Source organism: Bos indicus x Bos taurus, chromosome 17 (assembly GCF_003369695.1).
Source record: "Bos indicus x Bos taurus breed Angus x Brahman F1 hybrid chromosome 17, Bos_hybrid_MaternalHap_v2.0, whole genome shotgun sequence".
In the NCBI taxonomy this organism is placed as follows: Eukaryota; Metazoa; Chordata; class Mammalia; order Artiodactyla; family Bovidae; genus Bos; species Bos indicus x Bos taurus.
Genome location: NC_040092.1, coordinates 2,349,907 through 2,494,085, shown reverse-complemented (window position 1 = coordinate 2,494,085; position 144,179 = coordinate 2,349,907). Strand labels below are relative to the sequence as shown.

The window sequence follows — 144,179 nt, the reverse complement described above, 5'->3', positions numbered from 1 at the left end:
TGCTCTGATGTTTTAAAACTTGTCAAGATCAAAGGAAAATGATAAAAAGCTTGTCAAGATAAATTTATGGAATGAAATAGGATCATCTCAGTGTTACCACAGGGGAAATGAGACCAGAGAAATGAATAGAGTCACACTGCAAAGTTAGTGCCAGAACCGAGGTTAGCATTCAGATCCCCGGAATCCTTGTTCATGGTTTTTTTTTCACTGGGCTACAGTCTTGGTGTTGAGAATAAAAAATGGATGTCACACACATCTTGTTCTGGGGCACTTTTCAGTGCTTTTAATATTTCACTTACAGTTCAACGAAATACACTTGGCAAGGAACATCTCTAAGAGTATTGGTGCTAATACTCAGATTTTCAGTAACTCCTCAAACCCTGCTCAAAGGTCCATTTGTTTGATTTGGAGGAAAGGGGAGAATTCTTGATAATGGCGCTATTGTCGGGTAAATACTTGGCCATCTCAGATCACTTGGGATTGGGAAGCTCAGGGCGCTGCTTGGTTCTGCAAAGTAGGCTGCATTCCGCTGTGCCAAGGGAGTCCTTGGTTCTCAGAAGGACCCCCCCTCCCCCCAAGCCCCAGCTATGGGGCAGGCCCAGGCACTGAGTCACAGCTGGGTGGGACTGAGTAGATCATCTTCTGTTACAAAACACAGATGTTAGGCTGATGGGCACAACCATTTTGAACACCTTCTGTGTTCCAGACACTAAGTACCTGGTCTCTGAGTCTTTACGGAGACCCTGGAAGATAGGAATGGTTTAAGGGCCTCACAGCTTGTGGGAAAACGAACTTGACAGTGGATTCCTTCATCTTTAGCTCCCCCCGGGCTCCTGTACTGTGGGTCTGCACCACATGACGGCGTTTATCACCTGTCTTGTCAACAACCCGTTACCTACCATGTGGTAGGCACTGGTCAGGGTGCTGGGGGTGGATACCTTGGTGAATTACCTGTCCTTGTGGGGCTAAAACTAGGGCGGGGGGTACAATACAAACATAATATTATAACTATAAAGATAACACTCAAGTTCTCAGGGCCTAGCACACAGCTCAGAGTAAGAATTTGTTGACTTCATGAGTAAATGACTGACCTGAGACCAAAATTTTGAAAAGTGAACAGAAGGAATCCTTCGTTTTCACACCCAAATCTACCAATGAGCCACTTAAGAAACTGAGGGTCGGGACTTCCCTGGCAGTCCGGTGGTTAACATTCCATGCTTCCAGTGCAAGGTGCACGGATTCGATCCCTGGTCAGGAAATTAATATCCTGTATGCCTAGTGGTGTAGCCAAAAAAAAAAAAAAGAAAAACCAAACAGAGTCATGAGTCCTTGAGCTTAGTTCTAACATCACCTATAAACTGGTTTGAGCATGTCCTGACCTCTCAGCAGCCTCTAAAAACGAGCCGGATGCTTGGGGTGGTCTCTGGGTACTTTTGCATTTTGGAGATTCTATGATTCTGTTATTTTCAACTGCCCTGGGATGGTCCCCATCCTCTTCCTGGCCTTTTTCCTGCTTTCCCCCTCCCTTTTCCTTCCGCCCTTCACATTTGTCCCTTTTGCATCCGCCCTCCACACCCCACTTTGCTTTCCTGGCCACCCCCTAGTTCCACCAAGAGGGTTTCCATGGCAATCATCTCCTGGAAGTGACATCACTCATCTCCTAGGCAACAGTTTCTAAGGCAGTGACATCATCCAATCACCATGGCAACCCTCCAGGAGGATAGTTCTGCAGTAAAATGGGCAAATAGAATTCTTATGTATTTCTGGGGGCTTGGGGGGGCAAGGTAGGGAGCTATTACAAAGATCTCAAGAACCAGATGTAAAAGCTTTGGGCCTGTAGGGAAAAAAATGGGAAGCCAATGTGGGGGCTGGAAAAGCAGCTCTGGGATAAAGCCCTTCTCCTTTCTAATAACTAGGTTGACCATTTAATATGTCACCAAATTGGGACACTGGGGAGCAAATAAGAGCACTATGATTGTTACACCGGATGACAGGTGGAAACTGGGCCTCCCCCAGCAAACCAGGGCATGTGGCTCCCGCCTAGGTCAGGCTGCTGCTGCTGCTGCTGCTAAGTCGCTTCAGTTGTGTCGGACTCTGTGCGACCCCATAGACGGCAGCCCACCAGGCTCCACTGTCCCTGGGATTCTCCAGGCAAGAACACTGGAGTGGGTTGCCATTTCCTTCTCCAATGCATGAAAGTGAAAAGTGAAAGTGAAGTTGCTCAGTCGTGTCCGACTCTTAGCGACTCAATGGACTGCAGCCTACCAGGCTCCTCGGTCCATGGGATTTGCCAGGCAAGAGTACTGGCGTGGGCTGCCATTGCCTTCTCCGGGTCAGGCTAGTGCCTGGCTTTACTTCCTCACCTGTGGCTCATCCCACAAGCATCGATTCTGCTCTTCTGTGTGCAGGCACGGGGTATACCACAGTGAGCAAAACCCACCTAACAGAACTCACAGTTGTGTGTGTGTGTGTGTGGTGAGGGGCAGTCACCAGGTGAGTGCTGCAGTGCAGACTGAATGCAGTGCTCAGAAGGGAAGGTGCAGAGCCCCAGGGGTGGGTTCACCACGGGTGCCTGCAGCAGCTGTGGCAGGAGGGGCCTTGGTAAGGGGGGTGGGATGGCGTAGGTGGGGAGAAGTCTGTTCGGCAGAGGGAACAGCATCTGCAAAGGGAGTGTGCAGAGCACCAAGAATGGAAAGGAAGCTGTGTCAGACTGCAGGGCAGGAGGGAGTGGGCAGGCAGGAAATGAGAGTGGAGAGGTGGCCAGAGCACTGGGCACCCCCGTGGATGTGTTCAGAGGAGCAGGAGACACAATCCTGTTAGCATCTTCAAAATCTGGTTGCAATGTGGGGCAGAGTAGGGGAGCAGTTTGCCCAGGAGGGAGATTGGCGCAGGGGAGCTGGGTGATGGCAGGCAGATGGAGGATAAGGAGCATATATTTGGGAGACGGAGCTGACAGGATTTCCAAGGGCCACTTTCTTCATCTTCGCCACTATCATCTGTGCTTTAGGGCCCTTCCCCAGGCTGCTCTCCGCAGGAGGAGTGACCTCTGTGCCTCAGCTTCCCTTCTGTAAAATGGGGATAATGACAGTAGGCGTTCCCACCCCACTGATTTGTGCTGAGGCTGAATGAAGTGAGTAAAGCGATCAGAATGGTTTTCCAGTATAGACTGGATGGATGGGTGTCAGCAGCTATCAGGATGAGGGCAGGAGGGTGGGAGTGTGGGTGTGCGCGTGACACACGGCCTGTGGGACAGAGGTGGGAGAGGCGGGGCAAGGATACGAGGACTGGCTGATGGCCGAGGGAGAAGCCTCCTCCTCACCAGCTGGCCTCCGGGAAGACAGCACATTTTGCACTCCTCCTTCCAATCCTACGCCTGCTGCAGGTGGAGGAAGATGAGCCTGGCCTCCCTTGGGAAAAGGGCATCTTAGAAAAAGCCTGGAAGCAAGCAGTTCACACCCATGAGGCTAAAGCCTGGGGGCAGGGGTGGTGCAAGGGAGTAAGAGCTCTGCACACAGGCACCCGCCCCATCCACCTCCCCGTCGACTCCGCCACCCCCCCAACCCCGCCCCACCCCAACGCCTTGCTATTAAACAGTCAGGGTTTTGCTTTCACCTCCATCATTGCCGGGAGAAATATCAATAACCTCAGATGTGCAGATGACACTACCCTTATGGCTCTTGATGAAAGTGAAAGAGGAGAGTGAAAAGTTGGCTTAAACTTTTAAGCCAACTTAAACAGAAAATGAAGATCATGGCATCCGGTCCCATCACTTCATGGCAAATAGATGGGGAAACAGTGGCAACAGTGGCTGACTTTCTTTTTCTGGGCTCCAAAATCACCGCAGATGGTGATTGCAGTCATGAAATTAAAAGACGCTTACTGCTTGGAAGGAAAGTTATGACTAACCTAGACAGCATATTAAAAAGCAGAGACGTTACTTTGCCAACAAAGGTCCGTCTAGTCAAGGCTATGGTTTTTCCAGTAGTCGTGTATGGATGTGAGAGTTGAACTATAAAGAAAGCTGAGCGCAGAATTGATACTTTTGAACTGTGGTGTCGGAGAAGATTCTTGAGAGTCCCTTGGACTGCAAGGAGATCCAACCAGTCCATCCTAAAGGAGATCAGTCCTGCGTGTTTATTGGAAGGACTGATGCTGAAGCTGAAACTCCAATACTTTGGCCACCTGATCCGAAGAGCTGACTCATTTGAAAAGACCGCAATGCTGGGAAAGACTGAAGGCAGGAGGAGAAGGGGACGACAGAGGATGAGATGGTTGGATGGCATCACCAACTCAAAGGACATGAGTTTGGGTAAACTCTGGGAGTTGGTGATGGAAAGGGAGGCCTGGCGTGCTGCGGTTCATGGGGTCGCAAAGAGTCAGACACGACTGAACAACTGAACTGATAGGATCCTAAAGACACAGGCCACCTTGAGTTGCAAAAAGAGTGAATTAACAAGAGGACTGGGCCCTATGATGCCAGCACACACATATACAGACATACTTACTCACCCCTGCTTCCTCTGCATATATTCATCAGGGTTCAGCCAGAGAAATGGTACCAATAGGAGATGCACATTAAGAGATTTATTGCAAAGAGTTGACTTATGTGAGTGTGGAGCTGGCGAAGTGAGTGTGAAATCGTGAGGTTCAGGCTGGAACTCCTGCCAAGGGCGGGAGCTACTGTCCAAGGGCAGAATAACTTCTTCCTCAGGGAAGCCTCTGCTCGGGTTCTTAAGCTCTGTCCTTCCAAATGGGACTGAATCAGGCCCATCCAGATTAGCCAGGATAATCTCCCTTAAGGTCAATTGACTTAATTGCATCTACCTTCATCACGACACCAAGATTAGGGTTTGATTGTATAACCGGGGACTGTAACCTGGCCAAGCTGACACAGTAAACAAGACTGTCACACTCAGCTTGTAGCTAGACATGCTTTGGGAGGCATGTGCGAAGCTGCTTTATGTTTATTAATGTGAGTAGTTACTGAGCATTAACATGTGTTAGGCAATGTACCAAGTGATTTCCATGCAGGTATCAGTGAATCCCCAAAGTTTCCTGTAAGAGCAGGTGCCCTTCTTGTACCTAATTCTGTAGGTAAGGAAACAGCCTCAGACAGGTGAGGACCCCTTGGGATGGCAGGTGTCCGGCCCCTCCCTGTTGGCCTGTCCTCTCTCGCTTTGTCTCTTCTCCTGGACCAGAAGCCAGAATTCAAATCGCATGATGTGAGGCGATCCTGAATTTCCGGCCTTCGGTTCTCTGCGAGGTGGTTCCATCCTTCCAGACTTTTCTGGGCTGAGGGCTGAAGCAAGAGGCCATTGTGGGAGCACTTTCTCAGTCCTTTGCCGCCACCTAGGGGGCTCGCCGGAGTTCGCTACGCTCCATACAGGCCCTGGGAAGGCAGATGAGTTGGCGGGTAAGCTGCCAGGACCAGCAGGGTGGGGGGAGGGAGTAGGTGGAGGCCAGTGTGGGCTCAGTACAGACACAAAGAAAACCCCACTGGCTCCTGTCCCCACCTGCTCACTTAGGTCCCCCAGGTCCCTGAAGAGTCCTCCAGGATTTCTGGGGCCCCAGGCATATTGAGGTTTCCATCACTGTGGAGCTCTGTGCTGGCCTGCCCCTGAGAGGCCCTGTCCATCCCCTGCTGAAGCTGGAAGCCCAGGATGCTTGGGTTCTAAGGAAGCCTGGAACCTCTCTCTCCAACAGGTCGCCTGATTGGCCTGCAGCACGGCTCAGGCTCCTGAGGGGACGCGCCTGTTCTGCTCTGGAGGAGGAGACCCAGGGGTGAAGGGAAAATCCGCCATTCTCCAGCTGTTGCTGTTGTTGCTGGTCAGTCACTGTCCGGTCCACCCTTTGGGACCGCATGGACTGTAGCACGCCAGTCTCCTCTGTCCTCCACCATCTCCTGGATTTTGTTCAAATTCATGTCCATTGAGTTTGTGATACTATCCAACCATCTCATCCTCTGTCATCCCCTTCTCCTGCCTTCAATCTTTCCCAGTATCAGGATCTTTTCCAGTGAGTCTGCTCTTTGCATCAGGTGGCCAAAGTATTGGAGCTTCAGCTTCAGCATCAGTCCTTCCAATGAATATTTAGGATTGATTTCCTTTAGGATGGACTGGTTGGATCTCCTTGCAGTCCAAGGGACTCTCGAGAGTCTTCTCCAGCACCACAATTTGAAAATATCAATTCTTTGGCTCTCAGCCTTCTTTATGGTCCAACTCTCACATCTGTACATGACTATTGGAAAGACCAGAGCTTTGACTCTACAGATCTTTGTCGGCAAAGTGATGTCTCAGCTTTTTAATATGCTGTCTACGACGTTGTTACTGCTTTCCTTCCAAGGAGCTGCTGCTGCTGCTAAGTCACTTCAGTCGTGTCCGACTCTGTGTGACCCCATAGACGGCGGCCCACCAGAAAGGAGCAAGAGTCTTTTAATTTCTCCAGCCTTAGTCCAGCCTCTATCCCCGCCCACCCACCGACCCCTCCCACCACATCCCCTTATCCACCCGTCGCCCCGCCCTTAGCCCTTGCCCCGCCCCCATCGCCGTCCCCACCACCGACCCCGCCCTCCCGCGCCCCCCACCAATGGCCCCGCCCACAGCCCTTACCCCGCCCCTCGACCCTGCCCCTCCGTTCAGAGTGAGGCCACTAGGTGACCCAGCGGACCGCGTAAGGTCGCGGCCACAGGCTCTGTGGAACCCTTTCGTGGTGGGTGAGTTGGCATGAAGTGAGCGGGAGGTGGAGGCCAAGGCTGAGAGGCCATGGCAACCCCCGCAGCCGCCGACCTGCCAGTCAATGTCGTCAGCCGTCTATAGTCCAGTCACTCAGCCTGTCAATCCTGCCAGCAAGCCTGTCAGTCACCTGTCAGTTCTGTCCGTCAACCTGTCAGCTCCTTCAGCCAGTCAGCCAGCCTGTCAGTCCAGTCAGCCTGTCATTTCTGTCAACCATCCTATCAGCCAGTTTGTCAGCCAATCTGTCGGTCCTGTCAGTCGGTCAGCCAGTCAGTAGGTCAGTTGGTCAGGTCACACGGCCTCACTTTCCCGTCGGCCCTTGTGCCATCTCGGGGCTCTGTCGTCGTCGAGGCCGAGGGTCCGTGGGGACGAGAGGAGCTCGGCGGCGGGACCCTGACCTGGCGGCGGACCCGGCGGGGCTTCTGCGGGCGCCGCAGCCGGGGGAGTGGGGGTCACCACCCGGCTTCGGTGGCTTCCCAGGGTCGACGGAGGGACTTAGAGAAGGAGGGGCGGCTTGACCAGACCACGTCCTTGCTCCTGCTAGGGCTTCAGTGATTGGGCGGCCGGACTCGCGGCCCGCGACTGAGGGAAGGAGGATCGTCCGAGGCCACGGGGGCGCTGGAGCAGCCACGGGGGGACTGGGGATGGGCCTGGCTGGGCAGGGTCTCCGGGCGGAAGGCCCCCGCAGCGTGGCCCGCGGAGCTTCCGAGACCTTCGCGAGGAGGAGGCTTTACCTATGCGGAGAGGGATGTGGGGAAAGGGTTAGGCTGCTGAACTCGGCTCCCTCTGGAGGCGGGTCTCCCCGCCTTCCGCCCCGGCCCCTCCCCTTTCCTCCAAGCTGGGGACCCTCTCCTGCCAGGTGCGAGCCAGAGTCCTAGAGGTGGAACCGCAGCTCCAGAGCTGGAGGGGGCGGGGCCTGCAGGACACCCCCGGGGGCGGAGGTCTGGGAGGAGCCAAGGGGAATTAGCTGTTCATCCAACTAGGATTTGTGCGCCGCCCACAAGTGCAGCTCTGCGCTAGGCTATGAGAGACAGAGCGAATGGAGCAGATGCTGCCCTGTTTCTGGGGTGCAGAGTATAGAGCGGTGGTAAGAGAGATCAGAGAAGACAAAATATGAAGTAAACAAATTGACTGTGGTCGAAATTGTGCTATGAGAGCTGCAGAGAGGATGCTGAGAAAAAAGATAAAGCACGTCAGTTTGGGAGGCTTCCCTGGGCTGGTGCCACTCAACCTAAGACCCGGAGAAGGAACCAGGGATGGAAAGGAGAGCGCGCTCCAAATGGAGGGAATGGCGCTCGCTCACTCGCGCTCTCATTCCTAGGTTACTGAGTGTCAGGTGCTGTTCTAGTTGCTAGAAGAACGAAGGTGGACAGTAGAAGGGAAGTTCTTTCTCTCATAGAGCTTATGTTCTAGCGGGAGGAGACAGAAGACAACTTCAGGGAATGATGAATGCTATCAAGAAAATAAAAACAAGGTTGTGGGATAGAAAATGACTGAAGATGAGGGCGCTATGGCAGATGGGCTGGTGAGGGAAGGCTTCTCAAACTAGAATGATGAGGAGACAGCCATGCAAGGAGGGGGAAGAATATTCCAGACAGAGGAACATGGAAATGAATTTAGCATGTTTTGTTTGCAGCATATATCTGGTAGTTTAGTGATGGGCAGCTAGGTGCAGGGAGCAGGTGATGAAGGGAGTGGCCAAGCCAGGAGAGGAGTTTGGATTTCGTGTGTGTGTGTGTCTGGCTGCACTTCTTGACTTGTGAGATCTTAGTTTTCCACCCAGGGATCAAATCTGTGCCCCCTGCAGTTGTTGCACAGACTCTTAACCAGTGGACTGCCAGGAAAGCCTCTGGATTTTATTAGAGGCACTGGGAAGCTGATGGAGAGATGTGGACGGTGTGAGGGATATGAGAAGTCTGATACCTCTGTGCTCCTTGTGGGTGTGGAGTGAGGGGGTGGGAGAGTAGGAGTGGAAGCAGTTTGGAGGCTGGTGCAGTAGTCCAGGGCAATGATGATGTTGTCCTGAATGGGGGTGGTGGTAGTGGAGGTAGAGACAAGTAATCAGACATATCTACGGGCTGAACGGATAGGACTCAATGACTGCTTGGAAGTGGGGCAGGGTTGAAGGAAAAGGATAACCTTTTGGATTTTAATTCCAGCAACCACCTGGATGGTGATTTCATTGAGTTGAGTGGGCTGTTGAGACAGTTTTTGGCGGTGGAAAATGAGAATGCCGTTTTGGAGAACTTACAGATATCTCTGTTAGATAGGCAAGTGGAGAGGCCAAGAAGGAAGCTAGTTTTCTGAGCCTGGAGCTTAGGGGAGAGGATTGATCTAGAGTTACCATTGGCTTGGGACACGAGATAATGCTAGTTAGGCCAGCAAGGACAGGGCAGGTCAAGGCACTAGGGCTAAACTGTCCATCACAGTAGCCCCTGGATACACTTGACTGTTGGGCACTTAACATAAAAGGCTTTGAATTGAGGTGTCCGTAGGTATAAAATACACACCAGATTTTGAATATTTAGCATGGCAAAAGGAGCATAGACTATCTTATTAATATTTTTTCTATTGATTGCATGTTGAAGTAGTAATAGTTTGGATATATTGGGTTATATAAATATATTATTAGACTTAATTTCATCTGTTTCTTTTTACCTTTTAAAAAGTAGCTATTAAAAAAATTACATCTTTGCTTGCATTATATTTCTGTTGGGCAGTGCTGCACTAGAGGTTTGGGCTGCACAAACATTGTCAGATGTGGCCAGTCAGGGCACCAGGGGGCAGTGGTGGTTAGGAAATGGAAGGGCACTGCTGCTGAGGGCTGCCTTGCATTACACCTAGGTGAGGATTGTTGGCTTGGCCCTTCCTTGCTTGCCTTCCTGGGACCTTGTCAGATCAGAATTGCAGCGCAGTCTTTGGACTTCCCAACTCCTTGGTTCTCTCAGTTGGAGCTGAGGAAGAGGCAGGAGGGATCTCAGTGAGCTCAGGAAGATACGGATAGCTCGGATGTCGAATTCTCATTCCCTTCATATTCCCCCTGGTTGACATCATCTGGTGGGGGAATACTTCCACTCCTTGAGTTGAGCAGGGTATGCCACCAACAGTTGTGCAGTCAAGGCAACCAAGGTCGTAAAACTCATAGTGATTAATTTATATGAAATAGATGTGACTGCAAGTTATTTTCACTCATTAGCATTCTAAATACCTTCCTCGAATTGCCTGTAGTGTTTCTAATTGGCAGGAAAACTGCCATTAGGAGAAAGGAGAAATGAGGTGATTGAGTGAGTTGAATTGAGTGAGGGAGTGAGGTTGAATTCACTTCAGTTAGTTGGGCATGATTTTTGTGAGTACCACTGTGTGCCAAATACTGGGGCTGTGTGCTCTGGGTTGTTGACTGTGCTGTTCTAAGGAATATATGTTGAAATACCTTAACACAGGGACACATGCATAAAGGTCTATATAGAGACCCATGAGAACTAGAGGAAGAGTGAAAGCCTGTGTGTGTGTGTCTATGTGTGTGTAAATTTTGAACTCAAAGAAGATACCAAGTGGGATCAGAGCTAAGGGTCAGGATTTGGCTATGCTGTGGAGGTGGGGAGAGAGGGTTTTCCAGGGACATGGTACATCAAGAAAGGACATGATTCAGGGAAGGGCAGAGAAAGAATTGCTTGGCTAGAATATTGGGTGTGTGGAGCAGAGTAATAGGAAAAGAAACCTGGTGCCAGATCTTGAGAGGCCTTGATTCTCAGGTTAAGGAGATTTGGCTTTAGACTGTAGATAGTCAGGAACGATTGAGGAGAGTGCTTAGAAACAGAAACCACTTAGGAAGAAGGAGCCACTTGCCTGGAGTTTTTGGTGCTCAGAGGACAGGACAAGGTAGAGTGTGAAACAGGAGGCTGTGTGGGGAAAGGAAGGAGATAAAGAACCCTTCTGGGACTAGTCAGCCTGCAAATAAGGTGGGGCCATGTCATGGTTAAAAGCATTCATTTGGGAGAGGGAAGACCTAGACTTGAGCTGTAGTCTTATAACTGTTTTGTTTTTTTGGCCGCATCTCAAGGCTTGAGGGGATCTTAGTTCTCTGACCAAGGATAGAACCTGGGCCCCTGCATAGACCCCTTTAACAGGACTGATGCTTTGGGCAGCTGCTGAATTATTGTGGGAACTGTGAAGGAGCCACACAGTGAGCTTAGAGGATGGTCAGTGCTCAGGAGCTCCCCTCTGCCCTGATTTCCTGCTTTGACATCTCTGAGGGCTCTGGGGGCAACTGTGGCCTCACTAGGCAGAGAGTGAGAGACAGAGTTGCTGAGGTAGAGACAGAGGGAGGAAGGGAGCCCTGACTCCCTGGCTTGTCGGGTTGGAAAGGTCCCTAGCTGTGGTTCCCTGCCTTTGTTAAGCAGAAGCGTGTCCAGTTTGGTGAGAAGGCAGTGCCCACAAAGTTATTTAAATGGCTTTGGTAGCCCAGGTCTTCTTCCTTTTTTTTTTTTTTTTAAATTGAAGTGCAATTCACACAACATAAAGTAAACTATTTTAAGGTATAAGTCAGTGGCATTTAGTACAAATACAATGTGATACAGTTATCACCTCTGTCTAGTTCCAAACCATTTTTATCATCCCAAAGGGAAACATATACAGTTACAACCTTAGTTGCCCTGATCCCTGGTCAGGGGGCTAAGATCCCACATGTTACAGGGTGACTAGACCCACACGCCATAGTTACTGAGCCCATGAGCTCTAGAGCCTGTGCTCGGCAACTAGAGAAAGTCTGCTCAACTAATGCCGTATTTTCCCCAGGTTATGTATTAGCATTTGAAATAGGAACCTTCTGGAGACATCAGTCAGATTTATTAATCAAATTTATTTTTCCCAGGAAGAATAATTTTTTTGAAAGGGAAAGTAGGACCAATGAATGAAAGTTGCTGGGAGGTTGATTTTTGTCCCAGGATGAAAGAGAAATTCTCAAGAGAGCATCTTGGAGATAGTGAGCTCTTGTATCCTAGGAGGTGACCACACAGAGGCCAGCTGACGTGTTGGTGGAGGGGCTTCCTGGATCCATTTGAAGGTTGTAGAGGGGATGCTGGCCTCCTGAGGTGCGTTTTGCAAGGGCTGTCTTTTCCACGCCTGCTCCCAGAAGCCCTTGCTCTCTCCTGCTTGAGTGGCTCCCTCCTTTGGTAGGGCCTGGAATGCCACAGGTATTGGGGTGCCAGAGGTGACTGCTGGGGTGGGTGCCTCCTGCAAGTGACCTGGCACCCTATCTCTCCTGCCTCCATCTCTCCTCTGCGTTTTCTGGCTTACCTCCTAGATAGAAATAACCCAGGGCCAAACATTAACTGTGAAACCATAAAACCACGTGAAGCTCAGGTGGTTTCCAGCAGCCTGGACTCTTGGTGCCCTGTTATCAAGAAATGTTGCCTCACCCCGCTGTGGGTGGGGAGGGTGTCATGGCTGGAATGTTGAGGGGGACAAAGCACTTTAGGCTTCTTCCTTGGCAGAGCAGGGGGCAGAGGATGCTTCTATTGCCCGAGGCTTAGGTAAGGGCTGTTTAGATCTGATCCTTGGGGCTTGGGGAGAGAGCGTAGCAGCATCAACAAGATGTGCCCTCACATATGCAATCCTAGCTTGCTGTGGGCCTAATGTACACTTACATGTGTGCAGTGATTTCACAGACATTTACATAGCACTGAAAAACACACCTTCCACCCATGTACACTGGTGTGTACCCATCTACTGTGTCTTATTCAGCCCAGAGCCTGGCACAGTGCCTAAAATAACAACACATCTGTGTTGAACTGATGGGTGAATGGTGACTTATGCCCATGCATACTCATCTACACATATACGCATTTTCGGGGGGGACTTGCAGATGCCACACATGGATGTCTACATTATACCTACATACTGCACGCACACTACATAAATGCACCTGTCTAAAAGCACTGGCACCTAAAAGTCATATATATATGAACATGTGAATTTATCTATAGGTTCCCAAATGACCCTGCTAAACAGCAAGGGTGGTGACTGTGAGGAGACAGTATGGTTCCATGGACACAGGACAGGGCAAAGATATTTCCACTGGGAAGCCCAGCTCCCAGGTGTGTGCTGGAGTGCTTGCCCACAGTCTAAAGCTTTTATGCTTCTCTTCTCCCTGGTAAGCAGTTTAGTGCACAAGGAGGGGCTGAGGGGAGCACACCAGAGCAAGTAGGACCAAGTTCAGCATCTCTTGGCCTCTTGTAATCTCTTCAAAAAGTGTACTGGTTGGGAACTGTTGGTCCCTTAAAGGATGATGATGAAAGAGGGCAGGGACTTCCTTAGTGGTTCAGCGGCTAAGACTCTGACCTCCCAATGCAGGGTGCCTGGATTTGATCCCTGGTCAGGGAACAAGATCCCACATGCCACAACTAAGAGTTCACAGGCTGAAACTAAAGATCCCACACGCCCCAGCGAAGACGGAAAATCCTGTGTGCCACAACCAAGACCTAGCCAAGTAAATAATACATCAAAAGAGGGGAGGAAAACAGTCTGAGATTCTAAAGAGGTGAAGCTCTGAGCAGGCTGGAGCCCTGCTCCAGGGAGGTATTCATGAAGTGTGCATGTGTATCCACATGTTGGTATGGAGGCTGAAGCTAGCTATAATTTCTTAAAAAGAGGGTGAGGCTTTGGTTTTGCTGTGTGCCACACACTCTGAAGCCCAGAACTGGGAGGTGAAAACTCTGGCATATGCTGGGGCTCTACCACCAACTTGCCATGTGGCCTTAAGGAGATGCTTCATGTCCATGTTACATGCTTCACACTCCAGTTAAGTGGTTGACTTGTTTCACAGAGGTCACATTAGAATCCCAGGAGCTAAGAGAGCTTACAAGTACTTTGAAGAGTGAGGAATATTTCCCCGTGGCCAGGCCTTGTTCTCAGCTCAGTGAAAGGCATTTCAAATATTCCTGCATTCTCAACAATGAACCCATACATAGAATAAAAGGTGGAACACAGTGCAGTTTCTACTCCCAAGAGAAGTAACCAAGTAGGAAGAAGTAACCATAGGAGTGGTCACTACAACCTCTGTGTTAAATGCTTTCCACTGGGATAGAGTGCAGTATACTGAGGTGAACAGAGAGCTGTGGTCACAGGGCCTCGGGAAGTCAAAAAGGGTTTAAGGGGTGAGGATTGATGTGGTTTAGTTAGGAGGAGGGGGAATGGGGGTGTAGGGACTGCGGCACTTTGGATAGAGGGTTAGGGGATGGCACCAGGACCGTGCAGCCAGGAGAGGAATGGTACCTCACCAGAGTATGGATGGTAAAGATTGAAGGGAAAGCAGGAGCCACCAGGTTAATTTTTGAGTCCTTTCTGGAGCTGACCCAGTACAATGGTTAATCATTTGACCCTCGAGGAATTCTTTGGACCCTGTCCCAGGCATACACACACAGACTGGAGCTGAGGGGATACTTGGAAGTGACTTCATCCAACACTGACCCTTTACCAGAGGCAAAAACTGAGGTCAGGAGAGGACAAATAGAGGGACTGTGGTTTCCCAGGGAGTTAGTTACAGAGCAGGACCTTGAACTCAGGTCCCCTGAGTTTTGGTCATCATCAACTGGGTCTTAAAAGTGGCCTGGTTTTCAGAGGCTTTCTGCCTAGTGTTGGGTAAACCTCAAATGTGGATCCTGACTTGTAAGAGTAGCTGTATGTATTTGCTGATTGTTCTGGAAGTAGAGGTTAACACTGCACACTGGCTAGGCTCCTGTATGTAACCAAGATGGGCAGTTCCCAGGGATTTCATGGGTGACCAGAAGGCCCTCTGTGTTCCTGCTGCTAAGTTGCTTCAGTCGTGTCCAACTCTGTGCAACCCCATAGACGGCAGCCCAGCAGGCTCCCTCGTCCCTGGGATTCTCCAGGCAAGAACACTGGAGTGGGTTGCCATTTCCTTCTCCAATGCATGAAAGTGAAAAGTGAAAGTGAAGTAGCTCAGTCGTGTCTGACTATTAGCGACCCCATGGACTGCAGCCTACCAGGCTCCTCTGTCCATGGGATTTTCCAGGCAAGAGTACTGGAGTGGGGTGCCATTGCCTTCTCCCTCTGTGTTCCTACTTGGCTACTGATAGCTAACATTCTGCTGGTAGAACTTCGTGGCCACAGATACAGGTAACACTGTTCTGCCCTGAGTGCCACAACGAGACCCAGTGCAGCCAAAAAAAAAAAAAAGAACCCAGCATAGCTAGAGTAGTAGCTCTTGACCATGGTTCTCAAGTTGGGTGTGCATCAGAAATGACCTGGAGGGGTTACTGAGACATAGATGCTAGGTCCCCATCTCAGAGTTTCTGGTTGGTAGGTCTTGCCTATCTAACAAATCCCAGGTGGTGCTGATTCTATTTTTCCCTTGTTTCCCACTGGAAGACTGCACTTTGAGAACCACTTTGCTAGAGAGCTTCTGTTAATTTGCTCCAGCTGCCATAACAAAGTGTAGTTGTCTCTTCATATCTGTGGGAGACTGGCCCCACAGGGTCCAGTGGGACCTCCTCCTCCTCCCCCAGTGGATACCAAAATCCAGTGATGCTCAAGTCCTTTATATAAAATGGCCATCTTCATATTTTCATGGCATTCTCCCTGTATATGTGTCTGTATCCAAACATTCCCTTTTTTATAAGGGCACCGGTCATACTGGTGGATTAAGGCCTACCCCAATGACCTCATTCTAACTTGATTGCCTCTGTGAAGACCCCATCTCCAAAACGGTCACATTCTGTGCTACTGGAGGTTAAGACTTCCATATACGAATTTTGGTGGGACACAGTTCACTCAATAGCAGAACTAACTTGTTGAGTTAGGGATACCTTCTTGGAGGCCCTGTGTAAAAAATGATCTTTGTACAAAACAATGCTCCCCTTGTGTTTGTTTTAAACAGAGGGCTTTTTTTTTTATTGTTTTAAAACTATTTATTTATTTATTTGGTTGCACTATGTCTTAGTTGTGGGGTACAGAATCTTTTTTTGTCTTAGTTGCAACATGCGGAATCTTTAGCTGTGGCATTTGACCTCTTAGTTGTAGCATGTAGGATCTTAGTTCCTTGACCAGTAATCGAACCTGCCTTCCACCCCCTGCATTGGGAGAGCAGAGTCTTAGCCACTGGACCACCAGGGAAGTCCCTGCTCCCCTCATCTATGAATTGTGGATGGAGGTTAGCTTGGATAGGCCCTTCCTGCACTAGGAGGTAGGAGTCTTGGCTTCCAGTTCTGCTCTCATGACATCTGACTGGGGGACCTTGGATAAATTACTAATCTTGAGACCTTAGTATCTCCCTGGGCTTTGGTTATTCCAGACAGTCTGTGATTCCCAGGTGGTAAGACAAGGTTAGTTTTGGTTATTTCTCAGCCTTCAGGCTTTCTTGTAGACTTTCGATTTCAGCTAATGAGACCAAGTTTGGAAATTTGGGTTTTAAGGGACTCATTGACTTTTTTCTAGGGCCTATCATTTTTTCATTCATTCTTTCACTAAACACTCACTGAGCGTCTGTTGTGTACTAGGCATTGTGCTCAACAGGGCACAGTCCCTGCCCTTCTGAGCTCAGTCTGGTGGGGAGATAGCTGTATAGCCAAGTAACCAGGAACACATTTGTTGAATGCTATAGCTGTTTTGTAAATATCATGTACTATGGGTCCTTGGAAGAAAAGTTATGACCAACCTAGACAGCATATTAAAAAACAGAGACATTACTTTTCCAACAAAAGTTAGTCTAGTTAAAGCTTTGGTTTTTCCAGTAGTCATGTAGGGATGTGAGAGTTGAACTATAAAGAAAGCTGAGCACCAAAGAATTGATGCTTTTGAACTGTGGTGTTGAAGAAGACTCTTGAGTGTCCCTTGGACTGCAAGGAGATCCAACCAGTCCATCCTAAAGGAAATCAGTCCTGAATATTCATTGGAAGGACTGATGCTGAAACTGAAATTCCAATACGCTGGCCACCAGATGTAAAGAACTGACTCATTGGAAAAGACCCTGATGCTGGGAAAGATTGAAGGTGGGAGAAGAAGGGGACGACAGAGGATGAGATGGTTGGATGGCATCACCGGCTCAATGGACATGAGTTTGAGCAATCTCTGGGAGTTAGTGATGGACAGGGAAGCCTGGCATACTGCAGTCCTTGGGGTCACAAAGAGTCAGACACGACAGTGACTGAACTGAACTGAACTGAGCTGATGGGTCCTAGGAGTGTGAGCTGGATGGTTCTTCCTGGAGACATCAGGGAAGGCTGTATCAAGGAGATGAGCTGTATCTGAAAGGTTGAATAGTAGTACTTCCAGGAGAGAGGAACAGAAGAGGAATTCTAAGCAGAGGGAACAGCATGTTCCTGGTGCTATGGGAAAGTCATTAGATATGGCTAGTGCTCTGAGACATGTGGACAACTAGTGGGAGATAGGGCTGAAACGTGGCTTAAGCTTCATTATGAAGGAATCTGCCAGGCCAAGGAATTTAGATTTCATCCTGAGACTACAAAGGAACCACCAGGGTTTTTACACCTGGGGAGTTACATATTCACATGTTTGTTTTGGGAAGAACTCTGGCAGCAGTCTGAGGGAGGTGTTGGAGGTGAAGAGGCAGTTAGGGTCAGTCCAGCAGCTCAGGCAAGTGATGATGAGGGCTGGACCAAACCAAGGATTATGGTGATTGAGAAAGGACAAATTCAAGAGACGTTCAACAGGTCTTTAGCTTGGGCCACCGGATGTTTAGTTGAGCAGTGGCTGCTCAGGGAGGGGAGGGGGGTGGGCTGCAGAAAATAATGACTTGTGTTTGGACATATTGTATTCAAGGGCTCTGGGCACCACCAGGGAGGTGTGTGCCATCAGCTTGTGAACTGCAGGTCTGGAGTTCAGGGAGGGGCAGGGGCCATCTCCTCCTGCTCAGTGCTCCAGCCACTCTGCCCTTCTGTCCCATCTGAGCTCATGCCAGCCACACTCATGCCCACCTTAGAGTCTCTGGTTTCTGCAGGACTGGCTCCTCGCATTCTTCAGCCCCTAGCTCCCTGAGGGCAAGAACCTTCACTGTTTTGTCAGTGCTGTGTCCTCAGAGCCAAGCACAGTGCCTGGCACATAGGAGCTGCTCAATGAATGTCTGTTGAGAGAATAAGTGAATGGTGGCTAAAATCTGGATAAGAAGCAGGGGGAAAGGATGCACATTAACGTTAACATTAAAAGAATCTGAGGGGAATCTGATGGCAGAGCAATTCCCGCCACAGTTGGCACTGGAATCCTTTTTGAATTTTTGTTTTTGTTGATAATAATAATATTAAAAAGGACAGTGTATGAGATAGATTACCCAGGCTCAGATTTCTCTCTTATTACTTGTGTGACTCAGTTTTCTCACCTGTAAAATGGGGATTATAATACTTTTATCTACTACTCTGCCACTGTTGTAAAGATTAAGTGAAATGATGCCTGTGTAGACAGGCACAGAGTAAATATTCAATGAATATTAGCTATAATTAAATTAACATCAACTTACATCAGGCACTTTATTAAGGATTTTTCACTTCAAGTTCTTAATTTTCTCAATAACCTGGTGAATTTTATTTTCCAAAAATCCAGAGACTTCCTGGGTGTTCCAGTGGCTAAGACTCCTTGCCCCCAGTGCAGGGGGCTTGGTTCCATCCCTGGTTGAAGAACTAGATCGCACCTGCCACAACTAGGCTAAAGATCCCTCGTGCCACAAAAAGACCTTCAAATACACAAATTAAAAAAAATATAAAAAATCCATGTTTCATAGTTGAAACATGAAATGGAGGCTTAGGAAGAGAAAATCACTGAATTACCAGTTGGGAGGTGGAGGCACTGGAGTTAAGCCCAGGTTTGTCTGGCTTTGATGTTGGTGCACGAAACCATCGCATCACACAGCAACCCCTCTGCAGGGGTGACCCCAGAGTCCTGGCACAGTCAAAGGAGCTGACTGCAGAGGCTGATCAGAGCTTGGAATCCTGTCTCCTAGACTTTAGCCCTCCTGAGCCTGAGTGGACCTCGTGGAAGGGCAGCAGAAAGGGTATCCCAAGACAAGGGGGCACCGCAGAATAGGGTTCCTACTCTGACCGGGAAGCCTGGGCAGAGGGCCTTGTGATGTCTACAGCCTGGTGACCCACACCAACATATAGACCAGAAAGCTTATAACCAGTCATCACATTTTTCTCCACTATCTAGGAGATATTTAGGTATCTATATACCTAAGATATAGATATATATTATATATATCTAAGCCTCTGCTGTTGCTGCTGCTGCTAAGTCATTTCAGTCATGTCTGACTCTGTGCGACCCCATAGATGGCAGCCCACCAGGCTCCCCCGTCCCTGGGATTCTCCAGGCAAGAACACTGGAGAGGGTTGCCATTTCCTTCTCCAATGCATGAAAGTGAAAAGTGAAAGTGAAGTCACTTAGTCGTGTCTGACTCTTAGCAACCCCATGGACTGCAGCCTACCAGGCTCCTCTGTCCATGGGATGTTCCAGGCAAGAGTACTGGAGTGGGGTGCCATTGCCTTCTCCAATCTAAGCCTCTAAGAGGCTTCAATTAAAATAAGATCTGCCCCTTTGAACAATCAATTTTTAATTGTCTGGCCGCCCACTAACCTTGGCTGATATGCTGATAAACACAAGGAAATGACTTTTGAATTTGTTCCTTGACAACAAAAGTCTTCAGAGGAAACAGTGTTTTATGTATACACAATATGTGTATACATATGTATGTGTGCATGCACTGCTCAGTTGCAGACACCCAAACACGTGGCTATCGGGACGTACTCTCAGGGCACTGGTCCACATACTCTTGGGAACAGAAACTGTCTTGTGAGGAACTTGCCCTGTGTGCAAGGGCTCTTATCTACGCAATTCTGCACACATGGCAAAAATCAAAACAACCACACGCGCACACACGTAAAACCTTCAGATGCCTCAAGTTTGGAAGCACAGAGACTAAATGAAAGAACAGTAATACTGGCTTCCATTCAGTGAGAGCTCCAAGTGCTGGAGATTGTGTTAAGCACTTTACATTGTATTGTTTCAGCTAATCTCCATGGCAACCCTTTTAGTGTTCCCTGCTTTCCCACTGGGAGGCTGAGGCTGTGCTGAAGTCTGGATGCTCCAGGGGTTTATACGTTCATCAAAGTCTGGATGCCTTGTGGTATAGCTTGTAGGAGTGTATACAACTGGTAAGTCACAGATGCAAATAGTGAACTTAGTCGTGTTCTAAGTGTACACCACTAGGATTTTACCTGTCTGTATGTCCATAATGGTGACAGAGAGAAGAAACATAGATTAATGTTTACTAAAAAGCAACACATGACATCGTCTGCAGCCATCATCCAGCTTGGAAGGAGCAACTATTTTCATAGCACCTATCATTTTTTTAAATAAAAAGTTTTAAGATATTTATTTATTCTTGGCAGTGTCGGGTCATGGTTGCAGCATGCAGGCTCTTTCTGTATGGTGCGTGGGCTTCTCTCTAGTTGTGTTCTCAGGCTTAGTTGCCCCGAGGCATGTGGGATCTTAGTTCCCCAATTATGGATTGAGCCCCTGCCCCTCTCAATGGAAGTGCAGAATCTTATCCACTGGACCACCAGGGAAGTCCCAAAAGGTTAACTTATTTTTCAAGAAGGTTTGAGGTTCATAGATAATCCAATACCAGCTCACTCACCCCCTGGGAACATCAGTGGTAATATACTATTTATTCTTCCTGTCTTCCCCTGTTTCATTCACCTTCAGGCTTTCTGATCTAGGTGGTCCTGATCTTGCCTGAAGTATATTAGGAAGAAGGGAGACCTCCAGGCCTCCAATTCCTTCAAGGGAACCCCAGAACAGGTTCTCCTGATTCCTAGTCATGTCTGTTGTTTACTCTAGTTCTTAGCTTCTGAGGCGGAAAAGGCAATGGCACCCCACTCCAGTACTCTTGCCTGGAAAATCCCATGGACGGAGAAGCCTGGTAGGCTGCAGTCCATGGGGTCGCTAAGAATCGGACACAACTGAGCGACTTCACTTTCACTTTTCACTTTCATGCATTGGAGAAGGAAATGGCAACCTACTCCAGTGTTCTTACCTGGAGAATCCCAGGGACGGGTGAGTCTGGTGAACTGCCGTCTATGGGGTCGCACAGAGTCGGACAGGACTGAAGCGACTTAGCAGCAGCAGCAGTAGCTTCTGAGGACTCCCACCTGTCTCCAGTGACTCCACACCCAGACAACATACAGCCAGAGAACAGCTGGGGAGGAACCATCTCAGCGCAATGCTGGGTCTCACTGCAAGATGGCGCTATATCCTTCTTAGCTTTTAGTTTCTATCTTGATGGAAAATGTCTAAATTTGCACACTGTCATTCAACAAATAGAACTGTGACCAAGGGGTGGCTTCACAATTTAAATAGATAATTTAATCGACTATCCTATTTCATGTTCTATTAGGTTTCAGATAGTTACAAATAAATTTGTTTCTTTGCTGTGCTTTTAAGATAATGGCGTTACACTAGAAAAGAGAGGGTCTCCAAACCTTAACTCATTCCTGAATATTCATTGGGGGACTGATGCTGAAGCTGAAGCTCCAATACTTTGGCCACCTGGTGTGAAAAACTGACATTGGAAAAGACCCTGATGCTGGGCAAGATAGAAGGCAGGAGGAGAAGGGGATAACAGAGGATGAGATGGTTGGATGGCATCACCGACTCGATGGACATGAATTTGAGCAAGCTCTGGGAGTTGGGGATGGGCAGGGAAGCCTGGTGCCCTGCAGTCCATGGGATCGCAAAGAGTCGGACACGACTGAGTGACTGAACTGAAACCTTAACTCTCACCTTACACATATGGATTTTCCAGAACTTTCTGCTACATTCCTTCTTATAAGTTCTCTGAAAAAGAGGCAATAATTTGGTCTTTCCTTCTTGCAAAACTCTAGGAGCCCATGGACCCTCTTGCTCCTTAGATGACATTGCTTTCATTCTATCTTTTTATTAGCTAGTTAGTCTATGTAAAGACACTAGCGTATATGCCTTGGGGACATGAAAAGGCAGGGCTTAGTCTCTCACTTTCACTTTTATGGACGTCCCTGGTGGCTCAGATGGTAAAGAATTGGCCTGCAATACAGGAGACTGGGTTTGATCCTTGGTCAGGACGATCCCCTGGAGAAGGGAACAGCGGCTACCCACTCCAGTATTCTTGCCTGGAGAATTCCATGGACAGAGGAACGTGGTGGGCTACAGTCCGTGGGGTCACAAAGAGTCGGACACGACTGAGCGACTAACACTTTCGCTTTAGTCTTCGGGTTGCTCTTAAAGCCTGTGGAGAGCTTTCCAGAAAGAGAGTGTAAACATAAGAGCTCTTTAGATATTCTGGGTGTTTATTTTGTGCATCTGTTTATTCCCTGTCCTCATGGACTTCACAGTCAGATGAAGAGAGTGGAAAATAAAGTATGATGTGTGCTATGAGAAGTACCCAGAACTAAAGACACCTAGGGAGAATATTTAAGCCAGATTTTAGGTGCAGTGGGAGGCTTCCTTAGAAGTGATAGTTAATCTGAGTTCCTGGGGGATGAGGTAGCCAGCTGGGGAACTGGGCCATATCTTCTTCCTCTGTTTATCTCCCTAGCAACACTTTTTCCACACATTACCTTCCACTTGAGCATTATTTAGTGTTGTGGAAGTAAGAGGGAATTTCAGGCAGAGGAGAGATTTGGGGCAGTAGAACTTCATAGTATTTCTCAGATTTTACTAAGTTAAAGAGTCTAGGGGAATTCAGCTTCTGCTGTGCAGTGCTTGGAACTTCATGAATTTTAGAATTGACCTAGAAGTAAGATGCCATTGATTCTAATCTTAAATACAGTGATGAAATCCCCTGTATGAAATCTTAGATAAGCGGTCAACCCACTTCTGTTGTTTAGTCCTTGAGGCTGAGTTTACTTCTTGCACGAGGCATCTCATTCTATTTTCAAATTAACTGGTTGTTAGAAATCTCTTCCTTATTTTGGACTTTGCCCCCTTTCCGCCCATTGTTTCCTGGCTTCCCACTAGAAACACTAAGCATTTCTGTTCTTTCCACCCAGTCACCCTTCAGATAAAGGATGACCCTTTATCTGGGTGACCCACCCTTCACCCTAAAGACAATAACCTTGTGTGTTTTGAGTCTCCTTTTCACCAGATGAAATATTCCTAGTTCAGTCAATCTCCACTTTCATTCTGAAAGCCTTCATGGGTCATCTTTTACAACTCAGTGAGTCTTTGTTAATGACCCACTGGGGTGGGAGGGGAGACTTGACGTCTCTTGAGAAGACTGGGAAGAAAAGGTAGCCCTAGGGGAGCTATGTACACACCTATGTGGGAAGATAACTACCTTGGGCTATGGTTCTTAACCTTGATACCATTTTGGAACCATCTGGGGGATTTTTCCTTTATTACATTATAAAAAAATGGTCATCAGTAAATATCAATAAAAAATGGAAATATCAATAACCTCAGATACGCAGATGACATCACTCTTATGGCAAAAAGTAAAGAACTAAAGAGTCTCTTGATGAAAGTGAAAGAGGAGAGTGAAAAAGCTGGCTTAAAACTCAAGTTTCAAAAAACAAAGATCATGGCATCCAGTCCCATCACTCCACGGAAATAGATGGAGAAACGATGGAAACAGTGAGAGACTTTATTTTCTTGGACTCCAAAATCACTGCAGTTGGTGATTGAAACCATAAAATTAAAAGACACTTGCTCTTTGGAAGAAAAGCTATGACCAACCTAGACAGCATATTAAAAAGGAGAGACATTACTTTGCCGACAAAGGTCCATCTAGTCAAAGCTATGGTTTTCCAGTAGTCATGTATGGATGTGAGAGTTGGGCTGTAAAGAAAGCTGAGCGATGAAGAATTGATGATTTTGAACTGTGGTGTTAGAGAAGACTCTTGAGAGTCCCTTGAACTGTTGTCAGTACTAAAGGAAATCAGTCCTGAATATTCATTGGAAGGACTGATGCTGAAACTGAAGCTCCAATACTTTGGCCACCTGAGGCAAAGAACTGAGTCATTTTGAAAAGATCTGATGCTGGGAAAGATTGAAGGCAGGAGGAGAAGGGAACGACAGAGGATGAGATGGTTGGATGGCATCACTGACTCAATGGAGATGAGTTTGAGCAAGCTCTGGGAATTGGTCATGGACAGGGAAGCCTGGCGTGCTGCAGTCTATAGGGTTGCAAAGAGTGGGACATGACTGAGTGACCTAACCGAACTGAAAAAAAAAAGGTAATTTATTAATTTACACTTTATTGTAAATCACAGATCTTTCATTGCAGTTTTTAAAAAATTTATTTATTTTTAAATTTATTTGCCTGAGTCAGGTTGCAGCCTGGGCCATCTAGTTCCCTGACCACACATTGAACCCCCTGCATTGGGAGTGTGGAATCTTAACCACTGGGCCACCAGGGAAGTCCCTCATGGCAGTTTTTTATTTTTAATTTAAATTTATATAGAATAAGATTCACTCTCTGAGTGTTTAGTTCTATGAATTTTGGCAAATGCAGAGTCATAGAACTACCACCACAATAAAGATACAGAAAATTTCCATCATCCCCACAGATTCCCACGTTTTGTCAATTTGTAGTAAACCCCGCCACTCTTAAGCCCTGGTGATCAGTTCTCCATTACTATGGTTTTCTGTTTTCCGGAATGTATATAAATGAAACAATACAGCATGTAACCTTTTGACTCTGACTTCTTTCGTTTTGCAAAACACATTTGAGATTCATCAGTGTTGTTGCATGAATCAGTAATGTGTTACTTTTTACTCATGAATAATTGTCCATTTTATAGCTATACTATTATTTGTTTATCCATTCCCTAGTTGAGGGACATTGTTTCCAGTTTTTAGCATGACTGGTTTTTGTGTGAAGGTAGGTTTTCATTTTATTTGAATAAATAGTTAAGAATAGGAATTGCTGGGGCACATGTAATTATATGTTTGACTTTAGAAGAAAACAACAAATTGTTTTCCAGAGTGGCTGTACCATTCTACGCTCCTGCCAGCAACATATGAGAGTTCCAGTTGCCCTACATCCTGTCCGATGCTTGATATTGTGCTTTAGTGAAAGTCGCTCAGTCATGTCTGACTCTTTGAGACCTTATGGACTGTGGCCTGCCAGGCTCCTCTGTCCATGGGGTTCTGCAGACAAGAATACTGGAGTGGGTAGCCATTCCCTTCTCCAGGGAAGTTGCCTAACCCAGGGATCGAACCCAAGTCTCCCACCTTACAGGCAGATTCTTTATCATCTGAGCCACCAGGGAAGCCCTGTGTGCTTTAGGTGTCAAGTATAAGAACTCTGCCTACCTCTAGATCATGAAGACTTTCTCCTATGTTTTAAAGTTTTGTAGTTTAACATTTTACATTTGTGTCTATGACAGTTAACTTTTATATAAGGTACGAAGTTTAGATTGAACTTCACCTGTGTGTAAGGATGTCTAATTTTCCCAGCACTGTTTTATTATTTTAAAATTTAATTAAAATATATGCATTTATTTATTTGTCTGTGCCGGGTCTTAATTGCAGCATGCTGGTTCTTTAGGTGTGGCGTGAGGGATCTTTTGTTGCTACATGTGAACTCTTAAGCACAGCTTGAGGGATCTAGTTCTCCAATCAGGGATTGAACCTGGGCCCTCTGCATTGGGAGCATGGAGCCTCAGCCACTGGATCATCAGGGAAGTCCCTAATTTTTTTAGTCAAGAAGAAATAAGTTTTATTTGTCTGATGAGCAGGGAGCAGCACCAGTGTCCCAGCTGTGCCTTCCTCTCTCTCAATACTTTCCAGACCTTCTCATGCACGTTACTTGTGCTCAATCGCTTCAGTTGTGTCCCACTCTTTCTGATCCCGTGGACTGCAGCCCAACCAGACTCCTCTATCCATGGGATTTCCCAGGCAAGAATAATGGAGTGGGTTGCCATGTCCTCCTCTGGGAATCTTCTGAACCCTGGGATCAAACCAGGGCCTCCTGCATTGCAGGTGGATTCTTTACCACTGAGCCACCTGGGAAGCCCATGTCACTTGGGGATCTGTTAATGCAGCTTCTGCTTCAGCAGCTCTGGGCAGGGTGGCTGACACCCTGCATTCTTTTTTATTTTCAGCACCATTAAAAAGTTGTATAATTCCTTAATAATATACAATGTTGGACATCTTTCCATATGCTATTTTCCAGCTGTACATTTTCTTTAGTGAGATGTGCTTTCATGTCCTTGACTTATTTTTAAATTGAGTTGTTCGTTTTCTTATTGTTGAGTTCTATGAATTCTTTGCATATTTTGGATAACAGCCCTTTATCAGATGTGTCTTTAGCAAGTATTTTCTCCTGGTCTGTGGCTTGTCTCCTTATTCTCTTGACAGTGTCTTTCTCAGAGCAAAAGTTTTTAATTTTGATGAAGTCCAGGTTATGAATTATTTCTTCCATGGATTATACATTTGTTGTTGTATCTAAAAAGTCATCCCCATACTGAAGTTTACCTAGGTTTTTTCCTGTGTTTCCTTGTAGAAATTTTATAGTTTTGCATTTTACATTTAGGTCTGTGATCCATTTTGAGTTAAGTTTTGTGAAGGGTGTAAGATTTTTGTCTTGATTAATTTCTTTCTTTCTTTTTTTTTTTTTTGCACATGACTGTCCAGCTCTCCCAGCCTCTGTTGAAAAGACTATTTTTCTCTGTTATATTGCCTTTGCTCCTTTGTCAAACATCAGTTGACTATGCTTATGTGGTCTCTTTCTGGGCCTGTTTCTGATCTGTTTGTCTGTTCTTTTGCCAATACACGCTGTCTTTATACTGTAGCTTTATAATAACTATTGAAGTTGGATAGTGTCAGTCCTCCAACTTTGTTCCTCATCTTCAATACTGTGTTGTCTGTCCTGGGACTTTTGCCTGCATACAAACTTTATTTATTCTTAAAAATACTTATTTGGCTGCATCCGGTCTTAGTTGTGGCACAGGGGGTTTTCACTGCATCGTGTGAGATCTTTCCGTGTGGCGCACAGGCTTAGTTGTGCTGTCACATGTGGGATCTTAGTTCCCCCATCAGAGATGAACCTGCATTCTCTGCACCGCAATGAGGATTCTTAACCATTGGACCACCAGGGAAGTTCCCCTACAAACTTTAGACTCAGTCGTCTTAACAGGTGCGAGTTGATGTCTCATTCAGTTTTTTTTTTCAAGATTTTTTTTTTTTTTTGACGTGGACCATTTAAAAATTTTTTTATTGAATTTGTTACAGCATTGCTTCCATTACGTGTTTTTGTTTTTTTGGCCTCAAGGCATGTGGAGCGTTAGTTCCCTGACCAGGGATCGAACCCATACCTCCTGCATTGGAAGGCGAAGTCTTCCATAGCCATTGTGGTTTTGGTTTTCTTCTCTCTGATGATTCGTGATGTTGAGCACCTTTATGTACTTGGTTGTGATTTGTGTGTCTTCTTTAGAAAAAATGTCTATTTAGGGTCCTTTGCTGAAATTTAAAATCAGGTTATTTTTTATTATTATTATCTGGCTTTGAGATGCCAGAGAAAGGGTAGAATAGTTGCTGGGTGTGGTTAATTATGGAAGACTTGAATGATGGTTGGTTATGCCAAAGGCACAGACTAAGATATACATTTCAGATTTCAGCTTTGTCTGTTACTACTTCTGATTTGGGGCCATTTATTTCACTTCTGTGCATCTTAGTTTCTTCATCTATGAAACCTGGTAATAGATCTCACCTTATATCAGATTCTTATGAAAATTAAACTAGCCAATATATTGAAAAATGCCTAGCCTAGTGCCTAGTACATGGTGAGTAGCTGCCATAATATTAACACGGCAGTGTTAGTATTATCGTTCATATTATTACAGGGCAGGGCAGTCTGCGTAGAAGTAAAACTGTTGAGGAAGCAACAGTGAGTTATGTAAGTGGCATCTCTCCAGTGAGCTTGAAGACAGTGTCTGATTATCTTTGGACTCCCCGGTATTGAGCTATGTGTAGGGCGTTATTCAGGGCAGCCTGGTGAGAGTCAGCTATGATGTGGGCAAGGCAAGAGAGCTCTGGCAGATGAGAAGTGTCTAAAATCAAGGGCAGGTGGGACTTCCCTGTTGGTCCAGTGGTTAAGAATTTGCCCTTGCAATGCAGGGAGCACAGGTTCGACTCCTGGTAGGGCAACTAAGATCCCACATGATACCTCACAGCTAGAGAGTCCGAATGCCACCACAACAAAAAATCCTGAATGCCGTAACTAAGTCTTGAAGCAGTGGAAAAAAAAAAAAAAATCAAGGGTGGTGGGCTTCACGGTTGGTTTCCAGTTAGTGTTGTGAGGAACGCTAGGAGGAGTGGGCCCTTTGCAGGAGTGAATGGGCAGCAAAGTCTTCCAGGCTCTGAGACTCTGCTCCCCAAGTTTGTGCTTTAAATATATGGTGGTGAGGTAGGGGTCCATGGGAGCACTTATTTAAATCACAAATCCACAAGATTGGATGGTGGCCGAGAGTTTCAACTCATGACTTTTCAGAAGAGTGTGGGATGTGACTCCAGTTTGGCAGCTGGCTTGGCTGCCTCCTCCTCTTTGGGTGTGTTTGAGACATGTCTCCTTTCGTCAGCTGGTGGGGGATTCCCTGTGGTGGGAGGCTGATTAGTGGTCCCTCAGAACATGCATGTCTGAATCCCTAGAGCCTGCCAATGTTACCTTATATGGGATTTTGCAGATGTGCATGTAAGAATTTTAAGATGGGGAGATTATCGTGGTTTATCTATGTGGCCCAGTGTCATCAAAAATGTTCTTGTAAGAGAGACAGAGGAAGACTTGACACAGAAGACTTTGAAGGTGGACAAAGGGGCCACAGGCATGTAATTCTAGAAGGGGAAAAGGCAAGCAAACAGATTCTCTCCTAGAGTTCCTGGAGGCAGTGCTGCTGCTGCTGCTAAGTCGCTTCAGTCGTGTCCGACTCTGTGCGACTCCATAGACGGCAGCCCACCAGGCTTCCCTGTCCCCGGGATTCTCCAGGCAAGAACACTGGAGTGGGTTGCCATTTCCTTCTCCAATGCAGGAAAGTGAAAAGTGAAAGTGAAGTCGCTCAGTCGTGTCCGACTCTATCGACCCCATGGACTGCAGCCCACCAGGCTCCTCTGTCCATGGGATTTTCTAGGCAAAAGTACTGGAGTGGGGAGGCAGTGCAGTCCTGCTTAATTTCAGCCCAGGGAAACTAATTTTAGACTTCTGACCTTGGAGCCAAAACTGTAAGAATAGTTGTGTGCTTTTCCCCCATTTTCAAATAAAGTTTAATAACAAGGAAAATCTTTATAAAAGAGTACTAAGTAACAAAAGTAGGCTACAAAGCCATATGCACATGATAAATGCTCCCTAGAAAATTATGTCGTCTTCCCAGATGGCTCAGTGGTAAAGAATCTGCCTGCCAAGCAGGAGACACGAGTTTGATCCCCAGGTTGGGAAGATCCCCTGGAGAAGGAAATAGCAACCGACTCCTGTCTTCTTGTCTGGGAAATCCCATGGACCCTGGGGGCTACAGTCCATGGGGTTGCAGAAAAGTCAGACACAACTTTGCAACTAAACAACAATAATTATGTATGCATGTTCGTATGTATGCGAGCACACATATTAGGGTGTGTCAGATGTGTGTACAACAACATACATAAAACCTGGGAAGGCAAATTGTTAGTAGTGCTTTTTTTTGGATCCTGGATGACTTAAAAATACTTTTCAATTATGAACATGTTCTACGCCAGATGGGAATGCTCAGCTACAGTCTGACAGTCAACATAGAAAAAGCAGAGATGAAGCACAAAGTTAGAACAAGGAAGTCTTGACATCATTTGGGTTTCTGGATCCAGTCATGGATAAATCAGCTCCCCGTCCTTCTCACAATTTTGTTGAATATGCAAATACATTACTTACACTTTGGTTTTTCCTTGTTCTGTTTCCTCTTACGTAAGGTTAAACTGGGCTTCCCAGGTGGCTCAGTGGTAAAGAATCTGCTTGCCAATGCAGGAGACGTGGACTTGATCCCTGGGTTGGTAAGATCCCCTGGAGAAGAAAATGACGACCTAATCCAGTATTCTTGCCTGAGAAATCCCATGGACAGAGGAGCCTGGCGGGTTACTGTTGTGAAAGGGTTGGACACGACTTAGCAACTAAGCAACAACAACAAGCTTAAACTAGGTTTCCATCACTTGAATTAAAGTTGTGTGTTGTTGTAAGGCACCAGGTTTGTGGTAATTTGTTAGAGAAGCCATAGGTAACTCACACACCTGCCCTCTCCCCATCTACCCTACCTTCCCTTCTTGGAGGGGCTGGATGTTCAGGTTGCTGCTCTTGCTTTTGTCCAGTGTTGTTACCTGGGAAATCCCATGGACAGAGGAGCCTGGCAGGCTACACAGTCCATGGGGTTGCAAAAGAGCAGGACATGACTCAGTGACTGAGCACATATTCACACATACCAGTTGTATCTTAATAAAATCGGGAGAAAATATTGCATTGAAAAAATTGACCAGTTTTATAAAAATCAGTCATTTTCCATTCAAAAAGATTGTTTTAAAATGTTTAAAGTGTAGTTTATTTGTTTCTTACCAGATAAACGAAAATTACACTCACTGAGGATGCTTATTTTTGCCTTGAATTCTGTGACTGCCCCTAGTCTGCAACAGGTGTCCTGTGGATAGAACCTGATGCCAGGTAGCTCTCTGGAGTCTCTGGGTTCCCCACCCCAGCTGTGAAAAGGAGTTTCCCAGGAAGAGGGTGTGACAATGCTCGTAAGGTGATTAGTGTTTCTTGCTTCAGACACAGGTGTGGCCTAAAGAGGGTGGAGCCAACCTCCTAGGCCAGACTCCTGAATGGAGCAGTGGAAACATGCCCTAACCTGACTCAACTGGAGGAGTGGGGGAACACCAAGCAGAGGCTCAGCGTCCTTCCAGGACCTCAGAATCAGGGAGCGGGTCACCGGAGGGTAGTGAGCTCAGGACAGGGCCGTCCCAGGGCTTACCCAGGGTCACCCGCCATGCCTGTGGCAGACCATCCCCTGGCTCCGCCCCGCACCCCAGGCTGCCTCTTATTAGGCAGATACTTGCTAAGCACCGGCTGTGTGCAGGGTACAGTGGTGCTCTGACTTGCGCTGTGCTCCTTTGTCTCGTGCTATGCCTTGTGCCCCACTTGCCTATTTTGCCTCTTTCCCCTGATCGTTATCACTAGTTTTTCCAAAACTGCTGACATCACTCTTCTGGGAGCTTTCCTTGAGCCCCTGCCTCCTGGGGCACAGCCCCGATTCAGGGCCCCTTCCAGAAGTTCTAGAGCACCCTGTGGGTGTCTTTGTCATAGCTCTTCTCACCCTGTACAATGTGGAGCCTAGATGTCCCTTCTTGTCTGCTTCCCCACTTGTCTCTAAGTGTCTTCAAAGGCATGGGCCTTGTTTTATTTACCTCTGTATACCTAGCATTCTCCGAAATGCCAGGCACATAGCAGGAGCTATGTTTATTTTTATTATTAGTATTGCCTTATTAATTGAATAATTACTATTAATATGTGTAAGGCATTGTGCCTAGCATATCCTATATGTCACCTCATTAATCATTACAGTAACACTGTGACTTAGGTCTTATCCTCATTTCGCAGAGGAGAAAACCTGAGACTCAGAATGGCTAAGTGCTTTGCTCAAGATCATATTACTAGCATGATCTATCTGCCGCTGCTAAGTCGCTTCAGTCATGTCCGACTCTGTGCGACCCCATAGACGGCAGCCCACCAGGCTCCCCGGTCCCTGGGATTCTCCAGGAACACGGAGTGGGTTGCCATTTCCTTCTCCAACGATCTATCTAGTAGTAGATAAATAGAGCTATGGACTCATGCTCAGGTCTCTTGGACTCCAAAATTCTATTCAGTAAATTATTAATGAAAGAATTAATCAATGATAAAAGATACCATGCTGGGCCTGTGGGAAACATACAGACAAATCAATATGTACTCTGTTTTTGAGAAAGTTTGTATTCTATTAGGAGAGAAAACAGGTACATAAATACCTAAGGCTTAAGGTTTATCCATCATAGGGTCTTGTATGTGGTGCTAAGTCACTTCAGTCCTGTCCAATTCTGTTCGACTCTGTGGACTGTAGCCTGCCATAGCCTGCTAGGCTCCTCTGTCCAAGGGATTCTCTAGGCAAGAATACTGGAGTGGGTTACCAAGCCCTCCTCCAGGGGATCTTCCTGACCCTGGGATTGAACCTGTGTCTCTTTATGTCTCCTGCATTCACAGGCATATTTTTTTTTTTCTTTTAGTGCCACCTAGGAACACCAAGGTCTTGAGCCTAAGGGTCTTGAAAGAAAAGTGAAGTCACTCATTTGTGTCTGACTCTTTGCGACCCCATGGACTGTAGCCTACCAGGCTCCTCTGTCCATGGGATTTTCCAGGCAATAGTACTGGAGTGGATTGCCATTTCCTTCTCCAGCGGATCTTCCTGACTCAGGGATGGAACCCAGGTCTCCCGCATTGTAGACAGACACTTTACTGTCTGAGCCGGAGCAATAATGTACATTGGGAATGGAGTATGGGGAAGCTTCTTGGGGTCAGAGGGCATTTGAGTCAAGCCTTATAGGAAGGTGGGTTGGACAGGTGGAGGTGACAGGTGAGCAGTGGGTAGTCCAGTTTTGCAAACTCAGTAGAAGAAGTAGCATGACCAAATGCAGAAGCAGAAGGGAGATACTAGGAACAGCAACCAGCTGATTTAGGCTAGGCCTGGGGTCTGTGGGGAGGGGAGGTCAGGGGAATGAGAAGCTATTAGCAAGTTGGTGTCAGATGGTGATGGGCCTTGAACACCAGGTCAACGCTTTTGGGTTTTCTTTGGCAGGAAAGGGGAGCCCTTGACAATTTTCAGGTCAGAGTGTGACTCAGCACGTCACCCAGGATGGACTGGTAGAAGCGGAGACTTGGAGGAGGGAAACCACAAGAGTCTGCAGCAACAATTTGGGGAGAGATGATGGTCTGGGAGGCTGCTGGGGGAAGGGGCGAGGAAAACACTGGAAGAGGCATTAAAAGGCTGACTCCATGGGCCCAGAAACCTGAGGGGTGAAATGTGGCAAGCTTTAAGGCGGCAGCAGGCCTGAGTTCTGGCTGAGCCACATGGCCTCACTAAGCCTCAGTGTCCCATTTGTGAAAGATGGAGGATGAGTCATGTCGTCTCTAGTGAACTTTCCAGGGCTCACAGTCAAGCCATGGAATTTCCAGATCTTTGAAAGAAGCTGAGCAAGTTGCAATCTAGGTGAGCAGATTTGGAAATGTAGACCAGTTGTCTTCCTCTGGGTGGTGAGCCAGCTTTGGCAAGACTTTGGCTCTGGGCTCCTAGGTGTGGAAGCTGTGGATGCCTTTGACACATGTGTGATCAGGGATCTGTGATAACAGAATTAGAAAGAAAAGAAAGTGAAGTCGCTCAGTCGTGTCCAACTCTTTGCGACCCCATGGGCTGTAGCCTACCAGGCTCCTCTGTCCATGGGATTTTCCAGGCAATAGTCCTAGAGTGGATTGCCATTTCCTTCTCCAGGGGATCTTCCCAACCCAGGGATCAAACCCAGGTCTCCTGCATTGTAGACAGACGCTTTACTGTCTGAGCCATGAGGGAACTCCCTGGTGGCTCAGACGGTAAAGTGTCTGTCCACAATGTGAGAGACCTGGGTTCGATCCCTGGGTTGGGAAGATTCCCTGGAGAAGGAAATGGCAACCCACTCCAGTACTTCTTGCCTTGAAAATCCCATGGACGGAGGAGCTTGGTGCAGGCTACTATCCATGGGGTCACAAAGAGTCGGGCACGACTGAGAGACTTCACATGGTCAACAGAATTAGAAACTGCTCCCTTATACATTTTTGCAGTGGGGGTATGTTGGCATGAGGCTTCCCTGGTGGCTCAGTGGTAAAGAATCTGCCTGCTATGCAGGAAACCTGGGTTTGATCCCTAGGTTGGGAAGATCCCCTGGAAGAAGGCATGGCAACCCACTCTAGTACTCTTGCCTAGAGAATCCCATGGATAGAGGAGTGTGGCAGACTGCAATCTATAGGGTCACACAGAGTTGGACAGGCCTGAAGCGACTAAGCAGCAGCATGTTGGCATGACTGAGGTTATCACCTAAATTACGTACCTTCTGAGAGAGGAGTACCTTCTAATTTACCGGCCTATGAATGTACCAAACTCATTATGTGGTAAGGCTCAAGATATGGGCCCTGCTAAAGGTCACAGAGAAAGAGCCAAGGGTCCTGAGCTGAGCAGAGCTTCCGGGAATCTCCTGTCTGTCCCTCTACCCACAGGCTATCAAGACTTTGGGACCCAGTCAGAACCTAAGTCTGGCTCAACTGGAAATATGAGAAGAGGGGGTCAGTAGCAAGATGCCAGAGGGGATGAAGGGAGCCCATGGACTGAAGAAAATGTTTATTCAGGTCTTCTGGCCATTTTTAAATTGGGATGTTTGTTTTATTGATGTTGAGTTGTATGAGCTGTTTACATATTTTGGATATTAACCCTTTATTCAGTTCAGTTCAGTTCAGTTGCTCAGTCGTGTCCAACTCTTCGAGACCCCATGAATCACAGCACGCCAGGCCGCCCTGTCCATCACCAACTCCCGGAGTTCATTCAAACTCATGTCCATCGAGTCGGTGATGCCATCCAGCCATCTCATCCTCTGTTGTCCCCTTCTCCTCCTGCCCCAACCTCTCCCAGCATCAGGGTCTTTTCCAATGAGTCAACTCTTTGCATGAGGTGGCCAAAGTATTGGAGTTTCAGCTTTAGCATCAGTCCTTCCAATGAACACCCAGGACTGATCTCCTTTAGGATGGACTGGTTGGATCTCCTTGCAGTCCAAGGGACTCTCAAGAGTCTTCCCCAACACCACAGTGCAAAAACATCAATTCTTAGGTGCTCAGCTTTCTTCACTGTTCAACTCTCACATCCATACATGACCACTGGAAAAACCATAGCCTTGACTAGACAGACCTTTTTTTTTTTTTTTTTTTAGACAGACCTTTGTTGGCAAAGTAATGTCTCTACTTTTGAATATGCTATCTAGGTTGGTCATAACTTTCCTTCCAAGGAGTAAGTGTCTTTTCATTTCATGGCTGCAATCACCATCTGCAGTGATTTTGGAGCCCCCCAAAATAAAGTCTGACACTGTTTCCACTGTTTCCCCATGTATTTCCCATGAAGTGATGGGACCAGATGCCATGATCTTCGTTTTCTGAATGTTGAGCTTTAAGCCAACTTTTTCACTCTTCTCTTTCACTTTCATCCAGAGGCTTTTTAGTTCCTCCTCACTTTCTGCCATAAGGGTGGTGTCATCTGCATATCTGAGGTTGATATTTCTCCCGGCAATCTTGATTCCAGCTTATACTTCTTCCATCCCAGCGTTTCTTATGATGTACTCTGCATAGAAGTTAAATAAGCAGGATGACAAGATACAGCCTTGACGTACTCCTTTTCCTATTTGGAACCAGTCTGTTGTTCCATCTCCAGTTCTAACTGTTGCTTCCTGACCTGAATATAGGTTTCTCAAGAGGCAGGTCAGGTGGTCTGGTATTCTCATCTCTTTCAGAATTTTCCACAGTTTATTGTGATCCACACAGTCAAAGGCTTTGGCATAGTCAATAAAGCAGAAATAGATATTTTTCTGGAACTCTCTTGCTTTTTCCATGATCTGGCTGCTGCTGCTGCTGCTAAGTCGCTTCGGTCGTGTCTGACTCTGTCCGGCGGATGTTGGCAATTTGAACCCTTTATTAGTCATATCATTTGCAACTATTTTCTCCCTTTCAGTAGATTTCCTTTGCAGTGCAAAAGCTTTTAAGTTTAATTAGGTCCTATTTGTTTATTTTCTCCTTTTTTCTCAAAGTTTGATTTCCTTTGCTTAGGAGACAGATCTGAAAAAAAATATTGCTATGATTTATGTCAGAGTGTTCCTCTAGGAATTCTATGATTTCCAGCCTTCTATTCAGGTCTTCAATCCATTTTGAGCTTATTTGTATGTATGGTGTTAAAAAGTGATCTAATGTCTTTTTTTTTTTTGCAGCTGTCCAGTTAGCCCAGTGCCATTTGTTGAAGAGACTGCCTTTCTGCTGTTCTGTAATCTTTCCTCCTTTGTCATAGATTAATTGACCATAGGTGCATGGATTTATTTCTGGACTTTCCATCCTGTTCTATATTTTAATTGATCTATATTTCTATTTAGAGTCTAAATATTGATCTATATTGATCTAAATATTGATATATATTTCTGGTTTTGTGCCATTACCACACTGTTTTGATGATGATAGCTCTGTAGTGTAATTTGAAGTCAGGGAGCCTGCTTCCTCCAGCGCCATTTTTCTTCCTCAAGACTGTTTTGGCTACTTGGGGTCTTTTGTGTCTCCATATAAATTGTAAGATATTTTGTTCTAGTTCTGTGAAAAAATGCCATTGGTAATTGGATAGAAATTGCATTGAATCTGTAGATTGCCTCGGGTAGTATAAACATTTTTGACAATATTGATTCTTCCAATCCACAAGCATGGTATATCTTCTTATCTGTTTGTGTCTTTGATTTCTTACAGTTTTCAGAGTACAGGTTTTTTTGTCTCTTTCAGTAGGTTTATTAGTTTGGTGAGTCTTGAAAAATGTTTACATCCATGTAACACCATCTTGGTGAGTAAATATAACATTGCCAGTGCTCCAGAAAGTTTTCTCATGCCCTTTTGCAGTTAATCACCCCTCTCTGGTTCCAGAAAACTGTAGGCTTGTAGTTAATTTTGCCTCTTCAAGAACTATGTACAAAGGAAATAATACAGTTTGTATTCTTTCACGTTTGCCCTCTTTTCCTAGTTCAGTGTCTGTGAGAGTCCTCCATGTTGCACTGTGCAGTTTGTTCGTTTTTTATTGATGAGTAGTATTATACTGAATGAATATACCAATGTCTGTTTATTGATTTACCTGTTAGTGGACATTTGGGTTGCATCTAATTTCTTGCTATGGATAAAACTATTGTAAGCACTTGTGTTGAAGTCCTTTTGTGGATGTATGTTGTCTTTGTCTGTTCTGGAGAGCTATAACAAAATACCACAGACTAGGTAGTTTGTAAACAACAGAAATTTATTTCTCAGTTCCAGAATCTGGCAAGTTCAAGATCAAGGTGCCAGCAGGGTTGAGTTTTGGTAAGGGCCCTCTTCTTGGTTCAGAGCTGGGGCCTTCTCACTGTGTCCTCACCTGGAGGAAGGAGCTAAGCATCTCTCTGAGACTTCTTTTATAAGGGCACTAATCCCATTCATGAGTGCTTCACCTTCATGGCCTAATCGTCTCCCGAAGACCCTGCCTCCTAATACCATTACCTTTTGGGGTTAGGACTCAACATGTGAATTTTAGGGGGCACATTTAGACCATACCACATGTTTTCATTTCTCTTGAGTAAATACTTACAAGTGGAATTGCAGTGTCATAGGCTACATGTAGGTTTAACTTGATAAGAAATTGTAAGAGTTTGTTTGAACAATGTTTTTGATCTGAGAATAAGTCAGAACATTGGATTGGGAGCTCAGAGATCAGGCAGTGACCTTGGACAAATCACCCTTCCTCTTTGGATCTCAATTTCCACTATAAAATGGGCATGTGTGCATATTCAGTCGCCCAGCAGTGTCCAACTCTTTGTGACCCCATGGACTGTAGCCCACCAGGTTCCTCCATCCATGGGGTTTTCTAGGCAAGAATACTGGAGTGGGTTGCCATTTCCTACTCCAGTGGATATTCCCAACTCAGGGATTGAACCTGCGTCTCCTGTGTCTCCTCCATTGGCAGGTGGATTCTTTACCACTATGCTACCTCAGAAGTGACAGGGTGGATTAAGTGCTCTTAAACCTCTTTCAGCCTGAAGAGTCTTTATATCTTAGAGATTGTGGAAATTGAAAGCCTGACACATGTCTGATTCAGGTATTAAAAGCACTGACCCTCAAGGCCATTCACCAGCAACTTCTGGTGCCCAAGAAGGTACAAGCAGCCCTCCCATATCAGGGCTATGTGAGTGCAATACAGTGTTAATGACAGTGGTGATTTGAAGAGGGCTTTGCCCCCAAAAGCTCACAGTTCTTTCACATGAAACAATGACTTTGACTTGACTTTGGAGAATATCAGAAGAAGCTCTCACAAGGAGTGGAAATGGGAACAAGTGGGTATTGACTCAGGATGAATGAAAACAAGAGATTAAACTAATATTTGTGATGATTGCTGGCTGGCCAGAAGAGCAAATGGGCTTTGTGGTCGCCTTCCATTAAACATAAGGCCTTATGGTTGGATCCATGCCGGGGTCCAGCCCCAGCTGATCCAGGGTATTCGAAGCGGGGACGGTGTCATCGGCGAGGGTCAGGATACAATAGCTTCAATTAGATATTAACTAGAGATGTAAAGAGTAATAGAATGAGGATAGCTCAGTGAGGAAATTCAGTGGAGAAAAGCGGCTGAAACAAGGATAGCTCAGTAGGAAAATTCAGTGAAGAAAAGAGGCTGAATAAAATTCCAAAGCAGGGAATTTACGTCACCTATGAAGGCCGCAGGCGTCCTCCTGTTCTCCCAAAGGAGAGGAGACACTAAGGCCTCCCTGGTCAGATCTTAGAAGCCCAGGCAAAATTAGTAGGCTTGATGAGCTTCCCCGCCTCAGAGGAAAAATTCAGCTAGAAGGTGAAAGAAAGAACGACATGGGGAGACCAAGTTTCGGTGAACAAGGCCCGCACTTTATTTTCCAAAGTAGTTTTTATACCTTAAGTTGTGCATAGAGGATAATGGGGGAAGGGGTGGAGTCATGCAAGGACAGCAGTTCCTGGTCCTAATCGAAGCCAGGCTTTCAAACTTATCCTATGCAGAAGTTCAGGTGATTTACATCATCTTCTGGCCAGGAGGCCTGTTAACATTTTAAGGAACTTATTTTTCTCTAAAGGTGATTATTCCAAAGTCAGGCACCAGCCTCCAAAAAAGCACTGGACAAAGCTGCATTCCTATAGGGCAAAGGTGAGGTGGGCTCAATCAAGAAAAGAATTAACTCAAGGGTCCAAGGTTACAAACATTGAGGCTACTACTTACATTTCTATACACCCATTATATCAATCAATACACTGCCAAGGACACAGTAGGTAAGGGGTATGGAGACTTAGCAACAAACATTGGCCCAATAAGTGAAAAACCCTTCACCAATACAATTTCTAATCAATCTTTTAACTACTCAAAAGAATCTGTGTTTAGACAGTTTAGAACATCTCCTCCCTCTCACAGTTGGGAGGCTCTGAACAATCACATGTGGCCGGAAAAACCTATTCAGGCAGGCTAGAGGATTTCCAAAGGAGTTTGTAGGTTGAAACACTGTCACACCCAGGAATTATTAACTGGAGCTGTAAGTTAACTCTTTTTTCAGAGAGAGGTAGTGGGGGACAGCCCGCCGTAAAGTCAGAGGTGTAGGTGAAAGCACAAAGCAGAAAGTAGGCAGACTCTGGTTTTGGGGGTAGATGCTTGAGAATTTCCAGGGGGACTCCTGAGGCTTGATCCCGCCTTTGCGTATGCCAAGCCTCCTTCCTCATGACCTTTGTCATGGGCAGAGCTCGCTCCCCGCAGATCCATGTCCTAAGTCTGTAATCAAAAAAAATCTCAGTTTCCTTCTCCACTTTTTTCAAACACAACCCTGAACCACCTCCTCTCACCCATCAGCAATTACAGTCTCAGCAAAGGTCAATTCCTTATTCGACCTACCTGTCAGAGCCAAATTAAAGCTGGAAGGTCAACCAGAAGGTCCTCCTTCAATCATAGAATCACTTGGAAGCCAGAGATTTCAGGATTTTGCATTCTGTAACATCACAGTGATTCTTTCTTTGAGTGAGTGAAAGTTGCTCAGTTGTGTCCAACTCTTCGAAACCCCATGGATTGTAGTCCACCAGGTTCCTCTGTCCACGGAATTCTCCAGGCAAGGATACGGGAGTGGGTTGCCATTCCCTTCTCCAGGGAATCTTCCTGACCTGGGGATTGAACCCAGGTCTCCTGCATTGGAGGCAGATTCTTTACCGACTGAGCCACCAGGGAAGCCTGAACTTAAACAACCTAAGAAGTTCTTTTTTTAAAGGTAGCCAATTTAGAATTGATGGTTCTTCAACTAAGAATTTTATTCTGTGCTTTGGAGTTGATATTTTTGTGTATGTCTATGTGGGTTTATATTTATGGGGATGTTCATATGTGTTTGTGTATATATGATTTCATTTTTATACCTGGTCTATAATACTTTTTAAATTGGAGTACAGTTGTTTTACAATGTTGTGTTAGTTTCTGCTGTACAACAAAGTCAATCAGCTATATGTTTACGTATATATAATACTTTAAGTTAGCGTAAAACATTAGGCTAAACCCCAGGCCACTGATGATTACCTCTTTGTTATTCAATGTAATGAGAGTGATGCTCTTCTTTTCTTGCCTCCTGGTAGGATTTTCCAAACTTGGAAAAAACCTATTGAAGAGTTTGGTGAGGACCCTTAAAAAAATCCCAAGGATCAGTTATACTTGACTGTGGGTTAGGTCTTTCGTCTTGGTCAGACAGAAGATCTTTCTTTAGCTGAGTCTATGCTTTATTACTTTGTCTTAGCATTTTTGGTGTCTCAACAAGGACAAACGAATCATCATTTGGAAAGGTGTGTGTGTGTGTGTGTGTGTGTGTGTGTGTGTGTGTGTTAGTATTTATTTATAATGACTCCTAGGAAATGGCAACTCACTCCAGTATTCTTGCCTGGGAAATCCCAAAGACAGAGGAATTTGGCAGGCTACAGTCCATGGGGTCACAAAAGAGTCAGACACGACTGAGTGAGTAAACAACAAATACTATTCGTGTGAATGAAGGCTGAAGATCGTATTGGGAGATCTTTCACGGGTTGGCGGTGACTATGACCACTAGAAAGCGTGTGTAGAAGAAGAAAACTCTTTCTGGGAAGCCAGTTTTGTGGTTCACTTATTTTTACACTTGTAAGCATTGCCTGGGTAATCAAGTCCATTTGCTTCACTGTACGTTAATCCCAGGGTAGAAAATAAAACCCAGCAGGAACCTGCAGGCCTGGGTTTCGGACCCAGCTCTTCCACCACCAATCTGGGCGACCTTGACGAGGTCGTGCCTTCTCTGGGCCTCGGTTTCTCACTATAAGGTCTTTTCCCTATTAGCTTCTGTGCTCTTACATCTTTGCCTCGGTTTCTCACTATAAGGTCTTTTCCCTATTAGCTTCTGTGCTCTTACATCTTTGCCTCGGTTTCTCACTATAAGGTCTTTTCCCTATTAGCTTCTGTGCTCTTACATCTTTGCCTCGGTTTCTCACTATAAGGTCTTTTCCCTATTAGCTTCTGTGCTCTTACATCTTTGCCTCGGTTTCTCACTATAAGGTCTTTTCCCTATTAGCTTCTGTGCTCTTACATCTTTGCCTCGGTTTCTCACTATAAGGTCTTTTCCCTATTAGCTTCTGTGCTCTTACATCTTTGCATCTTGCTATCTGCAGCACCCAGAGCGGTGCCAGGCATATATAGGACACTCCAAATATATTTCTTTTCTTTCTTTATTTTTAAAAAATATTTGTTTGTTTGGCTGTGCCGGCTCTTAGTTGTGGCATGTGGGATCTGTTAATAGTTTCCCAACCAAGGATTGAACCCGGGCCCCCTGCACTGGGAGTGTGGAGTCTTAGACACTGGACCCCCAGGGAAGTTCCTCAAAGTATATTTCTTGAGCCGGTGAATATATTATGAAGTCAAGTTGGAAGATCTCTGAGGTCCCCAAATACTTGAATACTCAGTGATCCTAGTGTAGTGTTCTTCCTCTTTCTCTCATACCCTCCCTCCTTCTTACTATCTATTGAACTAATTAACTTGACATTCTCATGTTTCCAATGTAAGCATATATAAAGTCTCCCAGTCATCCAGATATTCTCCTTGAAGGCAATCAATTTTGCCAGTTTCTTGTGTTTCCAAGAGATTTTAAAATTGTACATCCAAGCAAATATGTACCTATATGCTTCTCTTACCCCCTGATATTTTACACTAATTTTAGCATACTATACATTGTTTTGTATACTTTGCTTTTTTAACCTAACAAAATTACCTTTGAGATCAATACCTATCAGTATACAAGAGCTTTCTTTTTTATTTTTAGTGGCTGTGTACTATTATTCCATTAAGTAGATAAACTAATATATTTAACCAATACTTTATGGATAGGGATTTAGGTTGCTTCTAATCTTTACCCATTACAAATAGTGCTGCAATAAATAACTCTGAACATAGGTCATTTGCCCCCATGTAAGTCTATCTGTAGCATAAATTCTTAGGAAAAAAATGATTGGGTCAAAGGGTATGCGCAATATAATTTTAAATAGATTTTAAGAGCAGTTTTGGGTTCACAGCAAAATTGAGCTGAAAGTGCAGAGTTGCCATATAGCTTCCTCCTCCATGCACAGCCTCTGTCACTGTCAACATGCTGCACCAGAATGGTACGTTTGTTAGAATCAACGAACCTACGTTGATATCTCATTATCATCCACAGTCTGTAGTTCACATTAGGGCTCTCTCTTGGCATTGCACATTCTATGAGTTTTGACAAATATATAGCAATGACATGTATCTATAACCAGACTATCATACATAATAATTTCACTGCCTTGAAAATTATCTATGTCCTTCTGTTTATCTCCTTTTCCTCTCTAACCTCAGGCAATCACTGATCTTTTTACTGTTTTCATTGTTTTGCTTTTTCCAGGATGTCATAAAGGTGGAATTACACAGTATATAGCCTCTTCAGACTGACTTCTTTTTATAAGTTTTATTTATTTATGTATTTATTTTGTTTTCACTAGGTCTTTGTTGCTGCTTGTGGGCTGTCTCTAGTTGGGCAAGCCAGGGCTACTTTTGTTGGGGTTTGCAAGCTTCTCACTGTGGCGCTGCTCTTGTTGCAGAGCACAGGCTTCAGTAGCTGTAGTACATGGGCCTAGTAGTTGTGGCTCACGGCTCTAGAGTGTGAACTCGGGGCTTGTGGCACATGGGCTTAGTTGCTCCGAGGCATGTGGGGTCTTCCCAGACCAGGGATTGAACCCATGTCACCTGCATTGTCAGGTGGATTCCTATCCTCTGTGTCCCCAGGAAAGTCCTCAGACCGACTTCTTTCACTCATTAGTACACATTTAACATCCCTCTTCTTTTCTTGGTTTGATAGAATGTTTATTTTATCACTGAATGATATTCCATTGTTTGGGTGTAGGCCAGTTTGTCCGTTCACTTACTAAAGTACATCTTGGTTTTTGCCAAGTGTTGGCAGTTATGCTGTAAACATCTGTGTAAAACGGTTTTTATGCAGACCTGTTTCAGCTCCATTGAGTAAATATCTGGGAGCACTATCGCTGGATTGTATGGTAGGACTGTTTGGTTTTGCAAGAGACTGCCAAACTGCCTTCCAAAGTGGCTGCACCGTTTTACATTCTCATCAGCAATGAATGAGAGCTTTTGTTGTTCCACATTCTTGTCAGCATTTGGTGTTGTCGGAGTTTTGGATTTTGGCCATATCTATGAGTGTGTAGTGGCATCTCATTGTTGTAATTTGCAACTCTCTAATGACATGTGACATTGAGCATCCTTCATGCTTATTTGCATGTCAGAAGATATCTGTGTATTTGAACAGATGCCTATTGAGATCTTTTGCCCATTTTCAAATCAAGTTCTTCATTTTCTTATTGTTTTGAGTTCTTTGTATAGGTTAATAGTCCTTTATCTGATGTGTCTTTTACAAATATTCTTTCCCAGTCTGTGGCTTGTCTTCTCATTCTCTTGATATAATTTTGATAGACATTCTCAAATTACTCTGTTAAAATTGGCATCTATTTGTACTTTTGCCTGTAATGTGTGAGAGTAAACGTTTTCTCTCATGACACAGTGTATTATCAATTTGTGATTTTTTCCAGTATGATAAGTAAAAAATAGTACTTACTGTAGTCTTGATTTCCATGTACTTTATTAATGAGAGACTGGTTATCTTTTAGTATGTTTATGTGTCATTTGTATTTTATTTTATATGAATTATTTGTATTTTTTGTTCATTTTTCAGTTAGGATTGGCTCTTACAATTGCTGTGGCTGGTGAGACTATGAATAAGCAAATTCTGTGGACTAGAGCAGAGCTCAATATCCTCAAAAATGTCCTCTCTACACTCCTCATTTTCACATACTACTTTGACACTTGGATCCATTCACTGCCAGCATCATCTGTAGCTCAAGGTGCTGAATTTTCAGTGACTTTGCTTTTTGTTTTGACTGATGTTATGGTTTGTTCAATATTTGATACTGAGTATGATTTTTACCCAACTCGGATACTCTCTTCCTTCCCAGGATTATCACTCTGGGAAATCCCATTCTTCTTAGTCAGAAATACCTTCAGGTTTCATACATAATCTTTTTATATGTCAACTGTGATAATGAAATAGCACAGAGAGTTATTCATCCTTATAAGTATTTCGAAATTCCCTTTAACGCAATACTACTGCTATTGCTGGGCTTCCCTGGTGGCTCAGCCATGCAGGAGACGCAGGAGACACCGGTTCAATTCCTGGGTTGGGAAGATCCCCTGGAGGAGGGCATGGCAACCCACTCCAATATTTTTGCTGGGAAAATGCCATGGACAGACGAGCCTGTCAGGCTACAGTCCACGGGGCTGCAAAGAGTCAGACAGGACTTAAGTGACTGCAGTCAGACAGGACACATGCGTGTACTGCCATTGTTACAATGGGGTCACTGTTACGTCACAGTATCTCTGATGTCAGGTGTATCATGCAGGCAGAAAGTGTGACAGCCAGGACAGGAAACAGATCTAACTCCATTTAGGGCTCTTTAGCTTATCTATCAGTCCCCCTATCACTCACTAATCCACCTACCCATCCACTCTTCATCCATCCGCCATCCATCCAAGAGTAATAAGTGATTACTCTTATTTCAGAAAGGATCTAAAAATATCTACACATTCATGTCCATAGCAGCATTAGTCACAATGGCTAAAAGGTGAAAGCAACCCAAATGTCCATTAATAAGTGGATAAGCAAAATGTACTATATTTAAACAATTAAATTATTCAGCTTTAGAAAGGAAGGAGATTCTGACACATGCTGCAACCTGGAGGCTAAGTGAAATAAGCTAGTCGCAGAAGGCCCAATACTATGATGATCCCTTATATGAGATACCTAGAGTAGTCAAGGTCTTAGAGATGGAAAGTAGAATGCTGGTTGCCAGGGGCTGGGTGGGGGTAGGGGGATGGGCAGTTAGTATATAATAGGTACAGAGCTTTAGTTTTCAAGATGAAAGGAGTTCTGTGGGGGATAGTGGTGATGGTAGCACAACACTGTGAAAGTATTTAATACAACTGAACTTAAAAATGGTTAAGATGCTAGCTTTTATGTTCTGTGTATTTTGCCACAATTGAAAAAAAAACACATCTATAGTAAGATTTGTTTAGTCAACAGATATTTACTGTATTCTGTAACTTCCAGGCCATGTGCGCTAGGCAGAGGAGATAAACCCTGAGTAAGAAATGTGGTCTCTGCTCTCACAGAGGGGAAGAGAGACACACACACACACAAAAAAAGTGAGCAAGGAAATCAGCAAGATATTTATATTTTGTTATGAGTACTATGAAATTCTCGAACTGGGTGGGAGTGGGGCTGTTTTAGTTAAGGCAGTCAGAGAAGATGGTAGCTCTTGTTCTTTTTTTGAGTCACTGATCTTGCTGAGAATCTGATGAAAGCTATGGGCCCTCTCTCCAAGAAAACATTACTGTGATCACAATTGTGTGTACAATTTTAGCAAGTCCATAGATGTTCAAAACCCACCTCTGAGGGGTCCAAGATCAAAAACACCTGCTTCTCTGGTTCCCCAGTGTTCTATGGGATAAATTATAAATTCCAGGATGCTTAGTATGCCACACAAGGTCCCTTGTGGTCCAGTTCCTGCCCACATCTCTGGCCTTCTCTCTGGCCAGATAAGTAGACCACAAGCACTTATCATTCCCTGAATATGCACACTGTGTTCTCTCACATCTCAAAATCTTTCCCCAGCTGTGGCACCATAGGAACTCTTCCCTGAACACTCAGTGTAAATATCCCCTCTTATCGATGATTTCTTTTGTCCCCTCTGTATCCTTTCAGTTTAGTTCAGTTCAGTTGCTCAGTCGTGTCCGACTCTTTGCGACCCCATGAATCGCAGCACACCAAGCCTCCCTGTCCATCACCAACTCCCAGAGTTCACTCAAACTCAGGTCCATCAAGTCAGTGATGCCATGGGCCATCTCATCCTCTGTTGTCCTCTTCTTCTCCTGCCCCCAATCCCTCCCAGCATCAGAGTCTCTTCCAATGAGTCAATTCTTCACATGAGGTGGCCAAAGTACTGGAGTTTCAGCTTTAGCATCATTTCTTCCAAAGAATACCCAGGGCTGACCTACTTTAGCATGGACTGGTTGGATCTCCTTGCAGTCCAAGGGACTCTCAAGAGTCTTCTCCAACACCACAGTTCAAAAGCATCAATTCTTTGGCACTCAGCCTTCTTCACAGTCCAACTCTCACATCCATACATGACCACTGGAAAAACCATAGCCTTGACTAGACAGACCTTTGTTGGCAAAGTAATGTCTCTGCTTTTGAATATGCTATCTAGGTTGGTCATAACTTTCCTTCCAAGGAGTAAGCGTCTTTTAATTTCATGGCTGCAGTCACCATCTGCAGTGATTTTGGAGCCCAGAAAAATAAAGTCTGACACTGTTTCCACTGTTTCCCCATCTATTTCCCATGAAGTGATGGGACCAGATGCCATGATCTTTGTTTTCTGAATGTTGAGCTTTAAGCCAACTTTTTCACTCTCCTCTTTCACCTTCATCAAGAGGCTTTTTAGTTCCTCCTCACTTTCTGCCATAAGGGTGGTGTCATCTGCATATCTGAGGTTATTGATATTTCTCCTGGCAATCTTGATTCCAGCTTGTGTTTCTTCCAGTCCAGCGTTTCTCATGATGTACTCTGCATAGAAGTTAAATAAGCAGGGTGACAATATACAGCCTTGACGTACTCCTTTTCCTATTTGGAACCAGTCTGTTGTTCCATGTCCAGTTCTAACTGTTGCTTCCTGACCTGCATACAGGTTTCTCAAGAGACAGGTCAGGTGGTCTGGTATTCCCATCTCTTTCAGAATTTTCCACAGTTTATTGTGATCCACACAGTCAAAGGCTTTGGCATAGTCAATAAATGTATCCTTTAGTGGAACAAAATTAAGCCTGATCTACCTCACCTTGCCTCATCATTTATCATGTTATAAATTTTTGTGTTCATTATTTTAATTCATTCATTTGTCCAGCTAATATTTATTGAGCATTTACTATATCTCAGCCCCAGTCCTAGGCACAGGAATGGCCAGGAAATACTGGGGCTACCCACATGAAACTCATAGTCTAGAGGGAACCCTAGATATATAGTTATACAACTAAAAGTCAATTGAAAATTGAGACAAGGACAGGAAGGGCAAGAATAGGAACCGAGAACAGGGTTCTCAGAGAGCTTTTAGGCTAGGGGTAGGGTGCAGGTCAAGAAGATTCTTGGAAGAAATTTAAGCTGAGATAAAGAATTGAGAGTTAGCCAGGTGAAGAGCAGGGGAGAAGGCGTCCTTGCATAGGGAACAGCACATGCATATCAGATGTAAACTTTCCTTGATGGACTGGGAGGGCCCCAAGGCAGAATCTGTGTCTTTTTTTCTTTTTTGGCTAGTATTTTCTTCCCCACTCACTTTGTTGAGATGTAACTGACAAAACTATATATGTTTAAGGTGTATAATGTGATGATTTGATATATGGATACATTATAAATGATTACCACGATCAAATTAATTAACATATTCATCATTTCACACAGTTATCATTTAATACTCCTCAAATGGAAGAAATGCAAACAATATTTGAGGAGTCAATCGGTACATGAAAAGGTGCTCAAGATCACTAATCATCAGGAAAATGCAAATGAAAACCACATCTCATACATCTTAGAATGACTGACTATCATCAAAAAGACAAGAGATAACAACAACAGGCAAGGATGTGGAGTTGGTAGGAATGTAAATTGGTGCAACCATCATGGAAAAACAATATGGAAGATATTCAAAAACTTAAAAATAGAATACTATATGATTCAGCAATCCCACTTCTGGGTATTAATTTTAAGGACATGAAATCCATACCTCAAAGAGATATCTACACTCTTGTGTTCACTGCAAAGATTGTATCCTATTCAAGTTTGTAACCCCCAGTACCTGCCGTACAATGGATCGTCTGAATGAATGAATCCATGAATGAAGCTTCTCAGTGTATGATGATCAGGACCAGCCATTAGACGGCAAGGAGATTTCTTTTGGTGGAGAAACAAATTCACCTTTTCATTTTGCTCAAATGACTTGTTGGACAAATGAATGAAACTCTTGAAATTTTAGGATCAACCAACAGGTTGGGGAGAAATAATCTGCATGGGGAATTAAATTTTTATGATCGCCAGAACTGGTACCTTATGCATGGGTTTTTAAAAGATTGGAGCGAAATTTACATAATATAAAAGTAACCATTTTACAGTGAAAAATTCAGTGGCATTGAGTGGATGCAGCTGCCACCTCCCACTGTAGAGGTGATTCTCAGATGACATAGGATGCTTGCCCAAGGTCACCCAGCATGACAGAGGCCTAGCCAGGGCTCTGATGCTGGGATGGACACCACAAGGGGTCAACACCCTGTTGACTTTAGCTGTAGAGTGAGAGTCAGGAGCACTTTGTCCTTTTCAGCTTTCCATTCTGCCCCTACTCCCCCTGGGCCCAGACAGTAGTTCAGGAGAGAGGGGTGGACAGCTGAGGCCAACTCACTGGTTCCCTCTCCTAACTCTTCTATTCATCTTCACCTCTTCTCTTGGCAGCTTTTTGACATTTACCCCTGGGTCTGGACTTACCGCCTCCAGCAGCTCCCTCCTCCCCTCTCTGCCCTTCCTCCTGTTACCAAACTGAACTTGGGTCTGCTTGCCCAGCTCAGCAACCTATTCATCAGGTTGTGATGAAGCAAAGTGCAGCAGCAGTTTGCAGGGCACCAGGCAAGGAGAATGGGGGCTATTGCTGGGAGACTTGGACTGCTCAGCGCCTTTCAGGCAAGGGAGCATTGAGGGGAGACAACATTGAGGGGAGGTTTGTAGGATGCTCCCATGAGGGATCAGCTCATGGACATTAGTCTGATTGGTTGGTGGTGACGGTCACACAGGGTGATGTTTCGGGAATCTTCATTATCAACCTTCTGGTTCCAGCCAGTCTGGGATCTATGTGCTTGTGGTCAGCATGTAATCACCAATGGGGGGCGGTGTCTTAGTTTCTGCAGAACAACTCAAAGATATGAATCAGGTTGTTATCTATCTCTCTTCAGGAGGAACTAGGGATCCTTCGACCATTGTTCTATTTGTTAAATGCTTACGTCTGCTCTTTGGAACTTGAAGTGAAAATGAAAGCGTTAGTTACTCAGTCGTGTCTGCCTCTTTGTGACCCCATGGACCGTTGCTCCTCTGTCCATGGAATTTTCCAGGCAAGAATACTGGAGTGGGTTGTCATTCCCTTCTCCAAGGGATCTTCCCAAATCAGGGATCAAACCCGGGTTTCCTGCATTGCAGGCAGATTCCTTACTGTCTGGGCTACTAGGGAAGTCCACTGGAACTTGAGGAAGACCAAACAAGAAGCAGGGGACATGGTGGGACTTGTACTCAGGAAGGCCCTGCAGGGTCCTGCTCGGTTTCAGTCCCCTCTTTCCTTTGTTGTTGTTGTTCAGTCGCTAAGTTGTATATAGCTCTTTGTGGCCCCATGGACTGCAGCACGCCAGGCTCCCCTGTCCCTCACTATCTCCCAAAGTTTGCTTAGATTCATGTTCATTGAGTCAGGGATGCTATCTAACCATCTCATCCTCTGTCACCCACTTCTCCTTTTGACCTCAGTCTTGCCCAGCATCAGGGTCTTTTCCAACGAGTTGGCTCTCCACATCAGGTGGCCAAAGTGTTGGAGCTTCAGCTTCAGCATCAGTCCTTCCAATGAATATTCAGGGTTGATTTCCTTTAGGATTGACTGGTTTGATCTCTTTGCTATCCAAGGGACTCTCAAGAGTCTTCACTAGCACCACAATTTGAAAGTATCAATTCTTCAGCACTCAGCCTTCCTTATGATCCAGCTCTCCCATCCATACATGACTGCTGGAAAAACGTAGCTTTGATTATATGGACCTTTGTCAGTAAAGTGATGTCTCTGATTTTTAATATGTTGTCTAGGTTTGTCAAAGATTTCTTTCCAATGAACAAACGTCTTTTAATTTCATGGCTGCAGTCTCTGTCACAGTGATTTTGGAGCCCAAGAAAATAAAATCTGTCACTGCTTCCATTTTTTACCCTTTCTATTAATGTTTGCCACGAAGTGATAGGACCAGATGCCATGATCTTAGATTTTTTAATACTGAGCTTTAGGCTAGCTTTTCTTCAATATTCCTCAATCCTTAAGGGAGCAGGGACTGGACAAGAAAGAGAACAAAGTTTTGGATAGAAAAGTGAATCATAAATTCAGCAGGGAACATAAGTTTTAGGGGGATTTATTCTTGGTCCATCAACACTTTCAACATTCAGATTTCTTTATCATCACTGATTGCAGTGGTTCAAATAATGGCCACCCAGAGGTAACAGGTCTTCACCTTGGAACCTGTCAATGCTACCTTATTTGGAAGAAGGGTCTTAGCAGTTGTGATTAAGTTAAGGAGCTTGAGATAAAGATACATCATCTTAGATAATTCTGGTGGGCCCTAAATGCCATCACAAATGTTTTTGTAAAGGAGAGGGAGAGGGAGATTTGGCAGACAAGCACAGAGCAGAAGGCAATATGAAGTTGGAGGCAGACAGTATCATTCCACTTACAGGAGGCCCCCAGAGCAGTCAAGTTCATAGAGATAGAAACTACAATGGTGGTCTCCAGGGGCTGGGGAAGAGGGAATGGGGAGTTACTGTTTAGTGGGTACAGTGTTTCATTCTGAGAAAATGAAAAGGTTCTGAAGATAGATGGTGGTGATGGTTGAACAACAAAGTGAATGTACTGAATGCCACTAAGTATACACTTTAAAATAGTTAAAATGGTAAATTTTATGCTATGTGTATTTAACCACTCACACACCCAAAGAGACAGGGGAAGAGATTAGAGTGATGTTGCCACAAGCAAGGAATGCTGGCAGCCACAGGAAGCTGGAAGAGGCAAGGAAGGACGCGCCCCTCAAACCTCAATAGTGGCCCACACTATTATTGATTTCAGGCCAGTAAAACTGATTTTGAACTTCTGCCTTCCAGAACAGTGAGAGAATAGGTTTGTTTTTTTAAACAATTTAATTTAATTTTATTTGGCTGAGCTGGGTCTTGACTGCTGCACGTGGCCTCTCTAGCTGCGTTCGTTGAGTGGGGACCGCTCTTCAGTTGTTTCTCTTGTTGTGGCTCACGGGCTCTAGGGCACAGTCTCTGTAGTTGTGGTGCACAGGCTTAGTCGCCCTGCGGCGTGTGCAGTCTTCCCAGACCAGGCATCGAACCTGTGTCCCCTGCATTGGTAGGTGGACTCTCAAGCACTGGACCACCAGGGAAGTCCAATTTCTGTTTTGTGGTAATTTACCACTGAGTTTGTGGTAAATTCAGACGGAGGAATCTAATACTTACACTAATCAACAACCTGATTCTCACACCTGTGCTTATAACCAGGAAAAGGTAAAGGAGAGAAAAATCATGGAAGCCCCCTCAGCCCCTCACTTTCACCCTTTCCTTGTCAACAGGCCTCTTCACATCTCATTTGCACCTCATAGGTACATAAGACAGTCTTTGTCTGACCGTCCTTTGTCTCTCTTCAAATGGGAGTCACAGATGCCTGTGAGCTGTCCATGGTCCGCTGCTGGTGATGGCTGAGCTGAGATTCAGGGTAGACACATGGGTCCCCTCCCCAGACAATCTCCCAAACTCACGGCCTCCCCACCTAGGCTGTCGACTTTACTGTGGGACAAGAGTTCGGGAGCCGACCATCCCACCATGCGGTCCTCACTGAGAAGCACAGTTTGGCCCATGAGAGACAGAGAGGCCTACTTGGGAGGACCTTCCTGGCTGGCAGGAGCAGGTTGGACTCTTGTGAGACCTGCATAGATGAGCAGTGAGGAGGGAGGCAGGAAGAGGAGATGGGACAATTCCCATTTAATAATGAGGGCTTCCCAGGTGGCTCAGTGGTAAAGAACCCGCCTTTTTTGCAGGGTTCTCGGGAGACTCTGGTTCGATCCCTGGGTTGGGAAGATCCCCTGGAGAAAGAAATGGCAACCCACTCCAGTATTCTTGCTTGGGAAATCCCATGGACAGAGAAACCTGGTGGGTTACAGTCCATGGGTTCACAAAAAGAGTCAGACATGACTTAGTGATGAAATAACGAAAATAACAACCCTCCAAATCTTGGGTCTCTCCTTGGCCATCTGTAGATACTAGCTTAGCAATCTGAGTCATTTGAGTATTTTTCTCCAACAGTCAGGTTTAGCTGTGAACCTGCGAGCACCTGGCTTTTCAAACTTAAGACCCCAGTCTGACCAGAGGTCGTGAACCTGTGTGGATTCAGGTGGTTCTGCTTCATGCTGTCACATCTCTTTCTTCATCAGCCTCATCCTCCCCACGTCAGGTTGATTGGCCTGCTTTTTTTTCTCTGAGGTTCTGGTAACAAGGTCCTTTTAAAAGACCAGACCCTGGTTTTTGTTGGCAACAGGGAGGGCAGGAAAGAGGTGAATAGGATCCTCACCAATGAGCAGTGACTCAGCAGCTCTGGCCAGCTGTGACGGCAGACGGTGCATCATACTTTCGTCCTCTGGAAGCATCTGTTCAGGGGAAATAAAAAAAAACCAGGTTGTACCACAAGACTTTTTAAAAGGTGTACTATGTGATGATTTAATGTGTATACACTGTGAAATGATTACCACCATCAAGTTAACTAACCTCATGTAGTTACTTTTTTTTTCTTTTTTTTGTGATGAGAACACTTAAGGTCTCTTAGCAACTTCCAGTAAAATACTGTTAACTGTAATCACCATACTGTGCTTTCAATTTCCAGAATTTATTCATCTTAGAACTTATATCCTTTGACCAATGTCTCCACCATTTCCTCCACCCCCGGCCCCTGGCAAACTACCATTCTACTTTTTGGTTCTATGAGTTTCCTTTTTTAGAGTGTAGGTAAGGTCATGCAGCAATTGTTTTTCCATGCCTGACATTTCATTTAGCACAATGCCTTTAAGGTTCATTCATGGTGTCACAAATGGCAAGATTTCCTTCTTTTTGATTGGCTGAATAACATTCCATCGTGTAATATATATCACGCCTTCTTCTTTTTATTTATTATTTTATTTATTTTAATTGGAGGCTAATTACTTTACAATATTGTAGTGGTTTTGCCATACATTGACATGAATTTGCCATGGGTGTACATGTGTTCCCCATCCTGAACCCCTCTCCCACCTCCCTCCCCATCCCATCCCTCTGGGATGCATCCCAGTGCACCAGCCCCAAGCACCCCTTCTCATGCATTGAACCTGGACTGGCAATTCATTTCACATATGATATTATACATGTTTCAATGACATTATCCCAAATCATCCCACCCTCTCCCTCTCCCACAGAGTCCAAAAGACTGTTCTATACATCTGTGTCTCTTTTGCTCTCTCGCATATAGGGTTATCATTACCATCTTTCTAAATTCCATATATATGTGTCAGTGTACTGTATTGGGGTTTTCTTCCTGGCTTACTTCACTCTGTATAATAGGCTCCAGTTTCATCCACCTCATTAGAACTGATTCAACTCCATTGTGTATATGTACCACAGCTTTCTTATCCATTCATCTGCTTATGGACATCTAGGTTACTTCCATGTCCTGGCTGTTAAAAACAGTGCTGCGATGAACATTGGCGTACACATGTCTCTTTCAATTCTAGTTTCCTCCATGTGTATGGCCAGCAGTGGGATTGCTGGGTCGTAAGGCAGTTCTATTTCCAGTTTTTTAAGGAATCTCCACACTGTTCTCCATAGTGGCTGTACTAGTTTGCATTCCCACCAACAGTGTAAGAGGGTTCCCTTTTCTCCACACCCTCTCCAGCATTTATTGCTTGTAGACTTTTGGATCGCAGCCATTCTGACTGGCGTGAAATGGTACCTCATTGTGGTTTTGATTTGCATTTCTCTGATAATGAGTGATGTTGAGCATCTTTTCATGTGTTTGTTAGCCATCTGTATGTCTTCTTTGGAGAAATGTCTATTTAGTTCTTTGGCCCGTTTTTTGATTGGGTCATTTATTTTTCTGGAATTAAGCTGCAGGAGTTGCTTGTATATTTCTGAGATTAGTTCTTTGTCAGTTGCTTTGTTTGCTATTATTGTCTCTCATTCTGAAGGCTGTCTTTTCACCTTGCTTATAGTTTCCTTTGTTGTGCAAAAGCGTTTAAGTTTAATTAGGTTCAATTTGTTTATTTTTGCGTTTATTTCTAATACTCTGGGAGGTGGGTCATAGAGAATCCTGCTGCAATTTATGTCAGAGAGTGTTTTGCCTATGTTTTCCTCTAGGAGTTTTATAGTTTCTGGTTTTACGTTTAGATTTTCATCCATTTTGAGTTTATTTTGTGTATGGTGTGAGAAAGTGTTCTAGTTTCATTCTTTGACAAGTGGTTGACCAGTTTTCCCAGCACCACTTGTTAAAGAGATTGTCTTTTCTCCACTGTCTATTCTTGCCTTCTTTGTCGAAGATAAGGTGTCCGCAGGTGCATGGATTCATCTCTGGGCTTTCCGTTTTGTTCCATTGATCTGTTTCTGTCTTTGTGTTGTACCTTCTTTATTCGTCCGTCAGGGATGCTTAGGTTGTTTCCATGTCTTGGCTGTTGCAAATAATGCTGCCATGAACACAGGAGTACAGATATCTCTTTGACACAGTGTTTTTATTTCCTTTGGATATATTCCCAGAAATGGGATTACTGGTTTATATGGTAGTTCTAGTTTTAATTTTTTGAGAAACCTCCATACTGTTTTCTTGGGCTTAATTTGTTCTTTTCGAGACCAACGAGGAAGAGAAATTGCAAAAGGACCTCGGTAAGCCTGGGGATAGCCATGGTGGAGATTGCTTGCTGATGACATGTTTTTAATTTATTTTTTATTTTCAGTCCCAGCTGGTGACTTCTTATACACTGTAGACAAATCCTCTCCCTCCCCCACCATGCTTCCCTCTCCTGGTACATCCCTCACTCCCCTCTTACCTGACTCATTCCTTCTGTTTCAGGACCCTGCCCAAACCAGACCTTCCCACAATCTCAACTCATTCCCGGGTCAAAATCCTTGCTAGATATTTGGAGCATTAGTGCTTCTCTTGCAAAGCACCCGTCACTGTACTAATTTTAGAAGTCTATGTCTCATCGTTGCTGACAGTCTGTTTCCGCTCCTGGGCGGGAAGCCCTGTGAGAAGGGCAGGAACCCTGTGGGTCTCATTCATAGCTGTAACCCCAGTGTCATCACACATGACCAGGCACACAGAAGCTGCTCTTTTGTTGCAAGAATGAATGAATGAATGAATGAGTGCATTCTCTGTGTCTCTCCCTGGCTGCTACCCATGCCTCACCTGCTCTGGCCACCTATATTCTGCTGCCCTACAAAGGGTCAAAGAACAGCTATGTCCCCCCCTCCCCCCGCGGTCCATTAGCACTTCTGAGCCTTCCTCCCACTCACGTTTTAAGTTTTCTCATTTCCACAGACTTCACTTTTAGAACTGGGCATGGGCTGGCTGCCTGCAGCTGGGGGTTCAATGCTGGACTTTTCCTGGGGGTGGGTTCACTTCCTGATTAGACTGGAAGTTCCCTGAGGACAAGAACTCTGCTTGGCACAGAGCCAGGTGAAAAAAAAGCTTTGCTCAATGCGGGAGCGGATAGACATGGATTGAAGGTAAGTGGCTCCACGCTGTGGCTGATGGCTGAGCTCTAAGTCACGGGAGGCATCCGTGGTGAAGAGCCCCTGCTCTCAAGATCCCCAGATGGGGAACTTCTTTTTCCTGTGGACAGGTATTATTTTTTTCACTGTTTGTTTCTTTAGTTGGGGGATAATTGCTTTACAATGTTGTGTTGGTTTCTGCCATACATCAACACCAACAAAAATCAGCCATAGGTACACACGTGGTGGACGGGTATTATGATGGGCCTTGGACATAGCCTCATAGAGTTTATTGTCCTGGGGAATGGACAGGGAAGTGGGGACGAACAGGCACTGGAGGGACAGGAGGGGAGTGGCCCTCGGAGGCAGTGAGGTGCAAAGGAATGGGCTGCTTGACTTTAAGCAGTGGTTGGATGTCTGGTGGGCAGGGAGGGCCCAAGGCATCATAGCACCCTGGCAGGGTTTGGGTGGGCCTTCCCCACTCTAAGCATCTCATCACCCAGCAAGGCTCCCCTGTCTAGATTGCCTGCTTGGGGGTTTCCAGCACCAGCCCCTGAAAGCATCCCAGCCCTCCTCTGAACCAGGCCTGCCTTGGCCTGGGCTGCATGGTCACCTCCGTCACTGGATCACCGTGAGCCCTTGGGTGAGCCATGCCTCTCCTCACTACTCTCTCTCTTCTGACTTCCAGATTAGACCTGTGCTTCCAGGTGGACAGGCTGAGTCCCAGAGAGGGCCAGGGTTTGGTGAGCTCCTTGGGGGGGATTCTCTAGCATCTTCCCTCCTTGCCTTAGAAAGGTCCCAGATAACGTCACTGGGTGAGGTACAGGGCGAGGAAATAGCTCCCAGGGGATCCCCTTTCCCAGTCTCGGTGTCTCTGTCCTTAAGTTGGGATGACCATGCATGGGGGGCTGCAGGCTGTAGAGGGAGGGGCAGAAAGGTGGATGGGTGAGCGGTCATCCCTTTGGCTAAGATACTGTCACCATGCTGACTTTTCTTTGGCAACATCCAGCAACTTCTGATTTTCCCCAGAATGTTTTTTCCATGGAGACCAAGAACTTGGCTGATTTCTGGGACAGTCCTGCATGCCTTTTACATATGGAGAAGCCAGGTCTGCAGAGAACAGGAGACTGGTCCATGGGCAGGTGATCTGAAGCTTCTAGGTTCCCAGCACCAGGCAGCCTGGCTCCTCAATAGAGCTGCTGGAGCCCTGGCCTGGGTGTGGCCCCACAGCAGGCCAGGCGAGGCTGCCCGGTGCCCAGCGATGGGAGCACAGCGGCCTTTTGTGCTCTGTGGGCAGCACCGCCTGGCTGGCCCCACCCAGCTCTCTGGAGAGCCTTTACCTACCCGCCTACCTCCTGCCAACAGCTCTGCCAGTTCCTCCTCATTCTGCACTCAGAGTTGCTCCCTGACCAGCGCTGGGGCCCCTGCACGACAGTCCTGCTGCCAGACTCCCGGGTCCCCTCCTCCGGGCTGATCATTAACCTGGAGGCCATATAAGGAACCAACAGCCCGGGCAGAAGGGACGCGTTGCAGCTGCCACTATGGACAGTAGCACCTGGAGCCCCCCGGCCACGGCCACCGCCGAGCCCCTCCCGCCCTACGAGCGCATCCGCAATGCAGCTGACATCTCTGTCATCGTCATCTACTTCGTGGTGGTGATGGCTGTCGGGCTGTGGGTAGGTGGGGGGTCCTGAAACACAGGGTTTGAGGGTGCAAGGGCCAAGGGGAGGGAGGGGGGAGGGGGCCCATGGAGAAGCCACGGTCTTGGTAAAGCCCAAGGAGGGGAGTGTGGGCTGAAGGGTGTGTGGAGCCGGGTGGAAGTGATTTGGAAACGTCTGAGAGGAGTTCAGGGGGCACCATGTGAGGTGAGGGGGCAAGCAAGGGTAAGCAGAAGTGAGGGGATGCTGGTCAGTGTCCAGGGAGGCTCCTGCATCCCAGGCCAGTGGGCAGAGAAGGAGAGTGAGAGATTGGAGAGGCTGGGGGCTTGAGAGGCAGCAGAGGACCAGCTTGAAGCTGCAGGGAGGGTCCCAGGGCTGAGCAGTGAGCCCCAGGGAGGTGACTACCTCCTGCCTTTAGTCAGATGGAAGAGAAACAGGTGGGTCAGGGAGGACACAGCACCTGCCAGCTGCAGATGCTCTGGGGCGGCCCCTCCTGGGAGAGGCCCTGTGCCCCGTGCAGGGGCTGGAGTGAGAGGGAGCTGGGAAAGCCGGGCCCAGGGAGAGGAGGAAGAGGAGGAAGGCCAGAGTGTGGCCTGGGCTGGGCTGGGGAGAGGGAAATGACTGGGCTCCCTCTTGGGACTCTGGGGACATACCAAACCAGAGAAACTTGTTCTTAGCAGTCCTGAACTTGGAAATTTCACTTGGGACAGACTCTGGCACACCCAGCAACTGAAAGACAGGTGTTTTAAGTGCGAACATCTTCCAGTCGCTCTCAAAGACCTTCAAGGTGGGGGTGGACAGGCCAGGAAGCTGAGGGGCTAGCAGCTGATTGAAGTCTTTTAACTTAGAGGAGAGGAGAGTGGACATTAACTCCTTCATGGTCATAGAGTTTTTTTTTTTTTTAATAGAAAAAGGGAAGTATTGATTTTTAAAAAGAAAAGTGTAATTTAAAAAGAAACCAGATGTGAGTGAAGGCCTTAAGGGTCACAAGGGGTCTATGTGACTGATTCTTGCTCAGTAGCCTCAGCTTACTAGACTCTGTGGAAAGTCTGGCCAGGGGCCAAGGTTCTCAGGTTTAACACTGGCTTCTACACCTTCCAGTGTTCTTTCAATGTTGGTAACTCTGCCCAGTCTCAGTTTATTCAGCTGTGTAATGGGTACAATCTTACCTGTTCTTATGACTCCTCATAAATGGCTGTGAGGGTCTGGGAGATGCATCTGAAAGCTCATTATGGACTCTAGGAATCTTTTAAAAATATAATTGGGTTGACTGAGAAGTTCATTTGTGTTTGTCCAAAATCTTACAGAAAAACCCAAACAAACTTTTTGGCTAACCCAATACTATCATTTGCTCTCCAGGCTATGAGTCGGGCCCTGAATGATTTTTGTTCTTTTAAGTAAAATGGGCAAAAGTGGTCAGATGGGTAGGACATCTCACAAAAAGCCACGAGGAGGGCGGGAATGCTAATCCGCATTTTCCAGAATAAGAAATCGAAGCTCTGTGTGATTGTGATTTGCCTACGGTTGTGGTCTACGCAACTCGGGTCACGGACTCTCAGTCTTCCATGGCACCGTCTGCTCTGTCACCCTGCATGCCTTCATCCCTCACCCCAGCTTGTATTAACAAGTGCTGCACGTGAGATGGGAATCCATCGTTTGCTAGCTGCACCTCCTGTTTCCCTGACAACTGGTGACAACCTCAACTCCCCTAACCAATCTCATTTTAGCCCTGCCAGTGCCGATGGTAATGGTGTTTACACTTCTCAAATATCTGTGAATTCGTATTCCTTGTCTTGTTAAATGCTGCCTAATGAGCCTGTTAGTGTTTGTCTACAGTTAATCTTTCCCTATGAGTCAGTGCCTCCGACCCCCTGATCATTTAACACGCTGGCTTGCTTCTAATTTAAGTTTCTTTTTTCCAATGGAGTGTCAAGAGTGGTTTGGCTCAGGGACGGATATCCTGACTCCTGTGTGATCTCCAGGCTGCAGAAACAGCGATCCAGGCCCACTGTGCTTCCCCAACTTAGAAAAGGCACCCAGGCCAACATCCCTTTGTCCATCCCTGTCGCTTCCAATATTTTTCTTTTTTTAATCCTTTTAATCATTGGAAAATGCTGCCTCATTTCTTATTTCTTTAGGGTATAGTTCCATGTGTCTTTCACCACCTCCTATGGGGAATTTTGTATCCTTTTCGGCTGACTATTCCTTGTGGAAGACTTAAGATATCCTGAAACACTTTGTGCTGGTGTTGCTAAACTACAGCCCATGGACCAAATCTGGCCCACAGCCTATTTTTGCATGGCTTACAAGTTAAGATTTTTTTTTTTAATGTTTTTCAGAGGTTGTAAAAAGCCAAACTAAACAAAAAGAATGTGTAGTGGAGATCATATATATCCCATAAGGCCTAAACTATTTACTACCTGGCCCTTTTTCTTAGAGTGTCCAAGGCAGCTCAGTGGTAAAGAATCTGCCTGCTGATGCAGGAGATGCAGGAGATGAGGGTTTGATCCCTGGGTTGGACAGTCCCATGGACAGAGGAGCTTGGTGGGCTACAGTCCATGGGGTTGCAAAGAGTTGGACACACCTGAGGACTAACTCACGTCACATGTCCTTTTTCTTAGTGGAAAAAAATGTACTTTATGTAGCATTTGCATTAATAGCATCATTGGATGCCTGAGTCGTAATGGGGGAGCCCAACCTTTCTATTTAACAGACAAGGATCAGAGAGGGTGACTAGAAGCCACTCAGAGGAATCAGCCCCAGGGCTGGGACCAGAGCCCAGAACTTTCTATGCCAAAGGCAATGCTCTTTCCAATATCTCACCCTTCCCCCTCCCTAAGACTCTGTCCTTTCTGGGAATACCCTCTCCATGGTCCTTACCACAACTTGCACTGCTGTTACAGCGTCCCTCACATATTCTCATAAAGTGAGGGCCTAACTTGATCATGTTCAACCCTCTTCATCCTATTCTCAAATCTCTTGTTTAAACCACTTGACAAAATCACCTTGACAAATTGTCAGCATGTGTGTGTGCTCAGTTGCATCCGACTCCTTGCGACCCTTTGGACTCTAGCCCACCAGGCTTCTCTGTCCGTGGGATTTTCCAGGCAAGAATACTGGAGTGGGTTGCCATTTCCTACTCCAGGGGATCTTCCCAACCCAGGGATCAAACCTGCATCTCCTGCATTGGCAGACGAATTCTTTACCACTGAGCCACCCGAGAAGCCTCCAAATTGTCAGCGCTTGATTCCAAAACTTCCAGCAGAAACTTCCCCCAGGGGCACTATTTCCATCCCTGGATGACTCTGGTGGCAAGGAAATTCTTCCTGGTACCCAGCTAAGACCTGATGTCCTAGAGTGTGGAATTGTTTCAGAAAGTAAAGCAGGTTGAAGAAAGTGCGAGTAAATGGGGAGACGGGGCGTGTCCTCTTGGCTGGCAAGGGTACTCTGTTCTGGTAATTCTATTAAGTTTTTGACACTTCCTCCCTAGGCCATGTTTTCCACTAACCGTGGGACCGTTGGAGGCTTCTTCCTGGCAGGTCGAAGTATGGTGTGGTGGCCGGTAAGTTTTCTCTGAAATACATATTTCCCTCAACTATGATATTCCCCACTTTCTTGTTGGCTCTGGGTGGTGGTGATTCTTTCTTCTTGCCTTTGATCCTGAAAAATGGATCACCTTCTCACCAGGTCACCAATTCGCCTTAATCTGCAGCGGTAAGGGAACAAGCTTTAAAGAAATAATGCTTGACATTTTTTTCAAGGGATAAATAGAGGAAAGACTTCACAAGGAGGACAGTGTGGAAGAGCAATAAGAGCAGCTAGCCCAGGGTGACCTTGGGCACGTCTGAGCTTCCATGTCAGTTTCTATAAGATGGTGTGATGATATTTACCTTCTAGGGGGATTATGAGAAGTGGAGACCCTCTTATAGGGTAAAAACTCAGTAAATAGTAGTTCTTTTTGCTTCAAGTTCTACAGAGGAGAGAACTTCTCTGTCTACATCAGGAGCCTAACACAGGGCCTGATACCCAGGAGGCTCTCAATAAATACTTGAAGAGTAGCTGGAGGAGGGGCCCCTACTGTCCCCAGTCACAGTTCTCCTCATCTCTTGGTGGATTTTGTATTTTGTATGTATGTGTGGTGTTTTCCCTGACACGTGCACACGGGCAGAAGAATCCCAATCATAGGACATATGCATAGGTGGAAGAGAAAGTGGGAGGGCCCTTCCATCCTGTCACCTCAGGGCTCTGCTGGGTTATCAGGTCAGCCCAATGACCGGTTCTATCCAGAGTTCTCATCGAAACTACTGTTGACCAGATTGACCAAATCGTGTGATTCCTTGGGCCTAAGATAGAAGCAGGACTGGCTGGTGAAAGGGGGGGTTGATGAAGCGTACATACAATGAGAAGAGAGTGACAGCTATGGAGGAAGAGAAGTGAGAAAGTAGAGGCTGTCACCGTCATAACACACGGCACAGAGGGAAGGGAGGAGGAAACCGTGACGCTTCCTGCAGCTGCCCTCTGATCAGTTATTTGGAAATGGGAGTTAATAATTAGCACCTTGGGACTTGCCTGGCGGTCTAGTGGTCAAGACTCCACGCTTCTACAACAGAGGGTACAGGTTCGATCTCTGGTTGGGGAGTTAAGAGCCATACACTACACTGCACCAGCAAAATGCAAAACAAGCAACTAAGTAAATTAGTATCTTCACAGTTGCTAGCTTTATCCCTGAAGTCATTTCTCTTTATCTTTAAGGTGGCCAAGAACACTGGGCAGCTGCTGACTTCTGTAGGGGCCCCTTGTGGTGGTCTCTCATGACACATTTTATTTTCTCATGCTTTGGCCTTTGATGCTTTTCTAAAAGCTGTGACCACCAAGTTCAAGACAAGGTTGAACTGCAGTGTCCAATATGGTAGCCACTAACCACATTGGCTTTTTAAATTGAAATTAAAATAAGATCGAAGATTTATTTCCTCAGTCACACTAGCCATGCTTCAGGTGCTTAATAGGTACATGTGGACGGTGGCCACCATACTGGATGCTGTGGATCTAGAACATTTCCATCATTTTAGAGAGTTCTGTCGGACACTGCTGCTCTACAGGCTTCAGAGCAGAGGCTGGCATGAGATGTGGACTTGAGATTTGCTGAATTAGAAAACTGAGTAGGACTTTCAAGTTTACTCTAGTTGTTTGGAAACTGGCACCCCACACCGCTGAATGCTTCAGCACCCTCAACAGCAAGCCTGCCATGTGTTCATACAGCCTCGGTTTGCATCCAGACCTCTTTTTTCTTCCTTCCCCCCACCTTAACAGGAAACTCGTATCTCTTCATATAAACTTTCTAGGGCTGATTCATTAGGATAAGGCCTTAGCTTCCACTCCCTGGGTCTTAGAGAAGCTGATGAGAAGGCAGAGGCATGGGGCAGAACCACCCTAGGAGATAGACATTTTAGGTTAGGCGTGGGAACACATCACATCTTAACCACTGATGTCTTCCTTCTGATGACACTTGGGTTTGGATCTGGGTTGAGAGTTGGTTGATAAGAGGAATTGGCTCCGCCCCACCCTGACCAAACAGGTCAGGTTCAGAGGTTTATGTGGGTTTCCTGTGGGTGTTGTTTTCCTTATTCCTGTCTCAGTGTTGGATTATTCTGACCAATGTGACATCATTCCTCTTTTGTGGAGAATTCCCTGCTTCCTTGATGAGGCTGAAATTTTACTCTTCTTCTTTCAACAATGGTATCTAAGGTTTCATGAGATTATATGAAAGGTTTGTGAACTTCCCATGTATCCGGGTCACCTGGTGTACTTAAAAAAATACAGATTCCCGGGCTTCATTCCAGATTCACTAGATTAAAACACCTTGAAAGAAGGCTCCAAGAATCTGCATTCTTAACAAAAAGCTTCTCAAGGGCTTCCCTGGTGGTCCAGTGGTTAAGACTCTACACTTCCCAGTGCTAAAATAGGGGAATCCTTTTGATTCCTTCAAAGTCCTAAACGTAGAGAACAGCAAGAAGCCCAGAGCTCTAGGAGAAGGTTCTTTGTGGAAATTAACCATGGGCAACAAATTAAAAATCTAACCTGTCTGGATAGCTCTATTTTTAAAAAAATTATTGATTTTTGGTGGTGTTGGTCTTTGCTGCTGTGCACAGGCTTTCTCTAGTTGGGGCGAGCAGGGGCTACTCTCTGGTTGCATTTGCAGGCTTCTTGTTGCAGTCGCTTCTCTTGTTGCAGAGCATGGGCTCTAGGGCATATGGGCTCAGGAGTTGTGGTTCCTGGGCTCAAGAGCACAGGCTCAGTAGTTGTGGCACAGGGGCTTAGCTGCTCCAACGCACGTGGAATCCTCCATGATCAGGGATTGAACCCGTGTCTCCTACATTGGTAGGTAGATTTTTTACCACTGAGCCACCAGGGAAACCCCAAGGGGATTCTTGAAGGGGGATGCAGTGACCTCTAAGTCCCTCTCGATTCTGAAAATGCTCTAATTCCAAAAAATTCTAGAGTAGAATGAGCACGGGCTTTGAAGTCAGCCCATCTGACCAGCTTCATGTATTAGCTGTATGACTTTGGGCAAGTCACTGAACTTCCCTGAGCTTCAGTTTCTCCTATAGAGCAGGAGAATAATACCTACTGTGGAGGACTCTTGTCAGGATTAAATGAGAGTATGCATGTACAGCACTCAGCACTGTGCTTGGCAGGGGCTCAGTAAATGCAAATGTTAACATGTGGAAGGAAGGTTAGGAGACTCAGGACAGACCCCTCAGTTGGCACTTGTCAGCTGCCCAGTACCTGGAAACTGGCATTTATATAAAGCCATTGCTGCCACATCACTTAAATTTAACTTTCACATTGACTGTATGAGTAAATGAACACGATTTATATGTAATTTATTTATACCTACTGTAAATCATAATTCCAGCTACACATTGACCACATATTTACAGCTCTGAGACTGACTCTGTCTGACAGTCAGTGGCATGTCATCGAGCTTTGTGCCACACAGTATGTCTTACAATAGTTGGTGTTTTAGTCAAGTGTGGTTATAGGCTTCCCTGATGGCTCAGACGGTACAGAATCCACCTGCAATGTAGGAGACCCAGATTTCATCCCTAGGTCAGGAGCATCCCCTGGAGAAGGGAATGGCTACCCAACTCCAGTATTCTTGCCTGGAGAATTCCGTGGACAGAGGAGCCTGGCGGGCTATAGCCCATGGGGTCCCAAAGAGTCGGACATGACTGAGCAACAAACACTTTCACTTTTCACTTTCAAAGTGTGGTTATATTCTAAGATAGTAGTCCTTAAAAGAATGTTCACTACAACCCTTGGGCTTCCCTGGTGGCTCAGGTGGTAAAGAATCCGCCTACAAAGAGTTGGACGCGACTGAGCGACTAACACCTTTGGAAGCTGCAGAGATGCTTCAGGGACTGCTTTTGCTCTCCTTCCCAGCAACCCGGTTTTTTCATACTTTATATGAGGGGACTCTACTAAGATTTTGTTTGAGGTCAATGTTCTGCTAACTTATGAAATTTAAAAACCTCTAATTTAGAAGAAAAATAATGATTTCCATTCTAAAATTTAAAATGAATTTAAAACTATTGCAGTACACATTTGAAAGGACAATACAGCATGCAAGAAAATGCAAATCAAAGTACTTTTCAAACTTGAAAAATAGTTTAAATTGCATCAAAACTATACTTCTGTACTTCTAAATTTCCCTTTGGACTAAAATACAAAGTCGGTTTAAACCTGTCATCAGTCTGTAAGTGTATTGTCAGAATATCAGTTCTCGAGTGTACTGGCTCAAGGAGGACATCGCAGGGACCACAGGCTCTCAGAGCTGATGTCTCTCTCAGCCTCTCGTGGCCCCTATGTCCCCTTCATCTGCCTTTAGCTCTGTTGCTTTGTGCTGTAGTAGGGTGAGCACCCCCCCCAACCTATGTTTTGAGCTTCTTTGGTGGTTCAGATGGTAAAGGATCCACTTGCAGTTCATGAGACCTGGGTTCAATCCTTGGGCTGGGAAGATCCCCTGGAGAGGGGAATGGCAGCCCACTCCAATATTCTCGCCTGGGAAATCCCATGGACAGAGGAGCTGGCGGGCTACAGTTCATGGTGTTGCAAAAAAGTTGGACACAACTTAGTGTCTAAACAACAGCAACAAGGGTGAGCAAGCAGAGAAGCTTCAGAGCGATAGTCCCAGGGGGTTTAGGAGGCGAGGACTTGCACTGACCTTGGACTGATATACCTGAAACCCCAAGGGCTTGGATAGTCGTCCACAAGGAAAGCAAGTGGAAATCAGCTCATAAAGTCTGAAAGAAGACTGGACAGAGGAGAGACCAGTTTTTTGGGGGTATACCTGGGGGTTTCGGTGACTTTGAATGGTACAGTTGTGATCTGTAACAGGTGGAGGTCCAGGCACTCTGGAAAAAGATTCCATTCCTAAAAAGTTAATGAGGCGGAGAGAGAGAGAGTTTGTGCTCAGCCAGGGGATAGAAGTGAGGGACCACCTGGAGGAGGAGCAAGGACTCCAGGGCTGCGTTATAGGAGGAATTAGCTCACAAAGATAGCCAGGCAAGGGTCTTTGACTCAGAAGTGTGAGTCACTTGAGGCAAGCCAAGCCCACTGAGAAACACGAAACCTCGTGAGTAAAATGAAACCTTATGTAACTGTGGGCCAGGAGTCCCCTTTTCTATAGCACCATGGTTTGGTGTGTTGATGAACAACTGACTGGGTGATGTGTTGTAATGATTTTTTGAGGGTGTAGGAGATGTGAAACCAGGAAGGTGAGCTTTGAAGGGGAAATTCCCCATGCCTTGGCTAGTGGCAGCAGAAATTACTCAGAGAGGTAGAGCCCCATGTACACAACCCCACAGAGAACTTTTGTTTTGGAGGAGAGTTTGGTTAAACCAGCCAGAACCACTGGCAGAGCCAGCTCCATGGAGCAGCAGGCACAACAGGGCTGAGCCAACCCTTTAACAACCCTCAAGGCATTTTCAAATACTTCAGAAGTTAGTATCCAAAGGGAGTGGCGATCTCACAAGGAGCTGGAGGATTTGCCTTGTCCTAGATTTATTATCCGGAGAAGGCAATGGCACCCCATTCCAGTACTCTTGCCTGGAAAATCCCATGGACGGAGGAGCCTGGTAGGCTACAGTCCATGGGGTCGCTGAGAGTCGGACACGACTGAGCGACTTCACTTTCACTTTTCACTTTCATGCATTGGAGAGGGAAATGGCAACGCACTCCAGTGTTCTTGCCTGGAGAATCCCAGGGACGGGGGAGCCTGGTAGGCTACCGTCTATGGGGTCACACAGAGTTGGACACGACTGAAGTGACTTAGCGTAGTGTAGATTTATTATCAGGCCAATCATTAGCTTCTCTGAGTCTCAGAGAGTCTCCTCTATGTGGGAGATAGTAAGATCAAGATCTCAAAGCCTTGACAGTACTGAAATGCTGAGATTCCACACCACAGAGGAAGGAACCATCATCCTAGCCAGTCCATCACCAGTGGAGATAGGGTGGCTGTGTGTCTCTCAATAGCCATAGTTTCTTTCCTTCCTTTACTATTTGAGAATCATCAGAGAGGAGTATATCACAGTGGTTTAGGTCACAAGTTGACAAACTTTCTTTGCAGAGGCCCAGAGAGTAAATATTTCTGGAGGCTATACAATCTCTGTCACAACTACTTAACCTTGCTGTTGTAGCATGAAAGCAGCCATGGACAATAAGATGGATGAGCATGGCTGTGTTCCAATAAAGCTTTATTTATAAAACAGGCAGAGGGCCAGATTTGGCCCACAGGCTCTAGTTTGTTGACCTCTTATTCAGGCCTGGGCTCTGAAGTCAGGCTGCTTGGGTTCAAATTCAGCCTCTGCCCCTCACTAGCTGTGTGACCCTGTTTGAGTTACTGAATACCTTGGTGACTTACATTTGTTTTCTTATAACAGAGAAACAGTACTTACTTGAGGTTGTTGTGAAGATGCACATTCAGTCTCAGAATAGAATCTGGCGTATGATAAACTCTCAGGTTTAGCTCTTGTTCTTTCTTCAGTTACTTATCTGATTGAATCCTCAGCCATCCAGCAAGAATGACGATTAACCCCATGAGTTGCCCACATTCCCACAAGATAAGAATAGAGCTAGGGTTCTCCATGTTCTTCTGGTTGCTCAGGTCTCTTTCTCCTTATTCTTTGAGATGGAAATTTATGAGATCTATAGGCATGGTCCGGAGAAGGCGATGGCACCCCACTCTAGTACTCTTGCCTGGAAAATCCCATGGATGGAGGAGCCTGGTAGGCTTCAGTCCATGGGGTCGCTAGGAGTCGGACACGACTGAGCGACTTCACTTTCACTTTTCACTTTCATGCATTGGAGAAGGAAATGGCAACCCACTCCAGTGTTCTTGCCTGGAGAATCCCAGGGACAGGGGAGCCTGGTGGGCTGCTGTCTCTGGGGTCGCACAGAGTCAGACACGACTGAAGCGACTTAGCAGCAGCAGCAGCAGCAGCAGCATAGGCATGGTCTACAGGTTTATCTGAAAACCAAGACATTCTTTCATTTATGTTTGACCAGAGACCCTGATGGAAATTTTCTGAGAGAAGAGGACAGCTTCTCATACTTCTTAAACTCTTTTTTTTTCCTATTACAATATCATGATTTATTAAAGCACAGCATTCTGTACAACAAAAGGCCTTAACAGTTGTCTATTCTCAGCCAAACTTCTCTATAAGTTAGTTTCTCTTAATAAAAAAACATGTTATACTTTAAATTAGTAATTTAACACATGAAGAAGTTACCATAATACCTATTTTAACATTGAACAAATCTAACCACCTATTGGACATTAATGTAAAATTCTGACATAGAATTTGATTTAAAACTTCTCAAAATAAATTCATTAAAGCAGGTTCCCTGTGAAAATATGTAAGAATGAAAGCTAGCATAATAGCAGTTGCAGTCTTTACATTTTATTAACCATAGAAGATACTTTTTAAGAGTCTAATAGAGACATTAACTGTGCAAAAGCTGGTAAGATTTACAGTCTTAAATACAAGCACCAACACAGAAAGGATATTGTGTCAGTTCAGTTCAGTCGCTCAGTCATGTCCGACTCTTTGTGACCCCATGAACCGCAGCACGCCAGGCCTCCCTGTCCATCACCAGCTCCCAGAGTTCACCCAAACTCATGTCCATCGACTCGGTGATGCCATCCAGCCATCTCATCCTCTGTCGTCCCCTTCTCCTCCTGCCCCCAATCCCTCCCAGCATCAGAGTCTTTTCCAATGAGTCAACTCTTCGCATGAGGTGGCCAAAGTATTGGAGTTTCAGCTTTAGCATCAGTCCTTCCAATGAACACCCAGGACTGATCTTCTTTAGAATGGACTGGTTGGATCTCCTTGCAGTCCAAGGGACTCTCAAGAGACTTCTCCAATGCCACAGTTCAAAAGCATCAATTCTTTGGCTCTCAGCTTTCTTCACAGTCCAACTCTCACATCCATACATGACCACTGGAAAATCCATAGCCTTGACTAGATGGACCTTTGTTGGCAAAGTAATGTCTCTACTTTTTAATATGCTGTCTAGGTTGCTCATATCTTTCCTTCCAAGGAGTAAGTATCTTTTAATTTCATGGCTGCAATCACCATCTACAGTGATTTTGGAGCCCCCCAGAATAAAGTCTGACACTGTTTCCACTGTTTCCCCATCTATTTCCCATGAAGTGGTGGGACCAGATGCCATGATCTTCATTTTCTGAATGTTGAGCTTTAAGCTAACTTTTTCACTTTGATCAAGAGGCTTTTTAGTTCCTCTTCACTTTCTGCCATCAGGGTGGTATCATCTGCATATCTAAAAGTCCATTAATTCTACACTTAAGAGGATCATTTCTTTATGTAAGGATAATCTCATTTATAAATTACACATGATATGTAGTTTAGGATCCATCTACATTATGCTTGTAACTACATGCTGCTGCTGCTGCTGCTGCTACTAAGTCGCTTTAGTTGTGTCCGACTCTGTGCAACCCCATGGACTGCAGCCTACCAGGCTCCTCCGTCCATGGGATTGTCCATGCAAGAGTACTGGAGTGGGTTGCTATTGCCTTCTCCTCTTCTTAAACTCATTTGAGTGAAATGTATCTGATTTTGTTGCTAAGTCTAAAACCTAGGGATCAAATCAAAGGTCAGCCACTTAGGAGTGGCCGCTGGGAAGAGACTGGTAGGCCTGAGACCTAGGTGGGAACTCAGGAGTGAGAGGAAAAGCAGGAGTGAAGTGAATGGACACAGGAGAAGCAGAGAGCTCGCGTGGGGAGCAAGGTCGGGAAAATGTGAGATGGGAGACAGACAGGCACTTGACCTTCATAAGCCTGGGTGGAGGTGACTGCCGAGTCTCCAGGCAGCCCTCTCTTCCTGCTGATTGCATAAAGCTGTGTGTGCTTTCATTTATCTCAGAGCTGAGCCTGTATTTTTCTTAATCATTAAAAAAAAAAATCTGTTCCAACACCTAGTCCAGGGCCTTGTGTCCAGTATGTACTGAATTGAAAGAATGAGAGGGGGAAGAGAGCTGTGTCCCCAGGCCCTCAGGCCGGATCCCTTTGCTGACGTCACCTGAGCCCTCAGCCTACATTCTCCTCTGGCACAGTGATTGCTCATGTAGGCAGTGTTAAGAATTCAGGAGGTCCAAGTGAAAACCTGCCTCCAGCAGTGCTCCACATTTCTGTTCCTATGTACACCTCATTTTTTTCCTTTAGGATATTTTTTTTTAGGCTCAGTTTTAGTGGTAAAACTGGAAAACCGAGCCTGGCCCTAATCAGAGTGCCCGATTTTAGCCCATACAGGACCCTGTGGTAAAATCTGATGTGACCATGCTTCCTTGTTATTTCAGACATGTAGTTTCTCTCAGTTCGAGTCAAGATTTTGCAGAACTTGTCAGTTCCTTCATATCTGTGTTGCCTTCCTGGTAAGAGTTTTTTGCCTGCCCTGTCAGTGTCTGCTTAGCTCTTGAAGAACCTGTTCTCTCTCTTCCTCCTCCTCTTTCTTCTCTTCCTTCTCCTCCTCTTCCTCCCCTCTGCTCACCTCCTCCTCCTCCTCTTCCTCCCCTCTGCTCACCTCCTCCTCCTCCTTTCTCTCGCTCTCCCCCTCATCCTTCTCTCTCCCTCTCTCTTTTCTGGACCCATTTCCCTCCCATTCTTCAAGGCTTGTTGGTCTCCTCAGAGGAGTTTCTCTGATTCCCATGCAGGTGGTCACACCCCCAACGTATTCTTTGTGTTCCAAGGCCTCGGCTGCCTGGAGGGTAGCCAAGTTCCTGTCCTCTAGTTTGTACCTAAGCTCTTGGCTTCTCCTCTGCCTCTGGCTGCCTTCCCAGCATTCTTTAACACCTTAGTACTTTCGCCGACAGAGAAAGGGAAAAGTAACCTATGATCGATGTCGCTTGTTGGTGGAAGTCAGAAGAGTGCTGAAGCTATCAGCCAACATGGAGTCTTTGGATCAGTCAAGTTAGGAATGTATCTGGGCTTTCCCTGTCTGCCAGTGACATGGCTCATTTTGAGGCTGTTTCTTTTTGGGTAAGCTTTATGTTAGGGGGGTGATTTGGAGTTGGGATTAAGAACCAGGCTGCCTTGGTTTGAACCCCAGCTCCATCCATTCCTATCTCTGTGGCCTAGGGTGAGTTACTTACCCTCTCCTGCTTCAGTTTTCTCAACTTCAAAATAGAGATCATAGCGCCTACATCACAGAGTTGTTTTGAGGACTGAGTTAGTTAATACATGTAAATCTCTTAGAATAGTATACTGTTAGTGCGACCCAGGTTGGCCATTCTTATCATCATCATCATTATCCCTTATCATCCCCCTTATCCTTGTGTCTCATCTCCAAATCCTCCTTGTTAAAGTATGAATTCAACCATTTACTTATATTTGCATTGCTGTGATTTCATCCTACATTTGCATGTTGGTTAGCTTCTATGTGTCACATCTGTGTTAGGTCCTGGTATATATTTATGTGTGTGTGTGACACAACTTCTTACAAAATGTATCTAAAATTACAAATAGTGGTGAGTGGTAATAAGGCAGTGTTTTGAGTCTTAACCTACACAAGAGGATCAGGGAAGGCCGTTTTTACATTGAGCTCTGACGGATGAGAAGGAGACAGCCATGTGAAGATTGGGGAAAGAGCAATCCAAGCAGAAGGAACAGAATGGTCAAAGGCCTGAGGTGGGGAGGAACTTGGGGTACTTGGGAACTGAAGGGGGACCAGCATAGGGGAGAGATCATGCATCCTGATCAGGCCCTTCAGGTGAGGGGCCCTGGGTTGTCCATGATCCCAAGGATGAGTTTGTCTGAGTTTGGGAGAGGACTTATTGACCTCTTATAGGTCCAGCCTCCTTGACCTGTAAGTGCCAGCAGAAGACCTCACCCACCTACAGCCTCTGGGAAGATGACAGCTTTGGCAGTGGTTTCCTGATTTCACACTTGTTTGGTTCCTGGGACAAAGAGAGAGTTCATGAAGATAAGAAATGAAAGGCCACCTTTGTCTATGGGGAATGTGAGTTGACGTAGAGTAAACAGAGATTATGATGACTCTTGAGAAGGCCTGTGTCTAAATATTTACCAGAGCCCTAAGAAATGAAATAGCCTGAATGTAGGAACCCCACCTTCTCTTCTGTCCCCAACCAGGAAATGTCATCCCTAAGAGATGGTGAGGGTCAAAGATTAAACCTTCTCAAACCTCCCCTGTTGAAAGACGCTTTACTAGGGAATCGAGATGTTAATTTAGATTAGACCAGTTCCCCAAAGGATGAGGGAGGAATCGGAAACACAAGTGTGATGCAGATGAACACAAGGTTGGACCCCTCCTTGAGGTCTTGTTTTTACCAACACTAAGCTTACAGGTCACCCTATTGACATCTCAGAGCAGTTCATAGTCTCTAGTGAGCCCCACTGTTTTTATGGGCTCTTTGTGGGCCTGGCAGGACAGGTTTATTGTCTCTTCCTCAGATGAGAGCCATCCTTGGCATGTCCCCATTAAGAATCCTGATGTCATGCAGCCAGTGGGAATCAACGCAACACGGGGGCATTTGGTCACTTGGTTCCTGCTGTTTCCCCAAGAGGAGGCTCCAAGGGTTTGCTGTCACTCACCCACCCACATGCTCACTCAGCAGGCTTTTACAGAGTGCTTGCCATGTGCAAGGAAGGTCCTGTGCTAAGAATGCTCTTCAAGAAATAGAGGATGTTTGGGGAACAGCACTTATACAGAAGCAGTTACCAAAATGGGGCCTGATAGGCATCGGGAAAGTGCAACAGGCAACACGCGGGGCAATGTCAGGGGAGGAAGAGCCTGGCTCTGGATGGTGTCAGCAGAGAGAGAGGACTGGGATTCTCTTTGAACATGGGGGTTGTGTTTTTGCAGGTAAAACTTGATGGAGAGGGAATTCCAAGCAGAAGGAAACGGTGCAAACAGAAGCAGGAGGCAGGAAAGCCTCCCGAGTATGTCTAGGAGGCTGGGTCTGTGTGATTTAACTGGAGTGCAGAGGACTTGGAAGGCGTTAGGGGTGGAGGTGGGCGGGGGGGGGGTGTGGGGGGAGGTACTGGGACTGGAGAAGAAGGACGGGGCTAGTTTACAAAGGCCACTGAGAGCCTGGAAGTCCTCTTCCCAGTTTCATGCCATGGCAGGAAAGAAGAGCCCTCCAGTTGGCACTATTGATCGACTCTGGTGGTTGAGATCACCCTCTGGGAACTCTTATGACTCCATCTCTTGAGGTGACAAAGTGTTTGTGGAAGAATTTCCCAAAGAGCCTTTGAGTGGCTTGTGTAGATTTCCATTGAAATGTCTCAATAACTTTCCCGTGGTGTGAGGGTCCTCTGGAAGTCTTTATTCAACTGAGCCTGCTGGTTCTAGGGTTTCACCAGTGAGATTGGCCAAAGCTTGTTCCAGTTCATGTGCTGTTATCTTGGCCTACGGGGAAGTGACAGTGTCTCCCACTTTGTAGCCTGAGTGCCATGGTAATAGGCCTTTAAAACTCTGAAAGTGTTAAAATAAAAATACTACTAAAAAAACCCCAAAACAACTCTAGAGGTAAGTAGGAGATTCTTTCACCCCCAATTTTTTGTCCTCCGCATCTCAGCATCCCAAGTTTGTAGTTAGTCATTGCACTTCCACTCCCCAAAAAAGAGGTCAAAACAAGTTTAAGAAGGAATAGCGACTTTCAGTACGGTCTAGGGCAGGCTTCTCTAGCTTTACTGTGTATAAGAACCACCCTTACTCCTCTGATTCCCAGTGGGTCTGGGGTGCGGACTGAACTTTTGTAGTTCTCCTGAGCACCTGGGTGAAGCCAATGCTCCAGGCCCACAGGGCACTCTGTGAGTAGCATTGGTTCAGGGAGCCCTAGGGCTGAATACTGAAGGAATGATCGTTAGATGGATTGATGTTTTCCTTTGGTTTGAGAGATAGATGTAGTTCCTGCTAGCTTCCAACTCCTGACATTAAAGCAGTAAGTAAGTGAGCCTAGGTACTCAACTAACACACTCAACTGTATAGTACTGTATTTTAATAGGTTTATAATACTTTTCACAGAAATAATATATACATAAAAAACGAATGCAAAAAATAAAGAAAACACTTCTAATCTTACAGTACAGAACCTTGAAAGGGTTTCCCAGGTGGCTCAGTGGTAAAAAATCTGCATGCCAATGTAGGAGACATGGGTTCAGTTCCTGGGTCAGGAAGATCCCTTGGAGAAGGAAAGGGCAACCCCCTCTGGTATTCTTGCCTGGGAAATCCCTGGACAGAGGAGCCTGGCAGGCTACGGTCCTTGGGGTTGCACAGAGTCAGACATGACTGTGTGACTAAGCACACACACACCTTGAAAAGTACAGTAGTACAACAGCTGGCGTGCAGGGGCTGGTACACACGTTGGCGTCTTTGAAAGTTCCCAACTTGAAGGTTCGTATGTAGGGGACTGACTGTTGCTGGTATGGAGAAATGAATTTGGCCAGATGTTTTCCTTGAGGTTTCGGTAGTTGTCCTTTTAGAGAAGGCTCATGGGAAGACATCAAATTTGTGCCAAATCCTGGAGGGATTGAAGGAACGAATTTTAAGTGATAGAGCCACTGTATTGATAATTGCACATTATCAGGAATCTAAATTGCAATGAGAAGAAATCCTTTTCTGTTAAATGGTCCAGATAATTTAGAGGCAGAGTCTCTGACAGTGATGGGAATCAGAGGCACTGGCTTTGTCCTCAGTGCTGCCAAGAACCCAGTGCTGAGCGGCAGGTTTGAAAGAGTACCTGAGACCACGTGATGTCAAAAACAGATGTGAAGTCACGAAGGGTAGCCTGCTGAGGCTGGCTATTCAGTCCAGTCATGTCTGGACCGGTCTATTCAGGTCTGAAGCCCTTCTGGGGTCACAACTGGGGCTGCGGGCGGCAGAGAGAGCGACAAAGGTGGCTCTTGAGGAGCAGACACATGAGAAGACAAAGCTTAGCCTGGAGAAGATTTGAGGGCAGGCACAACTCCTGTCCCCTGCAAGGAGATCAAGCCAATTAATCCTAAAGGAAACTGACCCTGAATATTCATTGGAAGGACTGATACTGAAGCTGAGGCTCCAATACTTGGCCACCTGATGCAAAGAGCTCATTGGAAAAGACCCTGATGCTGGGAAAGATAGAAGGCAAAAGGAGAAGAGGGTGGCAGAGGATGAGATGATTAGATAGCATCACTGACTCAATGGACATGAGTCTGAGCAAACTCTGGGAGATGGTGAAGGACAAGGAAGCTTGGCATCCTTCAGCCCATGGGATTGCTAAGAGTCAGACATGACTTAGCAACTGAACAACAACAACCCCTGTTCAGGGAACTAGATGCCACAACTAAGAGTTCTCATGCCGAAACTAAAGATTCAGCATGCCACAACGAAGATCGAGGAGCCTGAGTGTTGACACCTGGCACAGCCAATACATTAAAAAAAAAAATTTTTTTTTAAAGAAAAACTGGGAGATAATGACAGCCTGTACAAGGACTATGTGAAAAGTGCTGGGTGCCAGTGCCATTGTGAAGGCAGAGTCAGGTATAAATGATTCAGTGCAGGTCCTGTGGCAATGGGTGGGAGTTCAGATGAGGCCAAGGTGAACAACTGGAGAACAGTGATGACCATGATAGAAATGAACTGAACCTGGACCAACATCCCCAGAGCTCCCCTGGCCGCCACTCCATCAAACGGTGCAGACTGCCCCAGGAAAGCCTGCAACTGCTTAAAGTCTACTGTCTCCTTTTGGGAAGATCTTGGAGAGGACTTCTTAAACTTAAGGTTAATCTAATGCAGTTAATCATTACTGATAATTATGCCCTTAATCATACAACATTAGGCTTAATCATTTATTGAGAAATGATAAATGAAAAAAAAAAAAGATGATGGATCATGACAGACAGGCTACATGCAGAAGGGAATTCTGATTAAAGGTGGACTGTTATTCCCACCAAGCTTTGAGGAGGAGGTGGATGTGCTTAAACAGCCAGCTTTCCTCTCAGTTTCCCCTTCCCCTCCTCCTCTTTCCTTTCCTTTTTCTTTTTAGCCTCACAAAGTATTTTAATGTTTGTTTAATGAGGACAAAATGTAATGTGAAGCAATAGAATTTTCACATCATGAGAATTCAATTTATGATCAGAGGCAATGGTAATTTACTTCTTTTTTTATTAATTACTTAATTTATGATTTTTATTTTTGGCTGTTGGGTCTTCGTTGTGGCATTTGGGATCTTCTCATTGCGTGTGGGCTCAGGAGTAGTGGCATGTGAGGGCTTTAGTTCTCTGGCCAAGGATAGAACCTGTGTCCCCTGCACTGGAAGGCGGATCCTTAACTGCTGGACCACCAGGGAAGTCCCCGGTAATTAACTTCTTTATGCAGAGTTTACTGGGTCATATCTTTTTAACTAAGGCAAGTAAGCATATGTTGTTCAACACACTTTAAAGTATGGGCAACAAAAGATTAAAGTTCTTAAGCTGCAATAATTAAAGTACACAGTTTCCTTTCTCAGTGAATGATACACACCCAGTCACTGAAGTCCTGATTCTAGGCATTATCTTTGATGACCCCTCTCTCCAGTCTCCTACATCTGATCCATCAACAAGGCTCATCAACTTTGTTTCCGAAATGTACTCCAATGTCTATGCTTGTCTTTGTCTCAACTGCCACCAGCGGAGACCTAGCCACTGTCCTTTCTCATCTACAAGCAGCAATTGCCTCTTGCACATTTCTATTTTCTCTTTTGCTCCCAGCACTACACTCTCCACATGCTTGACAGAAAGCCTTGAAAACAGGTTAGATCCTGTCCCTCCCCTGCTTGAAACCCTCCAGTGGCTTCCCATCACAGAGCAAAATCCACACTCCTACTGCGGCCCACTTGGACCTACGTGATGGACCCCTCCCAGCTTTCCAACCTCATCTCACTCCACCCAGCCACTCTGGCCTTCTTTCTGCTTTCCAACCACGATGACCTTCCTACTTGGCCAGAGGGGTGATCTTTGCTGGGATGTTTTCCGTCTGATCTCAGCGTGGTCACTTCTTTTATCATTTTGATCTCAGCTTAGACACCCCACAGAGGATCACTCTATCACACTTTTCTATTCTCTTCACAGCACTGATCTCTCTTTTTCTTTTTTTTTTTTTGTCAGTGCTTTTCATAGAGGAATCCCCAGTGTCTAGAATAGAGCTTGACATACTGAATAGGTGCTAATTAATATTTGTGGAATGAATGAATGAAGCCACTTACACCATCATCTTCTCATCATTCTGGAGACCTCCAGACCCTCTCCTCTGACTTGGCATATGACACTAAGCATATCAGCTATAAATCATATATTGAGGGAGAGTTAGGACAGTTCCTTGGAACAATAATCTGCCTTTTGGGAAATGTGTTTTGTTCCAGACTTAAACCATCTTAGGGATTTTTAGACAAATAGAGCCTCCCTGCATTGCTCAGCAAGATTGGAGATAATTATATTAATACTAGTGTGGTGCTTTTCAAATGTTGCTCTGCCTTCTCCTCCTGGATATAGAAAAACTCTAGAACTTTTTGGAGTTCTCTTGAATCTCAGATGCAGTTGAGTCGATGGTACAGTATCATGATCAGTCAATGCAAAATCCCTCTCTCGTTTCCCCTGATACTTCCTCCTTCATCTCCTAGTCACAGTCCCATTCTCTTTTCCTCTCCCAGGCTTCCACTTTTGGGTATTTAATACACACCCTTCCAATTTGCCTTCTAGCCTGTTATTAGATATATGTATATCTTTGAAAAATGCAGTGTTTTGTACATATATATATGGGGTCTTTGAGATCTTTATAAAAAATAAAAATACTATATTGAAGGAATTCCCTGGCCACCCAGTGGTGACAACTCCATGCTTTCACTGCCGGGGGCTCAGGTTCGATCCCTGGTGGGGGAACTAAGATCCCACAAGCCTTGCAATAAGGCCAAATATATATATATATATATATATATATATATATATATATATATATAAATTTAGAGAGATATTGGGTTTCCCTGGTGACTCAGTGGTAAAGAAATTCGCCTGCAGTGCAGGAGACACAGGACATATGAATTCAATCCCTGGGTTGAGAAGATCCCCTGGAGGAGGAAATGGCAACCCACTCCAGTATTTTTGCCTGGAAAATTTCATGGACAGAGGAGCCTAGTGAGCTACAGTCCATGGGGTCACAAAGAGTCAGACATGACTGAGCAACTGAGCACCTTAGACAGTATTATTACTAGTAGCGTTCCTTATAACTTGGGACTAATGGGATTACAGAATGTAACAGCTAGGAGTCACTTGGAAATTATTGGCCCTACCCCTTGCCTTCTTTGACAAGTAGCTAGTGATCTGAGGTCCAGAGGCTTCCTTTTAAATGATTTCTTTCAACGAAACTGTCCCCATTTCCTGAGAGCCTGAATTGGTCAAGGTCCCCAGTCAGCAGTGCTGGAGACCACTGAGATGAATGGCGGAGGCCCTGCACCTGCATGCCCAGCCTCTGAGGAGACCCAGAGGAGGCCTGACAGGCTGTGGGGCATATCAGACCTCCTTAACTGTTGAGCATTGGGCTCACAAAGGTCTCACAGAGATCTCATCTGGTGATACATCCCACGGCTCCACCAGTCCTCCCCTTTTTATCTTCACCATTACCCAAGTCCCCACATTCACCTTCTGAACCAGTGGTCCCAGCAGACTCTAGCAGTCAGGTTCCTGGCCGGCTTCTGCTCTTTCTTATCCTTCTCTTGGTTGCCATGTCTCTTCTATCTTTGGTCTGGCCTTGAGTGTCCTGGTGAAGCACAGAGTCCTCACCTGAACTTTTTGTGTTTCCAGATTGGAGCCTCTCTGTTTGCCAGTAACATTGGAAGCGGCCACTTTGTGGGACTGGCGGGGACCGGAGCAGCTGCAGGAATTGCCACTGGGGGCTTTGAATGGAATGTGAGTAACTCTAGAGACACTGTGTCCTGGTGCTGGAAGCAGCTTCAGTAGTCGGCCAGCTCAGTTTACACTCAGAGATGCTCTAGATGTTAGAGAACCTCCTGGGGCCACATTGCAGTGCAGTGGAGGAGGGGCTCAGTTTCAGGCCCCCAGAGTCCTGGTCCTCTTCCACCACGAGAGATCACTGACATGATGGCGTTAGTGTTTCTTTCTCCTTTTAAAAGGGTGGGGCAAATTGAGAGCGTAGCACTGACATATATACGTTACCATGTGTAAAATAGATAGCTAGGGGGAAGCTGCTATAAAGCATAGGGAGCTCAGCCTGGTGCTCTGCGATGGCCTTGAGCGATGGGATGTGGTGGGGGCGGTTCAAGAGGGAGAGGATATATGTATACTTATGGCTGATTCACGTTGTTGTACGGCAGAAACCAACATAACATTGTAAAGCGATTATCCTCCAATTAAAACTAAATTAAAAAAAGCCAAGCCCTCTCGTACCCTTTTAACCACATTAGCGGTTTGGAAATACTTACCACCAGGTTCCCAATATTATTATTATTATTTTTAAAAGCTTTGTAAATGGTATCTTACTCCTGTAAACCAGGGAGAAGGCCGAAGGGACTGTGATACCAGTGGGTAGCTGCCTGGGTCCCTGTCCACGGTTGCCCAACTATTGTTCCCATGGGCTCATCAGGCATCACAGGCCTCCGTCAGTCACTGATGTCCCTTGGGAAGATGTCCCTAGAGCTCAAAGAGAAAATGCCAGGTGGTTGTTCTGGAGCAGCCGTAGGCCCTGCAGGCAGCAGCGTTGCTAAGTCTCCTCCTGGTCTGACTCCGCCTCCTTTTCGGTTTTAGGCCCTGATTTTGGTGGTTGTGCTGGGCTGGGTGTTTGTCCCCATTTACATTAAGGCGGGGGTAAGTATCTGCTCTGTGATTCGGTAAGATGTATTTTCCTGCTGGCAAGCATTTGTGTGAACTGGTCCTCCTGGAAAGCAGAGGAGACTTTGGGACAAGAGCCTATGACTTGGCTCTTTGCTGGGCTATAAGGTTCCCAACTGCTCTCAGAGGCATTAAATAGATCCACTTGGCCACGACTTGCCCCTCTAGGAAGCGGTCCTAAGCAGTCTCAGTCTAGTCAGCACCTAACTTGTCACATTCCCTCACACTGGGTGAATGAATACTTGCAAGGTACTGCCGTGCATTGCTCACGATACATAACCGTCTGCCTCTGCCCCTGGAAGGGAAGCAGCACGAGAAAAAGAACCATAGTTTCTCTTCGTTTACAAACATCGGCAGTCCTTGTTTGCTGAGCATGCACCTGGCGCTTATCTACCAAATAGTGTGTTCAGTCTCTTGACTAAACCTCTGGCATTTACATGAGACAGCTTTAGCATCATCCATCCAGTGAGATGTAATGAGCATCTACTACCTGATATCTGTGCCTTGGAAGCTGAAAGCAGTAAAGAGGAAGCACAGGTAGATCATGCGTCTCTCTCCTGGAGGCTCATGGACTGTTGGTGACACACATCTGATTCCAGGAGACGGCAGGCTCAGGGTTGAGGACACGAGACAGAGTGTGGTTGGAATTTGCAGACAGGAGCTGGGAGAGCAGCTGAGCTGGTCTGCAGCCACGGCCCTTGGCAAGGCTTCTGCGCAGAGCAGGGCGAAGCGTGCACCCGGCCTGGCCACCTCGTTTCAGTGCGCTGAAAAGGTCCCGCCGTGGTTATGGCGTCTTGTTTACAGTAGGTGCTCTGTATAAGACTATCTATTTAGGGGCTTCCCAGTGGCACTGTGGTAAAGAACCCACCTGCGATGCAGGACATGCGGGTTTAATTCCTGGGTCAGGAAGAGCCCTTGGAGGAGGAAATGGCAACCTGCTCCAGTATTCTTGCCTGGAAAATCCCACGGACGGAGGAGCCTTAGGGGGCTATAGTCCATGGGGTCCAAAAATAGTTGGACATGACCGAGCACAGGTGCACACCTATCTATTTATCTATCCCTCCCTCCTTCAAGGCAAGGATCTGTCTTCTTGGTTATATGCAGTCATGCGTTCATTAAAATATTGTTTATTGGGCACCTACTATGTCCTGGGATGATACCAAGTTGCCTCTGCAGTGGTCGGGCGTGTGGAATTGAGATGAGCAAATGGCTGGAGGACAGGGACACCTGGACACCTCTCAGACTTCTCTGACCAGCAGGGTCACACCTCTGATGCCAGAGTGGATGCCCTGCTCTGCTTGCTCTGGGCCTTCTGATCACCTAGGCTGGCAGTGACCGCCCTTCTGTCCGTACAGGTGGTGACGATGCCAGAGTACCTGCGGAAGCGATTTGGAGGCCAGCGGATCCAGGTCTACCTGTCTGTCCTGTCCCTGGTGCTGTACATTTTCACCAAGATCTCGGTGAGTCCCCCGCCCCGGGTGCTGGGCGCTGGCTGGCTCAGAACCTGCCCACTCTTGCTCCTCAGCAGATGCTGGCGCACAAAGGGTAGTGCTCTGTTGCTATTAACTCGGTCCCTTAGGCCTTCTTGCTTCTGAGGGTAAAGTCCTATTTCACACATCAAGGAGTGAACACACAGACCTCCTTACTGTGGGGAAGGTTGAAGACATAAGTGGTTGGAGAAGGTTCAGTGAAAGCTGTTCTTAGTAGAAGATTAAAAGGAAGTAATGGATACCTGAGGGCTGGCCCTGACATAAAGCTGTAAGCCTCTATACCCTGTCAGGGTCAGAATCTGGACCTAGTCTTGTCACTTGGCTTTCACAGTGAACAGCATTTTGCCATTCTTGGTTCATCTCTTCCTTTCCACCTTTTTTTCTCCAGTAGAATTTTAAGTCAAATGCCAGACATCACGTCATTTCACTGTAGATTCTTTGGAATGCACCTTTAACTTTTGAAAACACGTAACCATTATGCTGTTATCATGCTTAACAAAATTTATAGTAATTTCTTATTTTAGGTAGTTTAACACCTGGTCCATATTCAGATTTTCCTGATTATCTGAAAAATGTCTTGTTTCAGTTAATTTGCTTGAATTAGGGTTCACATGAAATTTACACTTGGCATTTGACTGTTTTCTTTCTCTAGAGGAAATACATATATATATATTTTTTTTTTCAGACTACCACAATAGTTTTTCTGTTTTATATTATTACCTCTCACATTCTTATACTTTCTTTTGATTGGGTTGTCTTATTGTTGTTGCATTGAAATTGTTCTTTATGTATTCTGAATAACTTACCCTTATCTGATATATGATTTGCAAATATTTTCTCCCATTCTGTGGGTTGTCTTTTCACTTTAGTGTCCTCTGATGCACAAAAGTCTTAAATCTTGATGAAGTCCAGTTTATGTTCTTTCTTTTTTCGCTCATGCTTTTGGTGTCATTTCTAAGAATCCACCGCCAAATCCAAGATCATGAAGGTTGAATGCTATGTTTGTTCCTAAGAGTTTTATAGTCTTAGCTCTTACATTGAGGTATTTGATCCACAGCATTTGATCCATGATGTGAAGTAGAGTCCAAGTTCATTCTTTTGCATTCTTTGGACATCGGTTCTCCCAGAACCATTGAAGCAAATGTCCTGACTGAAATGGTCTCAGTGGGAACATGGGCTCAGGAATTGGGCCCATAGGGCTTTGATTGGAGTTGGGACTGACACCCAGCCTCACTGTTCTCTCCCTCCCCAGCTTCCTGACGTCAGGGGCTGCTACCCTTGACTGGTGCCTGTGTGATGATTCCACTCCTTCACTTTTTCCTCCCTTCCTTCAGGGTAGTTTTTAGTTACAAGATGGAAACCCCGGGCATTTCAGTCTCATTTCCTTAGAGACTGGTGTGTATAGACTGGACTGGGAGTTGCTGGGAGGGGTGGAGAAATCAGGCTTCCTGAGGGAGGGGAGGGCAGGGCGAGAGGAGGAAAGGAATGTAAGCAGAAGGCTGCAGAGGTGACCCTGGCACCTGTAGAAGCTGATGGGGACCGCTCCTTGCTCCCTGATTCAGCTTGTGAGGTGGCACCTGTCTAGTGAGCATGTAGAGGGGGGCACCGGCATTCCCTTTCTTGGAAGCCAACCTTCTCCAAGTCCACAGTTCAGGTGGGGGAAAGTCTGCTGGCTGAGCTTCGCCCTTGGAGCAATGTAGCAGCGGTCATATAAATAAGCTCAGGGCTCAGCCTCTCTGTCTGCCTTCCCAGTCGCCTCACCTATAGTTCAGGTTACTGATTAAACCCTCTGGATGTGGGAGCCCACAGGTGCCTGAGGGGCAGCCTCCCTCAGCTCAGATCCTGATGGAGTCCATCCTCTCCTCAGCACTTGGCTTCTTCTGAATTTTACTTTTGAATAGTACTTAGTATGGACTGTGGGCTTCCTAGGTGGTACTAGTGGTAAAGAGCCTGCCTGCCAATGCAGGAGACGTAAGAGATATGGATTGGGAAGATTCCCTGGAGGAGAATATGGCAACCCACTCCAGTACTCTTTCCTAGAGAATCCCATGGACAGAGGAGCTGAGTGAGCTACAGTCCAGAAGGTCACAAAGAGTCAGACGTGACTGAAGAAACTTGCACCCTTTCTGCGTGATTTCTGGGGCTGCTTACTGGAGGCCTTGTCCAATGTCCACCCAATGCCCAGAGCCAGTGATCCCTTGAAAAATGCATATGAAGGATGACCTCGGCCTTTTGTTTTGTGCCAGTCTTTTTATTTAGTCTCCAATAGGGCCTTGACTTCTTCCATCTCCAGTCCTCATAAGAGTATGGCATGGGTGGGGATTTTTACTTATTTTCCACTTCATGGAAGAGGAAACTGAGTCTCAGAGAATAGTCATGTGGCTAGTGTAGGCAAAGACAAGACTGGAGTCTGGGTTTCTCTAGTCCCATTGTCTGTATTCTCACAATTCTGCACTGTGCTTGGATGGGATGAAGACATAGGATAACAGAGTGGGATGGATTATCTAGTTCTATGATTGACGCTCCCATTTTTTCAGTGGGGAAACTGAGGACCAGAGAAGAGAAGGGGCTTTGTGGGGTTAAACAATAGCAGAGCTAGGTTGAGAAGCAGAGTCTCTGATACTTTTGACAATATGTCCCCTGGGTCTTCTAAGTCCAGTATGAACGGATCAAAATTCAAGACCTTGGGGAAAAGTAAAATAGCCAGTTAAGTGACCTTCCAATATAGCCATGTCTCTGAGAGTGGGATTTGAGAGGACTGTGAAGGGAGAAGTCAGGTCACACTGGGTGCATGAAGGATCTGAAGGTGGGCCATTTAGGCAGTGGGGAGGGACAGGGAGGGCCAGACAGGCTAGGCTTTGTCTGACTTCAGATTCACCATGGGTCACAGAGCATGAAATCCTTAAAAGAATTACATCGATAGTGACTGTACTCACTGGGAACTCACACTAAGGTGCACATGAGTTCAGGGCTTGTGGACAAAAGGAATCGTTAATTAAAATAAGGTAGTCATTGCACACAAACAGAGATTAATCACTACTGTTGTGTGTGTGGAGGCATGGGTAGCTTATGATGGATAAGAAAAGAAGAGTGGCCTTTTGAGATCCACGTCCAGACAGGGAACAACCAGGGACCTGACAGGAAGGCTTTGGGAGGATGTTGGGGTCCAGTAGGCGTGTAATTGATAGGAGAGAAAAAGTGAAATGCATTTCAGGTGCAGTGTCCCAGACGTGGCCCAGGCCACTGACCACAGGTGGCGTGGAGCCTTGACTCTGGCTGCCATCTTGTGGCCCTGTCCTTTTGGACTCTGAGTTTCTGAGACCCAGACTTGATTATTCCTCCATGCGCTCCTCTGATGGCACAGTGGTAAAGAATCTGCCTGCCAATATAGGAGACTTGGGTTCAATCCCTGGAGAAGGAAATGGCAACCCATTCCAGTATTCTTGCCCGGAAAATCCCACGCACAGAGGAGCCTGGTGGACTATAGTCCATGGGGTCACAAAGAGTTGGACATGACTGAGTGACTCAGTACAAGCAGGTATTCCTCAGAATTTTATAGGCTCCTTCCCATCCACCCACTCCACCCTAGCACCCTGCCTTATCAAGTTCAGAGAAGCATTCTGTGCTGTAAAATTTCCTGGCATCATGTCTCTTATTCAAATGTGTAGGATCACTTGAGATAAAGCCTCAGATTTTTTGAATTACTTGTGATGACCAAACATCCCTGTGTATGTTTCCTGGGACTCTTATCACAAATCACAACTGTAATAAACTTCTATAGCAACTTTACTATCTATTCTGTATCTTTGGTTGAAAATAAGAGCTTTGGCTTTTGCTTAAGTTTTGAATGCTTATTACCTTGTGCATTCACTCACAAATAGAGAAATTTGAATAACTGGGTTCTCTATCTCAAACCTCATTGCCAGGCAAAATTTACTGGATACTCTGATACAACTCAGACTAGAATGGGCAGCAAATGCATACATGTAAAACCACAGAATTTCAAAGCATCAAAACTAAGACTAAATAACCTGCCCAAGGCTAATGAGATTAGTTACTCTAAGAGGGTTTCCAACTGGATTTGTATTTTATTGTTCCTTTTGAGTTCCATAGAGCTTGTTCAGTCAAGCTTTCAAAGGCTAAATCCATCTTCCTGTTTTTGTAAATAAAGTTTTATTGGAACACAGTCATGCCCGTTAATTGATGTATCATCTTTGGCTGTTTTCATGCTTCAACAGTAGATGGCTTTGCTCAGGTTGGATAGAAACTGTATGTCCTGCAAAGCTTAAAACATGTATGATGTGAGCCTTTACAGAAGAAGTTTGCTGGCCCCTGGTCTAGAGGACCATAAATGTCTAGCTCACTTGAAGTTGGTATTGCTTAGCAGCACTGGGAAAAATTTCTGTGTCCCCCACCCCCTCATTTCCTTCCTTCTTTCTTTAGTAAGGGCTAAGAGGGGTTTAGAGAAGGAGCAATTTGGGATGAGCTATGAGATAATTGATCTCACAGGATTAGAGGCAAGTTCTTTTATATCAAAGCTGGTGGTATATTCCACATCCAGTCCTCAAATTTTATGAATCAAAAAGTAGTGAAATGCTTTGAACATACAGTAAAGTACAAAAATAATATAGCTAGTACTACCACCAAGATTCTATAGATCTAAATAGCTTATCATTAAAAAAAAAAAGAAATAAAATATAATAGATAAAGCTCATCTATAACCTTTGGACCCCATTTCCTTCTTCTTAAAAGGTAAACATTATCTTGAACTTGGTATGTGTTCTTCTAGTCTATTTTAAGAATATTTTTACTATAAAATGTGTATTATTCATATATCCATAGGGAATATATTGTGTTGTTAAATTTCTGTTTCCTCACCTTTGGAACTGTAAGAAAAATATAATGATGGCATTTAAGAAAATCTGGAGGGGAAAAGCACCCATAACCCTATAATTATGGCACAGACATTTTCACATTTGACTTGGCCTATAGTGGGTTTTCCTTTAGAGAGCTGCATTCAGAATACACAAGCCATTTTGTGGTCATTCTCCCCCTTCTTAGTATCAAACTGTAAACATTTCCCCATATTTCCATCTTCACAATTATTTTTTAGGGGCCATGGAGCATAACAGTTGATACACAGATTTCAGCCAGCCACCTAAAAATCCTCTGGTGGATGAAAGGCTCTCAACAGTGGTCATCTTTGGGTTTAGTGATAGAAGCAAGACTGTATTAACTTTCAGTGTATAACTTTCTGTGCTATTGTTTTGAAATCATACAACATAATTATTTTATTTTAAAAAGAAGTAAACACATTTTTTTTTCGATTAAAAAAAGACCTTGCTCTCTGCAGAAAATATTCCAGAAAGGAAGACATTTACCTTTGAATGTTGTGGGAGGTCATTGGATTTGGAGATGGAAAACCTGGATTTTAGCCCTTGAGCAAGTCATTGAGTTTTTCTCTCTCATTTATAAAGTAGAGTCAGTTTACTTGTCCGGTTACCTTGTTTTGAGAATCAGAACAATGTATGTATCTAAAAGTCCTTGGTCAACTGTAAAATCCCCTAGATATAGAGGAAAAACTGTTCTTATGAAGTGGAGAAATGTGTGGGCACCTAAGAGACCCCATGACATGTCAGAGTGCCTGGGGTTAAGAATAAGCTTAGCTATCATGTCTTTGGTCACACCTGATGACTTTCAGGGTTCCAAGGGCAGAGAGAATTCATTCTTAAAGTTAAGAATGACTCATAGGAGGAAGAACTTTCCAAGGAAGAGTTTTTCCAATTCATGAGGGAGTTTTTCTTGAAATTCTTTATCTTTCCTGTTAACTGGAAACAGTGCATATTATAAGAGCAAGATTTCGATTAGCCCAACAGTTCCCATAAACAAAGTCTCTATAGACTTTGTTTTATAGTGTTATTTTAGGAATTGCGTTACTTATTTGTGACTAATGATGGCAAGGCAAATATTAATGAGGGTATCATAGTCTGCTATGGCTTGTTGTCATAAAGCATTACAAATTAACTTCTCTGGAAAATAAAACAAGGGCATTTTAAAGGCAGGAGAAACAGCCTTGTAATCTTTTTATAGCTCACTTATGCTTATTAGCTAATTCACTGAATCTACAGTGTGCACATTTAACAGCATTCCAATGAATGGAACTCCTCAAACTGAAATAACTTTAGTGATAGTAGAGAGGCCTTAGAGGGGAGAGACTGACTTTGTGAACACTCATCACAGTTCCACGTGGCTCAGAGTGCAGAGTCTAGCAGGAGTGGCCATTTCACTCCCAGCGAGGCTTTTTGCAGCAGGGGCTCTTTCTTCCTCTTCAGCCTTAGCTGCTCCAGAAGACAGGGTAGAAGAGGTCTCAGACCTGGGAGGGGAATGCTTTCCTCAGCTGCAGATCTTCTCCAGGTCCAGCCACTGAGAATCACAAGCCCCGGGAGTCAGAACTTCCCACTTTAAAGAGAAGAACACTGAGACAGGGAGAGGTGAAATGTCTTATCCAGGGTCACTCAGACCTATCCTAGCAGCACTGGGGATAAAACCCAGGTCCTCTCGCCACCAACCATAAGGACCGGGGTCTCTTTCTAAATCACCATCTCTCTCCCATGTCCTGGATCAGCCTCTCTTCCTCTTCCAGGGAAGACAGGGACAGTAGGTCCCTTGGGACCAGAGAATCTGCCGGGAGCTAAGGCACTAGGTCCTTAGGAGGCCTGACTTGGGGGAGGAGGCCAGGAATTAGCCTGGAAGCTCGGAGCTGGTGTGAGATGAGCTCTCTGCCAACCAAGAGGCAGGGAATAGGAGATTTGGTCGGTGGGACCTGAGCCACTGGAGGCCCCGAAGAGCTGTGAGGAGGAGTAGAAGTGACGATAAGAATCAAGAGAAGATGCAAGGACCCCCTTCCCCAGGGCCTGACTGGGTGGCCCCTTATATGCTCTGAAATGTGTTCAGTTTTATTCAATAAAACAGTCCTTGCACTGCATCTAGGGAAAGCCTAGTTTTTTTTGCATCTAGAGATTTGAAAACAAAAGGTTCACCACCATCATCCCTTAATACTGTCCTTCTGGAAGTATTTTGGAGAACACACGAACATTCATTTTGGGTGACTCCAGGGCTCTCTGTTGGTTTAACTGCACCAACCAGCCGGGTAGAAAGTTCTTTATGGGGCTAAAGGAGGCAGGGGGAAAAATAACTGCATCAGGCACTAGTGAATTCAGGAGTGAAGAGGGAGTGATTCCCCCTAAACTTACGTGAGATAATCTACATCCACAGTCTCCAGCCTTTTTGGCACCAGGGACTGGTTTTACGGAAGACAATTTTTCCATGGACTGGGGGACAGGGGATGGTCTCAAGTTGATTCAAGTGCATTACATTTATTGTGCACTTTATTTCTAATCCAATGCCATCATCGATCTGACCGGAGGTACTGGCCCAGAGGTTGGGCACCTCCAATCTAGATAAAGCCATCTATCACCAAGCCTGTCACACAGGAGCTTCTTGGTGATGCTCTGGCTGTGTTTGAATCCAGATGGATCCCATCTAGACAGAGTAGATAAAATTATGGTGGTGTTTACATCTCTCTCCATTCCAGGGTGAGGGTATTTTTCTCTCTCACAGACTCCAGCACTCACACTTGTATTTGGGAGTAGATCTAATAAACCTTTTACATTGAGGTGTAAATGAAGGGTAACAGTTCACAGCAGCAGCCCACAAAGTGGGTTGTGAGGCACCTCAAGGTGTTAATAGTTGTTCCTTGGCACACAGAGTTCTACAGTTGAGTGAGTTTGTTAAGGGTCATTTACTACATTTCTCTCCTGGGGATTCACAGTGTACTGAAGGCTCAGAGAAGTTGTGTGGTAAAGAAACGGCCTTAACTTTCTTTAATTCAGCATTTCACAGGCCTCTTTTACAGAATTCTTTTTTTTTTAAATCATGGAATATTTATTATCATCTTGAGTGAAGCTTTTTGGGAAATTCAGGAATAGAGCAGGACTGTCTTTCAGGTGTTCATATCCTTTTGTTCTTTCATACATATTCTTATTTTTCTATTATTTCTGTTAGTTTTGTTTATTTTTAATTAATTAATTGTTATTTTTTGGTTGTGCTGGGTGTTCGTTGCTGCGTTTGGGCTTTCCCTAGTTGCAGTGAGCGGGGGCCACTCCTTGCTGCAGCTCGCAGGCTTCTCATTGCGGCGGCTTCTCTCATTGCAGAGCACAGATTCTAGGCACGTGGGCCTCAGTAGCTGCAGCACACAGGCTCAGTAGTCGCTCTGTGGCTTGTGGGGTCCTCTCAGACAGGGATTGAACCAGTGTCCCCTGCATTGGCAGGTGGGGTCTTATCCACCGTACCACCAGGGAAGTCCTCCTTTCGTTTTTCGTTTTTACTTTTATTGTGGTCAGAACACTTAGCTTGCCATCCAACCTCTTGACAGATTCTGAGTGTACAACACACATTGTTGACCCGGTGCAAATTGGGGCAGATCTTTAGAGCTTATTCCGCTTACTTAACTGAGAGATTATGCCTGTGTTGATTAATAACTCCACCTTCCCCCAGCCCCTAGTAACAGCCATTCCAGCCCCAGATTTTATGAGTTTGACTATTTTAGAAACCTCATATACATGGAATTGTGTGCTGTTTGTCTTTCATATTCTCAACTGGGGATAAGGATACGAACCACTAATTGTGAAATTTCAGCCAAAGGTTAAGGGGTTGTGGGCCAGCGTGGGGCCCCAGAAATCACAGGCATAAACATGACTTAGGAGTCGGTTTCTGCTAACCTCTCCAAGCCCTCCTACCTGTCCCTGCAGCTGACAGACGTGCCTCAGCTGGTGTCTCTCACCCCAAACCCACCTCTCCTCTCCTTCCAGGCAGACATCTTTTCTGGGGCTATATTCATCAACTTGGCCTTGGGCCTGGATCTCTACCTGGCCATCTTTATCTTATTGGCAATCACCGCCCTTTACACAATCACAGGTGAGTCCCCTCGAATGGCTCAGCCCCAGCCCAGCTCAGGTTAGGCACTTGTGAAGGGTCAAAGGCCGGAGGAGACGTGGGTTCTCCTCCCGAGGAAGAGATCCACCCGGGAGACAGTTTGAGCAAACAGCTGTAGGTGCCCCAGAAAAACCCAGTGTTGGTGGGAACAGGAGAGAGCTTGGCCTAGTCGGGAGAAGCAGAGCGGGAGGGCCAGGTGCAGGGAGAGGCGGGAACAAGGGAGTCAGGAGCGGGAGTGGCGGGGCTGGGCAGGGTGAGCAAGTGGCTGCGTCCTGCGGGAGGAGGGTGCTCAGTGGGAAGTAGTTGAGGGTGGGGGTGTAGGTGGTAAGACCTGATGGCTGCAGTGGGGTCACAGTGTGGGGGTCTTGAAAGTCATTTGACAGGGACCTTGGGTTTGACACGACAGGGGGTGAGGGGCACTATAGGGAGGAAGGAGGGTAGTGACACACACAGATTTTAGAGGAAGACTCAAGATGTGACTGGAGAAGCTGGAGACATTAGTAGCCATTGGGGGCACATTTGCAGAGGTGTTGCTCTACTCTGATTAGGGGCAGGCAGGGTCGGAGATGGAACTTGCTGCCGAGCTGGAGCCCCATAGTGCCGGGGACAAGTGCTCAGATGGTCTGAGAAAACAAAGAGTGGACATGCAAGTCGCCTTTGAAATGTGCTGATTTGCTCCTGTCCCCAGCCATCTTGTGAGCTGTCAGCTCTTTGCTCTTCCCTGCTTTGTCTGTGGCAGATGCTTCTCCTGGCTTAAACCATCACATCAAACTCTCCATCCTCAAATAGGGAGAACTTTCTTTCCAAGGCCTTCCCAGCCTTTCTGTGAAAAGTGGAGCTACTGGGACATGTGCGTGGCAGACAGCTGTCACAGGACAAAGGAGGGCAGGAGGGAGGACAGAAGGGTAACTGAGGGGTGCAGAAGACGTGCAGAGGGAGAGGAGTGGGAGTGGGGGAGAGGGTGGGGAAAGGAGGTGGGCCGACGGGGTGCCCTCCCAGCTAAGGTCAGACACATCGCATCCTTTGCTCTTAGGGGGCCTGGCGGCTGTGATTTACACAGACACCTTGCAGACGGTGATTATGCTCCTGGGGTCTTTCATCCTGACTGGGTTTGGTAAGTGGGGCAGGGGTAGGCTGAGGAGGTGGGGAGGCAGAGTTAGAGGCCACTGGCCTGGGCAGTGAACTGGGCACACTCTGTGCTCCCTGGGGGAGTGGACTGGCCTGGATTGGCCATCACCGTGGTGTGTGGGGGACACCTCCCCCAGCCCTGGAGGTCTCAGGTTGGGTCTGGCCCAGGCAACATCTGGATTCCTTGCTGCCCTCTCTATACAATCTGGGCTAGTGGGCCCCAGCGTGGGCCTCTGATGTCATGGTCTTCTCTCCACAGAGAAACTGGACCAAAAAAAAAAAAAAGATAAGGCTAAATATCTATCAGACTAAATATATTTAAATGTCACACCTTAAATCTTGGATTGTGTCATCTACATTTTAAGGTTAAATGTCCTTTCTTTTGTGAATTGACCATTTTCTTACTTACTTCCCTATTTGACACACACACAAAAAGAATTCAGCAACTCTGTAGTCCCTGTCCCCCCAGTTTTGAAATTTTATTTGTCTTAAAATCCTAAGGACAAGACTGAAAACCCTGCAAATAGAGGTACTTGTTATGTGAGGATATAAAATACCATTTTATTTTTAAGGGAGCCCATGCTTTCTGGGTGTCCTGTGAAGCCTCTTATTCTCTATGCTGTATTTTCCAAGAGCTTCCATTTGGTTTTCCTTGGTGTCCTCAGGAGACTGGGGGAGGAGAAAGGAATGCCTCATTCTGCAGGGCAGGGGCTGGAATACCTTATTCCCACAGCCAAGGTGCGGCAGAGCCCCCGACTTCCTCACCCATCCTCTTCCATCCCACCACACTGCTGGGATGGGGGGCTGCCTAGTCTGTGTCCAGGATCCCAAAGGCCACTGCGGATAGCAGGTGGTGAGACGGAAAGCAGAATCTCTGAATCTGGTTCAAAAGCAAGGTCTATCTTTTAATAGTTCAAATACTTGCCCTTTGTAAAGAAGCTCATGGTTGCAGTACTCTCACAGGTTATTGCTCTGGACCCACACAGCAGTCCCTGATGGGGCTGGGCAGGGTTAATAATCCCATTCTATGGATGAGAAAGCCGAGGCCCAGAATGGGACGATGACTTGCCCAAGATTGCACAGTGCAAGTTCTGGCTGTGGGCTTCTCAGGCATCCACAGGAGAAGCTGCTGTGAAGAGCTGAGAGTTTCAGGGAGTTGACTTTCGTCACCAATGTTTTCCAGCTTTCCACGAAGTGGGAGGGTATGGTGCCTTCGTGACAAAATACATGAATGCCATTCCAACTGTGACCTCTTATGGAAACACCACCGTCAAGGCAGAGTGCTACACCCCGAGGGCTGACTCCTTCCACATCTTCCGCGATCCTCTCAAGGGAGACCTGCCCTGGCCTGGGCTCATCTTTGGGCTGACCATCATCTCCCTGTGGTACTGGTGCACAGACCAGGTACCCTGCTGTTGGACCTGGGAGGAGAGAGGGTCTTGCCCAGAGTGCTGCAGAGCCTCCTGCCTTTTGTGCAGCTTGTGGGTTGGGGAAGGCAGGGCAGGCTCCTGTGGTCTGAGGACTGCTGAGTCTTGGTGATGTGGGAGTGCCAGGCTGACGACCCGGGGTGGTGGTGAGAGCTGGGGTGGTCAGAACATGTTGTGGGGCCTCTTGCTTACACCCCCCCTCACTGGGCTTTCCCTGGTAGGTCATTGTGCAGCGCTGCCTCTCCGCCAAAAACATGTCCCACGTGAAGGCCGGCTGCATCATGTGTGGGTACCTGAAGCTGCTGCCCATGTTCCTCATGGTGATGCCAGGGATGATCAGCCGCATCCTGTTCACAGGTGACATCTTCTGCTGGACTCGCCAACCTCTCTTTCCCACTTCGAAAACCCCCATGGCTCCCTCTTCCTTTTTTCTGCCCTCTTCTTTTCTTGCCATGATTACGCGGCATTATTGTCCCCCCTGCCCCAGACACTGAGTGACTTGAGGTCACAGAACTTGTGTAATTGTGTTCCCTGGTTCTTTACACGGACAATTACGGTTTCCCGTTTTGCAGATTCTCTGAAGTCATGACATGCCTTAGCTAAGGCTTCTTCTAGCTAACATTTACTCATCTTTTGCTCAGTGTCCCCCACACTGCCAGGTTATGGTGGTGTGCTGCTGTTCAGTTGCTAAATCCTGTCTGAGTCTTTGCGACCCCATGGACTGCAACATGCCAGGCTTCCCTGTCCTTCACCATCTCCCAGAGTCTGTTCAAACTCATGTCCATTGAGTTGGTGATGCCATCCAACCATCTCATCCTTTGTCGCCCCCTTCTCCTTTTGCCTTCAATCTGACCCAGCATCAGGGTCTTTTCCAATGAGTTGACTCTTCCCATCAAGTGACCAAAGTACTGGAGCTTCAGCTTCAGCATCAGTCCTTCCAATGAATATTCAGGGTTGATTTCCTTTAGGATTCACTGGTTTGATCTCCTTGAAGTCCAAGGGACTGTCAAGGCTCTTCTCCAGCACCACAATTCGAAGGTGCTCAGCCTTCTTTACGGTCTGATTTTCACATCTGTAGCTAGCTAAAGTCTGGGGACTATTCCCTCTGCTTTCCTCCCTAAGCATTTCTTCGCTTTTCCGTCCTCTGCCTAGCAGCTGTCTTTCCTCCCCAGGCAGAGCTTGGGATGGTCAGGACCAGCAGGGTAGGGGGATGGCATAGAAGGGCTTCTTGGGGGCTGCATTCTTTGTGAAACCACTTCAGGGCTGTGGGCAGGAATGTCCTGTTTGAAGCGCTGTCCTAGGTGGCGCTAGTGGTAAAGAATTCACCTGCCCAATGGGTGGACACAGGAGACGCACATTAGATCCCTGGGCTGGGAAGATCCCCGGGCTGGGAAGATCCCCTATATAAGGAAATGGCTACCACTGATTTTCTTGCCTGGAAAATCCCATGGACAGAGGAACCTGGTGGTCTACAGTCCATGGGGTCCCGAAGAGTCAGACATGAGTGAGCACCTAGCACTCACGCCTGCTTAACAAGGTGAATTGAATCTTGGAAACATTTCTGATGTCTGCTTGCTGACATGACTCTTCATCTCTCCTCAGAGAAAGTTGCCTGCACCGTCCCCTCAGAGTGTGAGAAATACTGCGGCACCAAGGTGGGCTGTACCAACATCGCCTACCCGACCTTGGTGGTGGAGCTCATGCCCAATGGTGAGAGCTGTCTCGGCTGGCAGGGTCTCTCTTGGGAGGCTGATTGGACCTGGGCTCTATCTATGTAACTGTCTGTGGGCCTTCTGGAGCAAAGCTGTTTCTGAGCCTGGGGGTCTAGGGGAGAGAGTCTCACTCTGGGGTCCTCAGTATTTGAATTTGTCTTTGCTTCAGTGGGAAGCAGACCTCTGGCTTGGTTGGGCTCTGTGAGTCCTGGCACTCATCCATCAGTGAGGCATGGGAAGGAGCCCATCTGAAAATGTGTTAGGGAGAAAACACAACTTTTTCATGCTCTAAGGTCTTTTGACGCTCTCCAACAGACATTAACATGAGGCTTGAACTAAATGGAATTCTACCTGGAGAATGAATTGACACCTAGGTTTTTCCAGGGAAAAACATGGAGAGAAGGGCAAAGAGCGATTTTAGCTCTAGAATGAGGAAGTCCAAGGCAGTAGGTAGATCAGATACAAGGGGGCATCTCACTATAGAGAATGTGGAATCCAGGAGGGTGAGCACTTACAGTCCAGAATAGTTAGTTTCGGGGTAGGCCTGTGTGTTTACTGTTCATCTTCATGTTGATTGAAAATCTAATTCTGGCTCAAGGCATGGAAATCTCTTTAGGTTAGGGGCCCCTGGAGACCAAAAATTCAAAGGTATTCATCAGGAAAATTTAAAATAAACAACATTTTTTTTTACTGAAAGGAAACATGAAGATCATCTAGTCAAACCTGTTCATTTTACAGTTGGGAAAATTGAGGCCTAGAGAAAGTGATTTTCTAAGGTCATGCAGTAACTCAGTGTCTGGCATGGTTAACTCTGCTGAAGGTGAGAACTGAGGAATTTTTTTTTTTTAACCACAGAGTTGATATATGACCTTGGGCAAATCGTTTGTATTCAACTTCTATAAAAATGGGAGTAATAGTTAACAATTCCACTGAGCTGGGCTGCTTATTAATTAAGGTTGCAGTTAGCAAGAATCATGGCTCTTTTAGAGTTCTGGCTGGGATTCTTGCCTCTGTTGGGGTGTTTATGCTGTTTTCTTAGACCTGCAGATCCTGAGTGAGGTAGCTCTGAACACTACACCAGAGTGAATTGTGCATGATAGAAAGCTGCGTGGCATGCAAGACAAAATATTGTGTCTGCACAAACTATTGCCAGTCTTTTTGGCTGGAATCTGGCTTCTGTAAACACCAGATTCCCCAGTGACCTCCCTATGCTAGATCAAATAGATATTTTCCATATGTTCCTCAGTAGCATTCAGCATTATTGATCACTCCTCTTTCTTGAGTTATCCCCTCCTCTTGGATTCTATAATACTATCCTCTCCTGTTTTCTCCTCATCCTTTCCAGCTACTCCTTTTAAATCTCATTTGCGGATTCAGTCTTCTTCACTTAGCTGGTAAATATTACCCCACCAATCCCTCACCAAAGTGTGTCAATGTTATCTCCTATGTTATCTCCTTATATTCATCTACCTCCTCTTGTTGTCTCCATCATGCTACTCTGATATGCCATTATCTGTTTCCTGGACTGCTGTAAAATTACCTTCGACAAATATTTGTTGAGTGAATAAATGAATGTGAGCTTGATAAGAGGTGATACAGCAAGGAGAGAGCTATATCCCAGCTTAGCAATTAACTGGTGAATTACTCTGAGCAAAGGGCAGAACTAAGGCTTGAAGCCCTACAGACTAATTCCTTGAAATGTTAACAATTTTATTTTGTTATTAATTAAATAAATTGTTATTTATTAACATTTTATTCTATGACTGAAAAATAAGAGAGTTGGATGATCTTCATAGCTCCTGTAGTCTGTAGTCTACATGATAGACTCTCAAGAGGAACCATTAAAAAACCCTCCCAACAAATGACAAAGTGATCAGGATAGGCAACCTTTATTTTTCTTCTTGTTAGGCTGTAGATTAAAACAAACCTATAAAATTATCTACACATACAATACCTAGAGGATGATAGAATAGTTTTCCAAAACTGTTATCAGATATATGAAAATATTTTCTCCCATTCTATGGCTGTCTTTTCACTTTTTTGAAACCTCATCTTTTGAATCCTAGTTTAAATATTTCTCCATTATCATTAATCTCTCAGATGAGAGACCTTATGAAAGCTCAGATGGAAACACACACACACACACACACACACACACACACGCTACCATCACTCCCACTACCACCGGCAATCCAACTGGAAAGCATTTACTGCATGTATACTTTGTCCCTAGCTCTGTTGACTGCTGTGGACTTCCAATATAATTTAAAGACACAGTCCATTCCTTAAAACATCTGATCTCTCTGGAGAGATAAATCAAATAATATGGCATGGTGTCAGAAGGCAAAGAACCTTGAGTTGTCACACCTTTCAAGCACAGAAGAGCTGAAATGCTGCATGTACCACTTAGAGCCTCCTTTTCTCCCAGGACTGCGAGGCCTGATGCTGTCGGTCATGCTGGCCTCGCTCATGAGCTCGCTGACCTCCATCTTCAACAGTGCCAGCACCCTCTTCACCATGGACATCTACACCAAGATCCGGAAGAAAGCCTCTGAGAAAGAGCTCATGATCGCAGGACGGTGAGTACAGCTGCCCCGTCAAGCCCCACAAACACTTGAATGACCAGAGAGGTTCCCTCAAGATGGGGAAGACTGGGAGATGCTGGGTAGAATGAGAGTAACCACTGTGGCAAGTTATATTGCTCTCAGTGGCATTTAACTTTAAATCCAAGATCACTGAAACAGTGTCCCTCTGGAATGTGAAACGACATCAGAGATCATTTAATCTGGAGCACGAAACAACATCGGGGATCATTAATCTAACCTCAGTTCATCGGTGAACAAAATGAGGCTTGTCATGCCTAAATAAGGAAGTTTGGACAGCAGCAGAGCTAGGAGTGGAACCCACGGCCAACCGAGTCCTTGTCTAGGCACTGTATACCATCCCACACTGTCTTCCTCAGGCCTGCACACTTTTAGGACGTCTTTTAGGCCCAGGTGCCTCCAATGCCTTGACCCTTTGCTGTAGCATTTTACAGGACTGTTGTGAGGGTCAGGTGATGCTATGCTTGTGAATATGCTTTGCACAGTCTAAAACACCATACTCTGTGCACACTTGTTATTGTCAAGTGGGATAACGGACACAGCAGGATACTGGACACAGCAAGTATGGATCTATGGGCCAGATGTGCCCGTTATCTCAATTATCCATGGAGCAGAAGCTCTGATAGAGGACCAGCAGAAGCTCTGCTGTGTCTCTCTGGGGGGCAAAGGCAGGCCAACCTCCTCAGGGCAGGTGAAGAAGTCCCTGGGATGTCTGTCCAGGGAAAGTTTCCCGGGGAGTGCTGCCGCCTCCTAAATCTCATGAGCAAGATTGGGGCAAAGGAAGGAAAGGGACATGACGGGCCTCTTGCAGGCGATGAGACACCTGGCACCCAGGGGAGGCCAGACTGGGCCAGAGTCTGCCCTCTGCTTCACAGGAAGCAGCATGGCTCCCTGACAGGGTTTTCCTCTGAAAGATGTTTACTGGCATTCTCTGCTACGTATAAGACTCAAGATGCAACACAGAAAGAAAATCATTTTATTGCTTTACTCAGGGCTGGATCTCTTGGCCCTGAGATTGTGCTGGGGCTCACACTTTTTGTGCATCCAATGGTTGCTGCTCTGGGGTTTGTCCCTGTCTTCAATAAGCTTACAGTTACAAGAAACAATTCTATACTGTGCTGTGGTGCCTGTAAGAGCAATCTCAGGCTCAGAGAAGGGAGAGATGACTGTACTAGTCAGTAGCTGAGCAAGACTCCTGGGGGAGGGAGACCACAATCTATGTCTAAATGGTGGATAGGATCTGAGTAAATGGGAGGCAATGGGAGGGGTACTTTAGAGGGAGAAATATGTGAGCAAGAACACTACTTTGTGAAGGTTAGCTTAAGACTTTTCTGCCTTAAATTCAAGAGATAAGAGAACCACTGCCTTCTTTCTAATTAAATCGAGGTTAAAAGGAACCCTTCCATCTTTCCCAGGTGATTCAGTGGTAAAGAATCTCTCTACCAATGCAGAAATTCCAGGACACTCAGGTCTGATCTCCGGGTCAGGAAGATCCACTGAAGGAGGAAATGGCAACCCACTCTAGTATTCTTCCCTGGGAAATCTCAAGGGCAGAGGAACCTGGAAGGCTACAGTCTATGGGGTTGCGAAGAGTCATATAAAACTGAGCACGCATCCCATCTTTTCAGGACTTGAAGTAAAACTCAAAAGGAGGAAAGCTAGGGATTCCCTGGTGGTTAAGATAGTAAAGAGCCTTCCTGCAGTGTGGGAGACCTGAGTTCAATCCCTGGGTTGGGAAGATCCCCTGGAGAAGAAAATGGCAATCCACTCCAGTATTCTTGCCTGGAAAATCCCATGGATGGAGGAGCATGGTGGGCTACAGTTCATAGGGTTGCAAAGAGTTGGACACAACTGATTGACTTCACTTTAACTTCCAGAGAATTCCCAGGTGGTCCTGTGGTTAGGATTCCGTGTTCTCACTGCCAAGGGTGCAATTTCAATCCCTGACTGGGAAACTGAGATCCCACAAGTCATGAGGCATGGCCAAAAAAAAAAAAAAGACACTGCCTCCAAAGTCCACACCTTTGTTCCTAAACTCCACTGCCTCTCAAAGTGGATTCTTTTCTGATGGTTAGTGGGTCTACTTTACTATCGAAAATCAAGTGCATTTTACTTATAGGCACTGAAGGAGCAGTGCTATGTGCTTGTCTGACTCTTTGCGACCCCATGGACTGTAGCCCACCAGGCTCCTCTGTCCATGGGGATTCTCCAAGCAAGAATACTGGAATGAGTTGCCATGCCCTCCTCCAGGGGATCTTCCCCACCCAGGGATCAAACCCACGTTTCCCACAGTGCAGGTGGATTCTTTACTGTCTGAGGCACAAGGGAAGCTCCTGAAGGAGCAGAATACAGAAGAAGAGAGTCTCAATGAATTTGCTAATTACTTTTCCCTGCTCTGGTCATATAAACCTTTCTATCTATCTTTACTGGTGCTGTTGTTCAGTCGCTCAGTCACATCTGACTCTTTGTGACCCCATGGCATGTAGCCCTCCAGGCTCCTCTGTATGTGGGATTTCCCAGGCAAGAATACTGGAGTGTATTTGCCATTTCGTTCTCCAGGGGATCTTCCTGATCTAGGGATTGAACCTGAGTCTGCTGTATTGCAGGTAGTTTCTCTATCTATCTTTAACTATTCCAGTGGAGCCACTTGTTGACACCCTGCTGTGGGGCTTGATTTCAGGTTGTTCATGCTGGTGCTGATTGGTGTCAGCATCGCCTGGGTGCCCATCGTGCAGTCAGCACAGAGTGGACAGCTCTTCGACTACATCCAATCCATCACCAGTTACTTGGGACCGCCCATCGCAGCAGTCTTCCTGCTTGCTATTTTCTGCAAGAGAGTCAATGAGCCGGTAGGTATCACGAATGTCTAGAAAAGTCATTCGGGAACAGAGATTCCCATCTGGATTTGTATATTCTCTGGGAGGAATTCTACTTCCAGAGATCTTGAGCAGGAATGAAGGCGCTGGAGAAGGTTTATATGGAAAATCCTCCAGGGACCTTGGGACTTTCCTCCTCCTTGCTGCAGGTTCTAAATTAAGTCCCAAGTAATGCTGTGTGTTTTCCATCTACTCTGGGTGATTCTGACTGTGTGGCACTTTCTGGGAAGCTTGTAGCTTCTGGGCAAACAGCTCCATAGGAAGTGCTAGCACAGGCTACCTCCTGGGTTCTGCAGGGGGCTAGGTTTTCCAGCCAGCACTTCTCAGGGCCCAGTGAAGGACCAAGAAGTGATACTCCAGCCAGATAGGGATAAGGGTGAGGGGACTTTGGATCTATGAAAGGGGCTGATGGAAAAGTTCCTTTCTCCTCTTCCTCTAAGAGACCCAATTTCTTTCCCATGTCTTCAAGGAATACAGATTAGCTCTCAAGTAATTGTGTTATAACTGAATGTACCTAAATCTGGAATCTGATGGTAATGGTAGCTGCAGGTAGAGAAATTCAAAGCATTTTTAAAGTTAAAGGGATTTTTTTGGCACTGAGAACTTGGGTGGTATTCTAACCAAGGGCTTCCCAGGTAGCTCAGTGGTAAAGAATACACCTGCCAGTGCAGAAGGTGTAGGAGACACGGGTCCAGTCCCTCCACTGGGAAGTTCTCCTGGAGGAGGAAATGGCAACCCAATCCAGCGCTCTTTCCTGGAAAAGCCCATGGACAGAGGAGCCTGGCAGGTCCATGGGGTCGCAAAAGAGTTGGTTGGACATGACTGAGCAACTAAGCACATGCAAATACCAAGTCGAGTTACTAAAAGGTGGTGAACAGAGCCATTGAAGGCCTGACGTAACATTCCTAGTCATGTTCTGAACCACAGTGTTCCTGTCTCAGATGGCCTGGAGCTTGTATTTCTCTCACTGTTATTCTTTCGTCTCTGTCCCCCAGTGAATGCACAGCTGTTTCCCAAATACAGTGTTCATTAACCAGGCTTTTCTTTCACAGGGAGCCTTTTGGGGACTGATCATAGGATTTTTGATCGGGGTGTCCCGTATGATTACCGAGTTTGCCTATGGAACCGGGAGCTGCATGGAGCCCAGCAACTGTCCCACAATTATCTGTGGTGTGCACTACTTGTACTTTGCCATCATCCTCTTTGTCATTACTATCATCGTCATCCTGGCCGTCTCCCTCTTCACCAAGCCCATTGCAGATGTGCATGTGAGTATCCGTGTAGGAGGCTGTCCTGCCCTGGTTTCATGTTCATGCTGCAGCACTCAACTTGATTGCTTTGGCTCAGTTAGAGGTCTCTTACTCTCATGACTAAAATAGGCTGTCCTTGTCTTTGGTGTCATGCAAAAGGACACAAGGGCTTCCCAGGTGGCTCAGTGGTAAAGAATCCACCTGCAATGCAGGAGACCTGGGTTCGACCCCTGTGTCGGGAAGATGCCCCAGAGGAGGAAATAGCAACCCACTCCAGTATTCTTGCCTGGGAGATTTTATGGACAGAGGAGTTTGATGGGCTACAGCCCATGGTGTTGCAGAGAGTCGGACATGACTTAGCAACTGAGTGTGCACAGAAGGACAGGACAGGAAACACGGTTTGCCAGCAGAGCAGTGTCAAGGGTGTCTTCAGCAGGCCGTGTTTCAGCCCAAGGGACTGGCCTCTGGATCCTGCTGCCCGAGTGACGGCTCAGGTGCATGGCATTGAAATCACATGGGCTGACCCAAGGTTACCCCAGCTTGGATGCTTCTGTCCCAGATAGGAATGCATATTTCTTATAATAGTCTCTAGGTCATGGCTTCCAAAGGTCCCAGCAAGGGACATACCTAGGTGTAAAAATCACCACGCTGAGGGAAATCTGAAGCATGATATACCCTTTATTTTTTTTTCCCCCAATGAAGCCTCCAAACAGTTGCCCATGGAATTTAAGAAATTTCAAACAGTATCAAAGTCTAATTGATTCACAACTTCACAGATGACAAGTTCTCTTCTTTGGCTCTAGATGTCGCCCTTGGTTTAGGGAATGTTTGCAGCCCTCCCAATGCAGATGAAGATGACCAATTATGGGGCACTTTTTACCATAAGCAGTGAAGTCTGGTAACCCAGCACAGCTAGCATTCCACCCTTTTCAGGTTTCCAGGGAACAGAGCTAGAGAGTTAACCCGAGATCACATTTGTCTGAAGAGAAAGAGAAAGGGTTTTGCTAGGCCCTTTCTCATGCATACACAAAATAGGAATCCCTAACAGACCTTTAACCTCATGGCCAAATTTTCAAGACTGTGACCAACCTTAATGTCAAACAAAGATTGCTTTTATAGCAGCAGAACTGCTGTCACGGTTATTGGCCAAATCTGTCACAGATTCTCTTTATGTTGTATTAATTGCTTGTTGATGCCTCAGTTTTTGAAAGTATTGTAGCCTCAAATACATTTAGTTCCATGCTTCTTGAAATAAAGTAGTTTCTGGTTTCATGTCAATAGAAAGTATACCTCCAGCTCTTCCTATTCTAACTGGCTCATGAGTCTACAATTAATATGGTATAAAAATCTGATCTTACTTACACTGCTGGTCTGGATAAATGGGTGCCTGGCCTTGTTTCCTAGCATGAGTGCTAAAGGGAACAAATTCATTTATCATATGTAACAAGAGATCATTCATTCAAAACATTTCTATGCTCATGACAGTCTCTTAGCCTCTGAATATGCCCATATCCTAGGGGATGGTATGTGCATGTGTATGATTTATATCCATGTTCCCAACATATTCAGAGATAGTGCTGTGGATGGGAACTGTTATCTGTGTTGATAGAGTTGAGAGCCACATTCCTTTTCCTTTCTCGACACACATCTCTTTGTTCTCCCAACTTCTTGGCCCAGGACACTGCTTGGATCTTCCTGGTAACCTGTTCTGCTTTCTCCACAGCTCTACCGTCTGTGCTGGAGCCTGCGTAACAGCAAAGAGGAGCGTATTGACCTGGATGCAGAAGACGAGGACGTTCAAGATGCCCGGGAGGATGCCTTAGAAATAGGTGATTTGCGGCTCAGAGCCCATTCCCAAGCTACTCCTCTAACCACAAGACCACCTTACTGAAGCCTTCACCAAGTGCCTTCAAAGCTCAGATCTCTCTTCTGGAGGGGAGTGAGGAGTGGGGTATGGGGTGAGACGGATAAATGGGTTTTGGGCAGTTTACTCAAGGCCTTGTCAAGGGGAGGAGGGGGATGCACAGTCATCCTAGCTCCTCCCTTTTTGGTTTACAGTGCTCAGTGAGTAAGCACAGGTGAGCTATTCACCACTCTGCCTTGGTTTGGGGCTTGTCTAGGGATAAGGGAAGACACTAGCCTATAAACTGAAAGCAGTTGGAACCAGCTATGGTCAGTTCTAGTGATATCAGGGGGATGAGATAGAGGCTCTTAGGGTCTTGTGTCTTGCTGGCTTACCATACCGTGTTTAAAATATCAGATTTCCCTGCAAGTCCACCAAGATAATGCTTGTTGTTTGTTGTTCAGTCACTAAGTTGTTTCTGATTCTTTGCGACCCTGTGGACTGCAGCCCACAAGGCTTCCCTGCCCTCACTCTCTCCTGGATTTTGCTCAAACTCCTGTCCATTGAGTTGGTGATGCCATCCAATCATTTCATCGTCTGCCACCCTCTTCTCTTTTTGCCTTCAATCTCCTCCAGCAGCAGGGTCTTTCCAATAAATCAACTCTTCATACCAGGTGACCAAAGTATTGGAGTTTCAGCTTCAGCACCAGTCCTTCCAATGAATATTCAGGGTTGATTTTGTTTAGGGTTGACTGGTTTGATCTCCTTGCTGTCCAAGGAACTCTAAGAGTCATCTCTGGCACCACCATTGAAAGCATCAGTTCTTCAGAGCTCTAAGATAATGCTTAGTCAATGCTTAGAGACTTATCCTGATCATGGAGCAATGTTTTCCTCAGTTTCTGTGCTGGAGCTTTTCCTCCCTACATGGGAGGATGGTCGTGGTGATGCATGCTGTGCAGAGGTGTGGGAGCACAAGGTCATGTGTGGCTTACTGGTACTGGGCTGGAGAAGGGAGGGCAGTGGTCTCTGACCATGGTGCTGAAAACACAGTGGGCTTGATTTCATATCTATTGAGTCACAAACCTGGGATTCTAACCCAGGTCTGCTCACCTTTAATGCCACACCTGGGCTCAGAAGACAGAATTAGTTCCCTTGGTGGGCATCCACTTTTAGTGGCAAGGTCAGTTGAGTGGTTTGACTCAGCAGCATCAGATCTTAAGCCCTGGAAGTGTTGCTCACTTGCTGCCCTGGATCAGGGACTGAACAGACCAATCCTTGCCACATGACCAGATCTGTTGTGAAGCCTTGGGATTTCCAGGTGCAGTCAGTACACCTTTAAGTCATGCCAAACTCATTGCTTTCAGTGATGTAGCAAACAGATACGGGTTTCTCTGGTTGAGAGGTGGGTTTTCCACATTCTTCACATGTCACAGTCCCCCAGTCAATAGTTAACATTTCTCTCTCATAAGCTATTATTTCTTGTTTGATTCTGAGTGTCTGAAATCAAAATGTATTTCCTTTGGGCCCAAAAGAGGTAAAATATACCACCAGAGTACATTATGTAGAATCCAACTATTAACATCATCTTATAATTAATTACATTTATTCAAACCTTAATCTGTACCATTTTTATTCCTGCAAACAAGAAAACTGGGAGTTGTGTGCAAAGTGGCAGGTGTGTCATGGCCTGATAGCTCCTCTGGAAATCTTTTCTAGTGCCTCCTGCCTCTATATCCAACAGTCCTTTTATTCCTTTCCCCAGACACAGAAGCTTCTGAGGAGAAAAAAGGATGCTTCAGGCGGGCCTATGACATGTTCTGCGGCCTGGACCAGCAGAAAGCCCCCAAAATGACGAAGGAAGAGGAGGCAGCCATGAAGCTGAAGATGACAGACACCTCGGAGAATCGTTTGTGGCGGATGGTAGTGAACATCAATGGCATCATTCTGCTGGCCGTGGCTGTCTTCTGCCACGCCTACTTTGCCTGAGTCCTGCTCTCTGCTGAGGCTGCGCTTGTGGAGGCTGGAGTCTTCACTGTGTCCCTCTTTGGCCCCATTCAGTGGTGTTGAAGGGATACCAGCCAGTTGTAAACTCTGCCCTGTCGATAAATGTGTACATTTGTAATTACAGGCTAGCTGAAGAAAAATCACTGATTCACTGTTAACTTATATATTCAAGGCCAGTGTGGTACAGTCACCTGTACATATCTGAGCTGCAGAAGGAAATCCCACTCAGTCCAGTGTCTAGGAAAAGGCAGACTAAGATACAGAAGCCCCGTGGTGTCTGATGCAAATTTTTCTCAGGTAGATTCAGCATGCTAACATTGTTTGTGATCCTTAAACACTGCTTAAAGAGTTGTGGCCCCCTGGTTACTACCACTTTCTCTATCTAACCTCCCCCCTCATTTTTTTTGAAAGAAAGCATCACCCTACCTCATGAAATCCTTGTCAAGTTTTCCTGGCACAAGAAAAATCAACCTGATAAATTGACGAACATATTGAAGCTGAGGATGGGAGCTTGATGATGTCTGTGTCCTGGGTGTTTGCTCTTTGAAGGAGAGGCCTGGACATGGTAGAACCAGTGCCAATGAGAGGGATCCAGGCACCAGCCTCAAGCCAGGGGGGAAAGCAGATAATCTTGAGTCAAGAGGATTTTCTGGCTTTCTTGAAAGTGTTCATTGTCAGTTCCTTGTGTTTGAGATTCCATTTATTTTGGCATTTCCTGTGCCTGGACTATCTTAGCCACTCAGTAATGTTTGTGGGCTGAATGGATGACATGTGTATTTGTTAATAAATGCTTGTTTTCTTTTTGGGCGTCCCTGGTGGCTTAGATGATGAAGAGTCTGCCTGCAATGAAGGACACCTAGGTTTGATCCCTGGGTCGGGAAGATCCCCTGGAGAAGGAAATGGCAACCCACTCCAGTATTCTTGCCTGGAGAATCCCGTGGACGGAGGAGCCTGGCGGGCTACAGCCCATGAGGTCGCAGAGTTGGACACAACTGAATGACTTCATTTTTCTTTTTGGTTAACCTTATGGCTGCACAGAGTACTCTCTCTGGTGACTATAATGAATCGGGGTGCATTTTCCAGAGGCTCCACTTCCTCGTGGTGCTGATGTAACTGATTCTGTGGGGCTTAGTAACTGAGTCTGTGTCACATAATGAGCAAACATGCCTCTGGGGGCACTTGTCATCTCAGAGCAGCCGCACTGTCCTGAAACACTGATGCTTTTAGCCCAAGTCCTCCTCCCTATGAGTTCAGGTGGCCACAGCTCTTTTCCCTTATGTGTCTTGATTGGTGATCATCCATTGAACGAGGTTAGAGCGGGCAGTCTCTGTTCCAGGTGGAAGTGTTCAACATTTTTATTTTCTTTGTACCTCTTTCCTAAGGAGAAATTTTAAAAATTAAATTTAAATTTGATTAATCCTTTTGGTTCCACCTGTGAAATCTGAATCATTTTGTAATATAATCCTGTGGAAGTCATGATGTTTTTATTGACTGATTTGAGGCTAGCTTAGCAAATAGGTGGGATCTGAGGTTCTGTGGAGCAGCTGAGAGTAGTTCCTGGGGTGTAAAAATGGTTCAACAGGTAAAGAATGGCTTGTTCTTATGAAAGGAAAAGAAAATATTTGATGTGCCCTCATATTCCCCTTAAGCCAGGCAGAGAAGAGGGAAAAGCGGAGAATTTCACATGGCTAGTATTACTCAGAGTACTCAGCTTTGTGGGGAGTTTGTGATATTTTTGAGCTCAGAGAGGATAAAGAATGATGACTGAAAGCTGGTGGGTGGAGCAGGCATTAAGTATCTAGATGGTCCTAGATTCTGTTTCTGGCCTTGCCAATGATTCACTGTGTATATTGTGGTAAATTATTTTTTTCTCAACTGTGTATTTTTCTCTTTGAAAAAATGAAGACCTTGGTGCTTACAGCATATACCTACCTCCTCTAGGTGTGATGAGGTCACTTTGAAAAGTGGATGAGTGAAAAGAGGCTGGCATCTTTCTTACACACATGAAGAATGCCAACAGATGTTATATTAAACTGCATGTAGTCCTTTTCATTAAAGTTTATTACTTTGGTAAAAAAAATAAAAACATTGAAAAGCCATAACATCTTGAGTTCCTGTTTTCTAGCCATTCTAGACAAATACTGACCATGTCTGTGGTGAGAATTAGTTGGCACAAGATATGGATTGGGAAGCAGAAGCCAGGAAAGTTGAGAATAGAACCTAGCAACTTGAACAAGTTAACTACATGTAGCAAAGTTTGGAGAGGATTTCAACTTCAAAACCTCTAGTAAAGACGAGGTGAGTAACTCTACTTTCAACGCACAGTGTTCCATGAGAACCACTTGGGTAACCAGGGCCCAGTAAGTGATAAATTGTACTAGAATGATGGCAGGGATGCAGGAAAGAGATGTTTCTTTCCTCAGATGGAAGGCACGTGCTGTGGGGCAGAGTGATTGCTCATTAATGTTAGTTTATAGAACTGAAAAACCATGCCCTGTCAGGAAAAAGGCTTCTTTACGTATGGAGCTTCTTTACATAAGGACTGATGCTGAAGCTGAAACTCCGTTACTTTGGCCACCTGATGCAAAGACCTGACTCATTTGAAAAGACCCTGATGCTGGGAAAGATTGAAGGTGGGAGGAGAAGGGGACAACAGAGGATGAGATGGTTGGATGACATCACCAACTCAATGGACATCAGTTTGAGTAAGCTCCAGGAGTTGGTGATGGACAGGGAGGCCTGGCATGCTGCAGTCCATGGAGGTGCAAAGAGTCAGACACGACTGAGTGGCTGAACTGAACTGAACATATGGAGGACCATTTTAAAAGGAATCTGTCAAAATGAGAAGACAAAGCTCCTTCTGTGCAGAATGATGTTGCTCCTGGGGCCTTTGACAGACCTGGTGGCATTTCTTACTTCTGTACAACTGAGTCAGGCATTGGTGTTTACATGGAAAAATTTCTACCTTAAAAAAATTATTTAAAAAATCAGAGTATAATTGCTTTACAATGCTGTGTTAGTTTCTGCTGTACAACAGTGTGACTCAGCCATGGGCATACATATATCCCCTCCCTCTTGAGCTTCTCTCCCACTCTACCCATCCCACCTGCTAGGTCTTCACAGGGAGCTGAACTGAGCTCCCTGAGCCATACGGCAGCTTTCCGCCAGCTAGCTATGTTACACGTGGCTGTGTGTATATGTCAGTGCTACTGTTAATCAAATTCTACCTTTGAAACTCATTAGAGCTCTCACTTTTCACTAGAACTGAAATCACCATTTCCTGAAGTATCTGCTACAGCGTGTTGTGCTTCACAAAAGCAAACCTTGGAAGAAAAACACACGTGTGCTTAGCTGGAGGAGAGAGATTGTTTTTTAACATCACCCCCAACCCAGTCCCAAGAATACTCCTTCTAACCTCCAAATTGGATTTCGGTGAACCAAGGTTTTGAATGAGATGCTATTGCCTTGACGGTTTGGTGGGGATGGAATTAAGGTGATGTGCGTGAGGTTAACGGGGCAGGATTGTCTGACTGGCTCTGGAGGGTTCTGGTGAGTGTTATTCAGTCCCTGAGCTTCACGTTGCATCCGTACCTCAGCCAGTTTTTTTCTGTCACATTAGCTTCTGCTCTTCTATGGGGGCTCTTCCAAGACTCCTAGGACACAGGTAGTGATGCGGTCTGGTTCTAGGGCACACCCAGCTTGAGAGAAGCTGGTCCTTGTGTGGACCTGCATTCCCAAATCACACTCAAAGGCCAAACTAAACATTAGATATTTCAGATTGGAAAAATTCAAATTAGAATTCTGATGCTTGGCTTGTATCTTCTGATAGTCCAGGAGTCAAGGTGCTGGTGTCCTGGGAGCCCCCGATGCTTTTTCTTTCGCTCTTTGTTGAAAACCTCTGTGACTCTGCCATCCAAAGGCCCTGCCCCACCTGCCTTTCTCACCCTCAGGCTCTGTGTGTTCAGTTTGTAATTCTAGTTCCTTTTGCTGCATGACATCCACTTCAGATTATTGTTTCCACAGGAAACTATGACTTGGAAATCCATAAGATGCAGAACTGACTTTACCTGTGCTGTAGGCTTAATTGTGTTCTCTTCTCCCACTCATTCATTTGGTTAAGTCTAATTCCCCAGTGCCTCAGACTATGACTGCAGGGGTTGTGGGAACTAAGATCCCATGTGCTATTTGGTGTGACACCCTGCCTCCCCCCACCCCCAGGTAATAAAGTTTAGAAAATAAATGCTTTAAAAATGGTGATGTCTAGGGCTTCCCTGGTGGCTCAGTGGTAAAGAATCTGCCTGCCAAAGCAGGAAAAATGGGTTCGATCCCTGATCTGGGAAGATCCCACAAGCACAAGCCGCAGATCAACTAAGCCACAACTACTGAGCCCGGGCTCCAGGGCCGGGGAGCTGAAACAATTGAGCCCACAGGCCGCAATTTCTGAATCGCGGGCGTCCCAGAACTTGTGCGCCATGACAAGAGAAGCCACCGCAATGAGAAGCCCATTAGAGAGTAGCACCCGCTTGGTGCAACTAGAGAAAAGCCCCTACAGCAACGAAGACTCAGCACAGCCAAAAATAAATAAATAAACATTAAAAAAAAAAATGGTGATATCTGCAGTATGGTGGAGGAGGCCACTCCATGCTCTCATCCTCCAATAAAAACATTGAAAATTGAACAGAAACCGTCAGAACCAGTTTTGTGAGAATTCTGGAAAGTGGTTTATAAAAGTTGATAGCAAACAAGCATGGAAGCAAGAAAAAGTCACTACAGAATGGTTGGAAGGCTCTGTGGTACTCTTACTCCTTTCCCTCACCCTCTCTCTCTGTGGTGGCAGTCTTAGAGCAGCACCTGTCATTAGGCGGCACCAGTCTCAGAAGAGGGGCAGCCCATGCTCCCAGTGTGGAACCACTTGCCTACGTCCAGAGAGGGCAGAGCAGACCATGTTCACACATTTCTGTGTAAGCCTGTTCTTTCCTCCCTGGGTGGCTACCTGACGGACTGACACTAGGTGGCGCTCTGTTTCACCTAACTGGACTCAAGAGCGAGAAGGCTTGAAAACTCCTCAAGCCAAACGAACCAGCCGCTGCTGCTGCTGCTAAGTCGCTTCAATCGTGTCCGACTCTGTGCGACCCAATAGACGGCAGCCCACCAGGCTCCCCCGTCCCTGGCATTCTCCAGGCAAGAATACTGGAGTGGGGTGCCATTGCCTTCTCCGAAACAGCCGCAGAGGCCTGTTATTTCAAAACATACAACAGGGAGTTCCCTGGTGGTCCAGTGGTTAAGACTCCGTGCTTCCAAGGCAAGGGGCGTGGGTTCCATCCTTGGTCTGGGAACTAAGATCACACGTGCCATGCAGCATGGCCTAAAAATAGAAAGTATAGCATAGACTGCTTAACGCAAAATCTTGGGGAAATGTCATTGGGAAATTAAGACATCCAAAAGCAACTATACATACTGGGGAATTTAGAAAGCCATATTTAGAAAGACCAGGGTAAGACACATGCTTAGAAAAGGCCTGAGAAGACCCTCAGCTTTCATCTTGGTCAGATCCAGTACGAGCCTAGTTAGGAGCTGAAGAAGGACCTCAGAACAGTCAGTCTGGAAAATTGGGAGAACTCCTGGAATTCAAGGAAATATCTATCAAAACAACTGAACAGAAGCTAAGGAACCAAGACTTCCGTGGCCACATCAATAAAGAATATGGGCATTGCTACAATAGTCTGGGAAAGTCACTAAACAAACGGACTTGTACACCATTTAACAACGAATAAAATATACAAACAGCTCATGCAGCTCAATATCAAACAAGCTGATCAAAAAATGGGTGGAAGATCTAAATAGATATTTCTCCGAAGGAGACATTCAGGTGGCCAAAAGTACAGGAAAAGTAGCTCAACATCACTAATTATTAGGGAAATGCAAATCAAAACTACAGTGAAGGCATCACCTCACACCAGTCAGAATGGCCATCATCAAAAAATCTGCAAACAATAAATACTGGAGAGGGTGTGGAGAAAAAGGAACCTATCTACACTGTTGATGGAAATGTCAACTGGTATAGCGTGTATGGAGAACAGTATGAAGGTTCCTCAAAAATCCAAAACTAGAGCTACCATATGATCCAGCAATCCCACTCCAGGGCATCCCACTCCAGAGAAAACCGTAATTTGAAAAGATACACGCAACCCACTGCTCATTGCAGCACTATTTACAGTAGCCAGGACAAGAGACAACCTAAATATCCATAATGGATGAAAGGAGAAAGAAGGTGTGGTGCATGTATACAGTGGAATATTACTCACCAATAAAAACAAAATAATGCCATTTGCACTGACCTGGATGGACCTAGAGATTGTCGAATTGAGTGAAGTAAGCCAGAAAGAAACAAATATCATGTGATGTTGCTCATACGTGGAATCTTAAACAATGGTACAAACGAACTTATTTACAAAACAGAAACAGATGTAGATACAATCCTATGGTTACCAGGGGGAAGACCCCCGGAGGAGGAAATGCCAACCCGCTCCAATATTCCTGCCTGAAAATTCCCATGGACAAAGGAGCCTGGGAGGCTACAGTCACAAAGAGTTGAACACAACTGAAGTGACTTAGCACGCACATATTAGTCAAAGACTGTAGATAATACCAAGTAATTGAAACAAATGTGAATGTTTCTCAGTAGAAAAATGGTCAGATTATGGCAAATGATTTTATGGAATAATGTGCTACTAAAAAGAATGAGGGGTACCTATATGTACTAATAGGTGAAGGGCTCCAAGATAAATTTTATACTGAAAAGTCAGTCACAGAACAACACACAATGTCAAAATAAAACAAATACAGAGAAAGACATAGTCTGGTAACAAAGCAAATAATGAATTAATGTTAATATAGAAAATTAGATTTGGTAATTATTGCACAACTCTGACTATTCTAAAATAAACTTAATTGTACACTTTAAATAGATGAATTATGTGAACTATTTTTAAAAAGTAGCCTAAAAATCGATAAAAATAGAGTCAAACTATTTTAAAAAGTAGTCTAAAAATCATGCAAATTCTCTGGTGGTTCAGTGGCTGGGACTCAGCGCTTTCACAGCCAGGGCTCAAGTTTAATCCCTGGTTGAGGAACTAAGATCCTATAGCCACAGGGCATGGCCAAATTAAAATAAAAAAGAAGTCTAAAAATCAATGGCTTGATATGCTAACATTTAGTAGGGGGTGGCTTTATTTGAGATATAAGCTAATAATAAATTCACAAATATATTTACAACTGGTATTTTCAACTCATCTCCTCTTAACTATTAGGAAATATTTCTATTTTTGAAATCCTTGAGAGCAATGCAGGGAAGACAAGAGAAGTTCACTTTGACAGATGAAGAGGTTATTACGTGAGGCAGACTTGGGAGAGGCATTCCTTCTACGTGGAAACCTCTGGAAATTGCAGAAAGTAAATGTAAGTTAGGGCAATCTGCCTGTTGAGCTATAAAAAATTGAGACCCAGCGCTTCCAGTTTATGTACACCTTGAGTCAACTCACTGACTTTCAACTCATCAACTCTTTCTTTCTCTTTATTGACATAAAGGAACAACAGAAGCTAAAATCCAGGTGTATGGTCATCTCATGCGATAAAATGCTTATCTGCCTTTGCAACACAAAAAAGTTACACAATTGAAAAATCAATAAACTTATCCTTTGCTCAATAAATACTCTAGTAGCTCAGAGTTCAGGCAAAGTAGCCATGGACAAAGACTGCCACTGCCAGGAGGATGATGGCGTTGATGTTCACTACTGTCCTCCATAAGGGCTTCTCAGACGTGTCTGTCAGCTTCTTCTTCCGGGCTTCTTCCTCCTCTTCGCTCAGTTTGGGGCCTTTCCTCTGCAAACTGCAGAACAAGTCGTAAGCCTTCCTGAGACATCCACGAGTTTCCTCAGGATTATCTGAAATGAAGAAATAAATGATCACAGAACACGGGAAATACAAGTCCTGTCAATGGAGTACAGGTGATTGTAAAGGGAGATTATAGCTGCTGAGTGTTACAGAAATCCCTGGCACACAAGGCTAGATGGTGGATGGATGGACAGACAGGCTGACGGACAAGTGGATGTAGGGATGGACTTCACATGTAGCAAACTGTCTTGGTTGTTGGGAAGGTAAGATTTTAAAGTCTAAGTTTGCCATAAACTTAAGAGCTTTTTCCAAAGCTGAATTTCATGGCATTAAAAAAAAAAAAGAAGAAACAAAGACAGTTACATAGAGTTTATATACGAAAACCAAATGTAAACCAGGTATTACCACTGTCAACACCATCATGGGCTTCTTCGTGCCTTTCCTCTTCTGTGTCTAAATCAATTCGTTCCTCTGTACTATTTCGAAGAGCCCAGCACAGGCGATACAGCTAACCAGAGACCAGAGACAAACATATTAGTGATAGCAAGTGTTTACAATAATGCAATGATACATTGGTTTATTGTACAGCGCAAAAAAATCAAACAGCCTGGGAAACTACAGACCACAAAGAAGAGATCTTCCACCACTCTCACCCACAAAAACATTTATCATTTAAAATTATTTCTGCATTATACAGAGTGAAGTAAGCCAGAAGGAAAAACACCAATACAGTATACTAACGCATATATATGGAATTTAGAAAGATGGTAACAATAACCCTGTGTACAAGACAGCAAAAGAGACACTGATGTATAGAACAGTCTTACGGACTGTATGGGAGAGGGAGAGGGTGGGAAGATTTGGGAGAATGGCATTGAAACGTATAATATCATGTATGAAACGAGATGCCAGTCCAGGTTCGATGCACGATACTGGATGCTTGGGGCTAGTGCACTGGGACGACCCAGAGGGATGGTATGGGGAGGGAGGAGGGAGGAGGGTTCAGGATGGGGAGCACATGTATACCTGTGGCGGATTCATTTTGATATTTGGCAAAACTAATACAATTATGTAAAGTTTAAAAATAAAATTAAAAAAAAATTAAAAAAATAAAGTTATTTATGGTTTTAATAATATTTCTGTTTTCTGGTAGTTATTAAAAAATCATCAGTAATATGTTTAAAACCCTTATTTCCAGGTCCCACTGTATGGGACTCACACACGAGTTGAAGCTTTAAAAGGCAAAGAATCCTTTGAAAATGAGCATATCTATTACTCATTACTCACATGTACATCAGGAATGGGTTTTGTTAACAGGGAAATTCCCAGGGTGATCAGTATGGAAACAAAAAAGAGAATGAGGGCAAAGTACAGATAGTGCACGCCACAGATGACTTGGGGGCAGTTACTGGCGGCCAAACAACTCCCCGTTCCATAGACAAACTCTGCGATCATACGGATGAGGCCAATCACAAATCCAACAATCAGACCCCAGAAGGCTCCCTGAGAAAGAAACAAGAGTAAAATTTGTGTATTTAGAAAAGACAACACACTCATTCAAGAAAGTCATAATTATCATCCTGTTTTCTCCACTAAGAACCAACAAATGGCTCACCTTGACCACAAGGTCGTCAAAGAAGGGGGAAAATGAAACACCTGCATTCCCAGTGGGCTGTTGCGCTCTGTGGTTCTGAAAGATCATTCCACTGTTGGTTCTCCAACTCCAGGACACTACTGCCTACCCTGACAAAAACTCAAGTTTTCTTTGTGTTTGACTTTATAAATATATATATATGTTAAAACTTGTGACATTTTGGTGAATAAACATAACTATGCCTTCAGTTCAGTTCAGTCGCTCAGTCGTGTCCGACTCTTTTTGACCCCGTGAATCGCAGCACGCCAGGCCTCCCTGTCCATCATCAACTCCCAGAGTTCACCCAGACCCACGTCCATCGAGTCAGTGATGCCATCCAGCCATCTCATCCTCTGTCGTCCCCTTCTCCTCCTGCCCCCAATCCCTCCCAGCATCAGAGTCTTTTCCAATGAGTCAACTCTTCGCATGAGGTGGCCAAAGTACTGGAGTTTCAGCTTCAGCATCATTCCCTCCAAAGAAATCCCAGGGCTGATCTCCTTCAGAATGGACTGGTTGGATCTCCTTGCAGTCCAAGGGACTCTCAAGAGTCTTCTCCAACACCACAGTTCAAAAGCATCAATTCTTTGGCGATCAGCCTTCTTCACAGTCCAACTCTCACATCCATACATGACCACTGGAAAAACCATAGCCTTGACTAGATGGACCTTTGTTGGCAAAGTAATGTCTCTGCTTTTGAATATACTATCTAGGTTGGTCATAACTTTCCTTCCAAGGAGTAAGTGTCTTTTAATTTCATGGCTGCAGTCACCATCTGCAGTGATTTTGGAGCCCCCCAAAATAAAGTCTGACCCTGTTTCCACTGTTTCCCCATCTATTTCCCATGAAGTGATGGGACTGGATGCCATGATCTTCATTTTCTGAATGTTGAGCTTTAAGCCAACTTTTTCACTCTCCACTTTCACTTTCATCAAGAGGCTTTTGAGTTCCTCTTCACTTTCTGCAATAAGGGTGGTGTCATCTGCATATCTGAGGTTATTGATATTTCTCCAGGCAATCTTGATTCCAGTTTGTGTTTCTTCCAGTCCAGTGTTTCTCATGATGTACTCTGCATAGAAGTTAAATAAGCAGGGTGACAATATGCAGCCTTGATGTACTCCTTTTCCTATTTGGAACCAGTCTGTTGTTCCATGTCCAGTTCTAACTGTTGCTTCCTGACCTGCATAGAGGTTTCTCAAGAGGCAGGTCAGGTGGTCTGGTATTCCCATCTCTTTCATGCCTTAGGTTATACAATTTAAAGAATTGATATTAGATAGTTTGACAATTTTATTAAACTTTTGACAATTAAAAGCATTTATTTTATCTGTGAAGTTGGTGGGAGTAGAAACATGTATCCCTGTTCCCCTGATCAACAATTTGTTGTTTAGTTGCTAAGTTGTGTCTGACCCTTTTGCAACCCCACGGACTATAGCTCGCCAGGCTCCTCTGTGCATGGGATTTCTCAAGCAAGAATACTGGGGTGGATTGCCATTTTCTTCTCCAGGGGATCTTTCCAATCCAGAGATCGAACCCACATCTCCTGCATTGCAGGTGGATTCTTTTCCACTGAGCCACTAGAGAAGCCCGATCAAGATGTTATATTCAGGAAAAACAGTATTACATACGGATTAAGACTGTGAGCTTAAGATGGAGGAAGACCTTAGTCTGTATCTCAAGATCCCACTTACTAACGTTAAGTAACATATGGAAAGAACATACATATTAATCTCTCTGCATCTGTTCCTCATCTGAAAATTATTATAATAAGGCTAATACCTGGGAACAAAAAAGCAATTAAATGTTCAAGGCCCCTAATAATCAATTACATACATCATAACATAAACATTTTAAAAATATTTATGAATGTAGTAGATTTTTTTCCAAGTACTTCATGTTTTAAACATCTTTTAAATTTTCTTACATCAGTCTTTTAAGGTAGGCACTGTGATTGTCTTAATTTTACAGAGTCAAATGGTCTGATTAAGATCACAGTGATACTCAGTGGTAGAGCCAGGACTGGACCCTGGTGGTCTTACTCCAGACCTTGTGTTCCTCAGCTCTGTGACGAGGATGTAGATACTATTTTGTAAGAAATATAAAGACTGTACTCTGAGTGTGCACCATGCTTCTATACACTCTAGTTAGAATTAGGAATTGTAGCTGACCACAGTTGAAATTGAGAGGGGCCTTGAATTGTATAAATAGGGTGGGAAGAACGCATTTTTCGACCAGTGAATGAAATACCTTTTTCTCACTCCAGCAGGGGAGAAGTTTCCCGATCTTCACTTACCTGTTCGTTGACTCTTTTACAGAAGATGGCAAGCAGGAAGACAGCTGCAATTGGAGGCCCGAGGTAGCTAGAAATAGATTCTATGTAATGGAACAGTTGTCCATTTTGAGCAACCTGTACTAGAGGCACCCACACAATGCTGATGGCAATTAAGAGAATGATAAATAACCTGGGAAGAAAATAGGATGATTTCAATATTAAACAAAAGCCTTATTGGTGCTTGCATTATGTTTTAATTCATTCTGAGGCCATTCATTGACTTTCCAAATAAAATCAAGCTCCTTGACCTCACATGGAGCCACACTGTGCCTAGTGATTGTCTGTTAGTAAAATTCTAATAAAGCAATTGCTTATCTATAATTAGTCATAATATCTTCAACAATGAGATTAAATACTCAAATGTCAGCAATTGATTAATCTGTACTGTGGTTTATGCGATATGTCAGTTGAAACGACAGCACACTATTTCTATTAAGAAGCAATTATTTGCAGATAAAGAAAGCAGACTCCCATGGTGGTCTTTTATCATAGCTTGAGAGAAACTAAGTCGGTTTGTATAGGTGGGAATTAAAACAGATATGTGGACTGAAGTGGCCGGAAATGCTGATTTGTGCGTTTTGCTACTTGAGTACTTTGACAGGTAGAAAAAGTCGGCTAAAATATTAATAAACAGTAAAAACCTACTAGAGGCTCCTGGGGTCCGGGGATCATGGCTGATTCACTCTTCTAAACTCCAGTTATGCTTGTTGTATAAGTAAACAAATAAGAGCAGTTTACTGGACTTTCTGTAGAAGGTTATCACTGCCCTGTGCTCACCTGGAATAGAGACCTGAAGATTGAGAGACGAGAGGGGCAAGCGTCTGGGCAGGAGACTGAGGCACAAGCGTCTCATTTAATCTTTACAAAACCTCTGCAACTTTGCAATAAGTAAATGTGATAAACCATGGCAAGTCTGAGCACGGCGCCTAGAACACAGTATAAATTCAGCAGATAACACCCGCTATCCTAGTTGTTATCTTCATTGGAAAGCAAACCACACACCTCCCTTGCTCTTATCTTTGACTGATTTCTAACATACGTGGAATGAAATCCAAAGTCTTGTTACGGCTTAAACGGCCCTGTGTGCCCTTACCTCCCTTTACCTCTCTGACTGTGCTTCCTATCTCCCTCCCAGCTGCTCCTCATGTGCCAGCCTCACCCCTGTGGTCCTCACACGCATGACATATGACTCTTGAAAGCACACAGCACTGACTGTTCTGTCCACACTGAGCCATGGGACTCACTCCTCTACTTCCTTCAGGGTTGTGCTCAAACGTTACGCCCTCAAGGGAGGACTCCCTGAGCACCCGTCTTCAGTAGCCACCAGTCTTTAATCCTGTTTTGCTTGTCTATCTAACATTTTTTGTTATCAGGTATACAATGTGTGTGAGTGTGTGTGTGTGTGCACAGACACGCTCAGTCATGTCTGACTCTTTGCATCCTCAAGAACTGTAGCCCATCAGGCTCCTCTGTCCATGAGGCTTCCCAGGCAAGAATACTGGAGTGGTTTCCATTTCCTCCTCCAGAGGATCTTCCCGACCCAGGGGTCGAACTCGTGTCCCTTGTGTCTCCTTCATTGGCAGGTGGATTCTTTACCACTGAGCCACCTGGGAAGCCAGGTATAAAGTACATTTATTGTTTGCCTTTCTCACAAGGGCATAAATCCCACAAAGCAGGAAACTGCTTGTCATATATATATCCTTTTTTCATATTTGTATTCTGAGATGTAGTAGACATTTAATAAGAGAGATAAAAAGAAAAGCTCATTAATTGATCATTGGGACTTAATGTAGAATGATGCCTAAGACTACATACCTCTTAGTGTGACCGCTGCCTCTCGGGACCTGCTGAATTCTAGTCCGACACTGTCCCCACCACGAAAGCACAGGTGTCTTATTTTTCTTCCTGTCCTTTGTCCAGAGTCAAGATCTGGACAAGTGAGCCCTTGGAATTTTCGCCTCTAGGCACTTAATTTACTAAAGCAACTGTAACTGTATTCAATAACGCATGACTGTTTAGACAGGTGGGCAGTTTCTCTTAATACCTCATTTCTTAATGAATGTAGTTGATAAACTCCTCTGTAGTAGTGTGTGGATGGTTTAATACACATGGAAGCTTCTAGAGACAGTGCATTTAGTCTATCAGAGTAAGTGGGACATGTGCACCCCCAGGAAAGCATGGAAGGAGTATCATGATGATGTGGTTGGGAGATGGTGTGAGGAGAGGAAGAAATAAGAAACAGAGGCATTTGAAAGTCTGGACAAAGCAACTATTTCACTTAAAATGTGGCCCCCAGTTTTGTAGCTAGAAGGATGAAGTTGAATTAAATGTCCTCTAACGTCTCTTCCAAATCTGTCTGCCAATGCAGGAGACACAGCAGACAAGGGTTAGATCCCTGGGTCAGAAGATCATCTGGAGTAGGAAATGGCAACCCACTCCAGTATTCTTGCCAGGGAAATCCCATGGATGGAGGAGCCTGGAGGGCTACAGTCCATGGGGTTTCAAAGGAGTCGGACACAGCTTAGCGACTAAGCATAAAGGTCTCTTCCTCATACTCTAGAATGCTATGGTTAGTTTCCTGAACCCAAAGTTGAGGAGGTTCTAGCTCATTTATCTGCCTTTTTCTTTCTTTCTTTTTAAAAATACTTATTTATTTGGTTGTACCCAGTCTTAGTTCCCCAACCAGGGATCGAACCCAGGCCCCCTGCATCGGGAGTGCAAAGTCTTAGCCACTAGACCACCAGGGAAGTCCCTATGTCTGCTTTTTTGGCAGAGAAATTTTAGACAGAAACCAGGAGTGTCTCACCGTCCAGCTATGAGGAGCTCTTTCTCAGATGCTCTCTTCCAGATCTTGGTGTACAGATCGATGGTGAAGAGGGCACTGGCGCTGTTGAAGATGGACGTCAGGGAGCTCATGAGAGAGGCCAGCATGACCGACATCATCAGGCCTCGCAGTCCTGGGGCCGGGAGAGGGCACAGCCACGGGTTAGGAGCTGGACACCATGGTCTACGAGGACCTTGCCAAACCTGGAATAGTCACTGACTGGTGTGCCTGTCGACATGGATTATCATATGGCACTTCCTGCACGTTTCCTGGTGCCTTGATAATAGTCCAGCATATAATTTTGGTTGTATATATAAACTTAGAGACCATTTGAAAGGCAGGAAACCGGGTTCTGCCACCTTTCTTTGGGGAGGAATTCTTGGCTTCCTGAAGGTTAGGGAACCGGAGAGGGAAAAGCCTGGTGGGAGGTTCTCTTGAAGACATCTTTGGTGGGCAAAGCAGAGTTTTGAAAAATTGTGGCAACTTTACCCTTCAGTTCCCTCTGCTTATTAGTAATGCCATGTAGGCTTCCCAAAGTGTGAAAGAGGGTGGATGGGGTCACCTGCGGGTCCTGCTCCCTTCCTCTTGACAATGCTCATGTGGGTCGGGGAGGAGAAAGGTCGCAAAAGTGTCAGCCAACCTTCAATGAACCTAAGGCACAGGATCGCCTGCTCACTACTGAGCCCCTTACCCTGCTCACCATCCAGTATCCTAATAACTTTCTTATTTCACATAATGTGTGGTTTGTTTTTTATCTCACCAAACTGGAATGTGAATTTTAATAGGGGATTTTGTGCCTACTTCACTGATGTTTTCTGAGCACCAGGCAGTGTCTGGCACATAGTAGGCACTCAATAAACAGTTGCAAATTAAATAGATTGAGGTATATTATTTGGGTACCACTGCTGTAAAGAAAGCAGAATGAATATTTAACCTCTAGTCCTCTGAACTTCTATGTTTATTGCTATGAAACTCTTTTATTGATAAATCAATCTTTTAAATGCCCCTGATTGCCTTGATAGTTTTGAATTCAGAGGAGTAAGAATTCTTCTAATAAGAATTATATCTGGTTAATTTCTGTATTCCCCAGGCCAAGAACAGGGCTGGTAGCCTATGGAAGGTGTTCAAGAGAGGTTCGATGAAAACAACGGAATTAATGGAAGTAAGAATGATTAAGGATTATGCCATAACCCTTTCTTATGGCCCATCTACAGACCTGGCCTCTGAGGCAGTCCCAGCACAAAGATTTATCAAGGTATGATTGATAGATATCAATTGTAGTATTAAGGTGTACAACTTGATGTGACATGGTTACCACAGTCAGGCTAATTAACATATCCATCAGTCACATGGTTACCATATTCTGGTTTTGTGATGATTATACTTGAGATCTATTCTCTTAGTTTTAAGTATTAGTAATATATTATTATTAACTATAGTTAATATATATACATATATGTGTGTGTATATATATATAGTTAATATATATACATTAGGTCTCTAGAACTTATTTATCTTATAACAGAAAGTTTATACCCTTTGTGATCAACATCTTCCCATGACTGCCCCTCTCCACCCTAGCCGCTGATGATCACCCTCTACTCTCTGCTTCTTGGAGTTTGATTTCTTTAGATTCCACATATAAGTGATGTCATGCAGTATTTGTCTTCAGGTGCTTGACTTGTTTCACTCAGCATAATGTCCTCCAGCTTCATCTATGTTGTTGCAAGTGGCAGGATTTCCTTCTTTTTTTTAAGGCTGAATGCAGAAGGAAATGGCAACCCACTCCAGTGTTCTCGCCTGGAGAATCCCAGGGATGGGGGAGCCTGGTGGGCTGCCGTCTGTGGGGTCGCACGGAGTCGGACACGACTGAAACGACTTAGCAGCAGCAGCAGCAGCATGTATGCATGCTCAATTGCTCAGAGGTGTCTGAGTCTTTGTGACCCTATGGACTGTAGTCTGCCAGGCTCCTCTGTCTACGGGATTCTCCAGGAAAGAACTGGAGTGGGTTGCCATTTCCTCCTTCATGGGATCTTCCCAACCCAGGGAAACTTGTGGCGTCCGCACTGCAGGCAGATTCTTTACCATTGATCTGTTGGGGAAGCCCTACAGCTGAATACTGTTCACTTATCAACAGCTCTCTCTCTCTCTCTCATTCATCCATCCATCTATCTCTACTGAGCGTCACATTTTCTCCATCCAGTCATCTGAGCATGGATGTTTTCTTACCATTGGGCATCAGTTCCATCACCAGCATTGGGTAAGCATAGTTGGAGCAGCCAACTTTAACTCCACAGTGCTTCACACATTCCGAAGGTACAACACAGGCCACCTTCTCTGAGCGGGGGGCGGATTCAGAAAAGTGGGTTCAGTGAGTGGGGTCAAACAGGTAAGATCTACAACCATTGGACATAGAGACGAATTTCCATGCATGGAAATTAGAGATTCAACTTTGAACTCCGCACTCTGAACCTGCTCCCTTTTTGCCCAGAATATGACCTCCTAAGTGTCTCATGCCTATAGCTTCCCTGTGCACTGACCTAAGGGGCAGGGCTCTTCTTGGGGATGTGGCTGGGTGCGAGCAGTACAGCAAACAGAGGGAGCTGCTCCATCCTCCAACAAAGCTGCGAGAGTGCAACTGCTCTGAGGAGCACAGAACTCCAGAGAGAAAGCCAACCTCACCCCTACTCCCACCCCAGCACCCCACCCCCACCACATCACCCGGGAAGTTAGCCTTGTCTGACCACTTAGCCCGGTCTTTTACCACCTGTGTCTAAGAAGAAGCATCACCTGTGCTGGTTGTTGGAGTGCCTGCCCCGTGTGGGATGATATCTTACTTCACCGTGGCATTTGCACAATATCTTTTTTTTTCCCTTAAACAATGACAACAGACAGCAAAACTTGATTAAAAAAAAACCCACCCATAGATCAATGGAACAAAACAGAAAGCCCAGAGATAAACCCATGCACCTATGGACACCTTTTCTTTGACAAAGGAGGTAAGAATATACAATGGAGAAAAGACAATCTCTTTAACAAGTGGTGCTGGGAAATCTGGTCAACCACTTGTAAAAGAATGAAACTAGAACACTTTCTAACACCATACACAAAAATAAACTCAAAATGGATTAAAGATCTAAACATAAGACCAGAAACTATAAAACTCCTTGAGGAGAACATAGACAAAACACTCTCCGACATACATCACAGCAGGATCCTCTATGACCCACCTCCCAGAATATTGGAAATAAAAGCAAAAATTAAAAAATGGGATCTAATTAAAATTAAAAGCTTCTGCACAACAAAAGAAACTATAAGCAAGGTGAAAAGACAGCCTTCAGAATGGGAGAAAATAATAGCAAAGGAAGCAACTGACAAACAACTAATCTCAAAAATATACAAGCAACTCCTGCAGCTCAATTCCAGAAAAATAAACGACCCAATCAAAAAGTGGGCCAAAGAACTAAATAGACATTTCTCCAAAGAAGACATACAGATGGCTAACAAACACATGAAAAGATGCTCAACATCACTCATTATCAGAGAAATGCAAATCAAAGCCACTATGAGGTACCATTTCACGCCAGTCAGGATGGCTGCGATCCAAAAGTCTACAAGCAATAAATGCTGGAGAGGGTGTGGAGAAAAGGGAACCCTCTTACACTGTTGGTGGGAATGCAAACTAGTACAGCCACTATGGAGAACAGTGTGGAGATTCCTTAAAAAACTGGAAATATAACTGCCATACAACCCAGCAATCCCACTGCTGGCCATACATGCCGAGGAAACCAGAATTGAAAGAGACACGTGTACTCCAATATTCATCGCAGCACTGTTTATAATAGCCAGGACATGGAAGCAACTTAGATGTCCATCAGCAGACAAATGGATAAGAAAGCTGTGGTACATATACACAATGGAGTATTACTCAGCCATTAAAAAGAATACATTTGAATCAGTTCTAATGAGGTGGGTGAAACTGGAGCCTGTTATACAGAGTGAAGTAAGCCAGAAAGAAAAACACCAATACAGTATACTAACGCATATATATGGAATTTAGAAAGATGGTAATGACAACTCTGTATGTGAGACAGCAAAAGAGATCCAGATGTATAGAACAGTCTTTTGGACTCTGTGGGAGAGGGGGGGGATGATTTGGGAGAATGGCATTAAAACATGTATAATATCATATAAGAAACGAATCGCCAGTCCAGGTTCGATGCAGGATACAGGAAGCCTGGGGCTGGTGCACTGGGATGACCCAGAGGGATGGTATGGGGAGGGAGGTGGGAGGGGGGTTCAGGATGGGGAACACGTGTACACCTGTGGTGGATGCATGTTGATGTATGGCAAAACCAATACAATATTGTAAAGTAAAACAAAACAGAACAAAACCCACCCTGAATGCTAATACCTTAGCACTTTAACTTCTTTCGTTTTTTTCAATAGTCTTCTCTAATCCTTTTCCACCAAGGAAAGGATTAGAGATATATATACATATATATATGTATATATATATATATATACACATATATTTGCATTGCTATGGTAATTGTTGAGGTAATATTTTGTAATCTGCTTTTTACATTTAACATAATAACTTCAGCGTTTTCCTGACTTTTGAGATAGTCTTCAGCCCCTTGTGTGCAATTTTCTATGAAGAGGGATATAGTAATTTCTTCGACCATTCTTTACTTGTTGGATATTTTCAACAGCACTATAATGTTGCAGCAAGAAGAACAAAGAAACATTCTAACTTGCTGTGTAGGGGAATCATTTTAACATGACACCACACCCCCAAGGAAACAGTAGTCTTGAAATAAACATCATTAAAAAAAAATTTAAGACAAAAAAATAAAGGAGAGTGGGAATTGAAGCACAAGCAATACCTATAAGGAGATATTTACAATAAAATGGATCATTTTGGGGGGAAAAAGTTGATTTTCTTTGTAACAAGATTTTAGCTAAATAAACTGATGCCCAGTTGAGAAAATACGATGTGGATTCAGTGTTATCTGATGGATTGCCCCACTAGAACCAGACGCCTTGCTTAGCTGAATGTATTTCCTGTACCCTTCGTAATAAAGGAAGAGTTGACTTTTTAAGGAAGATTTTTAACATTAGCATCTACTTTCAGCTGGCTCAAAAGTTAAAGTACCCATACAACCCAATTCCAAAGCCCAGTCCAGTCTCCAACCATCTTGGAAGGACCAAGAAGTGACAGTGAATCTTGAAGACTTTCTCAGTCAAAGATGTCTTGGACTCAACCATCACAGCTCACTCAGCTCACATTTTCCAGTTTATCTCATCCTCCTGCATTATCTTCTAGACTAGCTTAAATCCAAGCCACTCATGAAAACAGGCTCGCAAGCTCAAATGTCTGCAAGGAGACAGGCGTACAGTACAAAAGAAATAAGAGAACAGAATGTCAAGTGTGCCAACATTTCCTGCTTCTAAGCCTCTGCACAGGCTGTTCTCGCCACTTGGGATTCTGCTTTTACTGACGTATGTAATGGGTTTTCTAGTTTATCGAAGTTTTTATCTATCTTGAAACCACTACTCAGAATTCACGTGTAATAAAAAAAAAAAAAGGATCTATGGATTCAAGACTCACCTGTGAACAGGATGCGGCTGATCATCCCTGGCATCACCATGAGGAACATGGGCAGCAGCTTCAGGTACCCACACATGATGCAGGCGGCCTTCACGTGGGACATGTCCTTGCCTGACAGGCAGCGCTGCACAATGACCTGCCAGGGAAACATGACGTAGTCACGAGAAAACCGGAGGGTGACTTCAGTGAAGGGGAGTGCCTCTCTTCAGAATTAATGTTATAGTGAAAAAGAGAGTCATGGTAGTGCAAAATAATGGGCTTCAGAGTAAAATTGGAACTTGAATCCTTGCTCCTCTTACATGAATATTTGACTTCTGTGAGTCTCAGTTTTTTCATCTCTAAATAGGGTTATCTCTTGTAGGGCATCCTGAATATTTGGTATGTTTGTAAGACTCGTTACATTTAAATCAGTACCTATCACTACTATTAAAACATGTTTACAACTCCCAGGCTAAACTGCAACAAGGGCCATGTGCTTTTCCAGGTACAAAGCTGTCACTATTGACTTTTGCCACAAGTTGTGCCTTTGATGTGTGTGTGTGTGCACGCTCTCAGCCCCTCAGTCATGTCTGACTCTTCGTGACCTCATGGACCGTAGCCCGCCAGGTGGAATTTTCCAGGCAAGAATCCTGGAGCAGCTTGCCATTTCCTACTCCAGGGGATCTTCCTGACCTAGGGATGGAACCTGTCTCCTGCATTGAAAGGCAGACTGTTTACCACTGTGTCACCTGGGAAGTCTTTGATATTCTACTAAGTATGTGACTAAATAAGTCTCATACTCATTGGTTTCTCTCAACTGTTGTTAGGCAATTATCCCGAAGGGAAAGCGAGCTCACTGAACTGGAAACCTCAGAGTCAGGCAGCCATCAGAATAGAATTCTGAGATATTCATCTCTAGATTTCTTCAGACCACACTGAGTTATGAATCAAATATGATGGTCCTGGGAAAACGAATGTATATAATTTCATAATTCCTACTTAAGTTGTACAATTTCTTGACTAATAAATTTCGTAGCAAAGCAGAACTTCTAACCATAATAACATTTTGATGTCACTTTTTCTTCTCAAGGAATGTTGTGAAACAAAGATGTCTTTTTCTGCTTAACTGTCTTTGGGGAGACAGATCTGTTAGGGACAGTGTTATTTAGTGCTGAGGGAGCAGGCGATATTTTTGGACAAAGGCCTGGAAGCTGATGGTTGGAGGGGCAACACAAATTAAAGGTGAGAAGAGAGCCCTGTCAGCAGACAAGCAGGTTCAGCCCCTACATCTAAGAAGGATGTGAGGTCACTTATAGGAAGTAAGTCAGTCAGAGGCAAATATAAGTAATAAAGATGGTCCCACAAATCAGTGGTGTAAGGATGCATTCTTTGATAGATATGTTGAGGAAATCAGTTTACTATATAGAGAAAAAGAGAACTGACACTGACATCATGTATGGCCATTGATTTAAAGTGAGTTAAAATTGTGAAATTGTAGGTTTAAGTTGACAGAGACTATTTAGGAAGAAGAAAACTTCAAAAAAAAAAAAAAAACCCACCAAAATAAAAACAAACTCATTTGCTATAAAAAGGAGCACCCAGAAAACAAAAAAATAAGATCTTAGAAGCTTTAAATACAAAGGCAGAAAAACTGGAGGATAAAATTAAGAAAGTCTCCTATTAAGTAGAGCAAAAGACCAAGGGACGGATGATGGAGAGAAGTAAAAACATTAGAGAACCAGCTGAGGAAGACCAACACCCAAAAGTAGAGTTCCAGATACGAGGAAACAAAATGGAAGGCAGCAAAGAAAGAATCTCCCCAAATCAGTCAAGACATCAGTTACCTGATCACAGAAGTTCACAGCGGCCTGTCATAATGGATAAAAATAGACCCACACACAATAGTACATTGTGGTGAAATTTCAAAATGTTGAGGCCAAAGGAAAGGCAAGTTTCCAGAGAGAAAAAGCAGTTGTTCAGTCACTCAGTCATGTCTGACTCTTTGTGACCCCGTGGACTGCAGCACACCAGGCCTCCCTGTCCCTCACTAACTCCAAGAGTTTGCCCAAGTTCATGTCCCTTGAATCAGTGATGCCATCCAACCATCTCATATTCTATCACCCTCTTCTACTTCTGCCTTCAATTTTTTCCCAGCAGAGTCTCACCCAAAAGATCAAGAATAACTTCAGGCTTCTCACCTGTGATGGTGGAAGTCAAAATACAATGAATCTATGACTCTGGGAAGATTATTTCCAACCTACAAATGTGCACAGAGCCAGAGATCAATTTACTAAGAGTTGGAGTGAAGACATTTTGAAACATGCAAATTCACAGCAAATGTATCTACCTTCTTTGTCAGCAACTAACTGGATAATTCATTGCCTCAAAAAGCAGGATTAAACAAAGAAAGATGATGATGTAGAATATTGGGGATAGGAAATACAAGGCAAGAATGAAGCAAAGGGGATGCCAAATATAGTAATGAAGGGAGTTCTGAGTTAGGATGAGAGCCAGGTACAGTGGACAACCCAAGAGTTGGTGAGAGATGAAAGGCTCTAAGAGAAAAGAAGGAGCTCATAGAATACTTGATGTGCTTGCACGAAATGAGAGGAGATTCAGGCAATTTGCTGAGGGTTTGTTATTGAATGAGTAATAATCACCAAGAAAATTTAAAACAAAAGTATTTAGAGTTATTCATTTTAGGGAAAAGAAACAGCTAAAGAAAAGTCAATCAGAGAATATTATGTAGCTTGGTTGTGAGTTACATTTATGTAGTCACAAAAGTTGCTGCATTGAATGCACATCTCGCCAAAACTGTGAACTGGATCTATTAGGAAGATGAATGAAAGGAGGTGTGCCTGTAGGGGATTGAGAGTGGAAAACTGAAAAAGCTAAACTCTCATCTCTCTTTATGGGAAGCCAATAGAAAACTCTAAAACTGGAAAACTAAGAGGGCGCAATACAAGGATTTATTTGAATCTCCTGGGAATCAGGTTTATGAGAAAATTCTGATTCAATGGGTGTGGGTAGCATCTAAGAGCATTCATTTCTAATAAACTCTAAGGTAATATCCATGCCAGTCGTTCACAAACTATACAGTGAGTACAGGATTTAGAGAATAAAAATACATACCAAAATATTTAACTGAGGAAGCTGAAATTGTTTGCCTTTGGGAGATGAGAAATAGGTAGAAAGTTGGACACCAGAGAGCTATTTTTCATAACAGTATTAGTCACTCAGTCATGTCTGATTCTTTGTGAACCCATGGACTGTAGCCTGCCAGACTTCTCTGTCCATGGAATTCTCCAAGCAAGGATACTGGAGTGGGTTGTCATGCCCTTGTCCAGGGGTTCTTTCTGACCTAGGGATCGAACCCAGGTCTCCTGCTTTGCAGGCAGACTCCTTACCATCTGAGCCACCAGGAAAGGGTCCATTTTCTTTTCATTTTTCATAAGAAGCATCGTATTAATAGAAGTGTTTGGCTCTTTAAATGATGTGTGTGTATGAAATAGAAACTAGATGTTTTTCTATGAGTAGAAAAAGAACAATATAAACATATTCATGTATCTCTCTCTCTCTCTCACACACACACACACACACACAGACACACACACACACACACACACACACACACACACACACTTTACCTGATCTGTACACCAATACCATGCAGCTACAACAGTCATTCCGAATATTGTTCCTGGCCATGGAATATCCCCAGTGACAGCATCTCGAAAAATATGGAAGGAGTCTCCCTGAGGGGTGTAACACTTGGATTTGATTGTCAGGTTGTCTCCCTCCACTATGGTTGGGATGGCATTCATGTACTTCTCTGTAAAATTCTCGTAGCCTCCGACTTCGGCAAAAGCTGAAAAGGAATTGGATAAAATGAAATTTCTGTCAAATCTTAGACATCGAAAGAGTTAATAATCACTCCTTTGTCGTGGAGGTGCTCAAACACCTCCAATCAGATTATGTGTGGTGAGGGGACATAGGGAAACTTACCCCACTGGGAGGGTCTGGAAAAGCTAGTCAGGTGTAGGAAAGAACCACAATGGATGGAAACCTTAGAAAGATGAGCCCAGACATTTGGGACAACTTATAAAGGTTCAGATGACACAAAATTCATCAGAGTAAATTTTAGAGTGGTAGATACTACAGTTGTCCAGTTGAGTCTGACAGTTTACTTTTTTATTCATTATTTAATTTAGCACTAACACGTTGTGTGTACCAAATACTGTGGTGGGATTATGTGCAAAATGAACTCAACCTAAGGGAAGATGCAGACAATACAAGGAAATTGTTCTGATAAAGGAAATACGGTTTGTAGCAAAAATACATGGAGGACCTAGGAGGTGAGAGTTTACCCATAGGATAGGATAAGTGAGTCTTAGAGAAGCTGATGCCAGGGCATACACCACTGAGGCCAGAAACCAAAGGAGCGTGAACGAGAAAAACAGAAATTCTGGCTAAGTAGCAAGCTCACAAGGAGCTGGTAGTAGCAGTTGCTTCAGGAGTAGCGTTGTGCAATAGAACTTCCTACAATGATGGAAGTGCTACATATCTCTGCTGTCCAATGGGGTCACTACTGGCCATATATTGGGGCTTCCCTAATGGCTCAGTGGGTAAAGAATCTGCAATGCAGGAGACACGGGAGATGTGGGTGCATCCCTGGGTCGGGAAGATCCCCTGGAGGACCAGAATGGCAACCCACTCCAGTATTTTTGCCTGAAAATCCCCACGGACAGAGGAGCTTGGTGGGCTACAGTCCGTGGGGTCATAGAGACTTGGACATGACTGGGCAGCTAAGTGCAGGACACTGCCATGTATTGAGTGCTTGAAATATGGCTAAGCAAGTGAGGAACTGAATTTTTAATTAGCTTAAATTTAAATGGCCGGATGCGGTTAATGGCAACCATGTTCTGACGAAATCATCAGTCATCATTACGAATTTGTTGTCTCTGTAGTTCGATCAGTGTCTGCCTCGTATCTTGGGCTCTGATTAGGTGCCTGCGTGTTCAGGAATGTCGCATTCAGTGCAGCCTGAGTGGGTGTTGGAGCAGGGTGACTGCCGGACAAGGGAGGGATGAAAAGGATTTGTTTTCACCCTATATCCTTTTTCACTTTATGCATGGATTTTCTAGGCAAACAAAAGCAAAAACTATAATAAAAGAAGCCAAAAATTAGCAAGCTGTAAATCAGATTCATCAATAGTGATCTGGCACGACTTAAAAGAATGAATAACTAATGGTACTGATAAGTGAGAGTCATAAAGGAAAATACAAACTATATTTGTTACTTATATAATAATAGAGTAAGGAATATACTTTAATAATTTCCATCAGTCATAATGAAGTTAATATTCAGTACCTAAATTTTTCCTAATATTTAATCCTTCATTTAATGAGGATTTTATGTAAATGAAAGGTTACTGTGCATTGGATCCAATGCACCAATATTTTCATAAAGTGTCAACTCAATGGTACTAATTTTGTCCATTCTGAACACAAGAATATTAAGGTTAAACAAAATAATTTATCTAAGCAATAGTTTTTCAAAGGAGGTAAAAGTGAAAAGTGAAATTGAAGTCACTCAGTCGTGTCCGACTCTTTGCGACCCCATGGACCATAACCTGCCAGGCTCCTCCGTCCATGGGATTCTCCAGGCAAGAATATTGGAGTGGGTTGCCATTTCCTTCTCCAGGGGATCTTCCCCACCCAGGGATCGAGCCCAGGTCTCCCGCACTGCAGGCAGACTCTTTACCGTCTGAGCTAGCAGGGAGCCCCAAAGGAGGCAAAGTTCTCCCTTACTTCTTCATGCTGAGATAGTACAGTAAGAAAGAAGTTCGCAGACACTCCTTTCTGCGTAAAGAGTATGCGAAAGAAAGAAGTTCGCAGAATTATACGCATGATTGGAAAATGTGACCACATAGAAGGGAGGCAGCGGTCAAGAGCAGTCAGACTGAACAGACGCAAGTCCCAGGATTTCTAACCGCAGGGCATTGCTCACATCTTTATCACTTACCGAACCCCATGAGAATAAAAGAACCTATCAGCATGATGGCCGTTTGGAGGGTGTCTGTGTAAATAACTGAGGCCAAGCCCCCTGTGAAGAGAAAGAAAGGAATCAGGACATTTTACTCATGCGCCCTCATCTATCTGCTGTCACCTCTGTGTTCTCCTCTACCCAAACTCTAGAAATAACTCAGCAGAAACATATCAAATGATCCTGGATGGACTACAAGCCCCTCTCGGCATCTTTGTCGCCTTGGTAGTTATGCCTCTCCTTGGTCCTCTTGTCCGCCTTGCCTTGCCTTGACTCGGTTTCTATGAATTAGAGTGGAGTTCCACCTTTGTGTGAATTTTTGAATATTAAATAGAAATAAAGGCAAAGTTTTAATAGCATAGATTTTCCCTCACTGATCCCTCAGTTTGCTCCATTTAGCACAATTACACTTGCTCTCAAAAAACTGGGCAAGGCCATTTTCAGTCTCCTGTTGGAATGCATTATTGTTTCATTAGTGGAGAACCAGATACATTTGATGAGCTGTGTTTCGCTGCAGTGTTGTTCGAACAACAAAAACTTCCCTTTGAGCTCTGGGCTCACAGACTCTCAGTTAATGAGATACTCCCTTTATGGGAGGGAAACAAGATGGATACTGAAAATAGGAGATTTATGCCCTTATCTGTCACTTATTCTGAGACATGTACTTGATGTATAAAAATGGCTTCAGGACTGTCTTTATTGTCCCAGCTATACTTTTTCTTTATTTTTCCAATTGAGCTGGTGTGGTTTGATTTTCATGTTAGTGTGCATGAGGGAGAACACTGGTGTATCTGGCTCATGAAGGCCTGCTTGAGCTATTCACCACACCTTTCCTCCCACCGCCAGCCCACTGCTCCAGTTTTCCTTCCCTGATTCTGCGGCTCATAGTCCCACCCCGTGCCCTGGCATGTATGCACTCGGACCCTGCCTCGGTGTTGCCAGTGTCGGGTCTGAGCCACTATTTCATCCAGACTTCCCATGTGTATGTTACGCTGGATTCCAAACGCCGATCTGCGTACCAGACGCGTAGCCGAGCCAGGTCACCATTTTCCCATCCCGTTTACCACGTCACCAGGTGCTCACACCTCATACTGTTTTCTTTGCTCTAGTTATGTTTCTCCACCCGTGCGTGAACCTCACAATGGAAATAAAAGGGTATCCTTACACGGCAGTGACGATGCTAACGGCAGCTTGGAGTGAGGTCAGCAAAAGGTAGCGTGGGCTCACCAGTGATTGTGTAAATAGCAGTGAGAGCCAAGAGGATGAAGATCGCCAGGTACAGGTCCAATCCCAAGGCCAGGGTGATGAATATGGCTCCAGAAAATATGTCTGACTAGAGAGAGAACAGTCAGGGTGGAATGGAAACACGCAGTGCGTCGCTCAGCTCTTCACTGATGTCTTCCCACTAATGTTTGACGCTCCCTGGTGGCCTAGTGGTTAGGATTCAGCACTCTCCCAGCCTCGGCCCAGGTTCGATTCCCAGTCAGGAAAAGCCTGTCTTTTCTCTCTGCTTGCCGCCTACCAACAACCCTAGTGAGACCATACCATCCTTTGGGGCTTACCAGGTAGTGCTAGAAGGAAAGAATCTGCCTGCCAATGCAGGAGACCTAAGAGATGCCAGTTCTGTCCCGGGGCTGGGAAGGTCCCCTGGGGAAGGGCATCGCCATCCACTCCAATATTCTTGCCTGGACAATCCCATGGACAGAGGGGCCTGGTGGGCTACAGTCCGTGGGGTCGCTAAGAGTCGGACACGACTGAGCACTCTTGGACCCTACACATTACTGGAGGTTGAGAACCAGTGAACATACGATCTTTTTAATACTTGGGGCAGGGGAAGGCTGTGAAAGTTGTTGATCTGTTTAATAAGTAACCAGGACAGAAGCTGTTATCATTGTATGATAATAAAATGTACACAAAATGTCATGTCTAGGATTATTGATACCACTTAAGAATGGACTCCTGCTACAGAATCTTTCCAGTTGACCTGCCAGACCGTGAACAGTCACACACACGCTCTGGGCCTCTGTGCTGCTCCATTCAGCTCCCCAACCTTCCACCCACTCCACACCAGCAGGAACCAACCACCTCAGGAGGCTGCCTCCCTTGGGGGCTCCCTTTGGTACTTGTCATTCTGCTCCAGCACCTTGTTCATACTCTAGCATCATAAAGCTCTAGATGTCAGAGCCAGAGGAGAATGGAGATCACCAGCTCCCACCAGAGGAGCATGTAAGCATGAAGCCCCGGACACCTGCAGGCTCCTCCACCTCCCTTGGGCTCTCCTCACCTTCCTGTCCTGGGACTTAAGTGCTCCCAGCCCTTACCAATGAGGATGACCTCCAATTCCACCCAGCATTGACTGCCATCCTCTTTCCTGGCCTGAAGCATATTTCCTGTACTTATCCACACACTCTAGTCCAGCTCTTAGTTTACTATATTTGCATATAATGTCATAAAGGGCTATTTCACATGTAAAATTCTTATACCCTTAACGACGTGGTGAACTGCTAGTGAACAGGAATCTTGTTGCCCTAACATGGAGCTCAGCAATTTATAATAAGTACTGGGAAATGCTCGCGTTGCATTAGGAAGGCTCGGGCCATCTAATCTAAGCAGCTGGTTTACTTCCAATCATGATTTGGCTCAACAGAGGATCATTAAGCAGAGTGAACTTCTGCTCTAGTGAACTGCCTGGACTATAAACTTGCAGGAGATTATGTCCCTAGCCACTGATACATGAGATTTTTCTTTGGTTTCTACATGTACTGCTGAATCTTCAAATTTCTTCTTTCCTTAATAATTATCTCTAAGAGACTTAACTTAAAAAAAAACTTTAGAAATCTTTTAACACTTGTTTGTGATATTCGTTTCGTACAGGCAATCTCAGATAAAATAGGGTACATTTAAGCAAAGTCAGTATAATAACACAAAACACTTTCCCTTCTGGTCTTCATGTTAGATAGTCAAGCTGAAAAGGAAAATGTAAACCTGGAGTGGCCTTGACAATGAGAATGAAAAGGTTATTGTGCAGGGGGAGGTGGGAGCTAGAGAGTCCTTAGCTTCTGCTACTGAATTGTTGTGCTACTTGAATGAGACTTTCTCTCTTTCTGTACATCCATTATTTTTTCATAGTCTTAATGAAAGGATGGGTTTATACTCTGGAGGCTCTTGTGACTCAGAATTCTTTCACTCTATGAATGCAGGGTTTCTGAAGCTCCTTTTTCTTTTTTGGCATAAACTCTTGGTAGAGAGACCCCCTGGTGGCTCAGATTGTAAAGAATCTGCCTTGCAGTGCAGGAGACCTGGGTTTGATCCTTGGGTTGGGAAGATCCCCTGGAGAAGGAAATTGCTACCCACTCGAGAATTCTTGCCTGGAGAATTCCATGGACAGAGGAGCCTGCTGGGCTATGGTCCATGGGGTCACAAAGACTCAGACACAACCGAGCGATTAACATGTTCAGAGAGACCCCAGGTAGTTTTAAAACATCCGTATATGGCTTGACCCATGAAGTTCTCTGACCTTGGCACTCTTGTCCCTCATGAAGCTAAAACGCCAGGAGGGCACTGAACTCACTGAGATTCTCAGAGCCACACAGATGAACAGGGAGAGGATGGAGAGGTAGACCTGGAGCCGCTTCCCACCGAACCGCTTCCTCAGGTATTCCGGCATGGTCGTCACCTGCAGAGACAGACACCAGCAGGGGTTCATCCTCAGGGTCCCACACACTCAGATGATCTGACATGGATTAAGCCTCTGTGGACAGGTAACGGTGTGTGGCAGTCACCCTCAGGGTGGGTAACACCCCCCAAAGTGGGGAGACGTGAGTGAGAAGGCACAGCCCCTTGGGAAACTGTGAGTCCGGAATGAACATGGGCTTTGGACTCAAGCATTCCTGAGATCTGTTCCCGGATTGTGACCTTTGGCAAATGGCAGTCTCTCTGAACCTCTGTTTTCTCACCTGTAATGTGGGGCTTTAATATGGAAGTAGGTGTAAAATACCCACCACAACACCAAATGAATGGTGATGCTCGAGAGGTAATATTCATTATTTTCACTGATAATGTTGCAGTCTAGCAAAAACAGCATAACTGATGGACTGCAATTACGGTTACATGATAAATAGATAATTGAATAAACTGCAAATATACTTCTGTATGTACAGTCACGTGATTATCTTTATTGAAAAGAAGAGTTACATTAAATCCTATGTAGAGAAAAAGCTGAGGTTATCATTATCGAAATACTAGGTCTGCTATGTGATCAGTTTAAAGGGTTCATTTTTCTGGTTTCTTCATAGCAGACCAAGCGCATGGTTTCATCTCCTCCAATATAAAAGAATCTTAAACATTTATATAATATTAGCAAAAGCAAGAAGGGGAACTCCTGGGGCTCAGAAACTGTGCAGAACCACCTCAAGGATGGTAAGCCATGTCTAAGAACACATGCATGTTATGTGCTGTGGATCCTTGCACCAAAGAGAGCAGAGCTTGCTCAGCCTAGAATGGGAAGGGACTCAGGATGAGCAAAGGGCTATACAGTGACGTGCAGAGGCAGTAGACAGTAAAGCTTGGCCCCCTGGAGCCCCATCCCAGGAATTAGCCCAGGACACAGCACCCCTCAGCTGCAGAAGGAATGAGTATGGCAGTTAGGCTCCAAGAGGCACAGCAGTGCCCCAGTTGGTTGGCAACACCCAATTTGAAGGGGAGCCACCAGAGCATGGTACTTCCTACCCCTCATTAAAAAAAAAAGCTACCTTCCAAACATCAGAATAACAAAAATTAGAATAAAGGAAAATGTATTGGCAAGAATGTCAGAAAAATGGAATCCCCGCAACAGTGATCAGCAAGAGGATAGCCGACTGCAGCCATTTTTAAGAGCAATCCTGCAGCACTTTGTGGTCTTTTTAATTTTTAAAAATTCTTTTATGATTTGCATTATTTTTTGGCTATGCTAGGTATTTGTTGCTGCCTGCGGCTTTCTCTAGTTGCAGAGAGTGGGGCCTGCTCCTTGTTGGCGGTGAGTGGACTTCTCATTGCAGTGGCTTTTTCCTGTCTCAGAGCACTGGCTCTAGGAGCTGGTTTCAGTATTTTGTGGGCAGCACGTGGGCTCAGCAGTGTGACACGCGGGCTGAGTTGTCCAGTGACGTGTGGGATCTTCCTGGACCAGGGATCAAACCCATGTTTCCTGCACTGGCAGGCAGATTCCTTACCACTGGACCGCCAGGGAAGTCCAGTAGTTAGTGATCTTATGTAAACATAAACTCAGAAATTCTGGGACGAATAATGTTACTCAGGTTTCATAGCTGAGCAGAAAAAAATGAGGGAATAAATGAATGCCTGACATGTGTACCGGAGAACACCTGTGGATACTCACCCCTGCCTTGATGTAAATGGGGACAAAGAACCACCCTAGAACGAGCAACAGCAGCAAGGCCTACAAGAAACCAAGGACAGAGTGGAAGTTAGAGAGGTTTGGCTCTGGGCCTTTTCGCTTCACAACCTCCAAGTCTGAAAATAAAACGTTTGCTTCGATCCTGTCCTGCTCAGACAGTTATGATCCCAAGACAGCTGTGGGTCCATTTCTTCTGCTTCCATGATCCAGAGATCACCATTTCCTGGGGCTTAGGATGTGGCAAAGATATGTGGTGAAAAATGGACAGTTAGAGATCTGAGCCCAGCTGGACAACTAGAAGGTCATACAATCTTTACCAAAAGGAATTATTCTTAAGAAAAAATTTATTTAGCTGTGTCGAGTCTTCCTTGCAGCACATGGAATCTTTCTGTGTGGCGAGTGGGCTTGTTGCCCTGCAGCTTGTGGGATCTTAGTTCCCCCACCATGGATCGAACCCTTATCCCCTATAAAGGAAGGTGGATTCTTAACCACTAAGCCACCAGGGAAGTCCCCAGGAATTATTCTTGAATGTCAGGAATCATATAGAGTGACAAACCAATGAGAAATTTAGAGGCAGAAGAATATTCCCAGTGCCCCCCAAGCCTTGCCAAATATAATGATGATAATAGTATAATCTTACATGAGTATTAACGTTTATGAAAAAGTCTTCACTTCTATCACTCACGCTGTTCTCACAGCACCAGGTTAGGCAGCTGCGATAAGCACAGTTATTCTCCTGTTTTATGGAGGGGTAAAATGAACCTCACAGAGATGAAAGAAATCCAAGGTCACAGGCTAAGAGCCAGGCTCTCAGCAAGCTGATAATCACACTCCCTGGGGCCATAGGGCATTTTGTCCACGATTCTGGAGGCTGGCTCCTTTCTCGACTCCATGGCACCATCAAAGCAAAACCCAGACCATAAGGCACACGTGGAGGCTGGGTCCATTCTGAGTCTCTGACACTACTAAAGTAATTATAGGGGCAAAATCTTCAATAGGGGCGGGGCACGGTTACTTGTGACGATGCAAGGTCCCTGGCTGAGTCTATCCAGGATAGTTTTAAATGTAAATAGTTTCAATGTAAAATGATCCAGGATCATCTTACAATGATCCAACTTTCTTCCACATAAGCATCTCCCTCTGACTGATAGGCATATACATGCACAAGCAAACACTAGAAAGGATAAGAGAATAGAACTGAAAACACCCAGTCAACTCAAGAAATGTTTATAGCATGTGCCCAGTCAAATGCTGAATGATGGGGTGGTGTGAGGGACACGAGAGGAGATGGTCGCTTGTCCTTAAAGACCTTAGAGTCTAATTTAGAAGACACAGCTTGCACTGGTGAGATGGCAGTAGAGCAATTAGGAACTCAGTCACCAAGTCTTAGAGATTCTATCTACTCCTCCAAATCAGTTACTCTTTACTATGTTGTCACTTCCTTGGCCAGTTTCTACTCCTCTGTCTGGCATCAGCCTCAGGAAGTTCCCTGGACATGGGCCTGGTCCCACCCACCATCTAGGATGGACGCCCCTTCTGCATCCAGCCATGCCCCTTCTGTTTCCTTCTGTTGAGATCTCTCAACGCTCCATGCATGCTTCTCTCCTTGTACTTTCTACACTGTAGTGAATGTTTATCTGTCTCTCCCACTGGGATGTAAGCTTTTCAAAGAAGGGGTCATTACCTGTACATTTTAAAATTTCTTGCTTCTAATTCAGACTGAATGTATAATACAGCTCGGGGCAGGGGGAGAGATAGAAATGAGAGCTAAAATGATCAAGGAGGTCAAGTAAAAGTGGGGTTAAATGATATAGAGATGACTTCCCTGGTGGGAATAATGGCTTTAGTGAAATCTCAGAGGTAGGGTATGGCCCAGGCAAAATGGGCCCACAGGGAAGGCCCTGAGGTTCAAGAAGAAGGAGAAATAGAAGTCAAACCAAAGAGGGGTTTGTCCTATGCAGAAAAGAAAAGTGCAAGTGAAAGTCGCTCAGCCGTGTCCAACTCTTTGCGACACCATGGACTGTACAGTCCATGGAATTCTCCAGGCCAAAATACTGGAGTGGGTAGCCTTTCCCTTCTCCAGGGGATCTTCCCAACCCAGGGATCGAACTCAGATCTCCTGCATTGCAGGTGGATTCTTTACCAGCTGAGCCACAAGGGAAGCCCAAGAATACTGGGGTGGGTAGCCTTGCCCTTCTCCAGGGGATCTTCCCAACCCAGAGATCGAACCCAGATCTGCATTGAACATGGATTATTTACCAGCTGAGCCACAAGGGAAGCCCAAGAACACTGGAGTGGGTAGCCCAGACAAACACACTAGAGTTTTGATTTAAAGGAAGAAGCCTGTGATGTCACTTACGTTCCATTCAAATGCTGCAATGGCAATTCCTGAAGCCGCTCCGGTCCCTGCCAGCCCCACAAAGTGGCCACTGCCGATGTTACTGGCGAAGAGAGAGGCGCCCATCTGGAATCCAAGGGAAGAGACTAGGGTCAGAGTTAAAAGTCCCAAATTAGACTTCCTGAAAGCAGGTAAATGTTGCAGTGTTTCCATTACTTTTCCATATGGCAGGAGTCAGCAAGCTTATAGCTTGGGGCCTGAATTTAGCCAGTCACCAGTTTTTGCACGGTTGGTATATAAGATTGTTTTTGTATTTTTGAATCATTTTTTGGCTGTGCTGGGTCTTTTAATTTTGGTGCACAGGCTTCCCTTGTTTCGGGGCATGGGCTCTAGAGTGGGCTCAGTAGTCGTGGCTTGTGGGCTTCTCTAGTTGTGACACTCGGGCTTAGTTATCCTTTGGCATGTGGGATCTTAGTTCCCCAACTAGGATCAAACCTACATCCCCTGCATTGGAAGGTGGGTTCTCAACCACTGGGCCACCAGGAAAGTCCCTGAATGGTTTTTTAAAAATTGAGAGAGCAGCATTGACATACATACATTCCCATGTGTAAGATAGATTGCTAGTGGGAACCTGCTGGATCGCACAGGGAGCTCAGCCTGGTGCTCTGGGAGGGGGGTTCCAGAGGGAGGGGGCTTATGTATACTTACGGATGATTCACATTGCCATACGGAGAAACTAATACAATATTGCAAACAGTTATCCTCCAATTAAAAATAAATTAAAAAAATATGAATCAGAGCTAAACCAGCTCTTTCCAAATGCCACACTATACCTTCTCTCATAATTGGTGATGTATTCTTATTTATTAGAACGACAGGGCTGAGCTCTGAGGCCAAGGGTTTAGGAAAAGAGACACCAGAGAGCAGGCAGGCAATGCACCTCAGACATGATCAGCACTCTACATGTTTTCTTGGCTTGTCCTTAAACATACACACTGGAAATTTATCGCCAGGAAGCTTTGACTCACTCACCGGCCACCAGGTCACATCTCGACCAGCCAGAAAGAAGCCTCCAACGGTACCCCGGTTGGTCCTCAGCATTGCCTGAGAGAAGGGAAGACATTTACGAGTCAAGCCACAGAAAGAGCCCCTGAGGTGCCCCTGAATCTCTGGCTAGGCTGCTGACAGACATGACCTTCTTTTCCAGCACTCCTAAAAAGAAACATTATCCTCAAAACTGTGATCCAGCACCAGTTTTTCAAGGGCTTCAAAACCACACTTTCATAGAAACCAAGGCACTTTAAGAAGTCATATTTCTCAACTTCTGTCCTAATTCCTCTGTTTATTTTCATTGATGAATACAATGTGAGGTATCTATCCTTAAAGCTGTGCTTGGAAGGAAATTTGCAGCCTCCAGCTCATTGCTTAAAAGAGAGAATGAACGCAAATGACTTAAGCGTCCAAATCAACTAAGTTATTGATAGAAAGTGAGCAAAGGAAAATAAAATCAACGAGATAATAACACAACATCTTTATTCATGATGTCAGGTGCTGGAAATGCCAAATAGGATAGGTCTGTAGTCCCGCTCTTGGCCCTGTTCACACGACAGGCTTGTTAGAAGGATAAAGTAAATCAGTGGAAGCGTTGCTGACTCACACGTGAGAAAATGACTGCTTAGGGAGGGACAATGAAGTCTGCGGCAGCTGATTGAACGTCCTCTCTGCTTTGTCACATGAGACTTCTCCCTCCCTCAGTCGTTTCCCCCAGCCTCAAGCCTGGAGTCCACTCTGAATATCCCACTAAGCTCCTACATACCCACAGTCCAACGGCCATCACCAACACGAAATAGATGACAATGACGGAGATGTCAGCAGCATTTTGTATACGCTCTGATGTCTCAGGAGGGCTGGGGGTCTCAGTCACAGCGCTGGGGCTCAGCGTGCTGGCCATGGTTGCAGGCACTGCTTTCCCCATCCCAGGGACAGCCCTTTTCTTATATGTGCTCTAGGTTAATGATCAGCCTCGGGCAAGTGGAGAGCACTATCAGAGCCATCTCCTGGGCAGGAGGACCTTTAAACCTTTCCTCTGAAGCTCTGAGACCCTGGCCCTCCAGCAGGCATGTTGGACTGGGTGGAGTGTGGGAAGGAGGGGTGAGAGATGAGAAACGGGGTGAAAATTGGAGGTGGAGAGAGGGTTGTTCATTATGTGGAAAGATGGTATCTGGCAAGGTGTTTTGATTCTAAAGCTTTGGTTCTACTCTAGGAGGTATGCTGAATAAATATCTCATTTAAAATCCTTAAAAAAAAAAAAAGATTTGAATAGTCTGGGTGAGGATTAGGGAGAGATGAAGGGGACAAAGAGAGGGCTAAGAAAGAGGTGAAGGGTCTAGAAAAGAATCAGGAGGACAAGGGGTGAGGGATCCTTGTAGAGCAGATAAGATTCCCAGCCAAGAAATTTTATCCCTTGAAAGTGAAGTTATTTTGTGTTTCCTAGTTTCCTCTATGTTTCTCTGGAACAGGTAATTTGAGTTAGGCTTTGTATTACACATCAGGACTGAGGCAGCCCATGCAAGAAGGGGAAGTGGCTCTACCAGCACTGCATTCAGAGGGGTCGGGGCAGGGGTGTGGAGTGGGTTGGGACAGAGGTTTTGACAATGGGCATATCAACCTAAAAGTATGTGATAATGATTCTCAGGACTCATATAAAGATGTGGGATTGCTTGATCATACGATAGCTCTATTTTTAACTTTTTGAGGAACCTCCATACTGTTTGCCCTAATGACTATATCAGTTTATCCCCTACCAATGGTGTACAAGGGCTTCCCTAGTGGCTCAGTGGTAAAGAATCTGCCTGTCAAAGCAGGAAACATGGGTTTGATCCCTGGGTTAGGAAGATCCTCTGGAGGAGGAAATGGCAACCCACTCCAATATTCTTGCCTAGGAAATCCATGGACAGAGGCACCTGGCAGGCTACAGTCTGGGGTCGCAAGAGAGTTGGACATGACTTAGCGACTAAACAACAGCAGCAATGGTGCATCTGCTGTCACTTCAGTCGTGTCCAACTCTGTGAGACCCCATAGACGGCAGCCCATGAGGCTCCCCCGTCCCTGGGATTCTCCAGGCAAGAACACTGGAGTGGGTTGCCATTTCCTTCTCCAATGCATGAAAGTGAAAAGTGAAAGTGAAGTCGCTCAGTCGTGTCCGACTCTTAGCGACCCCATGGACTGGTAGGGACTGCCCTACCAGGCTCCTCCATCCATGGGATTTTCCAGGCAAAAGTACTGGAGTGGGGTGCCATTGCCTTCTCCAGCAATGGTACATAGGGGTTCCCTTTTCTCCAGATATTTGCCAGAACTTGTAAGTTCTAATCTTTTTTGATTTTTTTAATTAATTAATTTTTTATTGAAGGATAATTGCTTTACAGAATTTTGTTGTTTTCTGTCAAACCTCAACATGAATCAGCCATAGATAAACATGTATCCCTTCCCTCCTGAACCTCCCTCCCATCCCCTCCCCATCCCACCCCTCTAGGTTAACACAGAGCCCCCTGTCTGAGTTTCCTGAGCCATACAGCAAATTCCCATTGGCTATCTATTTTACATATGGTAATGTAAGTTTCCATGTTACTCTCTCCATACATCTCACCCTCTCCTCCTCTCTCCCCATGACCACAAGTTTATTCTCTATGTGTGTTTCTCCATTGCTTCCCTGTAAGTAAATTCTTCAGTGCCATTTTTCTAGATTCTGTATATAGGCATTAGAATATGATATTTATCTTTCTCTTTCTGACTGACTTTACTCTGTATAATAGGTTCTAGGTTCATCCACCTGTTTAGAACTGACTCAAATGTGTTCCTTTTTATGGCTGAGTAATATTCCATCGTGTATATGTACCACCACTTCTTATCCATTCATCTGTCAATGGATAGCCTTTTTGATTTAATAGTCATACTAACAAGAATGAGGTGATATCTCACTTTGGTGCTTATTTGCATTTACCAAATAATTAGTGATGTTGAACACCTTTTCATATACTTTTTTTGGTAATTGGTATGTCTTCTGCCTCTTGAGAAATTTGTATGCAGGTCAGGAAGCAGCAGTTAGAACTGGACATGGAACAACAGACTGGTTCCAAGTAGGAAAAGGAGTTCGTCAAGGCTGTATATTGTCACCCTGTTTATTTAACTTATATGCAGAGTACATCATGAGAAACACTGGACTGGAAGAAACACAAATGAATCAAGATTGCCGGGAGAAATATCAATAACCTCAGATATGCAGATGACACCACCCTTATAGCAGAAAGTGAAGAGGAACTCAAAAGCCTCTTGATGAAAGTGCAAGTGGAGAGTGAAAAAGTTGGCTTAAAGCTCAACATTCGGAAAACGAAGATCATGGCATCCGGTCCCACCACTTCATGGGAAATAGTTGGGGAAACAGTGGAAACAGTGTCAGACTTTATTTTTCTGGGCTCCAAAATCACTGCAGATGGTGACTGCAGCCATGAAATGAAAAGACGCTTACTTCTTGGAAGGAAAGTTATGACCAACCTAGATAGCATATTCAAAAGCAGAGACATTACTTTGCCAACAAAGGTCTGTCTAGTCAAGGCTATGGTTTTTCCTGTGGTCATGTATGGATGTGAGAGTTGGACTGTGAAGAAGGCTGAGCACTGAAGAATTGATGCTTTTGAACTGTGGTGTTGGAGAAGACTCTTGAGAGTCCCTTGGACTGCAAGGAGGTCCAACCAGTCCATTCTGAAGGAGATCAGCCCTGGGATTTCTTTGGAGGGAATGATGCTGAAGCTGAAACTCCAGCACTTTGGCCACCTCATGCGAAGAGTTGACTCATTGGAAAAGACTCTGATGATGGGAGGGATTGGGGGCAGGAGGAGAAGGGGACGACAGAGGATGAGATGGCTGGATGGCATCACTGACTCGATGGACGTGAGTGAGTGAACTCCGGGAGTTGGTGATGGGCAGGGAGGACTGGCGTGCTGCGATTCATGGGGTTGCAA

The 144,179-nt window shown here is 45.2% G+C and overlaps 2 protein-coding genes across 2 annotated transcripts; one reads left to right on the top strand and one right to left on the bottom strand.

Moving 5' to 3' along the window:
- Positions 1 to 57,129: 57,129 nt before the first annotated feature.
- SLC5A1 (solute carrier family 5 member 1) lies at positions 57,130 to 107,222 on the top strand. The gene is made up of 15 exons (XM_027566220.1): positions 57,130 to 57,418; positions 60,891 to 60,962; positions 78,750 to 78,854; positions 79,710 to 79,769; positions 81,149 to 81,253; positions 90,154 to 90,259; positions 91,311 to 91,391; positions 92,589 to 92,809; positions 93,054 to 93,189; positions 94,435 to 94,542; positions 96,973 to 97,123; positions 99,828 to 99,996; positions 101,076 to 101,291; positions 102,997 to 103,102; positions 104,879 to 107,222. The coding sequence occupies exons 1-15, from the start codon at positions 57,284 to 57,286 to the stop codon at positions 105,100 to 105,102; spliced, it is 1,995 nt and encodes a 664-aa protein (XP_027422021.1). The 5' UTR covers positions 57,130 to 57,283; the 3' UTR covers positions 105,103 to 107,222.
- Positions 107,223 to 112,356: 5,134 nt separating this feature from the next.
- LOC113907287 (solute carrier family 5 member 4) lies at positions 112,357 to 141,112 on the bottom strand. The gene is made up of 15 exons (XM_027566219.1): positions 140,978 to 141,112; positions 140,194 to 140,265; positions 139,183 to 139,287; positions 136,806 to 136,865; positions 135,006 to 135,110; positions 132,662 to 132,767; positions 131,414 to 131,494; positions 129,037 to 129,257; positions 125,411 to 125,546; positions 122,026 to 122,133; positions 119,779 to 119,929; positions 116,934 to 117,102; positions 114,301 to 114,516; positions 113,419 to 113,521; positions 112,357 to 113,063 (listed from the first exon to the last, which is right to left on the bottom strand). The coding sequence occupies exons 1-15, from the start codon at positions 141,110 to 141,112 to the stop codon at positions 112,849 to 112,851; spliced, it is 1,983 nt and encodes a 660-aa protein (XP_027422020.1). The 3' UTR covers positions 112,357 to 112,848.
- Between the last annotated feature and the right edge of the window lie 3,067 nt (positions 141,113 to 144,179).

Excerpts from the sequence above, each read along its gene's own strand:
- LOC113907287 (XM_027566219.1), bottom strand. The coding sequence starts at position 141,112 with ATGGCCAGCACGCTGAGCCCCAGCGCTGTGACTGAGACCCCCAGCCCT. Across the intron at positions 132,768-135,005 it reads GTGTGGCTCTGAGAATCTCA|TCAGACATATTTTCTGGAGC; the intron begins GTGAGTTCAGTG and ends TTCTCTCTCTAG. Across the intron at positions 119,930-122,025 it reads GATGGAACTGATGCCCAATG|GACTGCGAGGCCTGATGATG; the intron begins GTAAGAAAACAT and ends TCCCGGCCCCAG.
- SLC5A1 (XM_027566220.1), top strand. The coding sequence starts at position 57,284 with ATGGACAGTAGCACCTGGAGCCCCCCGGCCACGGCCACCGCCGAGCCC. Across the intron at positions 79,770-81,148 it reads CCATTTACATTAAGGCGGGG|GTGGTGACGATGCCAGAGTA; the intron begins GTAAGTATCTGC and ends CTGTCCGTACAG. Across the intron at positions 94,543-96,972 it reads GGTGGAGCTCATGCCCAATG|GACTGCGAGGCCTGATGCTG; the intron begins GTGAGAGCTGTC and ends CTTTTCTCCCAG.